The sequence below is a fragment of the Ranitomeya variabilis genome, chromosome 4 (genome assembly GCF_051348905.1).
Source record: "Ranitomeya variabilis isolate aRanVar5 chromosome 4, aRanVar5.hap1, whole genome shotgun sequence".
In the NCBI taxonomy this organism is placed as follows: domain Eukaryota; kingdom Metazoa; phylum Chordata; class Amphibia; order Anura; family Dendrobatidae; genus Ranitomeya; species Ranitomeya variabilis.
This window is the reverse complement of record NC_135235.1, coordinates 265198339-265313639: the sequence shown is the minus strand read 5'-3', so window position 1 is coordinate 265313639 and position 115301 is coordinate 265198339. Positions and strand designations below refer to the sequence as shown.

At 42.8% G+C, this 115301-nt stretch overlaps 4 protein-coding genes across 4 annotated transcripts; all 4 read left to right on the top strand.

Annotated features, from left to right (window-relative positions):
* Nucleotides 1–18000: 18000 nt before the first annotated feature.
* On the top strand, nt 18001–21117 carry LOC143767825 (uncharacterized). The gene is made up of 2 exons (XM_077256346.1): nt 18001–18723; nt 21061–21117. Exons 1-2 carry the CDS (start codon nt 18001–18003, stop codon nt 21070–21072), a joined length of 735 nt encoding a protein of 244 aa, XP_077112461.1. The 3' UTR covers nt 21073–21117.
* Nucleotides 21118–54251: 33134 nt separating this feature from the next.
* BTG4 (BTG anti-proliferation factor 4) lies at nt 54252–57069 on the top strand. Its single transcript, XM_077249801.1, has 5 exons — nt 54252–54274; nt 55193–55397; nt 55686–55823; nt 55897–56104; nt 56751–57069. The coding sequence occupies exons 2-5, from the start codon at nt 55225–55227 to the stop codon at nt 56934–56936; spliced, it is 705 nt and encodes a 234-aa protein (XP_077105916.1). The 5' UTR covers nt 54252–54274; nt 55193–55224; the 3' UTR covers nt 56937–57069.
* Nucleotides 57070–60800: 3731 nt separating this feature from the next.
* Nucleotides 60801–82895, top strand: LOC143764329 (zona pellucida-like domain-containing protein 1). Its single transcript, XM_077249777.1, has 11 exons — nt 60801–60892; nt 61935–62031; nt 62111–62337; nt 63262–63449; nt 65605–65677; nt 65816–65913; nt 74813–74899; nt 75001–75160; nt 80262–80346; nt 82295–82330; nt 82646–82895. Exons 2-11 carry the CDS (start codon nt 61944–61946, stop codon nt 82717–82719), a joined length of 1116 nt encoding a protein of 371 aa, XP_077105892.1. The 5' UTR covers nt 60801–60892; nt 61935–61943; the 3' UTR covers nt 82720–82895.
* Nucleotides 82896–90801: 7906 nt separating this feature from the next.
* On the top strand, nt 90802–112114 carry LOC143764326 (zona pellucida-like domain-containing protein 1). The gene is made up of 11 exons (XM_077249769.1): nt 90802–90877; nt 101929–102027; nt 102151–102377; nt 104402–104589; nt 105906–105978; nt 106855–106952; nt 108315–108401; nt 108498–108669; nt 109351–109486; nt 110409–110432; nt 111750–112114. Exons 2-11 carry the CDS (start codon nt 101934–101936, stop codon nt 111926–111928), a joined length of 1278 nt encoding a protein of 425 aa, XP_077105884.1. The 5' UTR covers nt 90802–90877; nt 101929–101933; the 3' UTR covers nt 111929–112114.
* The last annotated feature ends 3187 nt before the right edge of the window (nt 112115–115301 follow it).

The following is a 115301-nucleotide window of genomic DNA, read 5'->3' as shown; positions in this document are numbered from 1 at the left end:
ATTGATGCTGCATATTGCTGCATATGCAGCATCAATAGTATAGGAGTAATCCCGCAGCGGAAATCGCAAAACAAACCGTGATAAATCTTCAGGGATAACCGCAGCGTTTTTGCCCTGCAGATTTATCAATTCCGCTGCGGGAGAGCCCGCAGAGGACCCCGCAAAGTGTGAACATAGCCTCAGAACCTCCTGATACACATGAGAAGAAAAGGCCGGGCCTTGGTCACTTTCAACGACTTCTGGAACACCATATCTGCATATAACTTCCATCACCAGTTTCTTCGCTGTGGTCCTTGCAGTCATGTTGGTAACGGGGAATGCTTCTGGCCAACTGGAGAACATGTCGACAACCACCAGACAATATTCATACCTTCCAGACTTAGGCAACGTGATATAGTCCACCTGGAGCCTTTGGAAAGGATAGTCGGGCTTAGCGAGATGCTTCGGGGGTACACATTGAAGTTGACCGGGATTGCAGGTCTGACAGATATTACATGCATGGTTGAGTGCTGTCAGGACTGTAGAAATACCTGGAGCCCAGTAGAATTTTTGTATATTTTTTTCCTCGATGTGTGGGCCCATGTTCCCACATGGCAATAGCAGGTACATCCGCTTAGGGAGACACACAAGTTGGTCCTTTTTCCAGAGACCATTGTCCATACAAAATCCATCAGCCTTCCACTGCTTCACTTCTTCCTTTGGAGACATTCTCTGCATCGTCATTAAGCGGTCTCACGGGGTCCAGCAGAAAACCTCAGTCTGGCGTCGATCATCAGGTTCCTGTAGAGTCAGTGTTTCTTGTAACTGTTTACTCTGAGAGCGTGTGGTCACCATAGTTGATATGGTCAGTTCAACGGGTAGGAGAGCAGCAGCTTTTGCCTGCATATCCACAAAGGCGTTACCAACAGTGTGTGGGCTTTTCCTAGGACCGTGCGCCTTCATTTTGATAATGGCCACCTGGGTAGGTAATTTGATTGAGTCCATGAGGGTTTTAACAGCTTCAGCATTCTTCACTGGAGTCCCGGCGGTGGTAATAAACCCTCGATTGTCCCATAGGGCTCAGAAATCATGAGCAATATGAAATGCATACTGTGAGTCCGTGTATGTATTAGCCCACCTGTCTTTGACCAGAATACATGCAGTAGACAGAGCCTGAAGTTCTACTTCTTGTGCTGACTGTGAGGGAGGGAGCGCAGCTCCGTGCACTACAGTATCTTCCGTAGTAACAGCGTATCCGGGGTGGAATCTGCCAAATCATCAGCACATCTTAAACCGTCTTCCAGGGCATTGTAGAGAGGTTGCATTATGCGGGATGCGTCCAATATCCACTGACGACAATAAGTACATAGTCCAAGAAAACGCTGGAGTTCAGTCTCATCTTTTGGAAAAGGAAGGGGGCTGACGGCTATTTTTCTTTCTTTTGAGAGGTGTCTGGCACCCTGAAGGAGACAGTGACCCAAAAATATCACTTGACCAATGCAGAACTGAAATTTCGAGGCCGAAACCCGACAGTTCAGATCTGCCAGATACTTGAGGAGGCTAACAGTGGCAGCAATGGCTTCCTGCTCTGTTGTCATCCCTGATAAATAAATGCAAACAGAAACTGGCAATTTGGGTGTAATGGAATGCTGAAGAAGGCATTGGCAAGGTTAATGACTGTGACCCAAGCAGGATCCTGAGATATCTGGGACAAAAGAGTATGTGGATTAGGCACCACCGAAGTTTCTAGAACAGTAACTGCATTAACTGCCCGTAGATCTTGTACCAGCCGGTACACAGGGGGTTGGCCGGGTGAGGTCTTTTTCTTAACGGGCAACAAGGGCGTGTTACATGGGGAAACACAGGGTATCAGGGCACCATTATCGAGTAACATTTGTATTTGCCCCTTGAGGCACCGCTCCTGATCATGTTTCAAAGGGTATTGATAGACTTTGGGAAAAGGAGCACCAGGTTTGAGAAACACTTTTACTGGTTCTACAGGCATTATTGGGAGTGGATCTGGGCCTATCAGGGCCATCATAACTGTGGGAAAGGCTTGTAAGATACAGATCTCATTGTGTTCATCTGCATAGGGGTTATATAACGTAAGTACCATCTGACCATCATCTTGGAATTGTATTCTGGAGTGAAACTGTGATAATAAATCTGCCCCCAGTAAATTTACCGGACATGCGGGAGAGATTAGAAACTGAGCAGTAACCTCAGGGAAAGGGTCCCACAGGGATGGGTTTTGTAAGAGTATATTTATTGGGTCTGCCATCTACACCGATTAAAACAAGCTCTTGGTCTGAGAATTGACATGGCGGGGCTGGGGAGGGAGATTCCCAGACATAGGGTTACAAAGGATATTGGATTTGTGTAAGATGGGGAGGGCAGGAGCTGAAGTCTGTTATGTGGGCCACTGATAAGGAACCAGCTGCGTCCTTGTAGCTGGGGGGGCTAAGATTGGAGCAGGAATCACCACGGCCACTGATTTAACCTTTAATTTCCCTGCTGATGCAGAATGGGCTAAGTTCTTAAAACCTTTTTTACTACTTTTAATGCATCATCTGGAGTGGAAGTCTCGATATCAGGTCTAACTGACATTATTGTCTCTTTCAATTCAGATTTAAGGCCGAACATTAAAGCTGCCACAAAAATGTGTGAATGGGCTTTATTTTACAATGAGAATAACAGATCTTTAGATACTACCATAAGACGCCCATAGAACTTCTCGGCAGTCCAGGATATATTGGTGCCTTGGGGTTAAGGGGCATAGGGCTTAAAGTCAGGAGTAGAGGCTTAATTTTCTGGGGAAGGACCATATTATCTAGCAGGGAGACACCCTGTCCCAAATTTTTGATTGTTTGCTTTCCTGACACATTAATCTCAGTCACTTTCTGAGTTCCTTCTTGCACCACAAAACATCCAGTTTTTGTCATAGTAACACACAACTTTCCTTTTTCAATGTAATTCACTTCCTCTGTTGATCCTCAATTTCCTATATATCAACCACTCAACTTGAAGCAGGTGAATCTTTTACCAATCTTTCAATTACACTGATAATCAAGCAATCTTTTACAAGTTTCCTTCTAAAACTAGGTACCATATTTCACTTCCAACTTACAATATTTCTTTCTACTTCAATGCAATATTGTACTATTGTTTAAACACAAATCTCCCAGCGCGACAGAAAATATAGAGAAACTTAGAACGCAGCTACGTGCCCCCTCCATATGAGAGACACAGCAGAGATAAGAAAATCACAGCATTCCTCAACACAGAGAAAGCAATAACGCAGCTGTTTGACTCCCCCCTCCCATCGGGTATCTTAACCCCTTCATGACCTTGCCGTTTTTTGCAATTCTGACCAGTGTCCCTTTATGAGGTAATAACTCAGGAACGCTTCAACGGATCCTAGCGATTCTGAGATTGTTTTTTCGTGACATATTGGGCTTCATATTAGTGGTAAATTTAGGTCGATAATTTCTGAGTTTATTTGTGAAAAAAACGGAAATTTGGCAAAAATTTTGAAAATTTCGCAATTTTCACATTTTGAATTTTTATTCTGTTAAACCAGAGAGTTATGTGACACAAAATAGTTAATAAATAACATTTCCCACATGTCTACTTTACATCAGCACAATTTTGGAAACAAATTTTTTTTTTGCTAGGAAGTTATAAGGGTTAAAATTTGACCAGTGATTTCTCATTTTTACAACAAAATTTACAAAACCATTTTTTTTAGGGACCACCTCACATTTGAAGTCAGTTTGAGGGTTCTATATGGCTGAAAATACCCAAAAGTGACACCATTCTAAAAACTGCACCCCTCAAGGTGCTCAAAACCACATTCAAGAAGTTTATTAACCCTTCAGGTGTTTCACAGCAGCAGAAGCAACATGGAAGTAAAAAATGAACATTTAACTTTTTAGTCACAAAAATGATATTTTAGCGAAATTTTTTTTATTTTCCCAAGGGTAAAAGGAGAAACTGGACCACGGACGTTGTTGTGCAATTTGTCCTGAGTACGCTGATACCTCATATGTGGGGGTAAACCACTGTTTGGGCGCACGGCAGGGCTCGGAAGGGAAGGAGTGCCATTTGACTTTTTCAATGAAAAATTGGCTCCAATCTTTAGCGGACACCATGTCGCGTTTGGAGAGCCCCCGTGTGCCTAAACATTGGAGCTCCCCCACAAGTGACCCCATTTTGGAAACTAGACCCCCCAAGGAACTTATCTAGAAGCATAGTGAGCACTTTAAACCCCCAGGTGCTTCACAAATTGATCCGTAAAAATTAAAAAGTACTTTTTTTTCACAAAAAAATTATTTTAGCCTCAATTTTTTCATTTTCACATGGGCAACAGGATAAAATGGATCCTAAATTTTGTTGGGCAATTTCTCCTGAGTACACCAATACCTCACATGTGGGGGTAAACCACTGTTAGGGCACATGGTAAGGCTCGGAAGGGAAGGAGCGCCATTTGACTTTTTGAATGAAAAATTATCTCCATCGTTAGCGGACACCATGTCGCGTTTGGAAAGCCCCTGTGTGCCTAAACATTGGAGCTCCTCCACAAGTGACCCCATTTTGGAAACTAGACCCCCCAAGGAACTCATCTAGAGGCATAGTGAGCACTTTAAACCCCCAGGTGCTTCACAAATTGATCCGCAAAAATGAAAAAGTACTTTTTTTTCACACAAAATTTCTTTTAGCCTCAATTCTTTCATTTTCACATGGGCAACAGGATAAAATGGATCCTAAAATTTGTTGGGCAATTTCTCCTGAGTATGCCGATACCTCATATGTGGGGGTAAACCACTGTTTGGGTGCACGGCAAGGCTCGGAAAGGGAGGCGTGCCATTTGACTTTTTGAATGGAAAATTAGCTCCAATCGTTAGCGGACACCATGTCGCGTTTGGAGAGCCCCTGTGTGCCTAAACATTGGAGCTCCCCTACAAGTGACCCCATTTTGGAAACTAGACCCCCCAAGGAACTTATCTAGATGCATAGTGAGCACTTATAACCCCCAGGTGCTTCACAGAAGTTTATAACGCAGAGCCGTGAAAATAAAAAAATAATTTTTCCTTCCTCAAAAATTATTTTTAGCCCAGAATTTTTTATTTTCCCAAGGGTAATAGGAGAAATTGGACCCCAAATGTTGTTGTCCAGTTTGTCCTGAGTACGATGATACCCCATATGTGGGGGTAAACCACTGTTTGGGCGCACGGCAGGGCTCGGAAGGGAAGGCATGCCATTTGGCTTTTTGAATGGAAAATTAGCTCCAATCATTAGCGGACACCATGTCGCGTTTGGAGAGCCCCTGTGTGCCTAAACATTGGAGCTCCCGCACAAGTGACCCCATTTTGGAAACTAGACCTCCCAAGGAACTAATCTAGATGTGTGGTGAGCACTTTGAACCCCCAAGTGCTTCACAGAAGTTTATAACGCAGAGCCATGAAAATAAAAAATAATTTTTCTTTTCTCAAAAATGATTTTTTAGCCCACAATTTTTTATTTTCCCAAGGGTAATAGGAGAAATTGGACCCCAAAAGTTGTTTTCCAGTTTCTCCTGAGTACGATGATACCCCATATGTGGGGGTAAACCACTGTTTTGGCACACGTCGGGGTTCGGAAGGGAAGTAGTGACGTTTTGAAATGCAGACTTTGATGGAATGCTCTGCGGGCATCAGGTTGCGTTTGCAGAGCCCCTGATGTGCCTAAACAGTAGGAACTCCCCACAAGTGACTCCATTTTGGAAACTAGACCCCCAAGGGAACTTATCTAGATGTGTGGTGAGCACTTTGAACCCCCAAGTGCTTCACAGAAGTTTATAACGCAGAGCCGTGAAAATAATAAATGTGTTTCCTTTCCTCAAAAATATTTTTTTAGCCCAGAATTTTTTATTTTTGCAAGAGTAACAGGAGAAATTGGACCCCAAAAGTTGTTGTCCAGTTTCTCCTGAGTACGCTGATACCCCATATGTGGGGGTAAACCACTGTTTGGGTACATGCCGGGGCTCGGAAGGGAAGTAGTGACGTTTTGGAATGCAGACTTTGATGGAATGGTCTGCGGGCATCATGTTACGTTTGCAGAGCCCCTGATATGCCTAAACAGTAGAAACCCCCCACAAGTGACCCCATTTTGGAAACTAGACCCCCGAAGGAACTTATCTAGATGTGTGGTGAGCACTTTCAACCCCCAAGTGCTTCACAGAAGTTTACAACGCAGAGCCGTGAAAATAAAAAATCATTTTTCTTTCCTCAAAAAAGATGTTTTAGCAAGCAATTTTTTATTTTCACAAGGGTAACAGGAGAATTTGGACCCCAATATTTGTTGCCCAGTTTGTTGTGAGTACGCTGATACCCCATATGTGAGGTAAACCACTGTTTGGGCACACGTCAGGGCTCGGAAGGGAAGTAGTGACATTTGAAATGCAGACTTTGATGGAATGGTCTGCGGGCGTCACATTGCATTTGCAGAGCCCCTGATGTGCCTAAACAGTAGAAACACCCCACAAGTGACCCCATTTTGGAAACTAGACCCCGAAGGAACTTATCTAGATGTGTGGTGAGCACTTTCAACCCCCAAGTGCTTCACAGAAGTTTATAACGCAGAGCCGTGAAAATAAAAAATAATTGTTCTTTCCTCAAAAATTATGTTTTAGCAAGTAATTTTTTATTTTTGCAAGGGTAACAGGAGAAATTGGACCCCAACAGTTGTTGCCCAGTTTGTCCTGAGTACGCTGGTACCCCAAATGTGGGGGTAAACCACTGTTTGGGCACACGTCGGGGCTTGGAAGGGCGGGAGCACCATTTGACTTTTTGAACGCAAGATTGGCTGGAATCAATGGTGGCGCCATGTTGCGTTTGGAGACCCCTGATGTGCCTAAACAGTGGAAACCCCTCAATTCTAACTTCAACACTAACCCCAACACACCCCTAATCCTAATCCCAACTGTAGCCATAACCCTAATCACAACCCTAACCGCAACACAACCGTAACCCTAATTCCAACCCTAATCCTAACCCTAATCCCAACCGTAACCCTAATCCCAACCCTAACCACAACTGTAACCTCAACACACCCCTAACCCTATCCGTAACCCTAACCACAAGCCTAATCTTAACCCTATTTCAAACCCTAGCCCTAATTCCAACCCTAACTCTAATTCCAACCCTAACCCTAAGGCTATGTGCCCACGTTGCGGATTCGTGTGAGATTTTTCCGCACGATTTTTGAAAAATCTGCAGGTAAAAGGCACTGCGTTTTGCCTGCGGATTTACAGCAGATTTCCAGTGTTTTTTTGTGCGGATTTCACCTGCGGATTCCTATTGAGGAACAGGTGTAAAACGCTGCGGAATCCGCACAAAGAATTGACATGCTGCGGAAAATACAATGCAGCGTTTCTGCACGGAATTTTCCGCACCATGGGCACAGCGGATTTTGTTTTCCTTAGGTGTACACCTGATGAAAAACTGCTTCGAATTCGCTGCTGCCAATCCGCTGCGGATCCGCGGCCAATCCGCTGCAGATCCGCGGCCAATCCGCTGCGGATCCGCTGCGGATCTGCGGCCAATCCGCTGCCAATCCGCTGCGGATCCGCGGCCAATCCGCTGCGGATCCGCGGCCAATCCGCTGCGGATCCGCGGCCAATCCGCTGCCGATCCGCTGCGGATCCGCGGCCAATCCGCTGCGGATCCGCGGCCAATCCGCTGCGGATCCGCGGCCAATCCGCTGCCGATCCGCTGCGGATCCGCGGCCGATCCGCTGCGGATCCGCGGCCGATCCGCTGCGGATCCGCGGCCGATCCGCTCTGTGTGCACATGCCATAACCCTACCCCTAACCCTACCCGTAACCCTAACCCTACCCCTAACCCTAGTTCTAACCCTAACCCTAGTGGAAAAAGAAAAAAAAATATTTTCTTTATTTTATTATTGTCCCTACCTATGGGGGTGATAAAGGGGGGGGGGTTATTTATTATTTTTTTATTTTGATCGCTGTGGTAGAACCTACCACAGCGATCAAAATGTACTTGTAACGAATCTGCCAGCCTGCAGATTCGGCGGGCGTACTGAGCATGCGCCCGCCATCTTGGAAGATGGCGGCGCCCAGGGAGAAGAAGGACCGACTTCGGGAGGATCGGTAAGTATGAGGGGGTGGTGGGGGGGTGGATCGGAGCACAGGGGGGGGGGGGAATCGGAGGACGGGGGGAGCGGACAGGAGCACGGGGGAGCGGGCAGGAGGACGGGGGAGCGAACAGGAGGACGGAGAGGACCGGGCCACATAACGGACGACTGGGGAGGAGATCGGGGGCGGTGGGGGGGGCCAGAACATGATTTCCAGCCATGGCAGATGCTATTGCAGCATCGGCCATGGCTGGATTGCAATATTTCACCATTTTCATAGGTGAAATATTGCAAATTGCTCTGATTGGCTGTTGCACTTTCAACAGCCAATCAGAGCGATCGTAGCCACGTGGGGGCAAAGCCACCCCCCCTAGGCTGAAGTACAACTCCCCCTCTCCCTGCAGATCAGGTAAAATAGGAATTGACCCTTTCACCCGATCTGCAGGGATGCGATCATTCCATGACGCCGCATAGGCGTCATGGGTCGGGAAGGGGTTAAAGATAACGCACAGAAACGGAATTCAGCAGTTCTCAGACTTAATTAATTTCTACAAAACCTTCATCACACAATTCATATGCCAGACCACCTTAGAAAAACCCATAATTGAGAATATTGTTCCTGCATTCCTGACAGATTTATTTCCCCGTGTTTGGGCTAACAATATCAGATTCATCACACAAATTCAAAGTCTTCTTTTCCTTCCACGGAAACTGATTCTCCTTTAGAGCTAAATATCCTTACTTTGTCGTGCACAATACCAATGGCCTTACGGTTTTGTTCCACTGGGTCTCTCTGTCCCCCGCTGGGACAACCCAAAAACGCAGTACTCAGTGAAAGGAGGAGGGCGTCTTAGACTTTCCCTCCGGACACCTCTGGATATATATAAATATATATAATTCCTGAGTTACGCATCCTACCCAATCTTCGATCACCTCACCGTGCCTGATTCTAACAGTGATCAGGAATTCAGGATATTTTGATTATAAAGAGAATTACATCACTGGTCAATCCGGGGTGTCCGTCCCTTATGAGGTACGGTTCGAGCACTGGGCTGCCAACGGAACTACACTTCTATATGATTCCACCCAAAAATCACCCCACCATCGGGGACAAACCTCAGATCCTCTTAGCAGCAACAAACACAGGAAAACCACACCAAACGGTCAGTCTGGACAGTATAGCTGGCAACTTACCGTGGTTGTTCTGGGGGATGATCAGTCCCAATTTTCCAGTGCCTGTGTCCGGTCCGAGGATCCTTTGTCTTGTTGTCCTCCGGGGGCAGAGGCGTTCCTGTTTGGGGCCCCACGTTTTCGGACGCCAACTGTTGAGGGAGGATCTAAAGTGATCCTTCACGGTTAACTCAGTGATTTCCAAATTAATCTACAGGGCGTTGCCGGCAACTGAAAATGACCAGACGGAGACATATGTCTCTGTATGGGGGATCGAGCAGATCTCTGGCCCCCATTTTATTGTGTATCGCTTTTCATAATCATAGAAATTATACTTCAACCAATCAGCATAAGAACACGCTCACAGTTCTTAACCTATAAGAATGCAGGAAAAACTTAACCCATGAGAATACAGAAAAACCGGAAACTACATATATGGTCATATCTTCTTGGCATAGTATGTGTTTTTCTAACAGGTGTCTCAGTCTTGTATAGCAATACACCCCCGAATCTATTATCTGGCTCGAGTCAGAAGACTCAAGGTCTTTATACCAATTATGAACTATAGCCTAGTTGAATAACAGGCTTGTGAACAACAAGATAAAGTTACTTCATGGCAGCTATAACCTTTTACCTAATTAAATAACAGAATTTATCTTTATGCAACAGGAAAATGGAGTCGAAAAGCACAAAATGGAGACTCTTTCTTAATTTGTTCCTTCACAATTGCATATACCTGGCTATGAAGTTCAACGCTCAATGAGGTTACAAAACCAAAAAAAGTGCTTTAGTAAGTCAGTAAAAAGTACGTAGGAGTATTTAAAACAAGAAAATGATAAGGGTGCCCATACTTATGCACCTGTCAAATTTTGTTTGAATGCAGATTGCACATTTTCTGTTAGTACAATAAACCTCATTTCAAGGCAGAAACATTACTGTGTCCAACAGTTATTAGATATATGAAACTGAAATAGCTGTTGCAAAAAAAAACAATTTTTATAAAACATTAAGCTTAAGATTAATAGGGGTGCCCAAACTTTTTCATATAACTAACTCCAAGTAAATCAAACTTCTGTGAAATCAAACTGTCCACTTAGGAAGCAACACTGATTGACAATCAATTTCACATGCTGTTGTGCAAATGGAATAGACAACAGATGGAAATTATTGGCAATTATCAAGACACAATCAATAAAGGAGTGGTTCTGCAGGTGGGGACCACAAACCACATCTCAGTACCAATGCTTTCTGGCTGATGTTTTGGTCACTTTTGAATGTTGGTTGTGCTTTCACACTCATGGTAGCATGAGACAGACTCTACAACCCACACAAGTGGCTCAGGTAGTGCAGATCATCCAGGATGGCACATCAATGCGAGCTGTGGCAAGAAAGTTTGCTGTGTCTGTCAGCGTAGTGTCCAAAGGCTGGAGGCGCTACCAAGAGACAGGCCAGTACACCAGGAGACATGGAGGGGGCAGTAGGAGGGCAACAACCCAGCAGCAGGACCGCTACCTCAGCCTTTGTGAATGGAGGAACAGGAGGAGCACTGCCAGAGCCCTGCAAAATGACTTCCAGCTGGCCACAAATGTGCATGTGTCTGCACAAACGGTTAGAAACCGACTCCATGAGGATGGTCTGAGTGTCCGACGTCCACAGATGGTGGTTGTGCCCACAGCCCAACACCGTCCTCCCAAGACCTCCTTCTCTCCTCCACACTTATTCGCTCCTCACCCAACCGCCTCCAAGACTTCTCCCGAATATCCCCCATCCTCTGGAATTCTTTGCCCCAACACGTCCGACTATCAACCACATTCGGATCCTTCAGACGGAACCTGAAAACCCATCCCTTCAGGAAAGCCTACAGCCTGCACTGACCCCGCTGCCTCCTCACCACCACTGGAGCTACCGCCCCACCAATACCCGAGCTGCAGCAACCCTCAACCTACTATCTCCTTCCCCACCATCCTGTAGAATGTAAGCCCGCAAGGGCAGGGACGTCACCCATCTGTATGTCTGTAATTGTTAGTTAGCTTACTGTAAGTGATATCTATAATTTGTATGTAACCCCTTCTCATGTACAGCACCATGGAATCAATGGTGCTATATAAATAAGTAATAATAATAAAGATTTACAACTGGAATATTTAATTCAGTGATATGTAGGATGTGGGATTTTAGTGTTCCCTTTATTTTTTTGAGCAGTGTATTTGTCCTCCATCTTGGTACATATGTCCCTTATCCTGGGCCCGTCTGGTATATATATCCCCCATCCTGGTATATGTTCCCCGCTGTTCTTTAATGCGTAGAAAAAAAATAAACCATTATATTCCCCTTCCCTTCGCTCCCCCCGCGTCCTCATCTGAAGCTGGAAGCTGACTTCAGCATATAAGCGAAAGGAGCGCATAATGTCACTTCCATACACCCCAGTCACATGCACGACAACATCAGCTGACGGCCTCTGATTGGTCGGCAGCGTGTATTGCCGTGCATGGACCCCACGGGTCTCTACACCACAATGCACTTCAGCTGAATGTGCGTCCTCTGACGCACATCCAGTTGAAGTTTGCACTAGTGTCAACAGGCCCCCACCTGCAGAGGCTTGGTCATGGCCTTTGCGACCACAATCGTTACACCCCTGGGTGCCCAAGAGGTAAGGGGGCTACTTCTTCCTTCCAAAGCAGGTTAAATTGTGCTTTATGACGTGATTTTGGACTACAAAGTGTCTATATATTGTTTTTGCAGAGGGATCTCTTCTGTCTTTGTCTGCATTTGTAATATCTATATCATTATCTGGCAGTATGTATCTGGGCAGTTGCGTAGGAATAATTCAGGAGGGCGCCGGGTGACAACCCTAAATCTTCATAGCCCTCAGTATACTGCAGGTGCCACTGAACCTTCTCCTGGCTGCTTCATATGAAATTATGACCAGTTATCTCTGGCCTCTGAAGCAGTGAGTTGGAGTTTGCACACTGTCCGTGACATGAATGCTGCAGTATATTCAGAGCAGGAGGGGCGCACTCCATATAGTAGGGTGGTGCTCAGAGGAAAAAGAAACTGAATATATATTTTTACAACCTCTGGCACTCAAAAACAGACAAATGTTTATATTTGAAAAAGTGGATTTATTCACTACCGGTCTTAATAAACAGATTATCTCCAACGTTTCGGCTAATTTAAAGCCTTTTTCACGGAAGTCTATGATAAACAATAAACAACATATAATCATACATTAAATGATATAGTATACAGGACAATTCATCTCATTATCTGTGTATCTAATCAGGTCATACCACATGATAGTGAAAAATCCTAAGGAAAAAAAATCACCAGAAATAAGTGAGTAGATAAAGGAATATGAGAGAAATATATGGGTGAACCCAGCAGCAATAAACCATATGGACATCATGGAGGCTTCAGAACAAGAAAAAAAGAAAAAGAAACAGAAACAAAAGAGCCACGTGCAGTCAGTGAGTAGCTATAACCTATGAAAAAACGCCAGGGTGAATACCATACACTGTAATTCATATAATACCTGAATCCTGGATAAGTGAACAGGCAGTCTAAGGGGAATCAGCCAATCCTATTTACAACAAACCAGAACATCGCTCTAATACCAGGAGGACTGGGTGGCGGTAGAAGATGTAAGATAGAAATATAAATACCTTAATGCATGTCCGTCCTCAGGAGACCGGTGTGTGTATGGGCCAGGAGTGAAAGAGGTGCCGTAAAGTGGATATAAATGCAGTGAACGCTGATACGTCACTTCCGGTCATAGCAAGTGCTATGTATGAAGTAAATGTGAAAGTGAAAGCTAGCACATGCGCAGAAGGCAGCAGGGGGAACTGCTGTAGGTACAACGTGATTCAATGAATTTACTACAGATAATTAATCAGCCTTGTGACAAGCGCCCCCTAGTGTAGTGAGCGGTAACTAACCAGAATAATCTGTGAGAAAAAGTGATGTCTGGGGAATACCAGAGTACGGTACTAACAAACATAAGCTGAATAAATAATACTAAAGCACAATAAATCTGACTTATATACTAAGAACCCACCTGGTCCAAAGGAAAAGAAAAAAAGGGAAACGACACCCATAAGCCAGTGTACTGGAAGACCCAGGCTAGAGAAATGCGAGAAGAGAGAAAATAGAGAAAATCTATTAAGGAGACCAATCAGACTGAAGAAAAAGGAAGGGAACGACATCAAAATATTGTTATAATATAATCCTTATCAACAATGATTATACACATATTATATATAGCAACATATAGTATAGGAAACGTGTTCTCAAGTAAGGAAACAGATCAAGTTGAATAATATTCGAATCAAGAAGGCATCTAGAAAAAAATAGAAACATGATTATACTATGATACAACACAAGAATAAATCTAAAGTTGAATTTCAGTAGGGAAGTACCTCATACTCCCTATTCATACCCAGGGGATGGAGAGTTTGAAGTGTGAAAATCCAAAAGGATTCTCTTTCTTTCAGTTTCGCGACTCTATTGCCACCCCGTCTCAGTAGAGGGATACTCTCAAGAACTTGAAACCTCAATTGAGATATCGAGTGTCCTGCTGATATAAAGTGTGCGGGAATTGGTAGTAATGTACGACCACACCGAATAGTAGACTTATGTTTGGAGATGCGGTCTCGGATATGTTGGGTAGTCTCTCCAACATATCCGAGACCGCAAGGACATTTGATCAAGTAAACGACATGAGTAGAGTCGCATGTAAAAAAACCTTTTATGGGAAACAATTTTCCTGATCGTGGATGTGAGAAGGTTTCTCCTTTGGTAACGTTGGAACACTGTGAACAATGTAGACACGGAAATGTACCCCTTCTCTGTGTCATAAGTGTGGTTTGCCTCAAATCCCTCCTATCACTGCCCACATCTGCTTTCACTAAAATGTTCCTAATATTTTGTGGCTTCTTATAACATAATAGGGGTGGTATCCTGAATTCAGAGATAGTGGGATAGGCTTTATGAAGTAATGGCCAATGTTCCAAAATGGGGCCTTTCAAAAAATTGGTGTAAGGGTGATAGGTGGTTACACAGGCCACTCTCTTCGTCTTTTGGGAACGTATATCAGGTTGATCCGTGGCTCTATTAAGAACCGAGGGGGGGTAACCCCGTGCCCTAAATTTTGTTTGCATCTCATGAATACGTTGTTGCAACACATCAGGTCTGGTGACGATGCGTCTAATGCGTTCAATTTGTGACTTCGGTAAAGATCTTTTTACATGACTTGGATGACAGCTTGAAAATTCCAATAGACTATTTCTATCAGTGGTTTTTATATATAGATCAATGTCTAGTGTCCCATCCTCCTTCAAAATCACCAGTGTATCCAAAAAACTCACTTTCTGGGGATCTTTCACCATAGTAAATGTCAACTTGGGTATCAAACAATTTAGATCCTGAAAGAATTGTGTAAGGGATGACTCGTCGCCTCTCCATATCAAGAAAACATCATCTATAAATCTTTTCCAACATACTACGTGTTGGATATATAAATGATGAATGTAAACAAATTTTTCTTCAAAAAATGCCATAAAGATGTTTGCATATGGAGGCGCGACATTCGACCCCATAGCGGTCCCGACCTTCTGGAGAAAAAACTGATCGGCAAACATAAAAAAATTCTTGGATAAAACCAGATCTAACATAGTCAAACAAAATTCCTTTTGTCTCACAGAAAAGTCGGTATATGTATCCAGAAACCATTGAATAGCATGTAGACCTCTAGTGTGATCAATGCTAGTGTACAAATTATTCACGTCCATGGTGACGAGTAAACATCCCTGAGGTAAGGTACCCATTGACTTAAGATACTGTAGAAAGTCAGTAGTGTCTTTAATAAAGGAGGCAATGTGTGTCAATAGAGGGGTTAGAATTTTTTCAATTGTTCTAGCTATTGGTGACAATAAAGAATCAGTGGACGCTACAATAGGTCTTCCTGGAGGACGTGTTAAATGTTTGTGAATTTTCGGTAACACATAGAAAACCGGAGTTACCGGATGCATATTATACATAAATTCACCAAGTTTAGAGTCAATGACGTTTTGTTCCTTGTACAGTTTAATCAACTGTTGGATCTGTCGGGAGATCTCTGAAGTGGGATCTCTATCCACAGGTAAATAGGTCACGTGATCATTCAAATGTTGAAAAACCATAGTATTATAGTACGAAGTGTCCATAACAACAATCGCACCCCCCTTGTCAGCCGGTTTAATGGTGATAGACTTATTGTTCTTCAGACTGTCCAAGGCTCTCTTTTCAAGGGGGGTGCAATTTCTCTTAATGGGAATAAGACCCTGACCAATTTGAGTACATTTATTCTGAATGTCCTGTGTTACCAGCGAGATGTATGTCTCCACCGGGTGGTTTGATTTAGGCGGATTGTAGTTACTAGGTACAGACAAATTAAGATCACTGAGACTGAATGCACTTTGTGTTATATCAGAGGTAAGATTCGAACTGCGGTCACTGGTTTCAGCCGTAGAAAAATGTACTTTCAATCTAAGATTTCTGAAGAAACGTTGAAGTTCCTGATAAAGTTGAAACTCATTGAATGATGGAGTGGGACAGAAGGAAAGTCCCTTTTGTAGGACAGTTAGTTCAGATGGTGAGAGATTGTATGAGGAGATGTTATAGACCAATTGGTCCCTACCTGAGACCGAGTTCTGATTCTGGAGTTGACGTCGACTGGTTCCGGAGCCCCTCCTCGTCGGCCTCTGTTGGACCGACCTCGCCTTTGCTCTAAAAAAGGAAAGGTATCACGAGGGTTAGAGTCATTATCGGAGCTGGAGGAGGCAGTGGAATATCCACGTCTAAATTGTCGACGATCCCTCTGGGTGTTATTATCACGCCATCTGTATACAGTTTTGCGATGGTAGTCTTCTGTATCTCGTAAAAACTTTAAACGTTTCCTGTCCTTGTTTCCTGTCCATGTCGTTTACTTGATCAAATGTCCTTGCGGTCTCGGATATGTTGGAGAGACTACCCAACATATCCGAGACCGCATCTCCAAACATAAGTCTACTATTCGGTGTGGTCGTACATTACTACCGATTCCCGCACACTTTATATCAGCAGGACACTCGATATCTCAATTGAGGTTTCAAGTTCTTGAGAGTATCCCTCTACTGAGACGGGGTGGCAATAGAGTCGCGAAACTGAAAGAAAGAGAATCCTTTTGGATTTTCACACTTCAAACTCTCCATCCCCTGGGTATGAATAGGGAGTATGAGGTACTTCCCTACTGAAATTCAACTTTAGATTTATTCTTGTGTTGTATCATAGTATAATCATGTTTCTATTTTTTTCTAGATGCCTTCTTGATTCGAATATTATTCAACTTGATCTGTTTCCTTACTTGAGAACACGTTTCCTATACTATATGTTGCTATATATAATATGTGTATAATCATTGTTGATAAGGATTATATTATAACAATATTTTGATGTCGTTCCCTTCCTTTTTCTTCAGTCTGATTGGTCTCCTTAATAGATTTTCTCTATTTTCTCTCTTCTCGCATTTCTCTAGCCTGGGTCTTCCAGTACACTGGCTTATGGGTGTCGTTTCCCTTTTTTTCTTTTCCTTTGGACCAGGTGGGTTCTTAGTATATAAGTCAGATTTATTGTGCTTTAGTATTATTTATTCAGCTTATGTTTGTTAGTACCGTACTCTGGTATTCCCCAGACATCACTTTTTCTCACAGATTATTCTGGTTAGTTACCGCTCACTACACTAGGGGGCGCTTGTCACAAGGCTGATTAATTATCTGTAGTAAATTCATTGAATCACGTTGTACCTACAGCAGTTCCCCCTGCTGCCTTCTGCGCATGTGCTAGCTTTCACTTTCACATTTACTTCATACATAGCACTTGCTATGACCGGAAGTGACGTATCAGCGTTCACTGCATTTATATCCACTTTACGGCACCTCTTTCACTCCTGGCCCATACACACACCGGTCTCCTGAGGACGGACATGCATTAAGGTATTTATATTTCTATCTTACATCTTCTACCGCCACCCAGTCCTCCTGGTATTAGAGCGATGTTCTGGTTTGTTGTAAATAGGATTGGCTGATTCCCCTTAGACTGCCTGTTCACTTATCCAGGATTCAGGTATTATATGAATTACAGTGTATGGTATTCACCCTGGCGTTTTTTCATAGGTTATAGCTACTCACTGACTGCACGTGGCTCTTTTGTTTCTGTTTCTTTTTCTTTTTTTCTTGTTCTGAAGCCTCCATGATGTCCATATGGTTTATTGCTGCTGGGTTCACCCATATATTTCTCTCATATTCCTTTATCTACTCACTTATTTCTGGTGATTTTTTTTCCTTAGGATTTTTCACTATCATGTGGTATGACCTGATTAGATACACAGATAATGAGATGAATTGTCCTGTATACTATATCATTTAATGTATGATTATATGTTGTTTATTGTTTATCATAGACTTCCGTGAAAAAGGCTTTAAATTAGCCGAAACGTTGGAGATAATCTGTTTATTAAGACCGGTAGTGAATAAATCCACTTTTTCAAATATAAACATTTGTCTGTTTTTGAGTGCCAGAGGTTGTAAAAATATATATTCAGTTTCTTTTTCCTCTGAGCACCACCCTACTATATGGAGTGCGCCCCTCCTGCTCTGAATATATTGTGATTTTTTGAGAGGGCAGCACCTTGGAATTTTTTCTATAATGGCATTTAGCACACTTTCATATGGCCAAGTGGAGGCGGATGAAATTATTTCTCGTGTTAATATTCCTGGGGAGTTTTTACACACTCCGGTTGAAGAGATTCGCACTAGAGATTGGGAACGTGAACTCAAGAAGAAAACAGCACTTGAATTACACTATGTGACTTTGGCAGAATATCATAAGGTGAAGCGCATACCTCGGGGATTACGCGTTTCTCTACGCCCGACCCTATTTTCAGAGAAACCAGATTTTTGTTCTAAGTTTGAAGGTATTCTCAATAAGTGCTCCATGGATATTATGATTTTAACCATAGAATATCTTCAGAAAGAGATTTCTGAGATAGAGAAGCAATTGGAGGTTACTCACCAACAACTGCGTGATACACTTTCTACTGAGAAATTTGATGGTATGAAACAAAAAATTGAGAAAACTATTGAGGACTTCAGAAATCAACTACAGGACAGGAAACGTTTAAAGTTTTTACGAGATACAGAAGACTACCATCGCAAAACTGTATACAGATGGCGTGATAATAACACCCAGAGGGATCGTCGACAATTTAGACGTGGATATTCCACTGCCTCCTCCAGCTCCGATAATGACTCTAACCCTCGTGATACCTTTCCTTTTTTAGAGCAAAGGCGAGGTCGGTCCAACAGAGGCCGACGAGGAGGGGCTCCGGAACCAGTCGACGTCAACTCCAGAATCAGAACTCGGTCTCAGGTAGGGACCAATTGGTCTATAACATCTCCTCATACAATCTCTCACCATCTGAACTAACTGTCCTACAAAAGGGACTTTCCTTCTGTCCCACTCCATCATTCAATGAGTTTCAACTTTATCAGGAACTTCAACGTTTCTTCAGAAATCTTAGATTGAAAGTACATTTTTCTACGGCTGAAACCAGTGACCGCAGTTCGAATCTTACCTCTGATATAACACAAAGTGCATTCAGTCTCAGTGATCTTAATTTGTCTGTACCTAGTAACTACAATCCGCCTAAATCAAACCACCCGGTGGAGACATACATCTCGCTGGTAACACAGGACATTCAGAATAAATGTACTCAAATTGGTCAGGGTCTTATTCCCATTAAGAGAAATTGCACCCCCCTTGAAAAGAGAGCCTTGGACAGTCTGAAGAACAATAAGTCTATCACCATTAAACCGGCTGACAAGGGGGGTGCGATTGTTGTTATGGACACTTCGTACTATAATACTATGGTTTTTCAACATTTGAATGATCACGTGACCTATTTACCTGTGGATAGAGATCCCACTTCAGAGATCTCCCGACAGATCCAACAGTTGATTAAACTGTACAAGGAACAAAACGTCATTGACTCTAAACTTGGTGAATTTATGTATAATATGCATCCGGTAACTCCGGTTTTCTATGTGTTACCGAAAATTCACAAACATTTAACACGTCCTCCAGGAAGACCTATTGTAGCGTCCACTGATTCTTTATTGTCACCAATAGCTAGAACAATTGAAAAAATTCTAACCCCTCTATTGACACACATTGCCTCCTTTATTAAAGACACTACTGACTTTCTACAGTATCTTAAGTCAATGGGTACCTTACCTCAGGGATGTTTACTCGTCACCATGGACGTGAATAATTTGTACACTAGCATTGATCACACTAGAGGTCTACATGCTATTCAATGGTTTCTGGATACATATACCGACTTTTCTGTGAGACAAAAGGAATTTTGTTTGACTATGTTAGATCTGGTTTTATCCAAGAATTTTTTTATGTTTGCCGATCAGTTTTTTCTCCAGAAGGTCGGGACCGCTATGGGGTCGAATGTCGCGCCTCCATATGCAAACATCTTTATGGCATTTTTTGAAGAAAAATTTGTTTACATTCATCATTTATATATCCAACACGTAGTATGTTGGAAAAGATTTATAGATGATGTTTTCTTGATATGGAGAGGCGACGAGTCATCCCTTACACAATTCTTTCAGGATCTAAATTGTTTGATACCCAAGTTGACATTTACTATGGTGAAAGATCCCCAGAAAGTGAGTTTTTTGGATACACTGGTGATTTTGAAGGAGGATGGGACACTAGACATTGATCTATATATAAAAACCACTGATAGAAATAGTCTATTGGAATTTTCAAGCTGTCATCCAAGTCATGTAAAAAGATCTTTACCGAAGTCACAAATTGAACGCATTAGACGCATCGTCACCAGACCTGATGTGTTGCAACAACGTATTCATGAGATGCAAACAAAATTTAGGGCACGGGGTTACCCCCCCTCGGTTCTTAATAGAGCCACGGATCAACCTGATATACGTTCCCAAAAGACGAAGAGAGTGGCCTGTGTAACCACCTATCACCCTTACACCAATTTTTTGAAAGGCCCCATTTTGGAACATTGGCCATTACTTCATAAAGCCTATCCCACTATCTCTGAATTCAGGATACCACCCCTATTATGTTATAAGAAGCCACAAAATATTAGGAACATTTTAGTGAAAGCAGATGTGGGCAGTGATAGGAGGGATTTGAGGCAAACCACACTTATGACACAGAGAAGGGGTACATTTCCGTGTCTACATTGTTCACAGTGTTCCAACGTTACCAAAGGAGAAACCTTCTCACATCCACGATCAGGAAAATTGTTTCCCATAAAAGGTTTTTTTACATGCGACTCTACTCATGTCGTTTACTTGATCAAATGTCCTTGCGGTCTCGGATATGTTGGAGAGACTACCCAACATATCCGAGACCGCATCTCCAAACATAAGTCTACTATTCGGTGTGGTCGTACATTACTACCGATTCCCGCACACTTTATATCAGCAGGACACTCGATATCTCAATTGAGGTTTCAAGTTCTTGAGAGTATCCCTCTACTGAGACGGGGTGGCAATAGAGTCGCGAAACTGAAAGAAAGAGAATCCTTTTGGATTTTCACACTTCAAACTCTCCATCCCCTGGGTATGAATAGGGAGTATGAGGTACTTCCCTACTGAAATTCAACTTTAGATTTATTCTTGTGTTGTATCATAGTATAATCATGTTTCTATTTTTTTCTAGATGCCTTCTTGATTCGAATATTATTCAACTTGATCTGTTTCCTTACTTGAGAACACGTTTCCTATACTATATGTTGCTATATATAATATGTGTATAATCATTGTTGATAAGGATTATATTATAACAATATTTTGATGTCGTTCCCTTCCTTTTTCTTCAGTCTGATTGGTCTCCTTAATAGATTTTCTCTATTTTCTCTCTTCTCGCATTTCTCTAGCCTGGGTCTTCCAGTACACTGGCTTATGGGTGTCGTTTCCCTTTTTTTCTTTTCCTTTGGACCAGGTGGGTTCTTAGTATATAAGTCAGATTTATTGTGCTTTAGTATTATTTATTCAGCTTATGTTTGTTAGTACCGTACTCTGGTATTCCCCAGACATCACTTTTTCTCACAGATTATTCTGGTTAGTTACCGCTCACTACACTAGGGGGCGCTTGTCACAAGGCTGATTAATTATCTGTAGTAAATTCATTGAATCACGTTGTACCTACAGCAGTTCCCCCTGCTGCCTTCTGCGCATGTGCTAGCTTTCACTTTCACATTTACTTCATACATAGCACTTGCTATGACCGGAAGTGACGTATCAGCGTTCACTGCATTTATATCCACTTTACGGCACCTCTTTCACTCCTGGCCCATACACACACCGGTCTCCTGAGGACGGACATGCATTAAGGTATTTATATTTCTATCTTACATCTTCTACCGCCACCCAGTCCTCCTGGTATTAGAGCGATGTTCTGGTTTGTTGTAAATAGGATTGGCTGATTCCCCTTAGACTGCCTGTTCACTTATCCAGGATTCAGGTATTATATGAATTACAGTGTATGGTATTCACCCTGGCGTTTTTTCATAGGTTATAGCTACTCACTGACTGCACGTGGCTCTTTTGTTTCTGTTTCTTTTTCTTTTTTTCTTGTTCTGAAGCCTCCATGATGTCCATATGGTTTATTGCTGCTGGGTTCACCCATATATTTCTCTCATATTCCTTTATCTACTCACTTATTTCTGGTGATTTTTTTTCCTTAGGATTTTTCACTATCATGTGGTATGACCTGATTAGATACACAGATAATGAGATGAATTGTCCTGTATACTATATCATTTAATGTATGATTATATGTTGTTTATTGTTTATCATAGACTTCCGTGAAAAAGGCTTTAAATTAGCCGAAACGTTGGAGATAATCTGTTTATTAAGACCGGTAGTGAATAAATCCACTTTTTCAAATATAAACATTTGTCTGTTTTTGAGTGCCAGAGGTTGTAAAAATATATATGAATGCTGCAGTGTCACATGCACACAGCTGAGCCAGGGAGAACTGTTTGCAATTAGCTGTTTTTTTTTTCAACATTAATATACTTTGTAAGATCTATGAACCAGGAAGCACAGCGGTACAGCAAATGCCTCATGCACTTCTATGAAAGCCCCACTGTATTGTTTAGACAGTCATCTGCCGAGGCCTGTGATTGTTGTACCCAGTAATAATGAATAAAACTACTGAGGTTGTACTTTAGCCTGTCACTTTGACCTTTTTTTTACTGTGATTTGCACCAGTGGTATCAGCATCCCACATCTATGGCCTATTAGAACTTCTCGTGTACCAGTCTGTTATTACCTAAGGAACAAATTTATTATCTGTGTACGGTATGGACCGTGAAGTTCCTTTATGGCCATGGGACTGCCGACCTGAACTCCGCACCCTCATAAAAGCCTATAAATCTGTAAAGCTCAGGTCAGGAGGCGCAAGGTCAGTCTGTGCATCATAGCCTATACTCGGACCATGTTTCATGGAGATCTCAACGATTGGGTTTAGACAAAAGTAACTTCAGTCATTGCGGTGCATTGGACAGCGCACTCACCAATGGTAATGAATGTGCTAGTGCATATTATCATTTTTTCAATGGACCTAAGGTCAGTGTGTAAAAAACATAGCATTATGGAAGGCAGCTTCTGCACTTGTATTTGATGTGGTCAAGCACATGGACACACGTCACGTCCACAATTAGCGAAGGTGATGGGTCTAGGGATGCTGGTGTTCATGCCTTAGGACATGACTGAGCCCTTGTGCAGCCCCGTGTGCAGGTCCGCATTGTGGACAGGTCTACAAACTGTGTGCCATTGAAACTGCCTCCATTTCATCTGCAAAATGGCTGAAATTAGTGTGTGCAGGAAAATTCGCACATTGCCGTAAATTTGTCAGTGTGCTGTTTATCTGCAGTCGATTGTGCACATGGCTGCTGCACAGACTGAAACGTCAAAACGTACATTTTGATCTCATTTACTTTTTTTCACCCATATGGGCCAATTCATAAAGGCTGGCATTGTGAACACTAGTCTTAATGAAGGGGCTCGCTTAAGCTTGGATTGGCCGACAGGAGAGCAGGAGAATCCTCCTGGGGCCCTTGTGCAAGAGTGGGCCACCACTCTCTTATATGAGCAGTACTTGGCACAATATACATGAATCACTATGTACAGATAACATCTTATTCATTTAACAATCTACCCAGTTCATTGTTATATAAAATTGTGACTGAGGATAATGTAGCTTAAAAGTGGGGCCCTGGAGTTGGTTATTGGTGGTCCCTTGGCACCCCAGTCTGCCCCCGCCTTTCTGGAGTATGATGCATCAAATTTATTAAGAGACACACACTATTTAATGAATTCAGCACATCTTCTCAGTGGTCTGTGCCTGTGTGCACCTCACCAGAAATTCTACTCCAATCACAGACTAGAGTAGCATTTCTGGAGTAAGAAACGCCAGCACTTTTGCGGAGTTTGGAGGGCGGGCATAGCCATGTCCCGTCTCCTCTCCGCTTTGCTTATTTTGGAGCAACTGCTTCAAACTGCTGTAAAAACTACAAAAGTTGATACATTTTTGCACAACTGTGTAGGAGATCAGCACTTGGTCTGAAAATACATTTGTGTGAACTTACTCAGATGGATAGGAGAAGCTTTGCAATGCTTTTATAGAAATGAGAAAATCACGGCTATAAGGGCTCCTGTCCACTTGCGAGATAAACGTCCGTGTCTCGCATGTGAAAACCAAGCTCTGGCACCGGCACTTGGGAGCGGAGCGTGTAGCTCCATGTATTGCTATGCAGCCGCATTCTCGGCTCTGGAGTGCCGGCGCTAGAGCTTGGTTTTCACATGCGAGACAAGGACGTTTATCTCGCAAGTGGAAAGGAGCCCTAACACTGATGGTAAAAGCTGACACACTCGCCAAACACTGATGAAAAACTGATCACATATAAAGAAAAAAGACGGATGTGTGAATTAGGCTTTAGGATATCAGAGGACATACCATTTCGCCCCTTATCACATTCAGGTTTTTTATTTACACTACATAAACAGTTTTGCTGACTCCATACAGCTGTGACCTGAAGCTGAACTACTTGGTAATTTTCCTTTTTCTGACCAGCTTTGATTTGTAAATAATATAACAAATGCACAAAATATATCTTGTTACTTTTTTTATTTGTATCATGTGCAACAAACGTGTCAATAAATAAAAGCAGACAATAAAATAACATAATAGATACCAGTACACAGACTTCGGTGCACTTGTGCTGGTGGTTAGGACTTCTGGTGAGACGATGTTGCTTTCCTGTCCCCTTTACCTGGCTGTATAGCTAGTGATTGATCAGATGTCAAATCATCTAACTACACTGCCTGGTAACCGGGCTGTTACGCTCCATACCCCACCAGGGGTAGGATGGGGAAAACACTGCTGTTGTGGCTTAGTCACCCGCACAGAGCTTGCTGCTTGCATGTTGCTTGCATAGGTAAAGGGGTAAAGTCTGGCAATTCTTCACAGAAAAATACACATCTAATTATCAACAAGAAAATAAATCAATACATCTTGTAAGATTCCAGTCTGTCCATTACGGGTTTGTTCTTTGTGTTAGGTTTTGATGGTAGTGTAGTTAGTGATTGTGATCTACATCCCCACACAATCAGCTAACTACACTGCCTGAAAACCTAGCACAGGCTGAAGATCCATCCATACTGAAGACCTGAAAGTAGAAAGCAGCCTATTAATAGTAATAATATACTGACCGTGTATAACAGTATATAGGGGCAGTCTAGAAGACCAGATTGAAGACATCATATCCATTTCTTAGACCCCCAGAAATAAGATCCCTATCTACAAGAAGCAGTTGTGGAGCAGCCAGAAGCCTTGGAAGCTCCTCCAAGCAAAAGCTTCTTCTTTTGACTCTTTGGACCTTACCCTAAGTCTATTGAAGTTTCTTTCTCTGTATACAAACCGTATCCATGGACGTGTGTATGTAATATAGCAGAAGGCAGGTGTATGGTCACTGCCCAGACACATGACAGATGGGGCTTGTTACCTATCACTGCACTTCAGAAAGGGTTTCCATGGACAGCAGGAAAGAACACGAAAAACTGAAGTGTAATCAGAACAAGTCATGGTGACCTCTGCCAGATTACCTAATATTACTGGTGAGAAGGGTACATGCCTGGAGACAAAAAAGATCAACATAAGATGGGAGGTTTACGTCTAGCTATGGTGAGAAATTGGTCATTACAGCCGGACGAGAAACCATTGTAAGACACTCTCTAGAATGCGACACTCTACAGTACAGGACGCTCTACAGTATGTCACTCTCTACAATGTGACACTCTACAGCAGAAGCCCCAGCCTTTTTGACCTAGAGAGCCACATTCAGCTCCAAGAGACAGTCGCTAGCCACATCCAGCTCCTGCCCCACTCAAAATAGTGACACCAAAAGCCCCCCTTATCGGTATAATTCAGCCAAAGGTTTTCGGCTGAAATCACACCAAGGCAGTACGCCCAGCTCCAGGGATTCCTACCTTACCCCCATTCAGATCTGCTCTTCTGTGCAGGCTACACACAAAACCCAGCATCTAGAGATCTACTCTTAGCTGTTTGGTACACCTGGTGCTAATGCAGCGAGCTGGCAGACAGCCGCAAGCCACATATGGCTCTTGAGCCACAGGTTGTGGACCCCTGCACTACAGTATAACACTCTTTACAATGTGACACTAAATACAGTACAGTATGACACACTACAATTCCACCATCCATTAGGGCACACTCTACAGAACGGAACTCAGTCCAATGTGACACTCTCTACAGTACAGTACGGCACTCTGTCCAATGTGACACTCTCTACAGAACAGTACGGCACTCTGTCCAATGAGACACTCTCTACGGTACAGTACGGCACTCTGTCCAATGAGACACTCTCTACAGTACAGTACGGCACTCTGTCCAATGAGAAACTCTCTACAGTACAGCACTCTGTCCAATAAGACACTCTCTACAGTACAGTACGGCACTCTGTCCAATGAGACACTCTACAGTACAGTACAACACTCTGTCCAATGAGACACTCTCTACAGTACAGTACTCTGTCCAATGAGACACTCTACAGTACAGTACGGCACTTTGTCCAATGTGACACTCTACAGTACAGTACGGCACTCTGTCCAATGTGACACTCTCTACAGTTCAGTATGGCACTCTGTTCAATGTGACACTTTCTATAGTTCAGTAAGAACTTCTGTACAATGTGACTCTCTACAGTACAGGAAGGCACTCTGTACAAAGTTGACACTCTACAATATACTACAACCCTCTGGTATACGATATGACACTCTACAATGTAACAGTTTCTATCCTACAGTATGATACTCTACACAATAAAACCCATCTTTAGCACAGTATGATATTCTACAATAAGACACTCTCTACAGTACAGCCCAAAGCTACTCTTCAATGTGACTGTCTACAATACAATGCTCTCTACAATGTTACTCTACGGTACAGTACAAAGTTACTCTCTCCAATGTTACTCTCTACAGTACTTTACAATACTCTCTCCAATGTGACTCTCTACAGTACTTTACAACACTCTCTCCAATATGACACTCTACAGTAGTTTACAACACTCTCTCCAATGTGACTCTATACAGTACTTTACAATACTCTCTCCAATGTGACTCTATACAGTACTTTACAACACTCTCTCCAATGTGACTCTCTACAGTACTTTACAACACTCTCTCCAATGTGACTCTATACAGTACTTTACAATACTCTCTCCATTGTGACTATCTACAGTACTTTACAACACTCTCTCCAATGTGACTCTCTACAGTACTTTACAACACTCTCTCCAATGTGACTCTATACAGTACTTTACAATACTCTCTTCAATGTGACTATCTACAGTACTTTACAATACTCTCTCCAATGTGACTCTATACAGTACTTTACAATACTCTCTCCAATGTGACTCTCTACAGTACTTTACAACACTCTCTCCAATGTGACTCTCTACAGTACTTTACAATACTCTCTCCAATGTGACTCTATACAGTACTTTACAATACTCTCTCCAATGTGACTCTCTACAGTACTTTACAACACTCTCTCCAATGTGACTCTCTACAGTACTTTACAATACTCTCTCCAATGTGACTCTATACAGTACTTTACAATACTCTCTCCAATGTGACTCTCTACAGTACTTTACAACACTCTCTCCAATGTGACACTCTACAGTTTACAACACTCTCTCCAATGTGACTCTCTACAGTACTTTACAACACTCTCCAATGTGACTCTACAGTACTTTACAATACTCTCTCCAATGTGACTCTTCAGTACTTTACAATACTCTCTCCAATGTGACTCTCTGCAGTACAGTGTGACAATGTCTACACTTTATACAATGTGACACTTTACACTCTCTATAGTATGTTCCAGGCCCCTAAAACAAATGCATTCAAGGTGACCTTAAGGCATATTCACACAGTACAGTGAGTTTGTCTTTTTGGCCTTTTTTTGCCACAATTTTCAAAAAATCATGGCAAATCTATATTGCAAAAGATCATTTGCAAACAATGCAATGTGAATGCACCCTGTGAATATACCCTTACCATGACACACAGTTTGGGGTCAATAGCACTATATAGAGCAGTGGTCTGCAACAGCTGTTGGAAAACTACATCTTCCGGCATGTCCAGAGGGCCTGTGGCATAATATGCAGACAATCTGATGTGTATGGAGGCCTCCCAGATGTTACAAGAAGTCTGAGATACCAAAGATTGTGCATGACGGATTTTACCGAGTCTGATCCATATGTTGGGCAATAAGCAGGGCCGTATTTAGAGTTTCTGCTGCCCTAGGCACTTTTAGTGCTGCCTCCCCCTTTGGTGAGTATGACACTATCGGCAGTGACTTTGGCAAGAATCGCTGATGTGAAAGTCGCCTTTTGCAGCAGATCCAGCAGTTTTTCTGCATGTGCCGCATAACGGATCACTTACGGCAACACTGCGTTCGGCCTCATTCATTCCCTATGGGATTTGTGGCACTTGCCATGATCTGGCAAATGCGGTACCATACCTCCCAACTTTTGAAGGGAAGGAGGTACAAAGTTTGCGGCGCGTGTAGTGCGCCGTGGCAAATTTTAGGCCACGCCTCTGACCACACCCATTTCACAACTAGTCACACCCATATCCACGTCCCAACCACAGCCATATCACACTGTTTTATATACAATAATTATAAACAAAAAAAATATGGCCACACAGTGCTCCATACTGTATAATGGCCACACATGATGCTCCATACTGTATAATGGCCACACATGATGCTCAATACTGTATAACGGCCACCACACATGATGCTCCATACTGTATAATGGCCACACACAGTTCTCCATACTGTATAATGGCCACACATGATGCTCAATACTGTATAATGGCCACACATGATGCTCCATAGTGTATAATGGCCACACATGATGCTCCATAATGTATAATGGCCACACAGTGCTCCATACTGTATAATGGCCACACAGTGCTCCATACTGTATAATGGCCACACATAGTGCTCCATACTGTATAACGACCACACACAGTTCTCCATACTGTATAATGATCCCACATGATGCTCAATACTGTATAATGGCCACACATGATGCTCCATACTGTATAACCGCCACACATGATGCTCAATACTGTATAATGGCCACACACAGTTCTCCATACTGTATAATGATCCCACATGATGCTCAATACTGTATAATGACCCCCCTCCTGTATGCATGGCTCATCTCCCTCCCATCCCATATGCATGGCTCATATCCCCCCCTCCTGTATGCATGGCTCATATTCCCCCTCCTGTATGCATGGCTCATATTCCCCCCCACCTGCTTGCATGGCTCATATTCTCCCCCTGTATGCATGGCTCATATTAACCCTCCTGTATGCATGGCTCATATTCCCCCTCCTGTATGCATGGCTCATATTCCCCCCCACCTGTATGCATGGCTCTTATTCCCCCCACCTGTATGCATGGTTCATATTCCCCCCTGTATGCATGGCTCATATTCCCCCTGTATGCTTGGCTCATATTCCCCCTCCTGTAAGCATGGCCCATATTCCCCCCCCTGTAAGCGCTGGCTCATATTCCCCCCCTGTATGCATGGCTCATATTCCCCCTCCTGAATGCATGGCTCATATTCCCCCACTGTATGCATGGCTCATATTCCCCCTCCTGTATACATGGCTCATATTCCCCCTCCTGTATGCATGGCTCATATTCCCCCCCGTATGCATGGCTTCTCTCTACCCCTGTATGCATGGCTCATATTCCCCCCATATGCATGGCTTCTCTCCACCCCCCGCTCCCGCTCCCATCTTGCATGGCGTGCCGGCTTATGTCCTCCTTCATGCCCCCGTCCCTCATACTCACCTGTCCCACACCGCGCGGCCACGCCGTCATCCCTCTAGCTCTGTCCCGACTCCCGGCGCAGCACCTTCTTCCTGCGTGAGCAGTCATGTGATGCCGCTCATTCAGGATGAGCTGCAGATGCCGAGACCAGGCATCGCTGGGGCAGGGTCAGTATCGTCTTCAAGGACGGGTGGGTGGTAGGCGGGCGGGCGGCTGGGGGGGCGTGGGGGGCGCGGGGGCATTGAGGCGGTTGGTCGGGAGATGGCCCAGGACTTATAAAAAAAAACAAAAAAAACAAACCTTGCTCAGGTGCCGCCCCCTGCATTGTCCTCGCCCTAGGCACGTGCCCTCAAGTGCCTAGTGGCAAATACGGCCCTGGCAATAAGCTGCTACATTATGAAAGATGTTCAAGAGATAACAGCTGGATGAGTGAGCATTCAGTCGGGGGCTTTAAAATGTGTATAGCTGTCTTAAAGGGATTTTCCATGCATCTGATATTGGTAACCTGTCTTTAGGATAGCCTAATAATATCAAATGGGATAAGGTATGACTCTTGGCTACCCCACTAATCAGGTGGCTAAAGGGGAACTGTGGAGTGCCATGTGCTGTTAAGTGTTTACCAGGCTCAGGACCATACATGTCATGTCGGCTGTGCCTGGTACTGCAGCTCAGTCCCTCTGAAATTAATAGGACTGAGCTGCATTACCAGAACTGGTGTGTGCAAGACGCCTGCGACCTGATACTGAGCAGCAGAATCTTGCAATGCCCCATGCAGATATGAGAGGCGCTGCAGAACCCCTTTAAACCAACCTCTTACATGTATGGTGTGGTCCTATGAAGCAGCCTCAGGAGCTGAACTCACTCCACACATGGAGGGTGCCGGCTGTGTTATACTGCAACCACTGTTGCGGTTTCAATAAGACCTGTCACCAGGTCATATGTCTCCGCTGCTCCTCTGTGAGTATAATTATTAAACACAGACTGCCCAAAGTGATCCACAGAATTAAATAAATCTAGAGAATATTCTCAATACAAATATGCCCGTGGTCAGGGTGTGCTGTGAAATATTACCAGTGGAAACCACTGTAATAAAAGTGTGAAAACCAAACCACCAAGGATATGAAATCACCAGAAAATAAATGAACTTGGGAATAAGAAAATATGCCTTTATTTATAAGATTGGCAACAATTACATAAAAAAAATTTTTTTCTGGTGATTTCATATCCTTGGTGGTTTGGTTTTCACTCCTCTGTGAGTATTTAGCTTTTTTTTTTTTAAATCCGCCATGATGTTACAGAGATAAGGGGCTTTTTATTTAGTGCCAATTATTACGGTCTTTACCAAGATGGCGTTTCTGATAGGCGAATAAGGCCACGCTGCCTAAAGACCCTCCCCCGAGGAACCAGTGAGCCATACCCCCCTTGTAAAATGAGAAAAAATAGCTGTAAATATAAAGGGCAATATCTCTGGAAATACAAGGCAAATTTTAAACAAATAAAAAATAGAATAATGAGAACAGTAGGAATAAAATAAGGTAAAAAATGACCACTTTTGACCTGTTTTCGGGTCCTCTGTAACCTCTTACATGCTGCTGTCAATAACAGACAGCAGCATTTAAGTGCCACAATCCCAGAAGCATGTCAATTTAGGCACTGACCAGTACCCTGTGATACAATCTCAAGAATTGCCGGTTTCCGGTCATTACACCTCCCCAAAGCAATGCGATAAAAAGATCAAAATATTGAACTGACCCCAAAAGTAAAATATGTGTGTGTGTATATATATATATATATATTATATATATATGTAAATAAGCAAGTCCTCACACAGCTAAGCAAGTCCTCACAAAGCTCCATCAACTAAAGAAAAAAGTTACGGGTCTTGGAAAACTTTTTTTTACAAGTTTTACAAATTTTTTGTTACAACCTAAATTAAAAAAAAAAAAACAAACAACACAAGTTTGGTAGTGCCATAGTCGGGTTGATTAGAACAGTCGTGTTACCCGGACATTTTGAACACACAATGAACCCCATAAAAATAAAATACTTTTTTTTCACTATATCTTGGCATTTTTTGTAAGTAAATTAAATGGTAAAATAAAAAGTGTCATTCAAAGCCACATCTAAAATCTTCGTACGCCCGCCAGCGGAAAATAATAGAAAAGCTTGGAACATGGAAAGAAAAAAAAAGGAGAAAAATAAGAAAATCTCCACGGGGCTTAAAGGAGCGAGGAGGCAAATATATCCTTAAACAATGGAGAAAGTGCAATAATAAAGGAGCTGAGGGTATATAGCGATATACAACTCCTGCAGGTGATGGAGGTGTGATATAAATGGCCATTACATGCCCCCAGTGTGTAATATACTGCACCCAGGATGTATATGTCTGTGTCACCCCCGTGGGTCCAGTCCCTGTGGACATTCTCACCTGTGGACATTCTCACCTGTGGCGCCTCCTCACTGACTACACACAGGCGGCTCTGCCTCACACCGCTTATATAGGTGACATGTGGGGGCGGGGCTGCCGCGAGTCACCGGCGGGAACCCGGTGCCGCGCGCCTGCTTCCCTCCTAACTCACCTGTCCGGTACTTTGAGCGGGAACCTGCGCATCGTCAGGGCAGTGAGGGGAGAAGCGGCAGTGACCGGGGAGAAGTGGCAGTGACCTCCCTCACCGGGGGAGAGGCCATAATCAGTGATAGATTATATGAGGTAGTTCTGTCACTATATGATGCAGTTCTCGCTATATGAGGTGACTATTTGCGGCAGTTCTCTCATTATATGAGGTATATACCTCATATAATGAGAGAACAGCATCATATAGTGACAGAACTACCTCATATAATGAGAACCACTCACCATATAGTGGCAGAACTACCTCATAGTAAGAGAAGTACCACATAGTTTGACAAAAGAAATTCGTATAATGAGAGAAATACCACAAGTAGTGACACAACTACCTAATAACAACTGACTAGTGACATAACTACCTCATATAATGAGAACAACGTCATATAGTGACAGAACTACCTCATAATGAGAGAAGTACCGCATTTAGTGACACAGCTACCTCATGTATGGGAAAACGACCACATAGTGACACAACTTAATTTAGTGACACAACGGCCTCATATAGTGACATAACTGCTTCATATAACGACACAACTACCTCATATATGAGAAAACTACAGCATATAGTGACACAACCAGATCATATATTGAGCACGATGTTATATAGTGACAAAAATAACTAATATAATGAACTAAATGCCTCAAATAGTGACACAACTACCTCATATAATGAGAGAAGTATCACATATAGTGACCCAACTACCTCATATATGAGAAAACTACTGCATATAGTGACATAGCTACCTCATATGAGAACACTACTGCATATAGTGACATAGCTACCTCATGAGAACACTACTGCATCTAGTGACACAACTACCTCATATGAGAACACTACTGCATCTAGTGACACAACTACCTCATATGAGAACACTACTGCATATAGTGACATAGCTACCTCATATGAGAACACTACTGCATCTAGTGACACAACTACCTCATATGAGAACACTACTGCATCTAGTGACACAACTACCTCATATGAGAACACTACTGCATATAGTGACACAACTACCTCATATGAGAACACTACTGCATCTAGTGACACAACTACCTCATATAATGAGAGAAGTATCACATATAGTGACACAACTACCTCATATATGAGAAAACTACTGCATATAGTGACATAGCTACCTCATATGAGAACACTACTGCATCTAGTGACACAACTACCTCATATAATGAGAGAAGTATCACATATAGTGACACAACTACCTCATATATGAGAAAACTACTGCATATAGTGACACAACTACCTCATATGAGAACACTACTGCATCTAGTGACACAACTACCTCATATGAGAACACTACTGCATATAGTGACACAACTACCTCATATGAGAACACTACTGCATCTAGTGACACAACTACCTCATATAATGAGAGAAGTATCACATATAGTGACACAACTACCTCATATATGAGAAAACTACTGCATATAGTGACATAGCTACCTCATATGAGAACACTACTGCATCTAGTGACACAACTACCTCATATAATGAGAGAAGTATCACATATAGTGACACAACTACCTCATATATGAGAAAACTACTGCATATAGTGACACAACTACCTCATATGAGAACACTACTGCATCTAGTGACACAACTACCTCATATGAGAGCACTACTGCATCTAGTGACACAACTACCTCATATATGAGAACACTACTGCATCTAGTGACACAACTACCTCATATATGAGAACACTACTGCATCTAGTGACACAACTACCTCATATATGAGAACACTACTGCATCTAGTGACACAACTACCTCATATGAGAACACTACTGCATATAGTGACACAGCTACTACATATGGTGACACAAAAATCTCATAATTCAACCTACCTCGTAGAGTGACACAATTACCTCATATAATGAGGTTACATCCTCATATAATGGGAACTGACTGAATATGAAGGTTTCCATGTTCAGTCATGTGTTCAGTAGGTGGCCGTTTCTCACAAAATAAAATGTGGAGAATCGATTTTAGCGTATTAGCGACCTCTTTTTTCTTTCTCAGGGGTCCTCTTTACTATACAATGAGGATTTTTCATCCTATAAACTCATTGACTGTGTATTAGGCTCGAATCACACAGATTTGTTTGGGAAACAGAAAAATCCAATAAGTTCAGCAAATGCGTGTTGTTTGTTTTTTGGAGGATTTTTTTTTTTTGCATGGATAGGTTTTTTCAGTGATTTTTCCCACATGGTGTTTCGCAGCCTTTTGATTTGGAACTGTCAAATTTGAAGCAGTTTCCACGTCAAATCCGCTTTAAAGACGCAATATATTACGTTTTTTTTCTTACCAGGCATTTTTCAAATAATTTTAAAGGAAAAAATCAATATTTTTCTAGTTGAGTTTTTCAAGTGGAAACCGCTTACAGGAAATTTTCATTTTTGAGAAGTTTGGGCTATCTTCACACAGTGTTTTTTTGAGGAGTGTTTTGGAGCAAGTCCACTTCAAAATCAGCAGAAAAATCCTTAAAACACTTGAAAGTTCGACTCCCATTTTATTTCTATTGAAAAACAACTTTCTGTTCCTACGTTTCGGCTTCTGAAGCCATGAAGTTGCTCCAAACTTTACGATAGAAGTGAATGGGAAGGCTGCAAAAACGCCACAAAGATGCCCTCGCGTCTTATTTTAGTTTTTTCTAAGTCTTTTTGATGCATTTTTGCCTAAAAAAAATACTAGCATTGTTTTAATTACGTAATAGGAAAAAAAAATGAGAAAATCTATTTAAAAGTAAAAATAAAACAATTACCCCATAGGGGTGGAGCCGCATATTCATCACTGTAATGAGCGGTACCACGTGACCACTCATACAGGAAGAAGCTGCGGCGCTGAGAGGAAGCATCGAGGGAGCCGGGTGAGTATTTGATTTCCAGCGGGCGGGCGCACAGGGGGTGGGAGGCGGGCGGTGACCGGGATCTTTATTTTAAACACACAAAAAACAATGATTTTTCATTCCTTCTCTCCAGCGAACGCTGCTGGGGGGAAGGAATGAATTCCGGCTTCAGCACCAGATGCAGGGGACAGCGCTTATCTCTAGCGCTGTCTCGTGCACGGTCTGTGTGGTACCCAGTCGGCACACGGGCGGCACACGGCTGCCGCACGTGTGCCACACTGATGTGCCACGTGAGCACACGGACACGGATAACTCCGGTACTGATTTTTCCGGTACCGGAATTATCTGGACGTGTGAGACTGGCCTAAGGGCTCATACTTATTTGCGAGAAAAACAGACTTTCATTAAGGCCGGTTTCACACGTCAGTGGCTCCGGTACGTGTAGTGACAGTTTTCTCACGTACCGGAGACACTGACACACGTAGACAAATTAAAATGAATGTGTCTCTGCAGATATCAGTGATTTTTCCCGGACCGTGTGTACGTTTGCAAAACACGGAGACATGTCAGTGTTTGTGGGAGCGCACCGATCACACGGACCCATTAAAGTCAATGGGTCCGTGTAAACACGTACCGCACACGGATGCTGTCCGTGTGACATCCGTGTGCTGTCCGTGTGCGTTTTTCCTGTCATAGGGTTACAATTGTAAAAATTGTTGCAATACATGGACATGGACACACGGACAGCACACGGACAGCACACGGACCTTAAAAACGTACTCACGGACATCACACGGATCCCACACGGATGGCCTACGTGAGCACACGGACACGGATAACTCCGGTACCGTTTTCTCCGGTACCGGAATTATCTGGACGTGTGAGACTGGCCTAATGTACACTCTGCACCCCATCTTGACTGCAAAAAAAACAGAAATGTAGTAATTTTTGCAACTTTATTAAAAAAGAAAAACTGAAATATCACATGGTCATAAGTCTTCAGACCCTTTGCTCAGTATTGAGTAGAAGCACCTTTTGAGCTAGTACAGCCATGAGTCTTCTTGGGAATGATGCAACAAGTTTTTCACCCCCGGATTTGGGGATCCTCGGCCATTCTTCCTTGCAGATCCTCTCCAGTTCCTTCAAGCTGGATGGTGAACGTTGGTGAACGTTGGTGGACAGCCATTTTCAGGTTTCTCCAGAGATGCTCCATTGGGTTTAGGTCAGGGCTCTGGCTGGGCCAGTCAAGAATGGTCACAGAGTTGTTCTGAAGCCACTGCTTTGTTATTTTAGCTGTGTGCTTAGGGTCATTGTCTTATGGTAGGTGAACCTCTGGCCAAGTCTGAGGTCCAGAGCACTCTGGAAGAGGTTTTCATCCAGGATATCTCTGAAATTGGCCGCATTCATGTTTCCTTCAATGACAACCAGTCATCCTGTCCCTGCAGCTGAAAAACACCCCCATAGCATGATGCTGCCACCACCCTGTTTCACTGTTGGGATTGTATTGGGCAGGTGATGAGCAGTGCCTGGTTTTCACCACACATACCGCTTAGAATTATCACCAAAAAGGTCTATCTTCATCTCATCAGACCAGAGAATCTTATTTTTCATAGTCTGGGAGTCATTCATGTGTTTTTTTTAGCAAACTCTATGCCGGCTTTCACATGTCAATAACAATATATACTGTTCCACTGGCGCTTGGCCCGAGAATATTTAATTTTGAGCAGCCTCTTTGGATTAGCCTACAACCTGCAGCAATCCTCTGTCTGCTGAACCGCCGGATGACCAACTCTACCCTCTCCTAGTGTATCCTCATCCATCCCCTGTAGACTGAGAGCCCTCGCGGGCAGGGTCCTCTCTCCTCGTGTACTTGTGTGTGCTTTGCTTTCCCATGTTTATTGTACTTGTCTATATTTGCCACGTTCACATGTAAAGTGCCATGGAATAAATGGCGCTATAAAAATGTATAATAATAATAATAATAATAATAATAATATTAACAGCCACCACCTGCTGTCAAATATTGTGAAGTGTATGTATACTAAAAAATTCCAAACGGCGCTCAAATGGTCAAAGAATATGTACTAAACTTAATATATACCGTAATCTGTACTCACCCAGAAAAATGTTCAAGGGCAAACATACAGATAATGTTGCTCTATTAGAGCCCAATGTGACTGTTTTGTAGGGTATATATAATACACCTAACAAAGTTACCTTTGCTGCTGACAGTGTTCCTTCATTAGGGAATACTGTCAGCAACAAAGGTAGCATTGTCTATGTATCATATGGTCACATATGTTCAATACATCTAACTTCTGTGGATTATTGCTGAGACCTTTGACGGTCTCCAATAATTGAGGTCTTTCGGAAAAGGTTTTTATTGAGTTGATTTTACTTACATTTCATTTCTGGTTTTGTATATTTTCTGTTATTTCCACTTAGGTGTATTATATATACCCTACAAAACAGTAGTTTTAGAATTCTGGATTTCTGGTGAGATATGCAACCCACTGCCACTATTTCAACCAGGTTTCTAGGAGGCACACTTTATTAACCACTTTGTGTATCCGGTGACACTAATAGTTATTCCTCACATTGGGCTCTAAGAGCAAAATTATCTGTATGTTTGCCCTTGAACCTTTTTCTGGGTGAGGACAGATTATATATTTAGTTTAGGGCTTTCATATGTCTTGCACTGAAGAGAGGGTTCCATCGGGCCACTCTGCCATAAAGACCCGACTGATGGAGGGCTGCAGTGATAGTTGACTTTGTGGAGCCTTCTCCCATCTCCCTACTGCATCTCTGGAGCTCAGCCACAGTGATTTGGGGTTCTTCTTTACCTCTCTCACCAAGGCTCATCTCCCACGATTGTTCAGTTTGGCTGGATGGCCAGGTCTAGGAAGACTTCTGGTGGTCCCAAACTTCTTCCATTTAAGGATTATGGAGGCCACTGTGCTCTTAGGAACCTTGAGTACTGCAGAAATTCTGTTGTAACCTTGGCCATATCTGTGCCTTGCCACAATTCTGTCTCTGAGCTCCTTGGCCAGTTCCTTTAACCTCATGATTCTCATTTGGTCTGACGTGCACTGTGAGCTGTGAGGTCTTATATAGACAGGTGTGCACCTTTCGAAATCAACTCCTATCAGTTTAATTAAACACAGCTGGACTCCAATGAAGGAGAAGAACCATCTCAAGGAGGATCACAAGGAAATGGACATCATGTGTCTGAGCAAAGAGTCTGAATATGACCATGTGATATTTCAGTTTTTCTTTTTGGCAGCAATGAAACAAAGAGTGAAAAATTTAAAGGGCTCTGAATACTTTCCGTACCCACTGTATATCAGTCAACTAGATATGAAGAACTAAGAAAACAGTATCACACGTGGGGCAATAAAGAAGTGGAGGGGAATAATCACGTGACTCTTTTATTAGTCTAGCTTCTGCTTTATTAATTTTCTGGCATATAGTAAGTCGTCCTATCAAATATTCATATTACAAGCAATGCACAAACACCATGACATCCACATCTAGATCAATAGTAGATGAAATTAGAATCACATTACACTCAGAGGATTTTTGGGGACTAGGGAAATCTGCGATTACGACTGACGGAGATTTGCCCCTTTATTTTTGGAATTGGTTGAGAACATCCACAAAGGATTTCCCGTACTTCCGAACATCCACACTGAAATGTTCTATGGAAAGACTGCAGATTTCAGATCTCATCTTCAGCATGGCATAAAATATCCAAATTATCGCATTGCATTTCATGATTGTCAACAGAGTCGTGCTGCAAACCTGCGATTATCATCACAAGAAAATGCAAACCTGTTCAATTTCCAGTTTCAGCTCACTTACGACTTCAACGTAAACTTGCGTAGAATCACTGCTCTTAAATAGTCCTGCAACCGCATCCTGTGCAGTGTGTAGTCCTAGCCTTATGCTTAAAAGGGATGCCCACCTTTGGGCTCAGTTTTTCTTTTTACATAAATGCATGAATTTGGGGCTAAAAATCATTTTTTGTAATTTTTGTAAGGCCTCTTGCCTTTTATAGACTACACGGTGCACTGTCTATTGCTGAGTGCAGACTGAGTTAACTGAGAATCCATCAGGGAGCTTGTTCAGATGGTGAGTTTATAACACTTATCTGTTTTTTTCTTAGCTCCTCTCCGCTGATTTATGACCACAGACTGTGCAGGGAAACAAAGAGCCTGTAAAAAGCCAAACGGTGCAACATTTTTAATGAAACCCAATTGCAAAAATGATTTTTAAGCAGCAAATATATGCATTAAAAAATAAATAAAAAAATATCACTGACTTAAATGCCACTTAGCAGGCAAGGAAATACAGATGTCAGACATGTAAATGAGTCTCCTGTTGGGATTGATAGTCAAGGTAACCATGCCTCACAGCTCTCAGCATTCACCCCGCCTGCAAACATCTCAGATTCCACCACGCTGCATCCATAGAAAAGAGTTTACTAACAAAGTCATGCCATTGTTGATCCACCGTGCCCCTTAATGAGTGACTCTTCCAACTGTCTTACCTGCAGCGGATTGTCTTAGGGAACCTGCTCAGCAAGACGCTCCTATAGATGGAGGCGCGACCCATGAGGAGGAAAAGTTGATCATCGCCTCCAAACACAAGCCACAAAAAATAAATGTCTGTTTCATGTATGCCTGGTTCTGCTGCCTGCGCCGAACACATGAATATCACTACTTTTTTTAAGTTGTAAAAACTTTATGGCAATCCCGGACTTGATTGGGTCTTGCGGTCACCATAGTCACCGGCTGGAGTGACACTTTTTTCTTTCTTGTACATGCTCAGGCATGTCCGCAGTGCAAATATAATCAGTATAAGAATGTTTGCTCAGATTCTGATGTCTAAATAAAAAGGAACGCGTGATGTATTAAAGGTGATCGGACATATATCGTCATATGCTTTTTTATGTTGCGGATTATTTTACCGTTACGTGCTATATATTATAAGATCAGTTGCTTATTTACCTAAATATTGTAGCAATATATCAAGACAAGACTGTTCAACAAGAAAGATGCAGCGCCCCAGAGTCCTGGTAGTTGCAGTACTGATGCTCCGCCGCTAAGGGGAGTGATGGTACGTCTGATGGCACTGAAGGAGTTCACCTGACCAGGTATCACAGACACCAATACACTTCATAGTCTGGCCTCCAGGGGGAGCTAAGGGCGCTATGTATTAGGCCACTCCTCACAATCTGGTAAAACTGGGGGTTAGATAGTAAGTTGGAGAGAAAGCTGACTGGGTTGGAACCAGGCAACATCCTGTGGCAGAGGGTGTTGCAGGGGAAGATTCAGGGGGGTCCTTGTCAGGGGTGGGATCCTGACAGAAGCCTAGCGAACAGGAAAGAACGTTAAGGAACCGCGCCTGCAGTACATCGCGGCGGTATCTCAAGAAAGGACAAGAAGCGAGGTTTATTGTGGAGAGTGAGAAACGAGATCAAAGCAGAAAGGAGATAACACCAATAGGAGTCGTGCTGTAAGATCGAGGCAACATCCTATTGAGGCGCGTAGCCGGTGGCCAGAACGCCGAGGAAGTATTGGGCTCCAAGCATTACTTCAAACAGAGGCAGGACAGTTGATTTTAGGTTGTCTGTCTCACCAAAATCACCTAAGAAGGCATAGGGGGCAACTGTGGGAGAGGGGCGACGCTAGGGTCCCGGAAGAACTCCAGGCCTTCCCGTCATACGGGTGCGTCCTATCCATATCATCTGGGGGACGGAGAAGAACATCAGAACAGAAATAAGTTGTGGGAAGTAACATCAGAAACAGACACAACAGTTGTGAGGACTATCCCGTGGTGCTCAGCAGGGAAGTACTACAACACACAGGCGCTAGAAGGAAGGCACTGATTTCCACCTGCAAAGGGAACTCTGGAGGTGCCATCGGACCGGCCGGTCTCAGCCAGCCCTGTTAACCGTACTCTGGATTGAGGACCTTGAAGCCTTCAGTAAAGAGGTAAAGAGACTGCAACCCTGTGTCCTCGTTATTCATCGCGACCTGCACCATGCACCACCACCTACACCTTTCATTGGACGCCCCTTAGCAGGGTCACGGACTGGGTCTAGCCACTGTGACAACCCCAGAACTGAGACAGAGAAGCCCGGTACCGAGTACCCCGCGGCCCTGCGTCTGGGGGGCGCTCCAAAGACATAGATCAAATATAGGGCTGTATTTTCGGTACAAGTGTGATCCTACAAAAGATCGGATCGCACGCAGACCAATGTTATGCTATGGGGCCGTGCACATATGCAATTTTTTATTCGGATAGCACTTGACCATATAAATCAATGGTTTTGTAGAAAACGCCAGGATGCACTCAAATGACATCTGAGTGGTTCTGCAGGGGTGACCACAGACCATTTCTCTCTTCTCATCCTTTTTAGCTGTTGTTTTGGTCACTTTTGCATTTTGTTATTTCCCTCACCCCTAGAGGTACAGTAGCATGAGGTGGTGTCTACAACCCACAGAAGGTGCTCAGGTAGGCAGCTCATCCAGGATGGCACATCAATGTGAGCTGTGACAAGAAGGGTAGCTGTATCTGTCAGCACAGTGTCCAGAGCATGGAGCAGATACCAAGAGACAGGCCAGTACACCAGGAGTTGTGGAGGGGGCCGAAGGAGGGCAGCAACCCAGCAGCAGGACCGTTACCTCCTTTGTGCAAGGTGGAACAGGATGAACAGTGCCAGAGCCCTGCAAAATGACCTCCAGCAGGCTACTAACATCCATTTGTCTGCTCAAACTGTCAGAAACAGACTCCATGAGGGTGGTATGAGGGCTCAATGTCTACAAGTGGGTGTTGAGCTTATAGCCCAAGACCATGCAGAGCGACTGACATTTGCCAGAGACCCTCAAGAATGGCATATTCAACATGGGTGCCCTGTGCTCTTCACGGATGAGAGCAGATTCACTCTGAGCACATGTGACAGATGTGACAGAGTATGGAGACACTCTGGAGAATGTTCTTTTGCCTGCAACATCCTCCAGCAAAACCAGTTTGGCAGTGGGTCAGTAATTGAGTGGGGAGGCATTTCTTTGGAGGGCCGCACAGCCCTCCATGTGCTCGCCAGAGGTACCCTGACTGACATTAGGTAGCGAGATGAGATCTTCAGACCCATTGTGAGACCATATGCGGGAGGAATGGGCCCTGGGTTCTTTCTGATGCATGACAGTGCTAAGCCTCATGTGGCTGGAGTGTGTCAGCAGTTCCTGCATGATGAAGGCATTGACGCCATGGACTGGCCCGCCCGTTCCCCAGACCTGAACCCAATCTATCACATCTGGGACATCATGTCTCGCTTCATCCACCACACCACAGACTGTTCAGGAGTTGACTGGTGCTTTAATCCAGATTTGTGAGGAGATCCCTTAGGAGAAAATTCGCCGCCTCATCAGGACCATGCCCATGAGTTATAGGGAGGTCATACAGGCACGTGGAGGCCACACACACTACTGAGCATCATTTCCTTGTCTTGAGGCATTTCCACTGAAATTGGATCAGCCTGTAATTTGATTTTCCACTTTGATTTTGAGTATCGTTCCAAATCCAGACCTCCATGGGATATTAGCTTTGATTTACATTGATCATTTTTATGTTTTATTGTTGTCAACACATTCCACTATGTAATGAATAAAGATTTGCAACTGGAATATTTCATTCAGTGATATCTCGGATGTGGGATTTTAGTGTTCCCTTTTATTTTTTGAGCAGTGTACATATAGCACATCAGCGGTATCAGTAAGATGTCTTCACATCTCTGGAGCTTCACATCTTGGTACTATGGATTCCCTCCATTGACATAAGATGTGTAAAGATAATGGCTATACTTTGTTTAGTATATGTTTTTCATATGTTTATTATAAGTTTTTTCACATATCTTATGTTTGTATGTTCAGATACCCTTGAAAAGAGCCATATAGCCGAAACGTTGTAATACATCATCATCTGTTGGTTTAATAAGTTACTTTTTGGATTCACCTTATCCTACGTATCCTCATTCAGCGATGAAGGTTCTTCTTTTTACATTGGAAGGACCACAAACCGAATATCACAGATACGTCACAATGAAAGCTGGACTGAAGTAGTAAAAGTCAGGACAAATGAGCCGCATTATTCACGTGTGGTTCCTGTTTATTAATAGACGGGATGACGGCACAGTTTGTGCCATGCGTTTCAGGAAGCAGTATTTATGTGTCTTGGTTTCTTTGTAGAGTCCAGTCATCCATTGTGTCACATGAGAATATCTTAATACTTTGGGCTTGTCTGGGCCTGTAAGAGAATGCCACTCACGGAGAGTATTGTACCATGCATGCCATGCTTCACTTGCTCGCATTTACCTTCTATACAGACACTATTCACATTTCCTAACAGTTACAGTACCTTAAGTAAAATTTGGAATACAAGATAGAAGTATCCAGAATAAAGACAACATCAGTAGATAATATATACTACCACCTAATTGAACAGACTTTTTAGAGATACACCCCATTGACAAGTGGAATGGAAACAACCAGTTGACATTTTATCATTTTATTTGTGCATTTCCAGGAATAATATCAGAGACAAGGCACAACACGGAAGAAAAGGGTTCACAGCGCTGTTATTTTTAAGGGGAATTTATGCATCTACTGAATCAGACATGCACTCTATGGAGAACAGTATTGAGATCCACGTCTTAATCATTGAATTCTCATTCAATTTCATTCCCCCGGGTCTATAACATCTGTCCCCATTGCCCCCCAGGTGTATAAGGGCTCACTGTTACCAACATGATCCTGTAAAAGGGTCCCCCTGGTATAACAAGTCCATTAATGACATTTCGTCCTCCTGAATCTTCCTCCATCTCCTGTGAGTGATATTATTGAAAAGTGGGAGGAACTGCAGCAACTCAGCCACGAAGTGGAGACCCCATAATGTTACAGAGTGGGGGCAGAGTACTGAGGATCAGAGGTTATAAAAGTTACCACCGCTCTGCTGACCCCATAACTGCGGAGTCTGGACTTCCTCTGTTATTAACATCAGCACAAAGACTGCGTCCCCGCCGGGAGCTTCATGCCCGAGCCGTACATCACCAAGCACAATGCCGAGCATCGGATGGAGTGGTGTAAAGCTGCCACCACTGGACTCTGAAGGAGACGTGTTCTGTGCAGTGAGGGATCGCACTTCTCTATCTGCGTCTGATGGACGAGTCTGGGTTTGGTGATTCCAGGAGGACGTTACCCTTTGACTGCATTATGCCCCTGTACAGATTATTATTTTTTATTTATATAGCACCATTGATTTCATGGTGCTGTACATGAGAAGGGGTTACATACAAATTACAGATATCACTTACAGTAAGCAAACTAACAATTACAGACTGATACAGAGGGGAGAGGACCCTGCCCTTGCGGCCTTACATTCTACAGGATGGTGGGGATGGAGACAATAGGTTGAGGGTTCCAGGAGCTCCAGTGTTGGTGAGGTGGTAGCTTCAGTAGTGGTGAGGAGGCAGCGGGGTCAGGGCAGGCTGTAGGCTTTCCTGAAGAGATGGGTTTTCAGGTTCCGTCTGAAGGATCCGAATGTGGTTGATAGTCGGACGTGTTGGGGCAAAGAATTTCAGAGGATGGGGATATTCAGGAGAAGTCTTGGAGGCGGTTGGGTGAGGAGCGAATAAGAGTGGAGGAGAGAAGGAGGTCTTTGGAGGACCTGAGATTACGTGAGGGGAGATATCGGGAGATTAGTTCAGAGATATATGGAGGAGACAGGTTATGGATGGCTTTGTAGGTCAGTATTAGTAATTTGAACTGGATACGCTGAGGGAATGGGAGCCAGTGAAGAGATTTGCAGAGGGGGAAGCGGACGAGTAGCGAGGAGAGATATGAATTAGTTGGGCAGCAGAGTTAAGGATGGACTGGAGAGGTGCAAGGGTGTTAGCAGGGAGGCCACAGAAAAGGATGTCGCAGTAGTCAAGATGGGAGATGTGAGGTCAGGCACAAGCATTTTAGTTGATTGACGGTTGAGGAAAGAATGGATTCTGGAGATATTTTTGAGCTGGAGGTGACAGGAGGTGGAAAGAGCTTGGATGTGCGGTTTGAAGGACACGGCAGAGTTAAGGGTTACTCCGAGGCAGCGGACTTACGGTACGGGGGAAAGCATGATGTCGTTAATTGCGATAGCTAGGTCAGGTAAAGAAGATCTGTGAGATGGAGGAAAGATGATGAGTTCAGATTTGTCCACATTGAGTTTGAGGAAGCGAGAGGAGAAAAGGAGCATATGGCTGATAGACATTATGGGATTCTGGACAGCAGAGAGGTGACGTCTGGGCCAGAAAGGTAGATCTGAGTGTCATCAGCATAAAGGTGGTACTGGAATCCATGAGACTTTATGATGTGGTCCGAGGCCAAGTGTATAGATTAAGAAGGGGTCCTAGAACAGAGCCTTGGGGGACTCCTGTTGTGAACTCTGTTTTCGGGCTCCCTCTTGTGGTCACTGGTGGTATGGTGTGACTTTTGCTTTGGGCTCCCCCTGGTGGCTTTGTTTGTTATCCTGCTGGTCTCTGGCTATCAGCTGGTTCGTTATCCTCTGGGAGGTTCCTATATAGCTCTGTTTTACTTCCACTTGTTGCCGGCTGTCAATGTAATCAGTGCTACTCAGATTCCTTCTGACTACCTTGCTCCCAGTCCATCCAGGACAAGCTAAGTTTTGTTTGCTTTTTTTTGATCAGCAGTGTTTATCATGTTTTCTTGTCCAGCTTGCTAAAATGTGATTCCCTCGCTTGCTGGATGCTCTAGTGGACTGAGTTTCTCCCCACACACCATTAGTTGGTGCGTGGGTTCTTGAAATCTCAGGATGGATATTTTGTAAGGGTTTTTTATTGATCGCATAGACCCCTGCTCTATTTTCTGCTTTCTAGTACTAGTGGGCCTCTTTTGCTGAATCTGATTTCATCCCTACGTATGTGCCTTCTTCTTACTTCACCGTTAATATTTGTTAGGGGCTTCTATATCTTTGGGGATTATTTCTCTGGAGGCAAGCGAGGTCTTTCTTTCTCTTTAGGGGTAGCTAGTTCCTCAGGCTGGCTCGAGACGTCTAGGAATTTTTTAGGCACGTTCACCGGCTACCTCTAGTTGTTTTGAATAGGTTCAGATTTGCGATCAGTTCAGTTACCATCTCCCTAGAGCTTGTCCTTAGTTTATTCACTTGCTGGTCTATTCATGGTCCTCAGCCACTCAGGATCATAACAGACTCCCACAGAGAGAGGGTGGGATGAGGAGGTAGTGTGGGAGTGGGAGACGCTGAATGTGCGGTTGGAAAGGTATGAGGAGATCCAGGATAGGGCGAGGTCATTGATGCCAAAGGAGGAGAGGATCTGTAGTAGGAGGCAGTGGTCAACTGTGTCAAAAGCAGAGGACAGGTCTAGAAGGAGGAGTACAGAGTATTGTCTGTTAGCTTTGGCTGTAAGTAGGTCATTAGTGATTTTGGTCACAACTGTCTCATTTGAGTGATGGGGGTGGAAACCAGATTGTAGATTGTTAAAGAGCAAGTTAGATGAGAGGTGGAAGGAAAGTTTAGCGTGGACGTGCTGCTCCAGGAGTTTGGAAGCGAATGGGAGCAGCGATATTGGGCGATAGTTGGACATAGCTGTTGGATCGAGGGTTGGCTTTTTAAGGATAGGCGTGATTGTGGCATGTTTGAAAGCAGAAGGGAAGGTGCCAGAAATTAGTGATAGGTTGAAGAGATGGGTTAGGGATGGGATAAGTGTGGTGGTGAGGTTGGGGAGGAGGTTGGATGGGATCGGGTCGAGCGCACAGGTGGTGAGGTGCGATTTGGGGAGGATACAATTAAGCCCCCCTTCAGTGATGTTGGATAGGGAGGTTATGGGGTTTGGGCATTGGTCTGGTATACAAAGGGGTTGTGGTGGTTGAACAATGAAGAATTGCCCTGTTTGGTCGATCTTATTTTTATAGTGTGTGGCAAAGTCCTCAGCAGAGATGAGGGAGGTTGGAGCGGGTAGTGAGGGGCAGAGGAGGAAGTTAAAGGTTTTGAATAACTGTTTGGGGTTGTAGGATAGAGAAGATACGAGAGCTGTGAAGTAGGCCTGTTTAGCAGAGGGGAGAGCAGATTTATAAGCGAGTGTAGCCTGTTTGAATGCAGTGAAGTCATCTTGTGAATGTGTTTTATTCCAATGCCGCTCTGTAACCCTGGACAGTTGCCGGAGCTTTTTAGTGGTGTTATTGTGCCAGGGTTGGAGGAGCATAATACTGTGGGCTGTTATCGGGGGGTTGGCCTCGGCCCCTTAGTTATAGCGGAAGGAAAGCTTAATGCTTCACCTTTACATAAGATTTTGGGGACTGCCTTATGACTGTGCCCACTGCACAAGGTCCATACAGACATGGAAGGGGAGAACATGAGCGGCCGCACAGAGACTGGATCTCAGACCCATCCAAGACCTTTGGGATGAACTGGATTGGAGATTGTGAGCCCAGCCTCTCCCCAACATCAATATCTGACTTTACAAAAGGTCTTCTGGCTGAAGGGGAAAAAATTACAATAGGCACCTCGAAAATCTTGTTGAAATCCTTCCCAGAAGAGTCAGGCCTGTTTTATCTGCAGAGGGCCGTCTCCATATTAATATCTATAGAATGAAAGCTCCAGTAGGTGGAATATGGAGGGGACACATACGTAGGAGGAACTTTGAGGCCAACGCTTGGGTTAGTGACTGTGTGTTGCTGGAATGAGTGCTGAGAGGAGAGCGAGATGAAGATATGAATTGTTACTTCTATATTTCTGTACAAAATTATTCAAAATTTGGTTATTTTCACCATCCTTCTCACCCCTTATAAATACCAGAGATCCTCGCACAGCCAGCTTTCTACATAGAAATCATGGGGCCCCATAGCAGAAGTTCTAAGGCCGGTTTCACATTAGCGTTTGTAGCAGCTGCGGAGGGCTGCGGACTTCCTCCGTGAAGCCCCACCCTCGGCCGCACCTCCGCCGCTAGCTCCGCCTATTTCTGCATGCGGCCGGCATGCGGCCTGTGTACCTATCTTTAACATTAGGTACGCAGGTCGTGCATGCATTGTTTTGACGATGCGGCGACCAGCGTAGGACGCAACTTGTAGCAATTTCTTTTTTTTTCCTCATCGTCAAAACAACGCATGCAGAAGCATCCGCATACAGCTGCACGACCTGCGTACCTAATGTTAAAGATAGGTACACAGGCCGCATGCCGGCCGCATGCAGAAATAGGCGGAGCTAGCCTAGTGTGAAATTAGCCTAATTCAGCCCCCCTAAAAAAAAAGAGATAAATAATTGTCAGGGTCAAAGGAAAGCATATCTCACAACTTTCCAGACTTTACATAGCAATTTTCCTCTTGCTGAAGTCCTAGATTACTCTTTCATTTCCCCATAAAGTATGATACCAACGAAAGTGCCCCCAAACACAGTATGATACCCCATAGTGAATTCTTCCACATTAGCCTCCATATGCACAGTATAATGACCCTACTGTATCCCACCTCAACTCCAAAGGCAAAGTATGGTGACCCCAACACAGTATGATCCCCCAACTGTGACCCCTACACAGCCCTCCATGCAGTATAATGGCCCCCACACCTCACCATACTGTATAATGGCCCCTACACAGCCCTCCACACAGTATAATGGACCCCACACAAATCTTCATACTGTATAATTGCTTGCATACAGTATAATGCACCCCATATAGCCCTTCAAATATTATAATGGCCCTACATAGCCTTCCATATAGTATAATGAGCCCCATATAGTCCTCCATATAGTATACGTCGCCCCCCATAATCCTCCATGTAGTATAATGCACTCCCATGGTTCTCCATAGAATCTAATGCACTCCCCATAGTCCTACATAAAGTAAAATGCACTTCATAGTCATCCCCATAGTCATCCAGTTGAAGTTTCTGCTGGCATCGGCGGGCACCTGACCCAGCAGGCCCGGTTGCAGCGGTGACGACTGCAACCATGATTGGTTCGCCCCTGGTTACGGCAGGTTGTAGGCTTGTCGGAAGAGGTAGGCCTTCAGGTTCCTCTGGAAGGTTTTCATGGTAGATGAGAGTCTGATATGTTGGGGTAGAGAGTTCCAGAGTAGGGGGGATGCACGGGAGAAATCTAGTGTGAAATTATGGGAAAAAGTGATTAGAGGGGTGTAGAAAAGGAGATCTTGTGAGGATCAGAGGTTGCGTGCAGGTAATGTCATGGTTAGAGTTTTGTAATGGAGTCTATGGGCAATGAGGAGCCGATGAAGGGATTGACAGAGAGGAGAAGTCGGGGAATAGCAGGGGGATAGGTGGATTAGTCGGGCAGCAGAGTTTAGAAGTTTAGAATAGATTGGAGGGGTGCGTGAGTGTTAGAGGGGAGGCCACAGAGCAGGAGGTTGCAGAAGTCAAGGCGGGAGATAATGTGGGCATGGATTGGGGTTTTTGCAGATTCTTGGTAATGTACGGATCCGGGAAATATTTTTGAGTTGGAGTCGGCAGTGGTAGAAAGGGTTTGGATGTTTGCTTTGAAAGAGAGATCAGAGTCAAGGATTGCCCCGAGGCAGCGAGCTTGTGGGACTGGCGAGAGTGAGCAGCCCTTGACTTTGATGGACAGGTCTGTTGGGTGTTGAGTGAGATGGGGAAAGATGATGAATTCTGTTTTGTCAATGTTAACTTTTAGAAATTGAGCAGAGAAGAAGGATGGAATAGCAGACGAGACGAGGCCACATCAGACATCCAAAAAGGTCACAAAAGAGTAAACGGGGCTCTAAGGCTACGTTCACATTTGCGGTCAGCGCCGCAGCGTCGCCGCATGCGTCATGCGCCCCTATATTTAACATGGGGGCGCATGGACATGCGTCGCACTTGCGTTTTGCGCCGCATGCGTCCCTGCGGCGCCCGCGTCCGGGCGCAGAGGACGCAGCAAGTTGCATTTTTGCTGCGTCCAAAATCAATGCAAAAAAGGACGCATGCGGCGCAAAACGCAGCGTTGTGCATGCGTTTTGCTGCGTTTTTGTTTGCGTTGTGCGTTGCGGCGCCGACGCTGCAGCGCACAACGCAAATGTGAACGTAGCCTAAGGGTATGTGTCCACGGTCAGTAAACGCTGCTTGTTTGACGCTGCGCAGAGCTGCAGCGTCAAACATGCAGCGTCCAGATGTTCCAGCATAGTGGAGGGGATTTTATGAAATCCCGTGTCCACTGTGCGTGGAAACACGCATTCCGACTTCCCTGCGACTCCGGACATGCTGCGCGTCTTTTCAGATCGCAGCATGTCCGTGCTACCTGCGGCGACGCAGCGTCGCCGCAAGTAATATGCGAGGGTGCGATGATCCCGGATGTGTACAGTTAACACATCCGGCATCATCGCGTCCCAGAAAGGGGGCGGGGCTTAGCGCCGAGCGGCTTCGCCGGTCCGACGATACCGCCGGCCATCCTGACCGTGGACACGTTCCTGGTTTTGGCGTACAAATACTGATGAAAAATCCTGACCAAATCCTGATGCAATCCTGAACGTGGACACATACCCTTAGGCCATGTTCACACGATCCTTTTTTTGATCCTTTTTTTGATCCTTTTTTTTTCAGGTCCTGATTTGGAAAACCCGCAGTGCAAAACTGCACTGCTGATTTTCCTGCAGTTTCTTCTGCAGATTCCTCTGCGGGTTTTCAACAGCACTTTCCTATTGGTGCCTGTTGAAAACAGGAGCTGAATCCGCAGAAAGAAGTGACATGGTACTTCTTTTTTTCTGCAGGCAAATCCTCGCGGATTTGCCTGAGAAAAAAAGGATAGTGGGCACAGCGGTTTTTGTTTTCCATAGAGTAACATTGGACTGTACCCTGCATGGAAAAAGGACCTGAAAAAAAAAGGATCAAAAAAAGGATAAAAAAAAGGATCGTGTGAACATAGCCTTACTCTTCTTTACTAGTGCAGATCTCACAATGTGAACTTTGGCGCCATCTATTGGAGAGTCTGTGGTACTGACACCACTACATTCAGCAATGGATCCACCATAGAGAAATCCCACGGCACTGCTATGAGTCCAGCAGTGACAATGGGATGGGGTCCAAAATTCTTATTCTACTTAAAAAAAAAAAAATGGTCCAACCAACCCTGAGTTTTTAGGCAAAGCCACTGAGGATGCAACCAGTTCCGAAATACTGGCACCCCGCTTATACTGCGTGCTGACATTACCGGGGCTATGACCATCTAACCACCATTAGATCCACGCTAAGATTAGTTCTAGGGTGCTATGGTTTCTGTGTATGACCCTGGTTTCCATAAACTACATAAATCCTGCAGGATTAGATTCCTGCACCGAGCTAATGAAGTACAATATCCTTGTGGGCAGCGGGTACACAGGCAGAGGTCACAGGTCGTATGTGCGGATGTCGGAGCAGAGCACCATGATGCAACTGGATTTTAGTGTATTTATATCATGTGTCACTTTGGGATATCAAGAACCATAGTTAGCCTGACACTTACCTCTACAAATCAGGCATGAAAACATTCATTTGAAATTAACCAAAGATGATTAAAAAAAAGGGGAAAACCCCCATCTCTTAGATCTGATGAGACTGGTGTACTTACTATATGGAAAAAAAATTAATGTCATAACTACTGTATTTGAGCATATTTTAATCCATCCCTGGCTAGATGCTCAGGATAAGGGCATGTGCACACATTGAGTATTTGGTGAGTTTTTTTACCCCAGTATTTGTAAGCCAAAACCAGGAGTGGAACAGTCAGAGCTAAAGCATAATAGAAACATTTGCACCCCTTCACAATTTATCACCCATTCCTGGTTTTGGCTTACAAATACCGGGGTTAAAAATGCACCAAATACTGAATGTGTGCATTTGGAATAATACAGCCATTCTAAATGGAACTTCACAGTAAGTATATCAGCCTCATCAGGTCTAACCCACCTGATTAATAGTGTATACAGCTTGTATCGTGAGTTCGTGACACCTGGTGACAGATCCGCATTCATACAGCTATGTCAGTATGTTATGGCTCTCTAGACCATATTATCCTCATACCAGCAGGGGGCACTCTTAGGCTGCATTTACACTCACAGATTACCGTGAATGAGAATTCTTTAAAACGAGATTATCTTTAATTTTAAAGAGGCTGTCAATCACTCGTTAGATGAGAAAAATGTCTTATCTTTTGTGCTTTGCAGAAGATCATTGTATTCCGTGGTGCATCTTCCTGTAGGACTTGTACGACCGAGAACCGCAGCAGCCGACACGCACTGAGCCGTCTATTACAGGTTGGGGGCTCTAGTACGTTTGTGGCAGAAATGATAAAGAATTTGCCGCCTTCTGCTAAGCTCAGTTCACTTTTCAAAAAGTGCCAAAAGTAGCAAAGTTTTTGCCCAACTACAAGTTGTACTCGTCACATTTGAAAAGTTTTTCCTCCACATTTTTCCTTTACGATTCTTGGCGTTCATTTTTTAATTGTTAAATTATTTTTTCTATTGATTCAGACGTCAAATCTGAAACATTTTTTTCAAGCCGATGCGCCTCAGAAATTAGAATGTTGCCTCTATGTCCACGTGGAAAATAATCAGCCCCATGTGCACTCTAGGTGTGTTTTTCTATGGAAATGAATAGGACGCTTGTTCCAAGAGTTATTTGAAGTGGTATTAAATGTGGATTTTGGTGCCAAATTCTATCCAAAACGTTGTTTTTTAAGGATTTGTGCATATGACGTCTTTTTCCGTAGCTTGCCTGAAAAAAAAGCTCCGCAAAAGTGCTGCTGAAAAGGAATATCAAAAACAATATTGCTGCGCATGTGTTCAGTCTATTATTACTTCTTTTAAGGCTATGTGCACACGTTGTGGATTTACTGCGGATCCGCAGCGTTTTTTTTTCCTTGCAGAAACGCTGCAGATCCGCAAAGTGATTTACAGCACAATGTAAATCAATAGGAAAAAAAAAATGCTGTGCGAATGGTGCGGAAAATTCCACATGGAAAACGCAGCGGATTGAAAGAAGGAGCATGTCACTTCTTTTGTGCGGATCTGCCGCACTTCTGCACCCTTCCATTATAGAAATCCGCAGGGGCAAAAAACACATAAAATCTGCAACAAAAACGCAGAAAATCCGCATCAAATCTGCATCTGCGTTTTCTGCCAGGAGATGCAGAAAATTCTGCACCCCAATCCGCAACGTGTGCACATAGCCTAACTGTTTCAGGATTTGGAAACCATGACGCAGTTAAAAGAAGTAGCATTTTTATTGCCTGTATAGTGAAACCGGACAAAATGACGCTAAGGCTACTTTCACACTAGTGTCGGGCTCGGCCCGTCGCAGTGCGTCGGGCCGACGTTCCCGACGCTAGCGTTGTCTCCGCCGCACAACGGGGGCAGCGGATGCATTTTTCCAGCGCATCCGCTGCCCCATTGTGAGGTGCGGGGAAGTGCGGGGAGGTGGGGGCGGAGTTCCGGCCGCGCATGCGCGGTCGGAAAAAGCGGACCGTCGTGAGCAAAAAACGTTACATGTAGCGTTTTTTGCTCCCGACGGTCCGCCACTGCACGACGCATCCGTCGCACGACGGGTGCGACGTGTGGCAATCCGTCACAATGCGTCGCTTAATGTTAATCAATGGTGAAAAAACACATCCTGCAAACACTTTTGCAGGATGCGTTTTTTCGGCAAAACGACGCATTGTGACGGAATGCAGTTAACGCTAGTGTGAAAGTAGCCTAAACTCATCAGTTTTCCTCAAGTGTCTTTCTCTAGCAAAACGAGGTGACTCCATCGGCAGAACAAAGACATTATGTGCACATACCCCAACCTGCATAGAATGGTCATGAGATTCTAGCCTACATGTGGTCAGATCCCTCTCTGAGCTCCCAATGATTAATGACATCTAGAAACACCTGTGTCGGTAAGACTCTTCCTATTTAATCCTCCATCAGAGAGCTGTGTGCTACATCAGAGGAAGCTTGTACTCAGGTGAGGATGGAGACAAGTGGCTACTTGTGTGCAGAGCAGAGGGTTCCAGGCTGCGGAGTCTCATGGATGGTTTTACCCTTCTGCAATGTCAGGGGGGGGGTCAATTATATTGTAGAAATTTTCTGAGCCTGAAAATTGGTTTCATGGGTTGGTTTCTGATGACTGGGAATGGTTGCAGGTTGTGCTGAGAATTGACTTTTCCCAGGCTACCCATTGCAGCCCGAAGAGGGAATATACAAGACCATGCACAGTGGACATTAACCCTTCCCCTTTTTTATTTATTTTTATTTTTTTGCACAAATGATACTTTCTACTGTGGACCGACATGAATATCTGTTGCATTTTTTGGCTTATAATTGCAGGAAAAGTATAATAGGAAACCTGTTGCTGCTTTTCACCCATCCCTGGCTTTGGCTTACAAATGCTGAACAAGGCCTTAGAGAACTGCATTCCTCCTTATCAATAGGAGCCATAAAGATTCATTGGCACATATTAGATACCTATCTGTCTTATTGTGGCCCATTGGGTAGGCTGTCTGGCAATGTGGCCCTTGGACTGTGTGTGTGTGTGTGTGTGTGGGGGGGGGGGGTTCTCCATATCCCAAAATATGAATGTGTAGTAAAAAAAACCTAACAATTGGAAACCCTGAATGCACTGGAGAATCAGATGATCAAGGCCCTGTTCACACTGCTAGTTGACCATATGTGCGCTGTCTTTCCCTTTCTGACATAACTGCAGCACATGATCACTGGAATCCTGTCCTCGAAGGGTTAACAGCACTAAAGCAGTAGGGGTTAAGTAACCCACTACTTATTAAAGTGCCGCTTCTTCAAGTGCCTTATCTACTTGTTCAGTCTTCTGCAATAATTCAGTATAAAATGCCCCTTTTTGTTTCTCCCCCCCCCCCCCCCCCCACAGCTCTTCCATCACCCAGTGTCATTTACTAAATAATGAAGGAAGAAATTGCCGCCACCGTTGTCTTCATCACGATGCTGGTGAAGAAGCACCAAAAGCTGAGCAAGCAGAAAATAGAAAAGTTTGGTGCCAAACTGACGACCATCCTATTTGCAAGATATAAATCCCACTGGTATACAGAAAATCCATCAAAAGGACAAGCTTTTCGGTAAGATGGTTGAGATGATCGCTACACCTCTCCCAATCCATAGTTTCTCTTTAATCATCTACATAATGTCTAACTTCAGATATTAGGGACTTGTGATTGGAGAAGGAAGCAGATTTCTGATATCTATTGCAGGTTTCTTATCTCACAACCCTCACCCATATAGTAGTTTTGGTGGCCACATTGCCAATATGAATTACTTGGAGGCCAAAGTACCGTAATTGTATAGCAATGTGCTGCTTATCTGCTCTGAATGCTTTTCTGTTTGGTAAAAGGCAAAATCTCTTTCAGATGCATAAGAATTAATAAGTGTCAGTCGGTTGACTCCGTCTTGGAGCAAGCCTGTGCTGAGAGTGACGTAGACTTTGAGGATCTTGGATTGCCAAAGGAAATGACCATCTGGGTGGATCCGTTCGAAGTCTGCTGCAGGTAGGTGGTGGAGTGTATTTTGCATAGCTGGTGAGAAGTATGAAGGCAAAGCTTATGTTCTACTTCTGCACAGATATGGTGAGAAAAACAACCCATTCACAATCGCAAGCTTCATGGGTAAAGATGATTGTAACGTGTCAAAGAGAATTAGCACCGCCATAGAGAAGGCCACTTCTGACTATCACTCCGGGACGTCTTCTGATGAAGAGACTTCTGTAAAGGAACCTAAGACCATCCCTACTGTGAGCAATCCCAAGAGTATCTACCGGGCACACCCGAAGGTATGGAGGTCTCCACTTCTGGCTTACTATGCTATAGCAATGATGCACCATAGGTTTGGCTTTCTAAAAGGGACTGTCGGCACAGAATGACTGTTAAAACTAAGTCCTGACTCTCGGCACTTCACAACAGAGCTGGCCACTTATATACCTTTTCCCTCAATCACCCCTTTATTTCACTGCCAGTTCTGGCCTTATTGAGACAGCAGGGTGGGGAGTGTATGTAAAGGTTTGGCTCCGCCATGAAGCACCGAGTGCCTGTATTTAGTTTGAACAGTCATTCTGTGAAGTCTTGGCACAAAATGATCAACCAACGCACAGGTGCTCTGCCACAAATACTGTTAGGGCTCATTTCCACTCTCGTTAAAAAAACACTTCTGTGTCTCACATGTGGAAACCAAGCTGTGGCGCCGGCACTTTGGAGCGGAGTGTGCAGCTCCATGTGTTCCTATGCAGTCGCACGCTCCGCTCTGGAGTGCCGGTGCCACAGCTTGGTTTCCACATGCGAGACACGGACATGTTTCTCGCAAGTGGAAATGAGCCTAACTCTGCCTTTCTCCATTAGTGGAAATCCAATATGGCTCCTTGTTTAGGTCTTCATGTTGCACTACTGTCTGTACCCCATAACCCTGTCCTGTCTTTCATGCAGTGCGCAGAATACAGCCAACCTACACAAACCTGGTCCCAATTCCCTCACCGAAAGAACTACCCAAATGATGGCTACCACCAGCCCCAGCCTGCGGGTTACTATCCTCAGCACAGAGCCTACAAACCCTACAGAAAGGCTGCCGGCCCTCGCCTTGACCGATATCACTGGGTGAACACAAAACGATGATAAAAAAATGCTCTGCTTTTATACAATGTTTTTATGAAAACTGACTATTTATATTTTTATGTTTGTTCTGTGACATGATCTATGCACTGACATGTTTATTTTTAACAAATGAATAAATTAAGTAATTCTTTTATTTCTTACTGGCTTGACGTGTGTGTATATATGGTGACAATTCCCTTAGGATACGTGTCCACCTTCAGGATGGCCCGTGGTTTGGACGGAGCGGCAAACCCGCTGCGCCCCCTTCTGGAGACACGATGGTGCCAGATGTGTTCATTGCACACATCCGGCATCATCGCACCCCACACATGGAGCCCTGTGATTTACCTTGCAGCATCGCCGCAAGGTACACGGACATGCTGCGATCTTAAAAGACGCGCCGCATGTCCGGAATCGCAGAGCCGCCGGGTGCGTGTTACCACGCATAGTGGAGACGGGATTTCATAAAATCTCCTCCACTATGCTGTAACATCTGGACGCTGCGGCTCTGCGCAGCGTCAAACACGCAGCGTTTCCTGAACGTGGAAACATACCTTAAGGGTATGTTTCCACGGTACGTAAACGCTGCTTGTTTGACGCTGCAGCGTCAAACAAGCAGCGTCCAGATGTTCCAGCATAGTGGAGGGGATTTTATGAAATCCCGTCTCCACTATGCGTGGAAACACGCACGCGGCGGCCCTGCGACTCCGGACATGCTGCGCGTCTTTTCAGAACGCAGCATGTCCGTACACCTTGCGGGGACGCAGCGTCCCCGCAAGGCATATCACAGGGCCCTATGGCGAGGGGTGCGATGATCCCGGATGTGTACTGTACACATCCGGCACCATCGCGTCCCAGAAAGGGGGCGGAGCTTAGCGCCGAGCGGCTTCGCTGCTGCGGCGAACCCGCCGGCAAGCCGTACCGTGGAGCCATACCCTTAGGGTATGTGTCCACGTTTGCTTCAGGCTTTGGTCAGGATTTTATGGAGGTAAAATCTTGACCGAAAATGCACCTGAGGTCACTGGCAGGTCACCTGCGGTGTTCCTGCGTATTTTGCTCATTGTAGCAACATGGTGCGTTCTGAAAAAACGCATGTGCGTTTTTGCAGGAATTTCGCATGCGTTTTTTAATGCACAGTGGAGACGGGATCTCATTAAATCCCCTCCACTATGCTGTAACATCTGGATGCTGCGTCAAAAACGCAGCGTTTCCTGAACGTGGACACATACCCTTATACTTCTAACTCCCCACCGTGAAATGGGCACTCTTGGTACTGCAGCTCCTATTGATGTTACTAATCTGAGCTGCTGTATGTCTGGCAGGGACTGATGCACAGGGGCCCAAGACATAACTGGGCCCATTTCTACAGCCAAAGCAGGTGGCCTACAAAAGGTTCATATACTGTTCTTGATCGCTGGCGCCTGACCACTTCAGGCCCTGTTGTGTGGAGTATTGGATTCCCCTCCAATTCAGCATTGATCTCCACAAATAGAAGTCCTGGATAATTCGCTCTTACACTTTAAGAAACCGCTCTATGCCTGATCAAGGTCTGTCTGGTATTGCAACTTTACAGCACAGTTGGTATGCCACTTGCAACCCACTGGCAAGGGTGGTGCAGTTTCTGATGTCAGGCGACACTACTAAATTGGGCCTGCTCATTTAAAAAAAAAAAATAAATAAAATATTGGGTGTACTAGGTCTTCACATCTAGCATCAAGACTGATTGGTGTTGGAGACTTAATGTTCTATAGAAGGATAAGTGTCCTATGTAGGTTAACTGAGATGTTGGGACAACACGGCTAGATTTGGTACATTGTGATATCGGTTATGAAGTCAAGTAAACAGTTGGATGACAACCTACAAAAATATGCTCGCACCTGATATCTTGGCATGTTCATCTACTGTAAGTGGTACAAATGAACGTGTTTCTGGACACCTGATACAGACTGTATTCATGGTCACCCATCTGTATCACTTCACAAGGCGAGAACGCTCTTGGCTGTAATAACTCAGTTGCCATTTAATAGTTCATGTAGGGGAACTTCCTTGTAACATTTGAACATCTGAAAAATTCCCAGGCTCCAGTTCATGAGGATATCCAGCGGAGGGCGCATCACTGCAACTCAAGGTAACTACCGGTCATTCCCCAGCAATCCATTCGTTCCGGGGTTTTTACAGGCAGGGGCGGCTGCATTAACAGGCTTCTGCTTGTAAAATTAGTTAACCCTTTCAGATGGATTTACAACGTGGGACAAAACGACAGAAGGTATGGAATATTGTTTTTTTTGTAACTTTGTTTCAGGTGACAAGGGTCTTCAGGTGGATTAAGAGTCTAATAAAATATTACAACAACATGTGTTTATTTCATTAAAGTACTTTGTAATAGTGTGTGTGTTTTCTTAACCATTTCATACTATTGTATTAATAATGGATAGGTGTCATAATTGACGCCTCTCCATTATTAATCTGGCTTAATGTCACCTTACAATAGCAAGGTGACATTAACCCTTCATTACCCCATATCCCACCACTACACTGGAGTGGGAAGAGTGGCCAAGTCCCAGAATAGGCGCATCTTCCAGATGTGCCTTTTCTGGGGTGGCTGGGGGCAGATGGTTTTTAGCCAGGGAGGGCCAATAACCATGGACCCTCTCTAGGCTATTAATATCTGCCCTCAGTCACTGGCTTTACTGCTCTGGCGTACAAAATTGCGTGGGAGCCCACACAATTTTTTTCCGCCATTTAACCCTTTATTTTACCAGCTACAGCGCCCACATTTTGCATATAGACACTACTAACATTAGTAGTGTGGAATATGCAAAAAAAGGGGATATGAGATGGTTTACTGTATGTAAACCATGTCTCATATCCTGTCGGGGGTTTGTGAAGGAGAAATGAAAAGCCGGCAATTGAAGTACTGGCTTTCCTGCTATATCGCGCTGAATTAAAGATATATATATATATACACACTGTATATATGGTTTACCGAACATTTGAGCCCAAAAAGCCATTAGATGTCGGTTTTGCAAGCCTGCGAGAAAATATCGCAGTACGGATGCCATACGGATTACATACGGAGGATGACATGCGCAAAATACGCTGACACACCCTGCCTAAGGATGACATACGGATCACTATTTTGGGAACATTTCTGCGTATTACGGCCGTAAAAAACAGACCGTATTGTCTTACGCCTAGTGTGACGCCGGCCTTAGGCCTTCCATCTAACTCTCTTGTGGTTCTCCAACCACCCATGTGAATGTCTTCACTGACCACAACCCAAAGAATTATACTAACTTAACCTGACCCCTTCCACATATCTCTGGTTGTAATCTCTTGTTCTCTCCCTCTTTTTACTCGTGCAATCTTTCTCCTCTGCTTCCCTCATACTGTGGAACTCGCTACCCAAAAGCCTCCTTCACCATCTAAATCTTTAAAAACAACACTTTGTAGAAGTCTACAAACTACAATAACTCCTACTGCCCCACCACCATATCTCTCACCTGCTGTCCTCTCCCCCTTCCCTCCAGGTCTCTGGAATAAAGGGTCTGTTAAAAAAAAAATAATAATAATAATCAAAATAATATTTTAATTGACTTAAATGGCAAAAGCACCTACATCTTAGGAACTGTCTGAAAGGCCCAAAGTAAAAAAATAACATTTGTTAAACAATACATTTACTGGCATTGTGTTTTTATATTTACAAGGCGTTGTTCGTCCATCCACATTTATATTACAGATTTAGCTATCTGTAAAGGAGAATTGTCTCCGCAACTTGATTCTGTCTGGTCAGGTGTCCTCTCTCCTGGGAAGAAAAAATACAGAAAAGATGAAATTACACCTGATGCCCATCTGCAATTACATATTCGTGTAAAACCTACTGTCCTAATGTGTCATATAAATATTCTGAGCGCCGAACCTGCGGATTCCAGAAGAACCCGCAGTGGAATGAGCAGGGGAATCACTTGCCTGCCCCGGTGAGTAATTCTCATTGTTGACTTCAAAATACATTTATATTTGTTTTGTAATATTGTTATATTTTCATATTAAGATGTCAATTCTGCATCTCTTGGCAGGTAAAAAAAAGCAGCATAAAATACACGTTTTGATGCATTTTTTTTCCATGCATATTTATTGGAGATTTTCCCCACTCATTAGTACGAGTGAAATCTGCAGCAAAAATGCTGAAAGAATTGACACGCTGCAGATTTACATCACAAATATGCAACATGTGCATGAGACTCTAGGAATCTCATTCCTTTTGGCACTAGAATATCCATGTTTTTGTGACAAATCTGCACAGAAAAGTGACAAAAACACGACAAATCTGCAACGTGTGCACAGGCCCTTATACTAAAGTTGATTAACTTTCCTATTTATCTTATACTGAATTTTATGCATTTATTTAGTTTTGAGAAATGTGTATTCAACTTTTTTTTAAGTCTATAATATTTTCCTAAGAATTTCTATTTTATTACCATATTCCACAACCTGCAATTCTAATACTTTATTTCTAATTACATTTCATTCTATATACTCATCACCTAAGTTTACTCCTAAATGGAGCCATATTTTATTTTCAGATTCACAAAGGTTTTTAATTCATTGGGCTCACATACTCTTTTATTTTTTTTCCCCTCCTCCCGTCATTGCTAATACTTAATAAAAACAGCCCAAATCTGTGATTTATGAATGATTCTATCATAATATTGGAGCAGTTTGGCATAAAATTCCACCAGTGCATGATATACACCAACATAACCATTTTCTTTTGTCTTGTTGTACACCAAACTGGACTATGAACACCAATTTTTAGCATACAAAATGGTATAAAGTATTCTAACCCTGACATGCATGTATTTTTATCACGATGACTATTTTGTAAAAATTTTCAATTTTCTAATTTTTCACCACTTTATATCCTATCATATTCACTATCAATCCTTCCGTATTGTATGTAACTTTTTGGCATGGCGACGCCATAAATGTATTCTGATGGGTATATTTTGGTATTTGCAGATTTTGAAGATGTATCTTGGCATAATCCTGCTCATATTCTCGTACTTGCAGCCCCATAATTGCCAGACATGTTCCCCAGCGTATAATCGACTACCGGGTAAGAATGAACCCTTTGTATCAGCTGCTAATCTGAGTTGGATGTTATGTGAGCAGCATTTGTTTTTTTGTTGTTGCAGAAAACAGTGATATATCGGTTACGTGCGGATCCGCAGATATTCACCTGTCCATAAACATCTGCCCGGTTTATTTTGCCAATTTTCTTCCTAATGAGCTTGCCTTGAATGGAAAACATAACTTAACGGAGTGCAAGGGTCTCATGGATATCTCAACTGATCCACCGGTCTTGAATTTCACTCTACATCTCGATGGCTCTAGTAATAATACTTGTGGAAATTTCATTGACGTGAGTACTGACAGTATTAAGAAGTTAGAAGGTTATATTTTTTTATTTTTCTTTACAGGAAAATGTTCAATTTTATTACGTTTGAGCTCAGATGTAGCCGAACTAAATTTATGGGACTGATAGACATAGCCATCCAGGTGGTCCTATAGAAGTGAAAGGAGTGGCATTGGGACCAGTGCTCCATTCACACAGGTGATGTTGGGATCTATAGGGTCCCAAATGATTGGACCTACAACGAAATTAATCAATGTATAAAAAAAATTAGCAAATGTGTCACCTATAGCATGGATAGGTTAAATTTGTATGTAATGGAAAACCCCTCTAAAGGGTTTTTTCCATATTGGACATTATGATTAAAGGGGTTGTTGCATCCTTTCCAAAATGAAGGAGTCAGCACATGCACTTAATAATTTACAGAACCCCTATAGTAATAAAGGGTGGGAGCCGAGCATGTACGGACACCTCTCTGCTGGCAGCAGGACCCAGTGATTGAGGTATGACCGGAGGAATCATGTGCCTAGGCCAGAAATGTCTGAGATAGGTCTACCCCATCATACTGGACATACAATAACACACCCCAGAGAGCTGTGGTGCATATGTATGCCAAACGTATAATAATAGGCTATCAACTCTTCAAAGGATAAGTGATTATGTGCAGATCAGCAAGGTCCTGACTGCTGGGAATCCCCATAGAACCTGATAAAGGGGCTCTGAAATGCGAGTCACCGTCATTCCATTCATCCTCCCTAGGACTGCCGGATATAACCAAGCACAGAACGGTGCTGAACAAATCGCACAAATTCATTTCAGTGCCCATTTTTCAGCAGTGGTCAGAGCTCTACCGATCTGCAAGTTATCCTTTAGGTGGTTATTATAGTTTTTATATTGGAATTAATTCTTTAATATGACTCTTTACCTTCACAGATTATAAATGAGGTTGGCGTAGGTCAATTCAGTGCCTATTCAAATGTCCAAGCAGTCAGCATCTCAGGATTTGTGGATTCATTGCCAATAGCCGAAATGGGACTTGTGTCCTACAGCACAAACCTATACTACAACTTCTCCTGCCACTACCCCCTGCAGTACATATTAAACAACACCGAGCTGCTAACGTAAGTATGTGAACACTTTTTATTTATTATGCTGTTATGTCGAAGTGATGGCTCAATTCTCACCTTGCCTTTTTGATGGCACACCTGAGCAATGGATCAGAACGCGTAAATAATACGTGATAAAGGTGGGCAACGATTACGTTATTTTCCCATCCAAAATAAGTGCCACATGCTGATGTGACCATAGCCAGCGGGCAAAAGGGATAAGAGTCCTGGAGTCTCCAGCTTTTAGAAAGCCTCTAGAAATGGGTGATGTTACCTGTATCCCGTGCTTCACGTCTTAGAAGAACAAGTTAACTCCTCTATTACAACATCTGATTTACCTTCATACAATAAACCTCAGCCACTTTATCACAAGGTGCAGTGGTAGACCAAGCTCCACATTTTAAGGCTCCCATAAACATTAGACTAAAGTTGACCAAACCCACTGATATCAGTGAGATTACGGAGATCTCCCAAACAGATGATGTTGGAGAAGATAAGGATCTGGAATTCCAATAGTTGACCCTTTTATTCAGCAGGATGATAAGGAGAATGTCAGCAGCTCTCCCATAGAGAACACTGAGCACAAATACTGCACCACCATCAGGAGCTTCATGGCCAAGCAGCTGCATACAACCTTACATCACAAAGCACAATGCCAGAGTCAGATGGTGTTGGTGTAAACACCATCTGGAGTAGAGGAATGAGTGTGTGGGCTAACGGAAGTGGCGTACCATATTGCTAGCTCCAGCACCAGGCCTGCTGCCCATCATGGCACGTTCAACTGTATCAGCATCCTGGGTGCCGATACAGTTGAAAGCAATAATGGAGGGAGTATCGGCTGACGATCCCTCCTCCATCATTCGGCCTTTGCATCTGACACCTCAATGCAGTGGGCATGATTACATCACTACATGGCTCCTGCTGCCCTGAGATGTGCGGGCGCTTCAGAATGCTTGTTGCAGAGACTGGAGCAGTGGGTGAACGAGGAAAAGAGGCGACTATTGTATTTTTTTTTTTTTTAAATTGGTGAATACATTGTGGTGGCCATTATACTGCATGGAGGACTGTGGGGGGTATCTTAAACTATATGGAGGCCTAGAGGGAGTCCATTATACTATATTGAGGACTATGGAGAGTGCATTATACTATATGAAGGAATATGGGGAGTGCATTATAGTATATGGAGGAATATGGGGAGTGCATTATACTATATTGAGGACTATGGAGAGTGCCTTATACTATATGGAGAACTTTGGGGAGTGCATTATACTCTATGGAGGACTATAGGGAGTGCATTATACTATATGGAGAACTATGGGGGGTGCATTATACTCTATGGATGACTATGGGGATACATTACACTATATGGAGGAGTATGAGCAGTGCATTCTACTATATGGAGGACTATGGGGAGTGCATTATACTATATGGAAAACTATGGGGGGTGCATTATACTCTATGTAGCACTATGGGTGTGCATTATACTATATGGCTAACTATGGAGAGTGCATTATACAAGATTCAAGATTCAAAGAAGCTTTATTGGCAGGACCAAATACACATCAGTTTTGCCAAAGCAAGTGTATAAAGGCAATAGGGATAGGGACTGTGGGGATGTTGGGTAGGAGCTGTAGGGGAGGTGGATGGGGGCAGATCCAGGGTAGGGGCTATAGTCCATGGCATAGGGGAGGTGGATGGGGGCAGATCCAGGGTGGGGGCTATAGTCCATGGCATCATAGTTCTTTCTATGGATGACTATGGGGATACATTATACTATATGGAAGAGTATGAGCAGTGCATTCTACTATATGGAGGACTATGGGGAGTGCATTATACTATATGGAGAACTATAGGGAGTGCATTATACTTTATGGAGAACTATGGGGAGTGCATTATACCATATGGAGGACTATGACAACTTTGCAGGGGTAGTTGAGGTGGGGTACAGTAGGGTCATCATACTGTGCATGTGGAGGGTACTGTGAAGGAATTCACTGTGGGGGTATCGTACAGTGTTTGTGAAATACTTTTGTTGGCATGTTGCAATGAAAGTGGAATCTAGGGCTTCCGTATGAGGAACACACTAGGCTGACGGGTATCACTGTGTATAACCAGCGTTACATTTTTTTTCCTATTAAACCTTTCAATTATATCTAATCATTTCCCATAGTTCCTTTGGAGCGGTGGCCATTAACAACAACAGTGGTAGCTTCATCAGTACTCTCCGGATGGGGATTTTCACGGTATGTGGGACCAAAAGTCATGGCTAAAACTTATCAGTAGTCTTTTTCTCTTATAATTTCTTTAGATTTTACCCAAGTGTTTTTGGCAGTGTATAATTGTACAATTGTTAACTAGACCATATACATTGTTCATCAAAGGATGAAAACTTCACCACAGAAGCAACTGGAAATGGCAACACTTATGGACTGAGGAAGAAAATATACGTGCAAGTAGCCAGCAATAACACGGCTATGAGGTACAGCATGGGTTCAACTGATGAATGCGTAATTTCTTTGTTGATTTTTAGTCACATCGTTTTATTGTCAACTATATTGTCACCAAAATTTTTCCGAAGGTATAGTTGAATAGGCTGCTCCAAAAGGTTGGGCTCATTTAGACAAGTCTATAACCGAGAACTGGAGTTCCTAGGAATGCTCAATTGTCCCATATTGGCTCGTCTAAACAAGCCAACAATCAGCTGCTGAACGAGGAAAAAGCTCGTTCAACAGGTGAGATTATTTTTAAGTTTGCCTTAGGCCTCATTCAGATGTCCAATTTTTGTGTACGAGTGCTATCCGTGTTTTTCAAGGATAGCACTCATACCCATGATAGTCTATGGGACCATCCACAGGTCCTATTTTTTTCCTCAGACCAAGTGGTCTTGGGCAAATATTGGAGTCATGTCTGATTTTTTGATCTGAGGATCGGATTAAAATCGACAATGAATGTCAACGGGTCAGTAAAATAAAATTGGACTGCATTCAAATGAAATATGAGTACAGTCTGATTTTCACAAACTGTCAGAATGGAGAAGACTCAAATAACACTCTGATCAGAATAATTGGTCAGATTTTCTCGTATGTGAAAAAAATCAGATGAGTAAATGAGGCCTAAAAAGTCATCATTCTTGGCAGCACATTGCCCATGTAAACAGGACATGTGCTGCCTGTATAATATTCTGTGTGCTGTCGGCCAGTCTATTAAGGTCTATTAAGTTACCGCCGATCAGCTTGTATGTAGCCAATTGGCCATCGTTTAACAGCCACGGTTGGGCAGTCTAAATGGGCCCTAACTCTACTGGTACAAGGTGAATTTTATGTTAAGCCTGCCAAGCCATCTTGCCTCTTCCAGGTAAGTGACTCGCCCAGGGCTTACGACCTCCGTATCCTCTGACCAACTGGTTGCAAAGGACGCACCGCCTGACAACCCTATGGAAAAGACTTTGGTTATTAGGCAGGTTTATCCCTAGAAACCAGTTTGTCCAACAAGATCTAGCAGAGGTAGCCAAACCTTGATTGGGTACATGGAGCAGTTCTCAAAACTAAAACCGTGACTAAATCTACGATAACTAGATGGTGTCCACTGACCGTGAATTCGTAGTGTGTTGGACGTGGCACAACACTATGGCTTCTACTGCCCAAGGCTGTGTTCACATGTGTAGTAGTTATCTCCATCTTTTGACAAACAGAAATATAATGATTCAGTACAGGACCTATTCATTTGAATGAGGATAGAAAAGTCCTACAAGGTCTTGACTGCAATCCAGCTAAAATCCAACCAAAAACAGTTAGCAACTGGATCCATTTTTTTTCAACAGGGAAACATTTGTGTTTTGGGGAAATTAATCTTAACGGAAGGTCATCTGTAAAGTAATCCATTAAGGGATCAATTATTTTAGCACTGTGCATGCTCTCAGGTAGGCATTATTTAGCGTTCACATGGGCAATATGATTTTGTCCAAACATGCAGTTTTATTACTTTCATAAAACTCCAAGGGATTCAAACAGAACAACCTCATCTGGGCACAAAGGTATCACAGCAAATAAACAGATCATTCACCAGGCACATATCACATATGTCACTGCGATCTAAGCCAAACAGATTAGTCTTTTCTCCAGGAGCAAACTTTACACACAGAAGAGATAGTGTCCTACCAGCCTCGGTATCACCTTCAACCTGAGCTCCAGCAGTTTCCAGCCCCAAACAGAAGTGTTCAACTCCATACACAGCGCACACTAAACAGACTGCAGCTGCCATAAGTTACTCTGCAGCTCCAACACACAGACTGCTCAGCTTTCCTAGCTGATCAGAGCAGTCTGCATTCAGAGAGAGACCCAAGCTTGTCTCTCTCCCAGCTACAGCTCACATTTTGGCTGGTCACTTACCAGCTTCAACACACTCGACTGTCATGATTCCCAATGGCCGGGAAACATCAGAACACAAAAATAACGGACGAGCTCTGGGTGATGGAATCTCGAGCTGACCGTGAGCTAAATCTACCACACAACTAATAGTAGCCAGGGAGCATACCTACGACTTCCTGGATGCCACGCGCCAGCCGGAGGACTAACTACGCCTGGTAGAGGAAGGAACAGACCTGGCTTACCTCTAGGGAAATACCCCAAAAGATGATAGCAGCCCCCCACATGTAATAACGGTGAGTTAAGAGGAAAAGACATACACAGTATGAAAGTAGATTTAGCAAAGAGAGGTCCACTTACTAGATAGCAGAAGGATACAAAAGAGGACTTCACGGTCAACTGAAAACCCTTTCAAAAAAACATCCTGAAATTACTTTAAGACTCCTGTGTCAACTCATGACACAGAAGTGGCAATTTCAGCCCGCAAGAGCTTCCAGCTACAGAGAATAACAAAAACTGCAAACTGGACAAAAGATACAAAACTGTTGTGGATTCTGTTTGTGGGCTCCCTCTGGTGGTTACTGCTGGTACTGGGTGACTTTGGTGGGTTGCGGCCTTTGGTTTCCACCTGTCCATCAGAGGCTGGGTGTTTCCTATTTTACCTGGCCTTTCTGTCATTCCCTTGCCGGCTATCAATGTATTCAGATGTGCTCTGTTTGGTTCCTGCCTACCTGCTCCCAGATCTTTCAGGATAAGCTAAGTGCTGATTTTCAGTTGTTTGGTTTTTTTGTCCAGCTTGCTTATTATGTCTCTATGCTAGCTGGTAGCTCTAGTGGACTGAGGTTCTCCCCATGTGCCATGAGTTGGCACATGGGTTCTTGTAATCTCAGGATGGTTTTTTTGATTAGGGTTTTTTGCTGACCGCTCAGTCCCCTTTTGTATCGTTCTGCTTTCTAGTTTACAGCGGGCCTCAATTTGCTAAAACTATATATATCATCTCTATGTGTGTGCCTTCCTCTCATTTCACCGTTAATACATGTGAGGGGGCAACTATATCTTTTGGGGTTCATTCCTCTGGAGGCAAGAGAGGTCTTTATTTTCTCTGCAGTACTAGTTAGCTCTTAGGCTGGTGCGTGGCGTCTAGAACCAACGTAGGCACGCTCCCTGGCTATCTCTAGTTGCGTTTGTCAGGCGTAGGGCAGCGGTCAGCCCAGGTTCCATCACCCTAGAGCTCGTCCGTTATCTATTTGTACTTTGCTTGTCCTGTGCTATCCCTAGCCATTGGGGATTCATGACAGTATAGCCGGCCCACAAAGTGTTAATTGTTTGGGCTGAAGCAGGAGAAAAAGAACTGTTTAAGGGAAATTTTTTTTTTTTTTTTCCCTTCAGAGTTTTGCTGCCTAGCCCTTAATTGCTGTCTAGCTGCTTCTTACCTCCTCTTAACCCTTGAATGGCTCTGATCTTAGCTGTTTAACATGGATGTCCAGAGTTTGGCTTCCAGCCTGAGTAATCTCGCGGCAAAAGTTCAAAACATACAGGATTTTGTTGTTCACACTCCCATGTCTGAACCTAGAATTCCTATTCCAGAGTTCTTTTCTGGAGATAGATCTACCTTCCTGAATTTCAGGAACAATTGTAAATTGTTTCTTTCTTTAAAATCTCGCTCCTCTGGAGACCCTGCTCAACAGGTCAAGATTGTAATATCTTTCCTGCGGGGCGACCCTCAGAATTGGGCATTTGCATTGGCACCAGGGGATCCTGCATTGCTCAGTGTGGATGCGTTTTTTCTGGCATTGGGATTGCTCTATGAGGAACCTAACCTAGAGATTCAGGCTGAAAAGGCTTTATTAGCCCTCTCTCAGGGGCATGATGAAGCGGAAATATATTGTCAAAAATTTCGGAAATGGTCGGTGCTTACTCAGTGGAATGAGTGCGCCCTGGCTGCAAACTTCAGAAATGGTCTTTCTGAGGCCATTAAGGATATTATGGTGGGGTTCCCTACGCCTACAGGTCTGAATGAGTCTATGGCTATGGCCATTCAGATTGATCGGCGTTTACGGGAGCGCAAACCCGTGCACCAGTTGGCGGTGTCTTCTGAACAGGCACCTGAGACTATGCAATGTGATAGAATTCAGTCCAGAAGTGAACGGCAAAATTATAGGCGGAAAAATGGATTGTGTTTTTATTGTGGTGATTCAGCTCATGTTATATCAGCATGCTCTAAACGCACAAAAAGGGTTGATAAATCTTTTGCCATTAGTACTCTGCAGCCTAAGTTCATTTTGTCTGTGACTCTGATTTTTTCTCTGTCTTCCATTTCCGTCGATGCCTATGTGGATTCGGGCGCTGCCCTGAGTCTTATGGATTGGTCATTTGCTAAACGCTGCGGTTTTAGTCTGGAGCCTCTGGAAGTTCCTATTCCTCTGAAGGGAATTGACTCTACACCATTGGCTATGAATAAACCGCAGTATTGGACACAAGTGACCATGCGCATGACTCCCGTTCATCAGGAGGTGATTCGCTTCCTTGTACTGTATAATTTACATGATGTACTAGTGCTTGGTCTGCCATGGTTACAAACTCATAATCCTGTCCTGGACTGGAAAACAATGTCTGTGTTAAGCTGGGGATGTCAGGGGGTTCATGATTATGCACCTCCGATTTCAATCGCTTCATCTACTCCTTCTGAGATCCCTGCGTTTTTGTCTGACTATAGGGATGTTTTTGAGGAGCCTAAGCTCAATTCGCTCCCTCCTCATAGAGAGTGTGACTGTGCTATAGAATTGATTCCTGGCAGTAAGTTCCCTAAGGGTCGTTTATTTAATCTGTCACTGCCAGAGCATACTGCTATGCGGAATTATATTAAGGAGTCCTTGGAAAAGGGACATATTCGTCCATCTTCGTCCCCTCTGGGAGCAGGTTTCTTTTTCGTGGCTAAAAAAGATGGTTCCCTGAGGCCTTGTATAGATTATCGCCTTCTGAATAAGATTACGGTCAAATACCAGTATCCATTGCCATTATTAACTGATTTGTTTGCTCGCATTAAGGGGGCTAGGTGGTTCACTAAGATAGATCTTCGCGGTGCGTATAATCTGGTGCGGATAAAACAGGGTGATGAGTGGAAAACCGCATTTAATACGCCTGAGGGCCGTTTTGAGTATTTGGTAATGCCTTTTGGACTCTCCAATGCTCCGTCAGTCTTTCAGTCCTTTATGCACAATATTTTCCGTGAATATCTGGATAAGTTTATGATTGTGTATTTGGATGATATTTTGGTGTTTTCTGATGACTGGGAGTCTCATGTTCTACAGGTCAGGAAGGTGTTTCAGGTTCTGCGGGCCAATTCTCTGTTTGTGAAGGGTTCAAAGTGTCTCTTCGGAGTCCAGAAGATTTCTTTTTTGGGGTACATTTTTTCTCCTTCTACTATTGAGATGGATCCCGTCAAGGTTCAGGCTATTTGTGACTGGACACAACCTACATCTGTTAAGAGCCTTCAGAAGTTCTTGGGGTTTGCTAATTTTTATCGTCGGTTCATTGCTAATTTTTCCAGTATTGTCAAACCATTGACTGATTTGACTAAAAAGGGTGCTGATGTTGCTGATTGGTCTCCTGCGGCCGTGGAGGCCTTTCAGGAACTTAAGCGCCGGTTTTCTTCTGCTCCTGTGTTGTGTCAACCAGATGTTTCACTTCCTTTTCAGGTTGAGGTTGATGCTTCCGAGATTGGAGCGGGGGCGGTTTTGTCACAGAGAAGTTCTAATGGCTCGGTGATGAAGCCATGTGCATTCTTCTCTAGAAAATTCTCGCCCGCCGAGCGCAATTATGATGTGGGTAATCGGGAGCTTTTGGCCATGAAGTGGGCATTTGAGGAGTGGCGTCATTGGCTTGAGGGTGCTAAACATCGTGTGGTGGTCTTGACTGATCACAAGAATCTCATTTACCTTGAGTCTGCCAGGCGTTTGAATCCTAGACAGGCTCGTTGGTCGTTGTTTTTTTCTCGTTTCAATTTCGTGGTTTCATACCTGCCAGGTTCAAAGAATGTGAAGGCAGATGCTCTTTCCAGGAGTTTTGTGCCTGACTCTCCTGGAGACTCTGGGCCTACTGGTATCCTTAGGGATGGGGTAATATTGTCCGCCGTATCCCCAGACTTGCGACGTGCATTGCAGGAGTTTCAGGTGGATAAACCGGATCGTTGTCCACCAGAAAGACTGTTTGTTCCGGATGATTGGACCAGTAGAGTCATCTCCGAGGTCCATTCTTCTGTGTTGGCTGGTCATCCTGGAATATTTGGTACTAGAGACTTGGTGGCCAGGTCTTTTTGGTGGCCTTCCTGGTCTAGGGATGTGCGTACCTTTGTGCAGTCTTGTGAAGTGTGTGCTCGAGCTAAGCCTTGCTGTTCTCGGGCCAGTGGGTTGTTGTTGTCCTTGCCCATCCCGAAGAGGCCTTGGACGCACATTTCCATGGATTTTATTTCTGATCTTCCGGTTTCACAGAAAATGTCCGTTATCTGGGTTGTGTGTGACCGCTTTTCTAAGATGGTTCATTTGGTGCCCTTGCCTAAGTTGCCCTCCTCTTCTGAGTTGGTCCCTTTATTTTTTCAGAACGTGGTCCGTTTGCATGGGATTCCGGAGAATATCGTTTCTGACAGGGGATCCCAGTTTGTGTCTAGATTTTGGCGGACGTTTTGTGCCAAGATGGGCATTGATTTGTCTTTCTCGTCTGCATTCCATCCTCAGACGAATGGCCAGACGGAGCGAACTAATCAGACCTTGGAAACTTATTTGAGGTGTTTTGTTTCTGCTGATCAAGATGACTGGGTTGCTTTTTTGCCACTGGCCGAATTTGCTCTTAATAATCGGGCTAGTTCTGCCACGTTGGTCTCTCCTTTTTTTTGTAATTCGGGGTTTCATCCTCGTTTTTCCTCTGGTCAGGTGGAGTCTTCGGATTGTCCTGGAGTGGACGTGGTGGTGGACAGGCTACATCAGATTTGGAATCAGGTGGTGGACAATTTGAAGTTATCTCAGGAGAAGACTCAGCAGTTTGCTAATCGCCGTCGCCGCGTGGGTCCCCGACTTCTTGTTGGGGATTTGGTGTGGTTGTCTTCTCGTTTTGTCCCTATGAAGGTCTCTTCTCCTAAGTTCAAGCCTCGGTTCATCAGTCCTTATAGGATCTCGGAGATTCTTAACCCTGTATCTTTTCGTTTGGATCTCCCAGCATCGTTTGCTATTCATAATGTGTTCCATCGGTCATTGTTGCGGAGGTATGAGGTGCCCGTTGTTCCTTCGGTTGAGCCTCCTGCTCCGGTGCTGGTGGAGGGAGAATTGGAGTATGTTGTTGAGAAGATCTTGGATTCTCGTGTTTCCAGACGCAAACTCCAGTATTTGGTTAAGTGGAAGGGTTATGGTCAGGAGGATAATTCCTGGGTGGTCGCCTCCGATGTTCATGCGACTGATTTGGTCCGCGCCTTCCATAGAGCTCACCCTGATCGCCCTGGGGGTTCTCGTGAGGGTTCGGTGACCCCTCCTCAAGGGGGGGGTACTATTGTGGATTCTGTTTGTGGGCTCCCTCTGGTGGTTACTGCTGGTACTGGGTGACTTTGGTGGGTTGCGGCCTTTGGTTTCCACCTGTCCATCAGAGGCTGGGTGTTTCCTATTTTACCTGGCCTTTCTGTCATTCCCTTGCCGGCTATCAATGTATTCAGATGTGCTCTGTTTGGTTCCTGCCTACCTGCTCCCAGATCTTTCAGGATAAGCTAAGTGCTGATTTTCAGTTGTTTGGTTTTTTTGTCCAGCTTGCTTATTATGTCTCTATGCTAGCTGGTAGCTCTAGTGGACTGAGGTTCTCCCCATGTGCCATGAGTTGGCACATGGGTTCTTGTAATCTCAGGATGGTTTTTTTGATTAGGGTTTTTTGCTGACCGCTCAGTCCCCTTTTGTATCGTTCTGCTTTCTAGTTTACAGCGGGCCTCAATTTGCTAAAACTATATATATCATCTCTGTGTGTGCCTTCCTCTCATTTCACCGTTAATACATGTGAGGGGGCAACTATATCTTTTGGGGTTCATTCCTCTGGAGGCAAGAGAGGTCTTTATTTTCTCTGCAGTACTAGTTAGCTCTTAGGCTGGTGCGTGGCGTCTAGAACCAACGTAGGCACGCTCCCTGGCTATCTCTAGTTGCGTTTGTCAGGCGTAGGGCAGCGGTCAGCCCAGGTTCCATCACCCTAGAGCTCGTCCGTTATCTATTTGTACTTTGCTTGTCCTGTGCTATCCCTAGCCATTGGGGATTCATGACACAAAACAAAAGGACAAAGTCCACTTAGCTGATCAGCAGACTAGTAGCAGGAACATGCAACCGAAGGCTCTGGTTACAATGATGACCGGCAAGGAAATGACTGGAGAGCAAGGCTAAATAGGAAACTCCCAAACACTGATGGGAGCAGGTGAACTGAGACAGCAAAGCACACACAAGTCACCAGTACCACCAGCAACCACCAGGGGAGCCCAAAAAGCGGATTCACAACACTCGACTATGCTCAACATCCCCAGCAGACTGAGATCTACCAGGTGAACATATGCCTTGGTTCTTAGTCAAAGCTAGCCAAGTGCATCTAATCAGGACGTACAGTGCTAGAATTTAACCAACTACTACCTGGCTTTCTATCTATACCTGGGACACTAGAAAGGTGCAGAGACTCCTCTAGTAAAAACAGATCCATTACAAATAAAACAAAAAGGTATGTAAAACGGAAACCAAAGTGTGCATCCGGAGATGTGAACAGAGCCTAATCATGATAGATCGGTATCTGCATAGCGGTTCACTGTATTTGCAAAGATATTATATATGTTGGGTATAAATGTTGTAAATAAAATTGTGCTAATTTTTTAAACTTTTTGAGAATTTGTCTAAACAAAATCAGGTTAGAAAATCTTCTGCTGATTTCCTGTATTTGATATTAACTGTATGACAATTTTGTACAATTACTCTACAAATCCTTTTTTAATTTTTGTTTTATTTCTAGCTACTATGTTAATCTGGATCAATGTTTCGCCACACCTGGTCCTATTATTACAACTGTGGGAAATGATAGCTACTCTTTCTTCACAGGGTAATGTAATGCCTGTTTCCAGAGTTAACCTAAGTAGACTGTAGTTTCTATTGTATTGGAGACATTACCTAATCTATGTATTTCATCTTAATTCATTACAGCTGTAACAAACAAAACAAGACGACTATTATTCAAAATGGGCAAGCCACGACTGCAAAATTCAGTTTTGAGGCATTCCGATTTCTGCAGCACAGTGGCCAGAAAACGTCGTCAATATATCTGCACTGCTTCACCCGCCTCTGTCAGGCTGATCAATGTGCTGTAAGGGATCATCTTTTGGATCATACTTATGTGATGTAGACCTGAGATTTATGTCCCTATTATCCACATATGTTGCTCATATCTATAAGCAGAAACAACCCCAGAAAAATGGACTTATATATAAATATCAGACAAAGTATATGGAATATAAAATTGCCTTTATTAAATACACATTGGCAAACAGTAATACTAATTAAAAAGAAAAATGTGCACGCGTCTGGAAAATTACTCCAGCAAAAATGTATATCAATTATATAAAAGTTTTAAGAAATCCTAAAATAGAAACCGTACCCAAAGGATAATATAATTTATATCTATATTGCTGACAATTAAATAAATAATCATATAAGAGCCCCCCCAAAAAAAATGATGCTTAACCCCTTTCTGACATCGGACGTACTATCCCGTCGAGGTGGGGTGGGCCCGTATGACCACCGACGGGATAGTACGTCCAGTGCGATCGGCCGCGTTCATGGGGGGAGAGCGCGGCCGATCGCGGCCGGGTGTCAGCTGACTATCGCAGCTGACATCCGGCACTATGTGCCAGGAGCGGTCACGGACCGCCCCCGGCACATTAACCCCCGGCACACTGCGATCAAACATGATCGCAGTGTTCCGGCGGTATAGGGAAGCATCGCGCAGGGAGGGGGCTCCCTGCGGGCTTCCCTGAGACCCCCGGAGCAACGCAATGTAATTGCGTTGCTCCGAGGGTCTCTTACCTCCTCCCTGCAGCAGGCCTGGATCCAAGATGGCTGCGGCATCCGGGTCCTGCAGGGAGGTGACTTCACTGCGCCTGCTCAGAGCAGGCGCCGGGTAGCCTCCAGGACCTGTGCACGTCAGATCGCCGATCTGACACAGTGCACAGCAAAGTGTCAGATCGGCGATCTTACACTATAACATCATGCCCCCCCTGGGGCAATGTTATAGTGTAAAAAAAAAAATTCACATGTGTTTAAAAAAAAAAAAAAAAATTCCAAAAAAAATGCAAAAAAAATAAAAAAATATTGTTCCTATAAATACATTTCATTATCTAAATAAAAAAAACAATAAAAGTACACATATTTAGTATCGCCGAGTCCGTAGCGACCCGACCTATAAAACTGTCCCACTAGTTAACCTCTTCAGTGAACACCGTAAAAGAAAAAAAGAGGCATAGACGCTTTATCATACCGCCAAATAAAAAATGGAATAACACGCGATCAAAAAGACGGATATAAATAACCATGGTACCGCTGAAAACGTCATCTTGTCCCGCAAAAAAACGAGTCACTATACAGTGTCATCAAAGAAAAAATAAAAAAGTTATAGTCCTCAGAATAAAGTGATGCAAAAATAATTATTTTTTCTATAAAATAGTTTTTATCATATAAAAGCACCAAAACATAAAAAAAAGATATAAATGAGGTATCGCTGTAATCGTACTGACCCGATGAATAAAACTGCTTTATCCATTTTACCAAACGCGGAACGGTATAAACGCCTCCCCCAAAAGAAATTCGTGACTAGCTGGTTTTTGGTCATTCTGCCTCACAAAAATCGGAATAAAAAGCGATAAAAAAAGTCACGTGTCCGAAAATGTTACAAATAAAAACATCAACTCGTCCTGCAAAAAACAAGACCTCACATGACTCTGTGGACAAAAATATGGAAAAATTATAGCTCTCAAAATGTGGTAACGCAAAAAATATTTTTTCCAATAAAAAGCGTCTTTCAGTGTGTGACGGCTGCCAATCATAAAAATCTGCTAAAAAACCCGCTATAAAAGTAAATCAAACCCCCTTCATCACCCCCTTAGTTAGCGAAAAATTTAAAAAATTTATTTATTTCCATTTTTCAGCTAGGGTTAGGGCTAGGGTTAGGGTTAAGGCTACAGTTAGGGTTGGGGCTAAAGTTAGGGTTAGGGTTGGGGCTAAAGTTAGGGTTAGGGTTTGGATTACATTTATGGTTGGGATTAGAGTTAGGGTGTCAGGGTTAGGGGTGTGGTTAGGGTTACCTTTGGGATTAGGGTTAGGGATGTGTTTGGATTAGGGTTTCAGTTAAAATTGTGGGGTTTTCACTGTTCAGGCACATCAAGGGCTCTCCAAACGCGACATGGCGTCCGATCTCAATTCCAGCCAATTCTGCGTTGAAAAAGTAAAACAGTGCTCCTTCCCTTCCGCGCTCTCCCGTGCGCCCAAACAGGGGTTTACCCCAACATATGGGGTATCAGCGTACTCAGGACACATTTGACAACAACTTTTCGGGTCCAATTTCTCTTGTTACCCTTGGGAAAATACAAAACTGGGGGATAAAAAATAATTTTTGTGGAAAAAAAAAGGATTTTTTATTTTCACGGCTCTGCGTTATAAACTGTAGTGAAATACTTGGGGGTTCAAAGTTCTCACAACACATCTAGATAAGTTCCTTGGGGGGGTCTAGTTTCCAATATGGGGTCACTTGTGGGGGGTTTCTACTGTTTAGGTACATTAGGGGCTCTGCAAACGCAATGTGACGCCTGCAGACCAATCCATCTAAGTCTGCATTCCAAATGACGCTCCTTCCCTTCCGAGCTCTGCCATGCGCTCAACGGTGGTTCCCCCCCCACATATTGGGTATCAGCGTACTCAGGACAAATTGGACAACAACTTTTGGGGTCTAATATCAACTGTTACACTTGGAAAAATACAAAACTGGGGGCTAAAAATAATTTTTGTGGAAAAATAATAATTTTTATTTTCACGGCTCTGCGTTATGAACTGTAGTGAAACACTTGGGGGTTCAAAGCTCTCACAACACATCTAGATGAGTTCTTTAGGGGGTCTACTTTCCAAAATGGTGTCACTTGAGGGGGGTTTCAATGTTTAGGCACATCAGTGGCTCTCCAAACGCAACATGGCGTCCCATCTCAATTCCTGTCAATTTTGCATTGAAACGTCAAACGACGCTCCTTCCCTTCCGATCTCTACCATGCGCCCAAACAGTGGTTTACCCCCACATATGGGGTATCAGTGTACTCAGGACAAACTGTACAACAACTTTTGGGGTCCAATTTCTCCTCTTACCCTTGGGAAAATAAAAAATTGGGGACGAAAAGATCATTTTTGTGAAAAAATATGATTTTTTATTTTTACGGCTCTGCATTCTAAACTTCTGTGAATCACTTAATGGGTCAAAGTGCTCACCACACATCTAGATAAGTTCCTTAGGGGGTCTACTTTCCAAAATGGTGTCACTTGTGGGGGGTTTCAATGTTTAGGCACATCAGGGGCTCTCCAAACGCAACATGGCGTCCCATCTCAATTCCAGTCAATTTTGCATTGAAAAGTGAAATGGCGCTCCTTCGCTTCCGAGCTCTGCCATGCGCCCAAACAGTGGTTTACCCCCACATATGGGGTATCGGCGTACTCAGGACAAATTGTACAACAACTTTTGGTGTCCATTTTCTCCTGTTACCCTTGGTAAAAATAAAACAAATTGGAGCTGAAGTAAATTTTTTGTGAAAAAAAGTTAAATGTTCATTTCTATTTAAACATTCCAAAAATTCCTGTGAAACACCTGTAGGGTTAATAAACTTCTTGAATGTGGTTTTGAGCACCTTGAGGGGTGCAGTTTTTAGAATGGTGTCACACTTGGTTATTTTCTATCATATAGACCCCTCAAAATGACTTCAAATGAGATGTGGTCCCTAAAAAAAAATGGTGTTGTAAAACTGAGAAATTGCTGGTCAACTTTTAACCCTTATAACTCCCTAACAAATAAAAAATGTTGGTTCCAAAATTGTGCTGATGTAAAGTAGACATGTGGGAAATGTTACCTATTAAGTATTTTGTGTGACATATCTCTGTGATTTTATTGCATAAAAATTCAAAGTTGGAAAATTGCGAAATTTTCAAAATGTTCGCCAAATTTCCTTTTTTTTCACAAATAAACACAGGTAATATCAAAGAAATTTTATCACTATCATGAAGTACAATATGTCACGAGAAAACAATGTCAGAATCACTGGGATCCGTTGAAGCGTTCCAGAGTTATAACCTCATAAAGGGACAGTGGTCAGAATTGTAAAAATTGGCCCGGTCATTAACGTGCAAACCACCCTTGGGGGTAAAGGGTAAACGCGCATTTCAGATTATAAATCGTTTCACCCCCTGACGAAGGATTTATAATCCAAAACGCACTTCTGGCTGTGCGCGTTGTCTGTGACTCCACTGGACCTTAAAGGTATATTGCCCCAGAATTGCCCATATATATTTGTGGGATTTTTTTGTTTGCATTCCTGAACCCTCACAATCCAATATGGATCCACATTAATGGTGAAGTTTTTGTTTCACTTTCTTGCCTTTCACTATGAGTTACGTCTCATCTATCAAGTTTTTTTCCTAATGATAACTATGCACTTTTTGCACTTTATATTACGCGGAGATTTGTATTTAAATGAGTTTGACATCTACAGACATTTTTTATGTTTTTTTTTATGATTTCATGCATCCATAAAATTCCTTAAGCATCATATTTTTTTATTATTTTTTTTTTTGGGTTGGCGGGAGTAATTGTCCAGACGCATGCACATTTTTCTTTTTAATTAGTATTACTGTTTGGCAATGTGTATTTAATAAAGGCAATTTTATATTCAATATACTTTGTCTGACATTTATATATAAGTCCATTTTTCTGGGGTTATTTCTGCTCTTCTTCTTGAGTGGTTATCACTCTTTGTCACGAACACTTTCTGGCTGTCACTATGTGTTATATATATATATATATATATATATATATATATATATACTTAGATTTCTATGATTTAATTTGTGTATACCCATTGAGTGTTGTTTAACTCATATCTATAAGCAGTCAAGTCAGGTTGATTTTTAGTGTTTTTCACCAGAATTACCGACATACGCCAAGGCCCCGGTAAATGAAAAAGTATACACATGTTCACTAGGTTTCCCCACATACAAAATATAAGAGAAAAAAATAAAAAATGTCCAGTTTTAGAAAAATATAGAACAGCGCTTCTTATAGCCTGTGTATATAGTTTTGCATTTTAGGTATAGCACTATTTTACAAAATGGGAAAATGTTGATAGAAATGTTTTACCAACATCCATATTTTTTGTGTATAGAAATGCACCGGCTCACGAAAAAGGAGAGAAGCTAATGCTAATACAGAGCAGGTGATGGTTTCATCCGGACCCCTCTACATAACAGGTACATGTCTGCAACTGAGATTGAAGGGGACCCATCACTTTTAGGACTCCAAACCACAACGTTTAGCTGACAGTGCCGCTCCCTTGCTTTCTAAAGGTGCCATCACTAGCCATAGCAGATTCTGGATTTTGCTTAAGAAGAACTTTATCTCCCCTGTATGTATAACAATTATGTTTTTGTAGTAAAGGAGGTGGAGATGATCGGGAAAAAAATCTGACATGGTTAACGTAGCTGAAGACAAGGGCTTGTAATGACATACTGTCCTCTGGGATGTCAATCAAATTTATTGGGCAGGATTAGGGTGCAACAATCCTCTCTCCCTTTCACTGCAAGGAGGTTATTAACATACAGCATGCACAGTAATTAAAGGGGCTGTCCAGGACTAAAGCCCCAAATACAATACAGATAGTTGTCAGCCAAGTGATGTTTGGGCAGTAGCTAATTTGCCCAACTGTCCCATACACTGGAGTTCTCTAAACAAACCTTCTGCTAGACTCCTGCTGCAGCGGACTATCTCTCGAAGGACAAAAGCAAAGTTGGTCCTAAATTGGAAATACTGGATCCTTATCTCTCCCCACAATCTTGTCGGGGACCTCTATACACCCTAGACTGTCGGACGAACTTGTGGATATTAGCGGGTTTGGCTGACAACAGTCTAATGTGTATGGTAGTCTTAAGATCCTTAGGATAAGTCATCGGAAAGATGACATCAGACATCCGGCACCTCCACCAGTTGGCCATATCCTGGCCTTGCATCTGATGGAAGTTCATAGTGTACAGATACCATTCACATAAGGGGCACCATCCGCTAGTGATGGCAGTTTGGAGACCAAAAAGCTACTGATGGATCCTCTTGGCGGTTGGCATCGGTGTAATAGAACATCATATGACATTATTTATAAACTTTTTTTGCATGAGACAAGAGTCCAGGGTCCAGTGCCCCCCGTTTGGTAAGAATTCTGTTCTGTATCCTCATTTTCAGCACAATAAATGAGATAAAAATAAAGCCAAACAGAACAGCAGATAAATAGGATCTTTTTATATAAATAATTACCAATCAGAAGCTTTTTGGACTTTTCGCACTGTTCCCTGCTAATAAGTTATGACACGTCATCTTTTAATGTCCTGATCCAGATGCGTAACATAATCTGAAAAACCCAGGTTTTTCCACCAACCATGTATCTTTCATCCACTAAATTTAATGGTTTTTGCTTCCATCAGAATTTTACATTAGGAGTGTTCCCTGACCTGTATTTCGGAATATATATGTGCATAGAGGATCATACATTGACTCCCATCGTAAAAAAAAGTAACTTTTTACTGTGTCCCTATATACAAAAACCCTAGAGAAAGGTAAAACGGATGACATAGTAAAAAAAAAAAAGTATGTGTTCACATAATGACGCAGCGTATGCCAAGAGGACACGCTTTTTCATAGAAGAATGTGGGCACCATGGTTTGAGAACGACTGGAACTTATGCCCCTATCAGTTCAATACTTCTCATCTCAATTTTCATCATTTCTAAGGCTACTTGAACACTTTTGGTAATTTTTCTGATTTTGCTGCATCTGCTCAATGCCATTTTCAGGGAAGAGGTGGCTAAAATTCCCTGGAATAGAGGGCACTCTATATGGCACTTGTGATTGGCTTTTTTGATTTACTTTTGTTTTATTAAAGGAGTTTTTCATTCTCTCCACCCTTGAAAATTGCCCGCTGTGCCTAGTATTTATGTACTTTTAACCTTAATCATGACCATTTGTAATTCGTGGCATCCCTATCTGTACTGGATTGGTTTCCTGAAAGAAACTATACAGAAAAAAAATCCCATTTTTTTTCCCCTAGTTATTCATAGGAAATGTTAATCTCTAATTGGCTACTAAGATAAAACAAGGCATCTGCGTAATAAAATAAAACTCAGCATGATATTGGATTTTATCTGTTTTGCAGGGGAAACGGGTGAATGGTCTGAATTTAACAGTGGTGGTATGTGTTCCTCTATGTATTTTCTTACATATAAAAGGACCCTATAACAGCTTTTATACAAGGGTTGGACAATTTCCTTGATATGCATAACATTGTTGGTTGCAGAAACAACATGATTATTGCCATCAACTTTGTCCCATTATTACAGCTCAGCCCCCTTCACTTGAGTAGCAATAGCCTGTAATTCCAGACACAACCTGCTGACAGGGGTGGCGCTGGTTCTGGGAAAAAAAAGAAAAACTCACCAATAATTTGTAACTATTTTTTCCTGATTATTTTACATCATATTTATTTGCCTGTTTTTGTTGATTACAGGGACAAATCTTCTGACCGGAAACCATGCAGGACTTGCTGTTGGTCTCATCGTCGCTGCCGTCATAAGAGCTTGACTCTAAAATGTCTTTAATGTTGCAGTAAATAAATGACTACGAGTGCACAAAGCGTATAATGATTATACATAAATTACAAAGATTGTGTACAATGATAGACCGCTGATTGTAAAGAAAGCCGATACATAAATTGTAAACTGTATGATTCCTGTGTAATAAAGCACAGATTAAACATGGCTGAATATCGGGTCGGCTTCGTTCTTCCCACGTGTAAGAATAATGAATTGACTGATGCACAATGTGACCAACAAATGCATTAAAATTGTCAACCTGTTATATTGTAAAGCGTTATTCCCAACATTTAAAATAATCACCTGTTCATAGGACAGGTGGTAGTAAATTGTGGATCAGTGGGTGTCCGAATGCAGGGAACCCCAACGAGTCCAAGAACGAGGGTTTGAAATGTGCATTTGCAGAATCCCTCCTTTCATTATTTGTGTGTGCCAGAGATGGCCAAGTGTGGTCACCTCTGTATTTCAGATCATTTCCCTCTTTGTCTTACTTACTCTGTCCTATCTAGACCCGCAACCTTAGCGAGTTATAAACCCTAGGCTGTTCTGCTAGGCACCCTGACCATGAACCCGTCTCCAATTGTCACTCTGTTCTTTTGGTCACTTATTTTGCTCTTTCCGCTAGGATCTCGCTATCTCTCAGCTTGGTCTCCTCTTACAGTTTGGACACCCTTGTCATGCGGCACTGATCACATTAGACCTTAGGTCTTCTTTCTGTGCACACTGGGCCCTTTCCTACCTCCTAACAGGAAACTACCTCTATCCCTTCAGCTTGCCCCTCCTACTCTGGGCTAGTCCCAACCATTAACTCTTACTTTTCCGCTGTCAAAAATACATATTTAAAGGAAACCTCTTAGTAGGATTGTGCTGAGTAACCTACAGACACTGTTAGGTTGGCACCATTAAACTGATTAAAATGATACCTTGGTCGATTAAATCCATCTTGTGGTTGTTTAATCTTTATTTTCAGTTTTTAGTTAATGATATGCTCGTGCTTCAGGGTGGGGCTATGGGGGTCTTCATGTGGTGCTCTGATTAGCTATTCATCAGTATGACTTCTGACAGGTCACTGATTCCCCCCCCCCCCCGCACTGACCTGCCCCCTAGTTTACATAATGAATATATATATATATATATATAAGAAGGTAAAATTGGAACAGCACAACCGCTCACCAGTGGGTGCCAAGCCTCCCGGGTCGAGTCGTCCACCTCTCCACCCAAAACTTTTATACAAAAGAGCAAAAAGAAGGCAGCACTCCAGTCACTTCTCAAGGTGAAAAAAGGGTTTATTCAGCCCACATATTCTGTGCAACGTTTCGGCTCACACTGAGCCTTTTTCAAGCAGTGAATGGTGCTACCAGCAGTGATTTTATAGCATAATCTACAATCATTTGCATAATTGGTCATAAAACATTATTCCATATATAAATTTTGTATTGTGTACATATATACAATTTTTTGCATTATCTGTGTCTATACTAAAGTGCATTGTGCTAATGTGCAAACGTGTTTGTGTGCTTTCACATGTCTATCTTTGATCTGGTGCATATTTCCATTAAATTTTTTACATCTCAATCATATACATAAATGGTTTAAGCTGATTATACTTTAAGCTAATTATATTTCTTTTCTTACCCTGCCGCACTGAGCTCACCACATGTAGAGGACTAACCGCTGTTATCGGCGTTCTCCTATTCCTATTGCGCATGTCATAGCGTCATAGCATGCATCATAGTGATCTGGCCAATCCCAGTCCTCCTACGGACATTTATATTGGCGCATGCGCACTCGGCCTCCATCTGTGCCGCAGCGCCATCTTAGATGTGGTATATTATATTATTTATGTTTCAATCCAAGAATATGGGAACATCTACTAGTACTTATTGCGTTTTATATCTTATAGACATTATGTGGCTACTAAACTTAATTTGTACTCTGGCACAGCAGACGACACCTTGCTCAGGCTGTCTCCACTTGCCAATGTCCCTGAGACTAGCTCCACGGTCTATTACGGCCATCGAGCATCGTCAGAGGATACATAAAAGCACTTTTACTCTGCCAAATGTCTATATATAAAGGACTACCACAACTATATTCAAGTTTACAATGCATTTTCTTTATTAGATCAATATAAGGCTATACTCCTGATCACCAGACATGGCAAGAAAATATAACGAAATATAAAAAAGAATAATAATATGTAAATAAAGTGAGAAAACATTAATAAAAGGAACTTAGCATAAAAAATAAATTTTGGTCTCCATGTGGTATTGCTTCGAATGCTGCAAGGCAAGCTGCACCATATATCTCCATAGACATGATAACGCATCTAGGGAAAATACACAGTAAAATAAGTTAAAATTGGAATGACATTAACAAGGTCTAATTTCCACAATACATTCCAAATATTAAACTAGGAGTCCATACACATTCCGATTCCTAGGCATACTCTATCACGGCTAGTACATATTTGGGTTGATTTTAAATTCCACATTAAGTCCCTTCGGTTTGAGGGTATTCAATTCGTAAATCCACCTTAGTTCTTGTTTTTTAAGGAGGGATATTCTATCCCCTCCTCTCCTCTGCATAGGCACCCTATCTATTATCCTGAATTTGAGATCTTTTTCCATATGTCCCAGTTCTGTGAAGTGTTTCGAAACCGGGAGATCTAGTCGCTTTTTTCTAATAGAATGTCGGTGGTTATTAATGCGTACTTTAAGCTCGCATGTCGTTTCCCCTATGTACCACAATTTGCAGGGACATTCCAGTAGGTAAATTACGTAGTCAGAACTGCATGTTAGGAAGTGTTTTATTGTATATATTTTACTCGTATCCGGATGTATAAAAGTGGAGCCTTTCAACATATAAGAACAGTTCACACACGACAAGCATGGGAAACATCCTTTCTGAGTTATCCCAGTGATTGTGGTTTGACATTTGTTTCTAAACGGGCCAATATCAGCTTTGACCACATGGTCTTTAACATTTCTACCTCTACGGTAAGAAAACAGTGGGGGCTCCCCAAACTCCTTAATATTGGGTAAGCAATTCCCCAACATTTTCCAGTGTTTTCTAATCACTTCTGCTATTCTATCACTTTCTTCTGTATATGTCATTACGCATGGTATTCTCTTAGAAAAATTTTTTGTATTTTGTCTATCCCCCCGTAACAGTTCCTTTCTATCCTTATTACGGACCACGTTTTTCACTCTACTGAGTATTTCTTGTGGATAACCTCTCCTCAAAAATTTTTTAACTAGGGTATCCATAACTCCATCAATTTCTTGATTATCATTAACAATTCGACGTACCCTTAGTAGTTGGCTCAATGGTATTGATCTAACCATACTACGTGGGTGCTGGCTATCATGCGTTAATAGGTTGTTTCTATCAGTTTCTTTCACATACAATGTGGTTGTGAGTTTCCCGTTAATTTGTCTAATCAAGACATCCAAGAACTGTAAATCAGTCCTTGAATGAATTAACGTAAATTTGATGGTTTCATCGATTGTATTAAGGTATTGGTGAAACTCTTCAAGCTCTCTTTCAGTGCCCCTCCATAGGAGGAAGACATCGTCTATGTATCTCCACCACACCAACACATGTCGGAAGTGGTGGGACACATAGACAAGGTCCCCCTCCAGGGCACTCATGACCAGGTTTGCGTACGCAGGGGCCATATTGGCCCCAATCGCTGTACCGCGTTTTTGCGCATAAAAGATATCACCAAATAAGAAATAGCTTCGTTTGAGAATAATTTCCAGCAGTCTTATCACAAATTTTTTCCCCATATTCGAGATCTCAATGGTCTCTAATTGCCTTTCCACAGCTTTTATACCTGAAGTGTGTCGAATTGAGGTGTAGAGGGAAACGACGTCAAACGACGCCATTATCACCTCCCCACCCAATTCGACCGACTCCAATTTGTTCAAAAATTCTGTGGTATCTTTAATGTATGAAGTGGATTTTTTGGCTATGGGGTTAAGAATTTTATCTAAAAATGTACCTACCCTACTGAACACTGAATCTACCCCTGCCACTATTGGTCGGCCTGGTGGGTCGACCAGTGATTTGTGAATCTTCGGGGTTGTATATAATACTGGGGTAATGGGGAATTCCAAATATAGATAATCCATCAGATCCTGATCAATTATACCGTTTACCAACGCTTCTTTTAAACAATTTTTTATCTCCCCCATTATATTAAATTTAGGGTCCCCATCCAAGTTCTCATATACATTCGAGTCATCGAGTTGTCTATTAATTTCTGCAATGTATTTTGACTTGTCCATGATGACGACAGCACCACCCTTATCTGCGGGTTTGATTATGATGTCGTCATCATGGACAAGTTCCTGTAACGCCCCATATTCCGCCTTTGTTATATTGGGTCGTTTAAATTTTTTTGGAGCCCCATCTTTAATTTCTTCAATGTCCCTTTTCACTGCTTTTTCAAATGCATCTATAATAGTTGAATTAGTAGGTGGCACAAAATCACTTTTTTGTCTCAATTCAAGACTCCTGGAATTAAACTCACTACTTCTTATAATGCTTGTTGTATTCTTATCTTGGAACCTTTCTCTAAGTTTAATTGATCTGAAAAATCTTTCCATATCCACCCGCAACTCAAACCACTTTGTATGTGTACATGGAGCAAATGATAGGCCCCTACTAAAGACAGAAATCTGTGGGGGGGTTAGTACCTTGGTAGATATGTTAATTACTAATTCTGATCCTTTTTCTTGGCCGTTGCTTGCCGTTGTGGCTGCGACCTGTTCTTTTCTTGTTTTCTTTTGGTACCTGTGGTGGCGTTTACCTCCTCTTCTCTTGTGCTTGATTGTCCTTCCATTGTTTTGTCCTGCTCTATAGGAAATAATATCATTGTTAATCAATGGCAATTTATTATTTCTTTTATCATTATCCATACAACCACCTTTCTTTTTCCAAATTGGTTTGTTATTCTCTTTCTGCCATGTGTATATTTGTCCACTCTCATAATCTTCTAGATCTCTGTTCCACTTCCTCCTTTTAATTTCTTCCAAATCATTCCGTAACTTAACACTGTCTTTATCCACTTTATCTTTGAATATGTTCCACTCCTCCACTGTTAGCAATGCCTGTATCTTGCATCCATATTCACCAATACTTATTTGTAACTTCTTAGTTTCAACTTGTAAAAAATCAATATTTAATAGCATAGTGTCCATTGCATACTTGTTTGATGTCATGATGAAACGGGAACAAAATGCCGCATTACCTTGAAATAAATTGGGTCGTATGTTTGACCTCAACCCCCTAGGGATCTTACCCTCCTTATAATATTGCCCCAAAGTCATCATATGTAGCTGTAAATTCGTCAGTCTCTTAACATCACTTTCATACTTGCGTTTTAGTTCAACTACGGAGGGTGTTTTCAAGAAACTAGCTTCTCCATTAATGCCCCCAAGTATGCGTTCCTCCTCCTCAGATGTGTAATTAAAGACTCCTAGTTCCATGGTATTTTTATCCGTGGAACACAAAAATTGGCTTGTAAAATAAACAAATATATTGTAGATTATGCAAAAATTATTCTTCATCTTGTGCAAACATTTCCAGACAAAAATTAGAAGGTAAAATTGGAACAGCACAACCGCTCACCAGTGGGTGCCAAGCCTCCCGGGTCGAGTCGTCCACCTCTCCACCCAAAACTTACGCCGATAACAGCGGTTAGTCCTCTACATGTGGTGAGCTCAGTGCGGCAGGGTAAGAAAAGAAATATAATTAGCTTAAAGTATAATCAGCTTAAACCATTTATGTATATGATTGAGATGTAAAAAATTTAATGGAAATATGCACCAGATCAAAGATAGACATGTGAAAGCACACAAACACGTTTGCACATTAGCACAATGCACTTTAGTATAGACACAGATAATGCAAAAAATTGTATATATGTACACAATACAAAATTTATATATGGAATAATGTTTTATGACCAATTATGCAAATGATTGTAGATTATGCTATAAAATCACTGCTGGTAGCACCATTCACTGCTTGAAAAAGGCTCAGTGTGAGCCGAAACGTTGCACAGAATATGTGGGCTGAATAAACCCTTTTTTCACCTTGAGAAGTGACTGGAGTGCTGCCTTCTTTTTGCTCTTTTATATATATATATATATATATATATATATATATATATATATATATATACAGTACAGACCAAAAGTTTGGACACACCTTCTCATTTAAAGATTTGTCTGTATTTTCATGACTGAAAATTGTACATTCACACTGAAGGCATCAAAACTATGAATTAACACATGTGGAATTATATACTTAACAAAAAACTGAAACAACTGAAAATACAGTTAGGTCCATATATATTTGGACAGAGACAACATTTTTCTCATTTTGGTTATAGACATTACCACAATTTAATTTTAAACAAAACAATTCAGATGCAGTTGAAGTTCAGGCTTTTAGCTTTCATTTGAGGGTATCCATATTAAAATTGGATGAAGAGTTTAGGAGTTTCAGCTCCTTAACCTGTGCCACCCTGTTTTTTAAATTTACAATTTTCATAGTCAAACTTTTGGTCTGTACTGTGTATATGTGTGTGTATATATATATATATATATATATATATATATATATAAAGAAAAAAATCACCTGCAGCAGGCAGGTGCTGGCGACAGCGCCTGCGCTGCAGCATGATCGCGGTGTGATCCATCTTTTATATCATGCTATATATAAATTCATCACAAACAAAATGTCTGAAAATGGTGCTGCCTGCGCAGTTGTCAGCGATCCGATAGCTGCTACTGTGCAGGCGCTAAGGGTGCCATCTTGCTAGAGAAAAAAAAGTCCCTCCTCCAAGATGGTGCCACCAAGATAACTGTCTTATCAATTTTACTACACGCGGAACAGCATAAAAAAACCCCATAAAACTATTTCTGAATTGCTGGCTTTTGTTCATTCTGCTTCCCAAAAATCAGAATAGAAAGCAATCAAAAAATGTCATGTGCCCCAAAATGATAACAATAAAAATGTCAACTCTTCCCACAAAAAAACAAGTGCTCGCATGATTCTGTCGGCCAAAATATGAAAAAATTATAGCTCTCAAAATATGATGATGCAAAAATTAGTTTTTGCAATAAAAAGTGTTTATTAGTGTGTGACAGCAGCCAAACATAAGAACCCGATATAAATCTGGTATTGCTGTAATCGCACCGACAAAAAGAATAAAGTCGCTTAATCACTTATACCGCACGGGGAATGGCGTAAAAAATAAATAAAACCAATTCTTCACCTGCTGTTGATATTTTCATTCATTCTGCCTCCCAAAGAATGCAGTAAGGCTTGGTGCACATTTATCCTGCACTGAGCGCTTACCCCGGGGTTTCCGCGTAAATCTGTCAAATACGTGATTCAGGCGTAACCTCTGGAGGAAAATTCCCTATAATGAGACAGATGGAGGCACTGTGGATGCCATAGGATCTGGTGGTGTCCGTCTTTTTAGGCCAGCATAAAAGTGCGGTCCACCACAGTCTTGTGCACTTCTCAAAAGAAGGACACCGCTGAACAGAGGTCAGACGGAGTGCAGAGTAACTCTGCTGCATCATTATAGTGAATGGATCCCTCGGGGGTTTCATCTGTCACGTCACTTGGAGATTTAGATCGAAACTCCGATGTAGGGGCTTAGCATAGAGCACCGGATACATGTGATCCCAAATGTTATGTAAAATGTTCCTAACGAAAGCTTCAACTCAATCCACAAAAAACAAGTCCTCACTCAGGTCCATAATCTGTTAACGGAAATATAGGGACCTTCCACGTTACTGGTAGTACAAAGGCTCTGGAAAAGCAAATTGGCTCCTCGCCCCCCAAAAGAAATTCAGAAAATTCTGCGCTCCCAAAAACAAATGCTCCCATCCCTTCTGAGCCACAGTGTGTCTAAACCACTTATAGTGTCCACAAGTTTGGCATTTCTGTAGCGATGAGAGCCCACCTAATTTACAGGTGCATGTCTCCAGAAGCATGAGCTGGGCATAATGTGCTGGTCACTACATCGTACTGGTCAAAACAACGTACTGGTCACTACAATGGCAGTTTGCAATTTTCATTCAGCAACATCTGGAGCGCCTCCAAGGGCTGTGGAGTACTCGGTACTGGGTCCTTCAGTATTCTGTGGGGATGTCACGGTGGCTGACCCGGTCCGTGGCCCTAAGGGAATGTCCGTTGTAAATAAGGGAAAGGTCTTTAAAGGGGAAATGTTCGTGACGCCACCTGTGGTATTCGGTCAGGGTGACCGACGCTGCTTAGGGGTCCGCTGGGGTGATGTTATGGCAGCTAGATGGTATACCTTCCCACAGGTGAAGTGTATCCCCAGGGCTTCCCAGAGTGTGGATGGTGAGAGGCGCAGTGAAGAACGAGGACACCAGGTTGCAGTCTCTTTACCTTTACTGAAGGCTTCAGTGTCCACAGTCCAGGGTACAGACCACAGGGTAGGCAGAGTCCGGCCGGTCTGAAGGCAAATCCAGAGTTCCCTTATCCAGGTGGAAATCAGTAGCCTTCCTCTAGCGCCTGGGTGTTGTAGTACCTTCCTGCTGAGCTTCTCGGTAAGGTCCTCACAACTATTCTGGAGATGTTAAGTCTCTTTCTCTCTGTCCCCCTGATGGATAGGATAGGACAAAACCCATATGACTGGTGGCCTGAGGCTTTTTACAGGGACACTACCATGCCCCGGCCCCCACAAGTTGCCACCTTGCCTCCTGGGTATAAGGTCGGGCAGCTAACATGGAATTAACTGTCCTGCCAGTCTCTGAAGTAAAGCGTAGAGATCCTTACTCCCTCGGTATGCTGGCCACCGGGATTCTTGCGCCTCAGAAGGAGGCAGCCTTTCACAGGGCAGAACTCCTTCTGGTTTCCTCTCCTTTTTGCTAGGACTTCGTTTCTCACCCTCTGCAATACACTTCTCTTCTAATGTCTCTTTCTTAGGATGCTGCCGCACGTGGGGCAGGTGCAGCTCCGTGGACCCTCGTCCTTCTCAGACCACAGTCTGGATCTGGCTGGAACTCCCTCCAGCCAGCTTCTGCCAAACCCTGGCTGGTTCTGCCTCGTTCTGACTAACTTTCTATCCAGACCACCAGTTTTACCTAATTGTGAGGAGTGCCCTAATAGATAGGAGTGTAGAGCGTAGCCCAACCCCCCCCCCCCCATTTTTACCCATTTCCCAGTGTGAAAATGTAAAATCTGTGGCTAAAACAACATTTTGGTGGTAACAATATAATTATTTTTTCTTCATTGCCCAATGGTATAAATTTTGTGACACACGTGTGGTGTCAATATGATCACTGCACCCGTAGAGTAATTCATTGAGAAGTGTAGTTGGAAAAATAGGGTCTCTTATGAGGGGGTTCTGCTGTTCTGGCACCTCAGGAGTTCTGCCAATGTGACATGGCACCCTCAAACCAGTCCAGCAAAATCTAAGCTCCAATATGGCGCCTCTTCCCTTCTGAGCTTTGCACTACACCTGAAAAGTAGTTTTCAACCATATATGAGGTATCGTGTACTCAGGAGAAACTGCACAACAAAGAGCCCTGCCGTGCGCCCAAACAGTAACTTTCCTCCACCTATTTGGTATCGGTGTACTCAGGAGAAATTGTACAACAAAGGATTATGGTGCTATTTCTCCTGTTACCCTTGTGAAAATAAAAAAAATTGGGGCTAAAAGAACATTTTCATGGGAAAAATCTGGTTTTCACGGCTCAATGTTATAACCTTCTGTGAAGCACCTGATGGTTCAAGGTGCTCACCACATATCTAGATAAGTCCCTTGAGGGGTCTAGTTTCCAAAATGAGGTCAAATGAGGGGGGTTTCCTCTGTTAAGCATATCAAGGGCTCTCCAAACACAACATGGCATCCGCTAATGATTCCAGCAAATTTTGCATTAAAAAAATCAAATGGTTCTCCTTCCCTTCCGAGCCATGCCGTGCGCCCAAACAGTAGTTTTCCCCCACATATGGGGTATTGGTGTGCTCAGGAGAATTTGCAAAATAAATTTTGGAGTCCATTTTCTCCTGTTAGGCTAGGTTCCCATTGCGTTTTAGTGTGAGCGCTAACGGACAGCGTTGCACGGCGAAATTAACGCCGTGCAGCGCGTCCGTTAGCGCTCCCATTGCCGGCAATGTTAAAGCGCATTGCTAGCGCGTGTCATTTTCGGCACGCGCTAGCGATGTGCCGTTCTTTTGTAGCGCGCCTCGGACGCTGCTTGCAGCGTCCGCGGCGCGCCCGAGGTCCATTCTCCGCTCTCACAGATCGGGGATCTGCGCTAGCGGGGACGTTTAACGCGACCCCTTAAAAGACATTGCATTAGCGCAATCCGCTAGCACTTAGCGCTAAACGGATTGCCCTTACGCAATGGGAACCTAGCCTTACCCTTGTGAAAATAAAAAAAATGGGTCTAAAGTAACAGTTTTGTGAAAAAAAGTTAAATGTTCATTTTTTCATTCCACATTCCAATAATTCCTGTGAACTTCTTGCATGTGCTTTTGAGTACTTTGAAGGGTGCAGTTTTTAGAATTATGTCAATTTTGGGTATTTTTTGTCATATATACCCCTCAAAGTCATTTCAAATGTGATGTGGTTCCTAAACAAAACGCTGTTGTAAAAATGAGAAATCGCTGGTCAATGTTTAACCTTTAGGCTATGTGCACACGTTGCGGATTTTGCTGCCGATCCGCAGCGGATCTGCAGCTGCGGGTCCGCAGCAGTTTCCCATGAGTTTACAGTACAATGTAAACCTATGGAAAACAGAAAACGCTGTGCCCATGCTGTGGAAAAAAACGCGCGGAAACGCAGCGGTTTACATTCCGCAGCATGTCAATTCTTTGTGCGGATTCCGCAGCAGTTTTACACCTGCTCCACAATAGGAATCCGCAGGTGTAAAACCGCAGGGGAATCCGCACAAAAACCGCGGTAAATCCGCAGGTAAAACGCAGTGCCTTTTACCTGCGGATTTCTAAAATCCGCTGCGGAAAAATCCGCAGAGGTCCATTCTACGTGTGCACATACCCTTATAACTTCCTAAGAAAAAAAAATTATGCTTCAAAAATTGTGCTGATGTAAAGTAGACATTTGGGAAATGTTATTTATTAACTATTTTGTGCGATATGACTCTCTGATTTAAGGGCATACAAATTAAAAGTATGAAAATTGAAACATTTTCAAAACTTTTGCCAAATGTCCGATATTTTCGCAAATAAATGCAATTCATATCAAAGACATCTTACCACTATCATGAAGTACCATATGTCATGAGAAAACATACTCAAAATCAGCGGGATCCGTTGAAGATCTATCTACAGCATCTAACTAGCTATCACATAGCCAGTGCCGTACTGCCACCCAGTGGCAACATATAAGTATTTGTTTTTTCTTCCGTTCCTTTCAAAAGCCATAATTTTTTTTTTTTTTTAACAACATAGCATAGGGAGGGTATTGTTTGTTTTTTTTACAGGGCAAGTTGTTGTTTTGAATTCACTTTGCTACTTACTATGCTGACAAAAGGAAAAAAAAATTCCAAGTTGGTTGATCTGTGGAAAAAACATAAAAATGTGCTATTGTTTTTTGGGTTTAATTTTTCAATGTTCATTCTGAGGGAAAAATGACTTCACTGCAAGACTATACTGGTCAGTGTGATTACTGCAATGCTAAATTCTGAGGATTTTTTTTATTTTAGTAGTTAAAAAATTATGAAGTTTGAAAAAAAAACATTTTGGGCTACATATGAAGTTTTTATTGCATCTTTTGGAGGGTAATGTGGTGATTGAAAAATGGCAATTCTGGCTTTTCAATGTTTTTTTCTTTTCAGTGCTTACTGTAGTGTTTAAATGGTTTTATATATAGTGGCCAGGATGTGTAAAATATACAGTACAGACCAAAAGTTTGGACACACCTTCTCATTTAAAGATTTTTCTGCATTTTCATGACTATGAAAATTGTACATTCACACTGAAGGCATCAAAACTATGAATTAACACGTGGAATTATATACTTAAAAAAGTGTGAAACAACTGAAATTATGTCTTATATTCTAGGTTCTTCAAAGTAGCCACTGGAGCGCCCCCAGACGCAGGGCCGCGGGCTACTTGGTACCGAGCCTCTTAGTCTCTGTCTTGTAGTTGTCACGGTGGCTAGACCCGGTCCGTGACCCTGCTAAGGGGCGTCCAATGAAAGGTGTGATGCTGGTGCGAGGCGCGATGAATAACAAGGACACAGGGTTGCAGTCTTTTTACCTCTTTACTGAAGGCTTCAGGATCCGCAATCCAGAGTACTGCTAACAGGGCTGGCTGAGACTGGCCGGTCCGATGGCACATCCAGAGTTCCCTTTGCAGGTGGAAATCAGTGCCTACCTTCTAGCGCCTGTGTGTTGTAGTACTTCCCTGCTGAGCACCACGGGATAGTCCTCACAACTGTTGTGTCTGTTTCTGATGTTCTTTCCCACAACTTATGTCTATTCTGATGTTCTTCTCCGTCCCCCAGATGATATGGATAGGACGCACCCGTATGACGGGTAGGCCTGGAGTTCTTCTGGGACCCTAGTGACGCCTGTCTCCCACAGTTGCCCCCTATGTCTGCTTAGGTGATTTAGGTTAGACAGCCAACCTATAATTAACTGTCCTGCCGCTGTTTGAAGTAATGCTTGGAGCCCAATACTTCCTCGGCGTTCCGGCCACCGGCTACGCAGCTCAGTAGGTTGTTGCCTCGATCTTACGGCACGAGTCCTACTGGCTTTATCTCCTTAATGCTGCGATCTCGTTTCTCACTTCTCCACAATAAATTTCGCTTCGTGTCCTTTCTTGGGATGCCGCCGCAAGGTGTGCAGGCGCGGCTCCATAACGTTCTGTCCTTTTTGCTAGGCCACTGCCAGGATCCCACCCCTGACAGAGACCCCCTGAATCTTTCCCCGCAACACCCTCTGCCACAGGGTGTTGCCTGGTTCCAACCCAGTCAGCTTCTAACTAACTTTCTGTCTGACCCCCAGTTTTACCAGATTGTGAGGAGTGGCCTAATACATAGAACCCTTTGCTCCCCCTGGTGGCCAGAGTGTGAGGTGTAATGTGTGACTGCGATACCTGGTCAGGTGAACTCCTTAGGTGCCATCAGACGTACCATCACTCCCCTTAGCGGTGGAGCGTCAGTACTGCAAGGACCAGGACTCTGGGGCGCTGCACCACCTTTTGCTTTGATGACTGCTTTGCACACTCTTGGCATTCTCTTGATGAGCTTCAAGCGGTAGTCACTGGAAATGGTTTTCACTTCAAAGGTGTGCCCTGTCAGGTTTAATAAGTGGAATTTCTTGCCTTATTAATGGGGTTGGGACCATCAGTTGTGTTGAGCAGAAGTCTGGTGGATACACAGCTGATAGTCCTACTGTATAGACTGTTAGAATTTGTATTATGGCAAGAAAAAAGCAGCTAAGTAAAGAAAAACGAGTGGCCATCATTACTTTAAGAAATGAAGGTCAGTCAGTCTGAAAAATTGGGAAAACTTTGAAAGTGTCCCCAAGTACAGTTGCAAAAACCATCAAGAACTACAAAGAAACTGGCTCAGATAAGGACTGCCCCAGGAAAGGAAGACCAAGAGTCACCTCTGCTTCTGAGGATAAGTTTATCAGAGTCACCAGCCTCAGAAATTGCAGAATAACAGCAGCTCAGATTAGAGACCAGGTCAATGCCACACAGAGTTCTAGCAGCAGACACATCTCTACAACAAATGTTAAGAGGAGACTTTGTGCAGCAGGCCTTCATGGTAAAATAGCTGCTAGAAAACCACTGCTAAGGACAGGGCTCAGGCAGAAGAGACTTGTTTGGGCTAAAGAACACAAGGAATGGACATTAGACCAGTGGAAATCTGTGCTTTGGCCTGATGAGTCCAAATTTGAGATCTTTGGTTCCAACCACTGTGTCTCTGTGCGACGCAGAAAAGGTGAACGGATAGACTCTACATGCCTGGTTCCCACCGTGAAGCATGGAGGAGGAGGTGTGATGGTGTGGGGGTGCTTTGCTGGTGACACTGTTGGGAATTTATTCAAAATTGAAGGCATACTGAACCAGCATGGCTACCACAACATCTTGCAGCGGCATGCTATTCCATCCGGTTTGCGTTTAGTTGGACCATCATTTATTTTTCAATAGGACAATGACCCCAAACACACCTCCAGGCTGTGTAAGGGCTATTTGACCAAGAAGGAGAGTGATGGGGTGCTACGCCAGATGACCTGGCCTCCACAGTCACCAGACCTGTACCCAATCGAGATCGTTTGGGGTGAGCTGGACCACAGAGTGAAGGCAAAAGGGCCAACAAGTGCTAAGCATCTCTGAGAACTCCTTCAAGATTGTTGGAAGACCATTTCTGGTGACTATCTCTTGAAGCTCATCAAGAGAATGCCAAGAGTGTGCAAAGCAGTCATCAAAGCAAAAGGTAGCTACTTTGAAGAACCTAGAATATAAGACATAATTTCAGTTGTTTCACACTTTTTTGTTAAGTATATAATTCCACATGTGTTAATTCATAGTTTTGATGCCTTCAGTGTGAATGTACAATTTTCATAGTCATGAAAATGCAGAAAAATCTTTAAATGAGAAGGTGTGTCCAAACTTTTGGTCTGTCCTGTATATATATAGTGACCGAGTTACTGGTGAAGTGATGGAGGGGAGATACATGTCACTGTGCATGATGGCGTCAGTGATACAAAACCAGAGTAGTTTCCTCCAGCACACTGTGTTGAGCGTATGAATGAGAATTATGTTATGGGCTGGTTTATTAGACCTTCATAGAGCGGGTGGGAGGGGGTCCACCGTATCTCCCCATGCACAGCCCTGACAGGACCTGTGTGATGTCAAGATCATGTGATCAGTCACATGATGGAGAGTCACATGGTCTAGCCATAAATAGCTAAACTCCAGGGTTAGTCTGGGCTGTTGAGGGCCTGGAGAGCAATACTCCAGGAGAGTGTTTATGCACATAGTGCTTGTGCAAGGACATTGTTAACTCTGAGTGGGCTGACCCGCACTAGTGCAAGGACTGCACGAAGGGCTATGTTTTTTTTTTTTCTGTTTTTGCCCAGAGGGCCATGTTTATTTTTGTGCTTAAAACTTTTGCTTAAAACTTTGGTTTATGCTTTACTAAAAAAACAACAAGTGCATCCTTAAAAGTGCAGTGTTCCATTTACTACCTCCGTGTGCAGCCGAGTAAGCCGATCTACCACAGGTGGTGTTAGAAGTGTGGGCAGCTTTTCCAGCGAAAACGTGTGATTGCCATAAGCCAGCAGAAGATGTCAGGCAAGATGGAGGACCTGCTCAAACATCTACTACAAGCACAGCCGCAACAGCAGCAGCAATTACAGCAGCAACAGATGGTGCAACATTAGACAAGTAAGCTGCTTATACAGCAGATGCATCAGCAGCATCAGCAACACCAGCAGCATATTGACTTAATTACAGCACCTCCCCCAAGTCCAGGTGACGATACATACGTCGGGAAGATGGTAAGACGAGAAATGCAAAAAATTACCCCGGGTGATGATGTGAGGGCATTTTTGACTGTGTTCAAGCGGGTAACAGAACGTGAGAAGCTACTGCCAGAGCAGTGGGTGGAGGTGCTGGCCTTCTATTTGACTGGTGAGCCCCAGAAGGCCTATTATGATTTGGCATTATAGGATGCGCGGGAGTATGCCACGTTAAAGACTGGAATTTTGGAACGCGCAGGAGTGACTGTCGGTCAGAGCACAATGGGTTCACCACTGGGCATATTATGGGGACAAACTGCCTCAGTCCCAAATGTTTGACCTACTGCATCTGGTGCAAAAATTGCTGACGAACTGGTGGGCCTAGTGAAATGGCTCCAGGTGGTTGAGAGGTCCCTAAGAAAGCCAGGGGGTGATGCATCCTCATTTTGGGGTACTCAGTGACAACCTGAGCCTCAAAAGAGGGGTAGTAAAGCCACCACTGTGGGGAGTCCTAGATCCCAAGGGGTCACTGAGGAGTCGTAAAAGGCCACGGGTAAAGACTTGCTTTGCTGGAGATGTCGCAGTCCTGGATATATAGCCGCCAGTTGTGCCTTGACCTCCGATGAGATGGACTGTAGCCTAGGGAGGCGCTGCTCCTACCATGCCAACCCTGCCTGCAGCATGTAATAACAGCCCGGTGAGGGGCCGCAGGCATGTCCTGTGCTGACATTTCTTATAACGATATTGAAGTTGAGGTTTCTCCATCTTCTTTTGGGCCACCATTCCAGACTTGTGTAATGTGTGTCGCACGATGCTTACATTGACGTCTGTGATCTCACTATTATGAAGCATACGAGCCGCCTCCACTGCCGTGTTTGTCGCGCCAGAACTGATAGACCTTGTGATGAGCCGACTTGTTGACTTGATATTTTACGTGGACGTCCACCTTTTGGCTTCTGAATGGATGGACGGACTTCATTTCGTATTCTTCCAACTGTCATGGCACTCACATTATGCAGTTTGGCAATTTTCTTGGCCGAGAGACCCCATTGATGAGCTGGATGCTGCTGCTTCTCTTTTCTTGGGAAATCGTCTTCATGTCTGCTGCTCGATTCGAACCAATTACCTTTCACTTGGGAATCAACCTAATAACACACTGAGCTATTAGGAAATGTGAGAACAGGCTGTATTTTTATTATTCAGGAGGAATAAAATTTTTACACAACCAGGCGGAAAACAGTAACAATGCATTGACATGACGAGAATCTGCATAACTAATCATATGCAAAATTCTCGTGTGAACGATGGAGGATCGAAACAAGAACAATTGTAAATCCATACGTGAGGACAACAACACATCTACTGCCAGATTATATTTATTCTGTTTCTAGATAATAGACAGTCGTCACAAATACTTAAATATTATCTTGACACCTATATGAAATGTTCCCTACCCACCTTCTGCTGGGAGGAATAGATTAGCATTTACCATGATTCCAGGTCATCGATGTATCATTTCTGTACATAGATTGAATTTATGATTTAGCGCACGATATGTAATCGGAGGGGGGTAAGGAACATTCTCCTGTATCATAATGTCCCAAATTCTTACAGAGAAACCGATATCCTTTAGTTAAGTATTTCCCATTGTATCTATGATGGGATAGTCAGTGACAATGAAATACATACCGCTCTCAGCCCCGTAGCCAGAAATTCACTCCTTTCCCAAAATATCACTTTCCCAGCCTGTTAGTATAAATGGTCCTGACGGCAAATTGTCCTAACCGAATATTCACCATAGATCCTCTGCAGGTAAGACTGTGTTACTTTGTAGGAGAATATGTGGACTCGGGACCAAACTCCACAAGGGGCATTTTTATCAAATATTTGCATCCTCAGCAGCAAATTCTAAATTGTCATTGCATTATTTTATTGTATTACTACATTGCATTGTTTTTTATTTATTTTTTGACTTTTTGAAAGTTGTAAATTAAAATGCTTTTATGTAAGGTTGCTAAACACTGACACACTTGCATTTCTGAATACTTCTTGAGCTGCGGCTTTGAGAAAAAAAAAGCATTCCACAGCGCAAAAACTTCAAATCCTTTCACTATAATTTAATAAGCTATTTAAAAAAAAATAAAAAAAATGTTTAGTAACGATCTATCAAAACAGGCATTTTATTATTTCCCAGATGCAAACAAATGGCCCGTTGGAGTAAGATGCACCAAACTTTATTAAGAGATCAAATTTTAAAATAATTCCGTGAATAAGAAAATGGATGAACTGGAGTAGATTTTGCAAAACATTTTCATATACTTTATGGTAAATATTTTGCATGATGATTGCACCTTCACTCTTTTGCTAAGCCCAACTCACTTGAAGAAAAAAGTGGCAGGAAACATAAAAAATGGCAAAAAAAAGTAGCAACATTTTTGTACAATTTAAATTCTCATCATCACAAAAGGGTAAAATTGCAAGAGTTTTGTAAAAACAAGTAACTTAGAAATTTGCCTCTTATTTAAGATCCTCTCAGTTCTTACAAACATTTAACCCTACAGTTTAACTTTTCACTGCTGCAGTCAGAGATGGCCTCCATACAAGCTGTTTGCTATAAAGTTTGCAAGTGCGGTTCTGAAGGTGGCTGGATTGCTGAGTCCAGCCAACTTTAGTACCCTTGCGTCCCTCCGATGCTGCAGAGGCAAAGCTGCCTTTGCTTGCAAGCATGGGACAACACACAGTAATGGACACTAATTTAAACTGTTAATCATTCAGGAGCGCACTGCCACCAGCAATCAGGAATCCAGGAGGCAAAGGAGCAGTGCTCTCCCGATCAGTCATTATGACAGCAATCCTTAAAAGAGGTTTCCCGGTGACAAAATTTGCGATCCATTCAATTACTTGTGTGAGGAATAATGATGAGCGAATGTGCTCAGGTAACATCTTATCTGAGCACGCTTGGGTGTTATCTGAGTATCTTGTAGTGCTCGTATATTATGTTCGAGTCCCTGCGGCTGCATGATTTGCAGCTGTTAGACAGCCTGGACACATGTGGGAATTCCCTAACAAGCAGGCAATTTTTACCTAACAAACAGGGCCTAACAAACAGGGACTCGAACATAATATACGAGCACGCCCGAGATGCTCTGATAACACCCGAGCATGCTCGGATAAGACGTTATCCGAGCACGTTCGCTCATCACTACTGGGGAACTCACAAGTCTCACCTTCCTCCTGACCAGCTCATTTATGATCAGAATGTGCTTTTTAAATTAGTTATCAAAATGAATGCTGACATTCACACATCACTGGTGGGAAGGAATTCAGGCCCCGTACTAGTGATTGGTAGTGCCCTCATCATCTGACATCTACCACCTATCAGTTGTTGCATCGCTCTTGTGTATACTGGATTAAAAAATGCTGTTTGCAACATTTTTTCTTGGGCCAACTGATGTATCAATAGTCAGGATCTATTTCACTACCATCTTGAAGAAGAAAAATAATTGGTGGCTGGATACATGGAAGTGAAGTCTAAGTCAGCTAGTGTTCCACCATTGACCCTACCTTTCCGTTGACATTTTTGCCACCTCCTTTTCTTTTATGTTGATGTACAGTATTTGTGTTCTTCTTTGAAGTCAGAACCTTATAGAATAGTCTATACCAAGATCACTATTCTCAGAATATTGGGTTTTCTTTTCTTGCAGGCACAATGATTACACTTGTGGTTCTTCTACTTGGTTTAGCCGGGAAAGAATGTCTTGGAAACCACTTAAACTGCTCATCCCTTTATGCTCGATATCCAGGTTAGTTTTGTTTCCACCTACAAATCTCTGTGATTTTACCTTGTCATGTTGTCTCAATTTTGCTTAAAAATCTGTATAAAGTTTACATGTTGCATCCTAATAGTAACTTTGTCTCTCCTTCAGTGGACAGCGACATTATGGTTAATTGTGGTCCATCCACCATTGTGTTGACCATCAATGCCTGCCCAGTTCAGTTTGCGGAGTTTGACCCTACCAGTTTGGCTCTTAATGGAAAACACACCTTGCTTAATTGCAACGGAACACTGGATACTACGGTATACCCCCCAGTCGTAAGATTCATTTTTCCAATTAATGACACAACAGGAAATGCGTGTGGGAATAACATTGCGGTAAGTAATGTAACGTGTGTAACTTCTCTATAATTTACCAGTTTACCAAGTATGTAAAAAAAAAATGAGCACAGTCTGAAGATATGTAATTTTTATAATTGATGAGCCAGTGGTAACTTGGAGAATTTCTATAGTAGGACATTACGCTTTCAAGCCACTTTCTGATCGAGCAGCTAGTTCGGTCCACAAGATGAACTCCACTCTGGACTTTGAAATCAGTGTTCACATTGTCATGGCATCCATTATTACAGGAGCCATTAAGCATTCAAAGCATCAATTGTGTAGCAGACCCTAACCTGTGCCAATGACTTATCACAGGGGATATCCAGAATTGAAAATATGGTTAGTAGTAATATTGATTGATGATATTTCGAGTCCTGAGACCTCTACCAATGTTGGCTGCCATTGGGTTACCATGACAGTGTGGAGCCAGAAGACCGCAGCATCTGATTGCTCCTACTCTGGTGCTGAGCACTTCTTCATTTTAAATGTGTTTATCTCTCTTCTGGCAGGACAGGGGTTAATTGGCCATGTTGGAAATCTCTGTGCTCACAGCTGTGCTTGGTTAGCCACTACCTTCCCCTTTATAATCTGGGCTCTATTACAAATTCTTGTTAGAGCTAGCATTTGCTACATAGCTAACAGAGGGAGAGGAGCACATATGAGAAGCAGAGTTGGAGGAGTTATCTGTGACTGTTGCTTGGTTTGAATGTGTGATAACTCCCTATCCTTCTCTATTTTGGTTTATTCCCCTACTTCCATGCCCCAGTGCATTCCTCAGTTATATGCGAGTGAATATTTTGTATGCCTGGAGTTTTCTGTTAACCCTTGTTTGTGTTGCCATGTTTATTGGGTTGGTGTACTACGGTGCACAGTAGCACCCCTCTTCCCTGGGTGGGGGAAGAGAACAGATGGAGGGCTAACTCAGGAGATAAGGCAAAGGTGGAGGTCCTGGCATCTTCACCTTCAAAAGTATCCCGGGGAATAGGGTGAGCTAGGGTGCCCCCTCGTGTTAGGGACAGGGAAGGAGCCCCTGGTCCCGGGTCATCCGACAGCTGTGTCATGACATTGGGTCAGAAGTTTTCAGCTTATCCTAACTCTTCTAGCTCTTGGTTTGTGCAAGGGGTCTCAGGACCTGGAACCTTGCCAATCAACCCTTTTGACCCAAATCTCATATGCAGACCAGTAACTTTTCTCAATCCAGTGATTTCCAACACTCCACAACTTTTCCTTCTTGGTGTTACAATTTCAGTGTTGAGGAGTACGTGTTTTCATATGTGACCTACACAAGTATCCCCAAGTGCTGTGTCTTCCATTATTCATGTAAACAGGAAACTATAAAAAAATCATGACCCATGCTCTATTTTATGGTTGTAATCTGTTTCTTTGGTTCTTGAAGTCTAAGGAATTTGCTGTTGCTGCTGTTTCATAACTTAATAGACTCTAGTGGAGGAGGCTAACACACTTTTTTGCCCAAGGACCTCCACCAACCTTCATTCATCACGGTCACCTTATATTAATCGTTGTCCAAAATGACCAATACGTTCTTCATTTTCTTTATTTCCACATCTGAATTACAGAATATCTGTTTTCTCCATAGCTTTCATCATATTTCAAGAACTTTGTTTGTTGTTTTAAAAGAGCAATTTTGCTCAGATCTAAACATGCTTAACGGTAATTTAGTAGTTGGAGATGCTCCGAAAAAAAAAAAAGTATCTTATTTTTAGCTTTTGTAGTTGAAAAGTGGCAACTACATTTTGAGCTAAAAATATGAAATCTGCTCAGGCAGTTGTCACTTTCTCTCCTTTACTCTTAACAACATTATTCAATAGTGTAGGTCCATCAGCCCATAATTTATGCAGAAAACATTGCTGTCTTTTTGTGTTTGATGGGAATAGAATTCAGAATAAAATGGCATTTAATAAGACATATTTTCAAAAATGCTAACACTTATTTCACCACTTTTCTCCCATTAATTCTAACTTTTCGTTACTATTTATTAATACAATTTTTCTTTTTTTCAGATTGAGGATGACGTAGGAACTGGGATATTCCAGTCTTACTCTATTATCCAAACAGTGGTCATCTCGGGCTTTGTGAACACCCCGGTGATAGACGACACCAAACTTATCAGCTATAGCACAAACCTGAATTATAGTTTCTCCTGCTATTACCCACTTCAGTACTTCTTGAACAACACTGAGCTTTTGACGTGAGTACAGGACATATATATTTTGTTTAGCTGAGCAAATGTACTGAAATGGAAAAATGAAGTAAAATTAAAGATTACATGATCTTACTCGTGGTCTTACAGAGTATAAAGAACCTGAGTCGACTGTTACATAGTTTTAGTGAAAAGAAATATATATATATATATATATATATATATATATATATATTTTGGTGCCAATTTATTATTTAGTGGCTTTCAGCTGGATCTCGCGGCATGGCGACTTGATGGATGAACACTCTTTAGGAAGATCGAACTTGTGCCGCCTAGATAGGTTCTTCAGGGTCTTGTTAGTATCAAGACATCAGGTTACTGATCCTCCTCTTGCCCTTGTTTCTTCTATTCTTCCGACCATGATGTCCTTCTCCAGTGATGGCTCTCTTCGTGTGATGTGTCCAAAGTAGACAGGTCATAGTGGTGTAGTGGTAATTCTTTCTTCGAGTGACACCATGTGACCAATATTTTGGTGCCAATTACTGATGTAAAGTAAGCCAAATAATAGGTGGTGTAAACTTAGAATATATAGTCTAGAGATGCGCCAGATTTATCATAGTCCTTCATGCTGGCTGATCATTTTGACTCCTCTTTAATCTACGTTTACACCACCTATTATTTGGCTTAATTTTGGGCCAAAATTTTATGCCAAAATGTTGACCCTTTTTGTGATGTTCGCACTGTTGGAGTTTTGACCGTGCCCATTTCCTTCAAACAATAGAATTAAAATAGCCGCACTAATAGGTGAACGCAAATACTAGAAAGTTTTATTTACAATAGTCACCACACTAAGAAATTTATTACAATAGATGATGGTTCAGGAGATAGAAGTATGCAACGTTTCGACCCAATCCTGAGTCTTTTTCAAGCATTGCTAAAAGAAATGTACACAAGCATTGGGGTGTCATATGAACGAAACAAAAACAAAACATACAAACAAAACATACAGAGATATGTAATTAATACAGCTTTTTTTGTAAATTGTTATGTTGGATTAGTCCAGTTCCGGCACCAACCCACCGTTCTGAGTGCGCACCTTTTCTATTCTCTATTTCCTGTAAACCCCACCACTTGTATGGTGAAGTCCTCCCACCACCTGTCAGACATGATGCAGAAAGTGCCTAAAGCAAATCATAATTTCAGAGTAAATGATGGAAAACAATTTTTTTTGGTAAATGTTATACGGACCCCAGTGATGGACATCGACTCTCTCATTTTATCCATGAAGCAAATTATGACAAAGAGATGTGAATGCAAGACAAGCGTGGAAGCGAATAATACTAATATTAATATTTTATCTTCAGATCTTCAGCTAATGTTGCTGTCAACACGAATAACGGCAGCTTCATCAGCACCTTGAGTATGCAATTATTCATTGTAAGTATTTAGCCACAGAAACCTAATTGTGACATTTCTTCCTGTTCTATTAGTAAATTGTTATTATTATTTATTTTTGTCCTTCCCTACAGCAATTTGATCTCCCCAGGCAGTAGAAAATTGGCAATTAATTTTATAGTCCACACCATTAATTAAGAATATTTTTTCTGTAATATTTTTCGTTGGACGACCCCTCTAAATGTTCTTTTTATGTCAGAGTCTTGTTTAATGACTTGTGTAGTTATTTTCTCTTTTAGATTGGTTGTTAGATTTTTTTTAATCATTTTTGGCTTCTGTCTTTTCTTTTATAGAATCTAGATCTCTAAGTTTTCTATCTTTCATTACTAAGTTGATCTCATGATAGTGGCCCATTGCCCCAAAAAACGAGGACTCTTAACCGTTTTTGGCTTTTCATTTGCAAGGCCCTGCTTATGATCCAAGCTCCAAGCCAAGAGTGGTGTTGAAAAAAAACAAATTGCAGAGACATAGGATTTTTATGTGTTTGCCCATTTTTTTTTTTTTTAGTTTCAAGTTTTCAATTATTTCAATTCTAATTCAGCATTTGAAAATTTTCGAAAAAGTTTTACAATTTGTTGAAAAGTCCACCTTAGTACAATGTTTTTTTTTCATGCAAGTTCAGTTCCATTTTATGAAAAGTTACAAAGAAGTTTAAAGACAAGAAAAAAAGAGACCGTTTTTGACTTTACGCAAATTTCATGAAAATGTTTTGGTGCAATAAACAGCAAAGAATATCACGAGACAATAAAAGAAAAGTGATTAAAAATATTTTTGCAAATGATGAGTCGGGGCCATCGTCAGTTTAGTTTGATCATTTGGTGTGAAATCAATATAATATATCAATGTATTTTCTTATAGGATGAAAATTTCACTGTTCCTCTGCAATTTAATGGCAGTGCTCTCTCACTGAAAAAGAATGTGTATGTGCAAGTGACAGCAACGAACCTCACTGCCAAGTAAGCAAGGGCCACATGATCATGGACCAAACTGATAATATGTTGTTTACTGGTAGGAATGAGCGGACTCATGGAAGTCCAGGTTCTAGTGCCTGATCGAACTGTATTTCAAAGTTCGGTCTCCGTACCAGAACAATACCCAGACTTAAACCAGAACCTGAACCCCACTGAAAGTGGTTGGAAAAAATAGTTCTCTCTCTTCTCTCCCTTCTGTCTCTTCTCCCTCTCTGCTCTCTCTTAAAACTGACCTGGGAATATTATTCTCCAGGCCAGTATGAGTACGCAGACACCAAACATGTAAAAAAAAATTTTTTCCATTTTTTTTTTTTAGTTAAGTGGTTAAAAAATTTGTAAAAATTTTTTTAAATTTTTTTCTTGCTTTTGTCGCCATTTTCCGAGACCCGTAATGTTTTCATTTCTCGTGATCGGGTGTTATCCGAGTATCTTGGGTGTGCTCATATTATATGTTCGATCTTATCCGATCATGTTCGATCATCACTATTGACAACTCATCTGTGCCCCGGGATCATGTCACGGTCAGGTCGATGGGAGAGTGTAACGACGTGATTGACAGTGGCATTTAGCAGGCTAACAGCCATGAGTGGAGCTGCACTTCTTCCGTGCTTTTAGAGGCACATGATGGCGGATTTAATCAGCCATCATGAGCGGTGAGAGATGTGGGTTTGGTGTGAAAGTCTGTATCAAAGGCAGGGACACGACACATTTCATAAGTTTATGTCATATGTTGTGAAGGGGTTAATGATGCAATATTCAATAATACAAGCAAAAAGAAGAAACAATGTAATATTTCTTATCGGAGAAATATGCTTCTTCCTTCATTTTTGAGCCACCTGTTCTCCTCTGCTTCAAGAACTCAGCACTCACTCTGAAAATCCAACTTGCTCAAGATAAGATAGATTAGAAACTCACTGAGAGATCAGATTGCTGCAGCCCACTAAAGTAAATAGAGGGAGGAAAATGAGAAAATTAGGGCAGGCAAAGTCAGACAGGCAGTGCTTGCTGTACCTTTGTAGTAAGTGATTAGCTTATCCTAGTGTTGGATTCACAGCTACACTGCTCAGTACTGTTGTATAATGTCCTCCATGCTGCTGCTGCTTCTGAACATGTGCTACATAGAGACAGGAGAGCAGGAATCCCTCATGTCTGTGTGTGCCGTGTATGGGGGACATGAGAACAGCTTATCTCCATCCACAAGATCTCAGACAGCTGAAAATTAAAGATAGTACCTGCAGAGGGGAAACTGGTGAATAATAGAGGATACAATGACCGGTTATAGGGTTATTCCTCACGCACACAGACATAATGGCCTATTCTGAAAAGATTTTTTTCTTATTTTTTTAGCTTCTATGTCCATCTGGATGAATGTTTTGCCACTCCGTCACCACTGTTGACAACTGACGTTGCAAGCAAGTTCTCTCTGTTATCAGGGTAAGCATTCATGCATTAAAGAAGCACCACTAATGTGAGAATAAGCACCTGATGTAAATGTTCTTTACATTCCCTAATTACTCCTTCTCCCCTCAGGTGTAGCACTGCCAACAAGACTAAAATACTGTCCAATGGAGTCGGAAAATCAGCTCAATTCTCATTTGAGACGTTCCGATTCTTGCAACACAGCGGTCAGCCTACGTCTACCATCTACCTGCACTGCGCCACAAGACTGTGTCAGCCTGACACCTGTGCAGCCATTAATCAGGTAGCTAGGCGGCATTATACGTAAGGTTTAGAAAGTACAAATCCATCATAAGGAAAAGTAAGCTGCTGCCAGACACCTTGTTTCAAAAGAAAAAAAAATCAGCCATGTTGAAACCCAACATGCCCAGTCCTAGACACATGAATATGTATGAGCTTAATGGTCTTCACACAAACAACATTTATCATCTATCTACGGGGTACATAATAAGTGTACGATCTCTGCGGGTCCGGCTGATTAGACCCCACTGATCCTATGACTGGGGAGCTCAAAGTATGGAGCTGAAGTGTGCATGTGCGACCCCCAGCTCTATAAACAGTCAACAAAGCAGTGGTCGCACATGTGCACTACTACTCCATTCACACAGAGGATATTGGGACCCCTAATCAAGATTGTGGGGGTCTCATTGGCCCTGATATCCTCTATTGGTGTTATGGGCTCATCTGATGAGGTGGATTTGCTAAGTCATAGATCAGGGTGAGCAGCACGCACCAGAGGTGTTAGAGCAGCACGGACCAGAGCAGCTGGATCTGCAGGATGGGTTTCATCACATTATATAGAATATCAGCAGCAGCAGCATTATCTCTATGACCAGTGAAAAGTCTCGTAATAAACATAACAATAATAATGAGTTACATATAAAGCCAGACGTAGCTCTAAATGGTATTCTGTATGCAACATCAGGTGTGTAATGCTGTGTCTGCCACATCGGCTGCACCCGGTTCACAAAGGAGGAGGAGAGCGGCGGATGTGTCAGCGTCAGAAGGGACGACAGAAAGTGTCACCGTGTCTTCTGGCCCCATAACTACCAGAGATGAAGGTAGGAGAATTGGAGAAGTTTCTTTCTTTCTATCTTTTTCTTTCTATTTCTTTCCTTCTGTCACTCTTTCTTTCTTTCTTTTTCTTTCTTTCCTTGTCTTTCCCTTTTTCTTTCTTTCCTTGTCTTTCCCTTTTTCTTTCTTTCCTTGTCTTTCCCTCTTTCTTTCTTTCCTTGTCTTTCCCTCTTTTTTTCCTTGTCTTTCCCTCTTTCTTTCTTTCCTTGTCTTTCCCTCTTTCTTTCTCTTTCCTTCTTTCTTTCCTTCTTTCCTTCTTTCTTTCTTTCTTTCTTTCTTCCCCCAAATCCCCAACAATCCGCAGCGCTGAGGAATGTTGCTTCCTGTAAGTGTCAGGATTTATATAGTGGATCGCACCATTTTCTATTTCTACACTGGGAAACCATCAGGAGTAGGAATTCCTGTAAAAATCACTTATATAACTTTCTATCTCTTTGCTTCCCTCTTTCTTTCTTTATTTCTCTTTCTTTCCTTCTTTCTCTGCTTAGAGATAAACATCTGTATGTTCGGGATATAACATAACTGTAGAACATTAGAATGCTGAGAGTCAGAATCAAACTCAGAATGAAATATGTTATTCAATAAATACATTTCCACAAGGAAAAGCTGAGGAACAGCACAACACAAAGCACAGATTAGTGGTAACACAAGTATTTTCCGTGGGCGAACAAGTATTTGCTAAAACATACATATAAGGAGAGAGAACAGGTCCTGTGTTACTACTGGTGGCAGGACGTATCCCATTGTGAAATATAGGCTCTCCGCTTACTTCTCCTGGTTCTTCCACCTTGTATAGTTCTCTGTTTTCGAGTCCGCTTCTTGAATCACAGGAAATGATAAAATAGGTAATTGTTTCATGTTGTTTGCAAAATTGTTATATAATCGCACCTAATTTCCTTATTTTTGTAGAATCCACTGGGAGTCAGCCCAGCGGTGAGTATCCTCACATATTACCTACTTATGTCATCTACAATCCTGGCACTTCCAGTTGCATCTGGGCACCAAAGGTTGAGGGCTGGGGGCCAGTGTGCAATATTAGAGAGGAGCATATAAGTGGCCACAATGACATATCATGTGCAAATTTTGTCTTCAGAGTGGAAGAGCACTGCCTATTAGAAGTAGCAATACTAAAAGTCAATATTGACCCTTTATTGAGCCACATGAATTATGATAAAAGCCAAGCCAGAATGTTAATTTGCAGGCACATGTTTCAGGGTTTTGCTCCTCTTCAGTGCAAAGCAAGAGATCTGATTTGGCTGTATAAAAGGCCTCTGACCGAGGTCTAAGGAGTCACGTTTCTTCTTGCGGAGAGTGACATGCCTGGCATGGCAGGGTAAGGACTCTTATAGGTAGTGCACAGGCATTCACTACTCCATGGCAGCCGGCTGACACTGGCCGGGGCTCAAGTGATGTCACTATGGCGCCGAAGAGCAAAGAAGATGGAAGAGAAGACTGGACTTGGAAGGACGAGGCAAACAAGTTGAAGACCAGGTTGAGGGACCAAAGCAGATAAAATATATACTCGCCTCTCCCCTTTTTATTTTTAAGACCTCTATTTATTATTCTCTAGTCTGGAGAGACCTCAGAACATAATAAAAAGGTTTTTTTTTCCAGTAATTCGATTTGCTCCGCTCCTTGCTGTGGATTTTGAGCAACTGGCAACATGTGTTCTGCCAAGTGATCTGGAGGGTGTACTGTTCAGAACACAATGATAGCCAACTGGCACACAATTAATTTAGGCTAGTCATACACGACAACATGTATCCACACGATTTAGGATCACAATGTTGCACGGACATGCCGCAAGATGCACTGTGCAAGATGCTACGTCTGTGACCCGACTCTCATCAGAAGTCCAACCTTGCTGGATTTCTCTGTGACCCCATTCACTGCTTGCGCCCTCACCTCCACCGTTTCAGCACATTTTGCTCCGGTGCTCTCTGTCGGGATCGCAAAAGATGAGTTCTATTGTCAAACATCTGGTTCCAGTCTCATGACCACTGCGACAAATCACAGGCCCTAGAGGTCATGTGACCAGAGAACTAGACATCTCTTCCGGTTCCAGTGGAGAGCTCTGGAGCAGTCTGCCCTGGGGTGCCAGAAGTATAAGTGGGTGAATATTCCTAATTTTTTTAAGTTTTATCTTATTTTATCCGTTTTCTGCCTACAGTGTGATGTATATTAGGGTCGGACGACCCTCTTTAACTGTTCGCATCAATGAAGATTAATCTTCGATTTTTCTCTTCCCAGGCGTTTCTGAAGTCAATCATCTTCAGGGGACACTAACGGGACTCATCGTTGGAATCATCATTGCCGCTTTGCTGGGGGTCGCCCTCGCCATTGCCAGCGTGATTTTATACAAAATGTCCCGACTCCGAAATCAGAATAATAAGAGCGGGGTGGACAACTTCTCCTACACCGGGAAATAGGCGCTTCCTGTAATGACCGCAGCAAAAATAAATCTCTGCTGACTTTAATTGATACGTTGAGCTTCTCTCTTGTGTAATATAATCTATTGTGACGCTGCCATTATGGACTCTAGTATGTTAGGAATGAAATATTGAACCTGGATTATTTTTATGATCGCTTGTAAAATAAAAAAAGAGCCGAATGTTCGATCATTTTTGCCATTGATTGTGTCGATGCTGATATAAAGTTATAAGCATTATATTACATTTGAGGATTGCACCTTCGCTCAGTAATGACCTCTGCCTGCCTGGCACGGCTGTGTGATCTCCTGGAGCACAGCACTTTGGGTCTAGCACCCATATCAGCAACATATTGGGGATCGTTTGGCCCAACCACTATCTATACAGAACACGTCCACTTTTAATTACATGCTATTATTTATTATATTTATACAAGTAGGATGGGTTACCTGTGGGGTCAAACAGAACATTTGTGACTGTATCTCATACAGGATCTTATAAAAATGTTGCGAGACAAAGACAGATTGTGCTGCAGCTTTCTAGTGTTTTATCTCACTCCAGAGCTGGATTCACTGCTACATTGCTCAGTTCTGCTGTATAATGTTCTCCATTCTGCTGCTTCTGAACATGAGCCACATAGAGACAGAAGAGCAGGAATCCCTCATGTCTCTGTATGCGCTGTGCATAGGAGAAATGTTGGGAGGCAAAGACAGATTGTGCTGCAGCTTTCTAGTGTTTTATCTCACTCCAGAGCTGGATTCACAGCTGCACTGTTCAGTTTTGCTGTATACTGTCCTCCATTCTGCTGCTTCTGAACATGAGCTACATAGAGACAGGAGAACAGGAATCCCTAATGTCTCTGTGTGCGCTGTGTACTGGACACATCATAGCAGCTATTCTCCACCCACTAGCTCAGAGACAACTGAAAATTAAAAAATGAACCAGCAGAGGTGAAAACAAGAGAAAAATGCAGCATACAAATCATATAATGGCCAGAAATAGTGTTATTCCTTATATTCACAAACAATATGTTATTCTGAAAAGTCACTAGAAACTACAGGTACAGTCCTCTAATAAAGCGAAGACCTTGCAGTAGTAAGTTCTAACACTTTTTAAGATGTGTATATACTGTAGTTTGTTGTACTTAAAGGGAACTTGTCAGTTTCTCCAGGTCCCTTGAATAGCTTCTTCGGGCCCCCCGAACAGCTTCTCCAGGCCCCCCAAACAGCCATTATGTATTTATTACAAGCACTTTTTTATTGATTATTCCCTTCACGACATGGCCATTTTTTGTTATTTTGTTTTCTGTTTTTTCCCTCCCCTTCTTCCAAGATCCATAACTTTTTTTTATATTTCCGTCAATATAGCCATATATTGGGCTTATTTTTTGTGGGATGAGTTGTACTCTTGAATGGGACCATTGATTTTACCATATAGTGTACTGAAAAACAGGAAACAAATTCCAAGTGCGGTGAAACTGAAAAAAAACAGAAGTGCAATTTCACAGTAGTTTTTTTTTTAATTATTTACCATGTTTCTTATATTGTAAAAGTGACCTGTCGATATGATTCTCCAAGTCAGTATGAGGACACAAATACTAAACATATATACGGTAATTTATTTTTTATTTAAGTGGTGAAAAAAAAACCCTGAAATTGTATGAAAAAACGTTTTCAGGTTTGTCGGCATGTTCCGAGACCCGTAGGGTCACTATTTTTGGGATCTGGTGCTGTGTGACAGAGGGATTTAACTGGTTAATAACTTATCCACCCCAGCTTCATCAGCGCCCTGCATATGCCCAGAGAGGCGACGATGGTGTAGGACACAGCCGGCTGCGAGAGTCTCCGCTACTGGTGATAGAGGAGGCCGGTGGATGGAAGGAGGGAGGTCAGTAGATCCCGTGGGGTAAGGACAAAGTATATTACAGTTCGGCTATGTAACATGTCAGACTCATGGGGGTAAGTGTGCAAAGTAGAGATCTCCCCGGGGAATTCATGCACAAAGTATAAGAGAAAGTTTAAAACTTTTTCATTACTTGGTTAATATGATTTTTTTTCACTGAACACAGACAGCTCTGTAAAGACAGCTGCAATATTACAGTATGTACGAGGGCTCTGCCAGACTCAAGGAGTGAGAAATCAGATCCCATGATGATTAGTAATGAACTTATTAGACCCGCGGGCAGTCACCGGGATAATTATAGAAAAGGTGGAATCAAAGGGGAAAACCAAAGAGTCATTTACTGGAAGAACCGAGGCATTATAAGAAGATGAAAGAAAATTGTGCAGCTTGTCTCCTTTCCAATTGCCTACAAGGTGAGCTGCAGTACCTGCAAACAAACGGCCATAATACGGTGTGTGGCACTGTGTACATCCAGACGTTGACAGAGCTTCTAACAGCCGATTGGTGTCGATCCCACTTCTAGCTAATATTGATGACTATATATATATATATATATATATATATATATATATATATATATATATATATAAAAAAGCTAAAAGTCAAAATGAGCACCACTGGAATCCTGGCATACTGGACCGTTTCTCCTGGGAGCACAGCATTCATGTGTTCGGTCTGGGTCCTAGGTCTTTGATGCAGCGGGTCAAGACTATCAAATCTCTGTAGCACCCTATATCGCTCTCCACTGACCTATAACATCCCCATATGGAGTCGCCCCTTGTCTTATCTCTAAATGTCAGAATGCCTCTAAGGAGACAAAAAGCTAGTGGGATCCTCCTGGGTCTGGTTACTAAAACTTCCTGGAAGCTTCAGAAAAACTAATTTGAAACTCATCATGCAAACGCAGCCTTATGGGTTTTTGATCCAAATTTAATGCAGTGTTTTAATAATTTTTTTTAGTGGAGAAATCCTGGGGGTTCTGAACTTAAAAATACAATTGAAAAATTGAATCTACAGCAAGGAGCAGAGCAAGCTTGGCGGAGGCAATGGGAAAATCATTGTGGTGCAAATCAAAGTGCTAATAAATTCTGTTTATTATGTTTTCAGCACTTTCCAGACCCAAGAACATAATAAATGGAGGGCTTAAAAAATTAAAAAAATATTATACTCACCTTGCCCCTTCACCTGTCCTGGCTTCAACGTTCCCCACCCAGTCCTCCACTGGCTCGCTTTCTCCATCCAAGTCCTGTCTTCTCGTCCATCTTCCATATCAGAAACACTCAAAACACACCCAGATGACATTTGCCTTTGTACAGTGAGACATTTGTGAATACTTGTCCCTTAATGGCCATACAAGAATGATCTGCCTAATGGTGGTACAGAGGCACATCTAAAAGTGTGAGTGAACATGTGGAAAATGGTTCAGTCCCACCCAAATACTGGACAGATTCTACTGGGAGCACGGCATTCA

Coding starts and splice junctions, on each gene's coding strand:
- LOC143767825 (XM_077256346.1), top strand. CDS start 18,001: ATGGCATTTAGCACACTTTCATATGGCCAAGTGGAGGCGGATGAAATT.
- BTG4 (XM_077249801.1), top strand. CDS start 55,225: ATGAAGGAAGAAATTGCCGCCACCGTTGTCTTCATCACGATGCTGGTG. Junction 55,398..55,685: donor TCAAAAGGACAAGCTTTTCG/GTAAGATGGTTG, acceptor AATCTCTTTCAG/ATGCATAAGAATTAATAAGT. Junction 56,105..56,750: donor TCTACCGGGCACACCCGAAG/GTATGGAGGTCT, acceptor TCTTTCATGCAG/TGCGCAGAATACAGCCAACC.
- LOC143764329 (XM_077249777.1), top strand. CDS start 61,944: ATGTATCTTGGCATAATCCTGCTCATATTCTCGTACTTGCAGCCCCAT. Junction 65,678..65,815: donor TCCGGATGGGGATTTTCACG/GTATGTGGGACC, acceptor TGTTCATCAAAG/GATGAAAACTTCACCACAGA. Junction 75,161..80,261: donor GTCAGGCTGATCAATGTGCT/GTAAGGGATCAT, acceptor TTTTGTGTATAG/AAATGCACCGGCTCACGAAA.
- LOC143764326 (XM_077249769.1), top strand. CDS start 101,934: ATGATTACACTTGTGGTTCTTCTACTTGGTTTAGCCGGGAAAGAATGT. Junction 102,028..102,150: donor CCTTTATGCTCGATATCCAG/GTTAGTTTTGTT, acceptor TCTCTCCTTCAG/TGGACAGCGACATTATGGTT. Junction 109,487..110,408: donor CATAACTACCAGAGATGAAG/GTAGGAGAATTG, acceptor TTATTTTTGTAG/AATCCACTGGGAGTCAGCCC.